Raw genomic sequence first — 116393 nt, forward strand, 5'->3', positions numbered from 1 at the left:
TGAAATTAATTAAAAGGGTGCAGAGAGTTCTTTTCTTAGTCAAGTTCAAGAACAATCTAGAGAGAGAAAGTAAAAGGAGAATAGTATACAAGAAACTTGAAGAAGAAGACATAGATCTAGTATGAATATTGTGTTTAAGGTAAGAACTAACTTCAATATCTAGTTTAATATTGTGACAAAACTTTGTGTCTCTTTTTTTATGAGATTGTGTAGATCTAAAGAAGCTTTATTATATGAAAGTATGTTGATGTGAATCTTTTGAGTTTATTTGAGTGTATTGAAGTATCTATACCTCTAATCTCCAACACTGGAGATTTAAAATGGCTGAATATATTTTCTTAGAGAGAGAGCTTTCTCTGTTATGGGAGATGAAGATTATCAGATATAACAGAGAAGGAAAGAAGGTTGCTGGATTCTAAAGTCAGAGAGAAATTTCTTATCTCTATTACTGTTTTTACAGAGAGTAATTGAAGATAATTTAAATCTTCTCTTTCTTTCTTCTCAATCTTTAAAATGAGAAAGAAAGCTAGGTTGTGAGCTGGAGATTTTTAGAGAAGAGAAATATTGGAGGTGATCCTTTTAAGATTGAAGAAATCAGAGAGATAAGGGTTAACATGAAAGAAGGTGGACAAAATAGCAAGATATTTTCATGAAGATATTTCTGGTTTTGATGTTTTCTCCTACTTCTATATATAACGAAAACAGAGAACAGTGAAGGGGGCTCATCTTTAACCTTTGGACAGGAACTAACAGAGAACTTCATAGAGAAATAATCTCTCTGTTCTTCTTCCTCTCTGTGCTTCAATGTTGTAATTTTTAGAGAGAGAGAGAGAGGTCTGAGCTACCATTATCTTCTTCTTGTTCTTCTCCTGTTTTATAAATTCAAAGAGAAAAAGAGAGAGAATTGTAGAGAGATGGGGAGGGTTTGTGAGAGACTTTAACCTCATTCTTTGTAATTTTCTTATACAAACATAAATCAAAGAGACAGAGAGAACAATTAACACATTTCTTGTGTTTAAAGAGGGTTTGAGAGGGACTTGATAAAGGTTCTTGTGAGAGGAACCAAATATTATCAAAACTCTCCATCACTTACATCATCATCATGTTGGGATTTTGAGCATCTTCTTGATGATTTCTTTTGCTTGTCTTGGATTTGTTTTATTTTCTTAGATTGATAACAAGACACTTATAAGGGATCACATTGGTATTAATGTTTGTGTCTCTTCATATACGGTGTTGATGAAGTTTTAAGCATGAGTAAATAATTTAATCTCTTCCTTTTCATGATTCTTAGGATATGCGTTATTGTTTTACTATGCTCATTTCGATTCCATAAAATAATGGTAGTAGCTTCATCGTCTATACTTAGAGCTTGATAGGTCATACTTAGAAGTAAGTTTCTTTGATGGTTTATACTTGAAATTTGATAGGTGATAGTTGGGATACAATTATTTAGGACTTGAATTTAGCATAGTTCATTCTAGATATGTTATTTCAAATGTTTGATTTTCCGATGTTTAAGTAAAACTACTTTACTAGACGTTGAGTTATAAAATTAAAGAATCGTGTCAGAAAAGAGTTAAATAATTTATGATAGTTCAAAGTGGAATTCCAAAATCCTAGGTCCTCTCCCCAGTTGAGTTCATCTTTATTTTTTTTCTTTTCGTATTTTATCATTCAATCACCGAAAACCAATTTTGAAAAGAAAAATCGTAATACTTCCAAGTCTTAGAATAGGTTTCACTTAGTCTCTGAGGAACGAACCGGTCTTACCGGAAATTATTACAACTTGACACCCGTGCACTTGCGGGTGTAGACCTATTTAGGGTAACTTTTCTAGGCCCATCAAAAAACATTTTCAATTTTTGCGGTACTTCTTTCTTATCGATAAGTAAGCAAATCCAAACAACACGAGAAAAATCATCTACTATTGTTAAAAAAATATGACGCACCACAAGTTAAAGTTATCTTATAAGGACCCCACAAATCACAATGAATCAGTTCAAAAATACTAGATGTTTTATTCTCACTAATAGGAAATTTATCTCTACTTTGTTTTGCTCTTTGACAAACATCACAATTCTGCTGCAAGCTATTATTACTACTATTACTACTTTGTTGAAAGACAAGTTCAGGAACTAACTTTGTCACTTGAAGTGACGGATGACCCAAATGTTTGTGCCAAACATAAATAGGTGTTGTTATTTATCTTCAAAGCCTGTGCTTCCCGTGGTATGCCCCGAAAATAATAGAGTCCATTGCGTCTTTCACCCGCACCAATCAACATTCTCGAAGTGAGGTCTTGTATAACACATAACTTTTTAGTGAATCCGAAAAAATAATCATAGTCGTCGGTTAACTGTGAGACAGACATTAAATTGCAATTCAAAAATGGCACATATAAAACATTTTCCATGACAAAGTTTCTGTCAAGAATGATAGTTCCTTCTTTTTTCGGCCATAGTTACACTTTCGTCCGGCAGTTCCAGAGCACATGAGTTGATATCTCTCACATCACGAAGATCACCAAAGGTTCCTGTCATGTGGTTAGAAGCACCTGTGTCTATAATCCAACAAACTGACTTACCTGTCATCTTCTCGGTTATAGCACGTTTTGCTCCTTCTAGCATTCCAAGAAGTTGCTGCCACTGTTCGGCGGAAAACCCTGGTGGTATTACTGAGTCATTTACCTTAGTTATTGTTTTATGTTCAGTTGAGTCAGTCTGAACAATGTTAGCACGATGACCACCTCGATAACTTCGACCCCCTCGGGTACTCACTCTTTCCTCGTTCGTTTCCTTTGCCATTGATGCGAGGTCGATCACCCCACCATTCTGGATATCCATTTAAGGCGAAACAACTCTACGATTCATGTCCAACCATCTTGCAATATGAACATACCAAGCTGGATTTCTCGCGTCCATCTAACCGTGTTTTGATAGTAAGGGCCATAATATCTGCTCTTTCATCTTTTCCTCGAGAGATCGTTTTGACTCGTTCTTCCTGAATCAAAGTTGAGTTTACTTTGTTCAGATTAGGAAGTGGGTCTTGAGCTAAGATGTTAGATTTGACTGTGCCATACACATTATCGTCGAACCCCAAAAGAAATAAATGTACTTTTTCTTCTTCCTGTTTCTTCTCCAAAATTGACCTGATATCACAGGTACACCTTCCACACTTGCACGTCGGCAGTTGTTCAAAATTTCCGAGTTCATCCCAAATTTTCTTGAGTTGACCATAGTAGTCTACAATAGTCATACCTCTTTGCTTGCAATCAGCAAGTTCAGATTTCAATTGTTGAATTCGTGGTCCATTAGTGATAGAAAACCGATCTCGAATATCATTCCAAAGAACCTGTGCTACTTCCACATGTGAGATTGTAGATCGCAACATTGGTTCAATAGTATTACGAATCCAAGAAACCAACAATGAATTAATTGTCCACCAATCTTCATAGTCACCCGAATTTTCGTCTGGTTCCACTATCGTTCCGTCAATGAACCCAAACTTCTTTCGAGCTCTCAAAGTCGTTCTGTATGAACACGCCCATTCATCATAATTTTCTCCTATAAGTTGAACTTGAGTAATCAACAAACCTGGATTATCAAGAGAAGTGATATCATATGGTGATATCGTATTCCTCATCTCACCAATAGGGTTATTCCCACCGTCAGCCATGCTTGAATTCTCAAACGTCTATGGCTCTGATACCATAATAAGTTGCGGAAAATCAAGTTGTCTTATTCTCCTAGGGTTCTGTGTATATACAACCAAACTAGAGGATCTTATCTTGATCCAGAATAACAAGAAAATATACACGTATAACTATTTTCCTAAAAACTAAGATATTTCTGAACACATTCCTAAAGACAATGTTTTCCTAATATTCTCAATACGACATTCCTAAATACAATATTACCAAATATTCTCAATAGTTTGGATGAATATTAGCACAAAAAAATGTCAAACTCGAATTTACAAAATAATAGGAGCTGATGAAATATTGATTGGAAAATAAGAGTAAAAAAGAAAATTTGAGGCGCCAAATCAATAGCGACGAAAAAAAAGAAGGGTAAAAAAAATGGAGAATTTGAAGCCCCCCTTGTAAGTTTTAATGGTGCCTCCCCTTGAGAGGTTTTAAGAAGGAAAGAGGCACTTTTAGCACTAAATAGAAGTGCCTTTAAACTTCCCAAAAAGAATATGGAGGTACGATTTGAACCCATGTCATACACATAAACCACTAAACCTGCTACCATTGAGCCAAATATTGATTAATGATCAATCTTAGCAATTACTTTTATTTTCACGCGAAAAGTCCCAGAAAATGTTTGACCGAATTAGATGTTAAACTCAGGGCAACGAGCCCCCACAGGTCCCAATGTGGGTCCGTCCTATTTGTACGAAGAAAAAATAGATGTTTTACCTATTTTATATTAAGTTTGGACTTTAAATTTAATATATTTTTTTTATTTTGGACTAATCGTCCACGAACCCAAAAAAAGTGTTGTCACGTGATCCTGCGTTTTTTACAAAAATTACTTTCACAAATAAGTGGAGAGCGGCTAAAGGCTCCCCAACAAATTGCTCTTTTCGCCCCGCACGACTCCGTGGAAGGCGACCGAGCGCCCTTTTCGCATCTTTCTCTCCCACTTCCTCTTTACTTTCGCTCTTTAAAAATTCGTTCTTCTTCCTCTCAAATCTGTTTCAGAGATCTACCTGATTGAAAGATGATTCAATCAAGATTATACCTTTTCTTCAAAGATCAATCTTACTTATGAAGTATTCGATCAAGATTACCCAACATTTAGAAATCTCAAAACACCTTAAAGAATCTCAAAGAACCTTAAAAGATCGACCTTCCTCTCAACTTCCCTTTCGAACAAGATGAAACCTTATCATAAAAATCCAAATACTTCATTAGATTAATCCAAATATTTCATCAGATTAAACCTTATCCTAAGAATCCTAAGAGCTCTCGGACTGATGAAGGCAAGTGTTGGACTGCCACCAGTCCGAGAGCCAAAGAAAGGTCTTAGACTACCCTAGTCTGAGACCTTCCAGACTGGTCAGTCTGTGACTTCTCTTTCGTTCTCGGATTGACCAGTCTGAGACCTCTCTTTGTCTCTCAGACTGAGCAATCAGGGACCTCTGTTTGGCTCTCGGACTAGTCAGTCCGAAAAGGACGCCAATAGATGTCAGAAGTCATAATGGATTGACTCAGAGGCGCGAAAAGCAAGTTTTTGGGTGCCTTAAGCCGCCCTTTACAATTTACTTTTATAAATCATGTGTTCCTTCTTTTGAAAAGAACAAGTCGTCGTTTATTTTTCGCTATAATACAAGGGGAATGACAATCGACCCCATACAGTAAAGGACAGTCACACAAATTTCTTCATTTATATTGGGATTTAACTAAATGGTCAAAATAATATTGGAAATAAGTAAAAAAAACATACCAAACATTTCATAAACATTATTCTGGTGAAATAACATATAAAGAATAATTTTTTTTTTCTGTGACTAATTCCTTAAGTTTGTCTTTACACTTTAAATGCATATAACTTTCTCATTACATGTCGGATTTCGATAAAACTTATATATTTAGAAAGGGTTTTCCATTATCTTTCTAACAAGATCCACTTTCAATTCATTTTTTTCCAAAAAAAACATAGAAAAAAGACAGTGTTGTTTTCCACTTTTCTGCAAACAGTGTTTGCAAAAATGTAAATTGCAAACTTGGTTGGCAAGCATTGTAGAATGTAAGTCCAAGTTACGTCAAATCTGCCGTAAAGATACTGAAACAATAGAGCATGCGCTTTTACTTTGCGATTACAGTAGACACATATGGTTTTATGTCATCATGAAACACAATCATCTCCTCAATCATCAGATTATTGGATTACATCTTTTATTACCATTATAAAAGTGGTGTAGATGCGGCATTTTAGAGACTTACACATAATATGCATTGGAAAGGTGATTTTGGATCATGTGGCTTGCATTATTCATATTCGATCTACAACTTCTAGAGCCCAAAACAGTGAAGAAGGGGAATCCAAAGCTATGTTGGAAGCTATGTAATGGGTCAGGATTCTTGACATCAACAAGCTAATAATAGAAGCAGACAATCAAAACATTATTACGCACCTGAAAAGGAGAAATTCCAATACGCATTGAACATTGCATGCCGCTTTATCATCTATGGAAGACATGAAGAAATCTTTTACAATCCTGTCATTATCTTACTGTAACGGGAAGTATAATTGTTAGCTCATAATCTAGCTAGATCGACAAAAGGTCTATAGGGTAACAAGGTCATTGTATGTAATAATTTTTTATTTCCTTTCCCTCTTCAGCGAAAAAAAAAACATTGTTTATGAATTATATTGCTAATGTAACGCTATAATGGTTTTTAAAGAAACCCCCTCAACTGTAACAAGTTATTAAGTTTACACTGCCCTTAATTAGAAATTCAAGAACATTAAATCATGTATGTCACGTGATTACTTAGAATCATATTTTAAAAATCTTTTATGTAAAAAGTAAATGAAAAAATAATCATCTTCATACCAAAATAGGATCTCGCCTTCATGCAGAAGAATCCTGAATCCAGATGGCAGGAGGGTTTGTTATGTCATTTTCCTTACTATAAGAGATTAAATCATTTATGAACAAAATCTGTCTATACTATTATTTCTGACATAATCAAGCAATAAAATAAGATAATACAATTATTAGGGATCACATTCCAAGATCGTTATTCATAGAAATTACATCCATTTCCCGCCCATCAAGTATAACCTTTGTGTTTTGAACAAAAAAATAATTACATCGATTACCAATTATGGGGGAAAACTCGATTACCAACCAATTGTGAAAGAGTAAAGTAAATAACACCCATACTATAAACTCTCGTTAAACTTCTTTCTTAATAAGTTGAAATATGATAAATAAATTGATCAGTACATAATATGATTGTAACACGGTATATCATTTACAAATTTGTATTATAGAAAATGGTTGTTTGGGTCAAAAAATTATTCATAATAGCTAAAAAAACAAGTTTGTTTCTCTATTAACTAAATGTTGCCAAAATATTTTGAGTAATGATACATCAAGTTTAAAATAATATGGGTAATTAGTAATCAAGTCATTTTCTTTTTTTTTTTCATTCCCTAAATGCCCTTACTCATGGTTCTCCTTCGATTATTCTTGATTTAGCTTCTTCTTCGTCTTGATTCTTCTTCTACTTCTTGCTCGGCTATTTAAATTTTCTTATCGATTTTTCATTTTTATTTTATCAAAATAGGGATTTAGGTTTAGAGAGAGAAAAAAAATCAATAAGTGAGACCCTGAAAAGGGATTATCAAATCTGCGAGGAAATCAACCGAAGAAGATTTAGTACCGTTTACCGACGTTTTTCTTCAGTTTCTGACAATAATTTTGCTTCTAAACTGATCGAGAAAAATCTTGTCTATGATGATTTAGTATTTTCAATAGAAGCAAGAGAAACCCGTCAGAACAAAAAATGGCTTTGTCTGAGGCAATACAAATCGTCCCATCCACCTTATTGTTGTCTTTAGGTCTACTTTCCTCTTTCCCTCTTTAAAATCCCAACTCTAATGATCTATTTCATATTGGTTTGGGATTTCATTTTTTGTTCTTTCGCAACAAGACGTATTGTGGGTTACTGCACTACGACTAAGAAGTTATTGGCCCAATTACGAACTACTGAAAAAAGGTTCTTGAATTGGATGTTGGAAGTGAGTTATCCATCTCAAAATCATGCAAATCTTAAGTAAAAACCCTAATATTGTTAAGATACTTGATATAATATGAAGACTACATGCTTATTAAGATTTGTGAAGGTTCTGATCTTTATGATTGTGTTTCTAAAACAATTTTCACTGAGTCTGACGTTTCTTCTATTATGAAACAATTAATAGAGCGATTGCTCACTATCATCGTGTTGGTATTTCTCATAGAGATATTAATTTTGATAATATACTTTTGGATATAAGAAATCGTTCAAACTTGCTGATTTTGGACTTCTTGATGAAGGAAGTATAGAGGAATTGTCGAACAATGTATTATGTTGTTTTAGAGGTGATAATCTCCGGTAGAGATTAAACTGAATAGATTGACATATGGAGGTTGCAAACTATTTTGCAGGAGTTTGCAAACTGAAATTGGAGTTGCAAACTGGGTATGCAAAAGTTCACACACCCAGTGTGCCGATGTAGGCCGAGTTTCCAGCTAAAAACTTGTGCAAACCGAGTTTGCAAACGAAGAAATATTGTAAAACGCGTTCGCACAAGAAATAAAAGTAAAAAACGGCATTTTTTTTTTCTGGGATATTTTTTTTTGAAGAAAAATTATTTAAATTGGATCATGTTATAAAGATAACGAAAAATCCTTTCTCAATATATAAATTCCATAGAAATCAGACATCTCAAGAAAAAAATATACAGATTTTAAGTTTAAAAAGAAAATAAAAAATTAGTTAGACAAAATGACAAAAGGATATTTTTACCTTTGTATGTTTTTTTGACCTAAATAATGATCGGGTGCTTCTAAAGGTACCGGGCCAAAAGGATGTTAGCATCCAAAATTTTTATTGACTCGGGTCAATGGCCATTGACCCGAGTTCTCTATAAGCACCTGTTTTTAATGTGGGTGACGTTCACCTTCGTTTGCTTCTTCCATCTTCTTCCAATTCTTCCGGTAACAACAAACAAGACATCTTATAATACCATTTCATTACAATCTGGACATCTATGAAACCCACCTCCATTTTCTTCTCCCTTTTCTTCTTCCTCTTCTTTCTCCTCATCACTATCTTCTTCTTCTTCCGCTTCTTTCTCCTCATCACTATCTTCTTCATCATCATCTTCTTCGTAGTAAATCTTACAACTACCTGAACAAGTCTCACAAGGCACAAACCTCACATCCCCACAAGCTTCACAAACTGCCTAGTTGGATTTTCAAGAGTTTTGAGATTGGAAATACAGTAATGTGTCAATCTGGCAAGGCATGAGTCGAATAGTTTGCACATCAATCAATTTGTTTCGAGCGCTAATTTTGCATGCGTTGGAAACTCCATTGATACGATTGATTTGGGGTGCATATGTTGTTGAACAAGTCACATATTCAAAATTCAAATTTAGATGAATTAGATTCAAATGCTAAAAACCCCCACCATAGAAGTTACAAACTTTCATATCATCGTGCTTTAAGGACAAGATAGATTTTTCGCCTTTTCATCACTACAAGAAATTGAACAAAAACACAGATACAAAATCAACAAGAAGAAAAAGAAACAGTGTAGAGAAATTATCTCAACATCTATCTATATTCTTCAACCAATTCTAACAGATTTCAAACATTTCCTATGATTCTCCCTCTAATCTCACACCACAACAACTCAAATGAATTTTTACACAGTAAAAGCTACCAGAAACAGAAAATCACCATTATCGATTACTCGCTTTCTTTCTTCTTTCTTCTTTGTTCTCGTCACTCACAGCAGCAACCTCAGTCGCCGTCGCCAATTTTGCAGCAGCAGCTGATTCTATCAGATTATCGAAATTCTTCGTCTTCCTTAATACAATCTCAATCTAGACGACAAAAAACAACCCATTTTTGGTGAATTGGAACCCCATGGTAAGAGAAGCTTCGATTTAGATGATCGGGTACTCGGTTTGCTTAGAGAGAGAAATTTTGAAATTGAGATTTCTGGTTGGTTTTGTGAGAGATGAATTGAGGGGTTAGGGTTAACCGAGAAAGGGACTAGTGCCTACATAGTTTGTTGGTGCTAATAGAGAAAGGAGCGGTTGGGCCTGGTGCTAACAGAGATGGATGCTAACAGCCTTTCGGCCTGGTGCCTTTAGAAGCACCCATAATGATCATTATTGCAAACTAATAGATAAAGCTGGAAGTAATGATCAAAGATTTATTTGATGATATAATAATCTTTCTTATTTAATCTCTCTCAACCTAAACTCATAGAAAAGAAATAACTAAGGGATAAGTAGTAAATAGATGGAGAAGATCCATATCTTCTATAGTATGGGGGTATATATAGTGAGAGGTGAGGAGGTTAAGTTGATAGTATTGTGCCACCTATAAAACTCCTATGCAAAACCGCCACCTAAATTCCTTCCATCCAAAGACAACACTACCATTGGTAGTTTGGATTGTAAAGTAATTTAACTCTCAAGGCAACTACAAGACCAAACTCTATAGGCAGTCAAATACTAACCTTATAGGCGCCAATACAATAACACTCCCCCTTGGATGACCATCACTCGAAATACTAGTTTTACTAAAACCTTGTCAGAAAAATTATGTGAGACAAAATCTGATGAACAAAAAAATAGTACAATAACAGAGTTTTGAGTGGCGCTGGATACGCAAAATACTGCCTCGTTAAAACCTTACCAGAAAAATTCATTGGGACAATAACTGGACGAAGGAAAAAGAGTAAAGAACGTAGATATCCAGTACTAGTGATGCAGAAATCTTCACATGATAATATTCTCCTCCTGATGAATATCAAATCGTGGACCGATGCAGTCTTACATCATCAAGTTATTTAAGCTTCACATTCCGATGCCTTTAACTAGGTTTCTAAACATTGTAGTTGGTAAAGAATTGGTAAACAAGTCAGCAAAATTCTCACATGATTGCAATTTCATCATTCTTTTGTAGATGGTGCGAGAAAAATAACTTAGGTGAAATGTGTTTCGTTATGTCACATTTAATATATCCTTCCTTGATTTGAACAACGCAGGTCGCATTGTCTTTATAAATAATGGTAGGTGACTTTGTAATTCTCAGAAGATCGCATGAAAGTCTAATATGAATGATGGTAGACCTTAGTCATACACATTCTCTGGTAACTTCATGAAGAGCAATAATCTCTGAGTGGGTATAAGATGTAGTTGACATACTTTGCTTACTTGATCGCCAAGAGAATGCGGTACCGCCACTAATAAAAACAAAACCTGTTTGTGAAACTCCTTTATGTGGATCAGAGAGATATCCTGCGTCATTGTATCCTATTACTCGTGAACCATCAGATGAATTGCTCGAATAAAATAATCCCATTTCAGTAGTTCCTCGAAGATATCGAAGAATATGCTTTACTCCCATTCAATGTCGTTTTGTTAGTGTCGAACTGAATTTGGCTAATAAATTTACTGCAAAAGAAATGTCAGGTCTAATATATTGAGCCAAATATAATAAAGCACCGATTGCACTTACATATGGTACTTCAGGATCAACTAGTGCTTCATTATCTTCTTTAGGACGATAGGGATATTTTCCAGTATCTAAATATCTAACAACCACTGGAGTGCTGAGAGGGTGTGCAGTGTCCATGTGAAATGTTTTCAAAATCTTTTCAGTATATAAATTTTGATGAACAAGTATGCCACTTTGTATTCCTCTCAATTTGTAAACCAATGCAGAATTTAGTTTTTCCAAGATCTTTCATCTCAAATTCTTTCTTCAAATATTTTGCATCTTTTGAGACATCTTCAATTGTCCCAATTGGATTTATATCATCAACATATATTGCGATGATAGCGAATCCAATATATGATTTCTTAATTAATACACATGTACAAATAGGATCGTTTACATATCCTTCCTTGATCAAGTATTCACTGAGGCAATCGTAGCACATTCACCCTAATTGCTTTCACCCATTTAAAGCTCTATTAAGTGAATATATGACATACAGTTTTCCCTCAACCAATTTGAATCCTTCAGAGATTTTCATATAAATATCAGTATCTATATTGCCATATAGATATGCAGTAACGACATCTAGTAGATGCATATCAAGTTTTTCTTGAACTGTTAGACTAATTAAATATCTAAACGTAATTTGCATCCAATAACAAGAGAATATGTTTCCTCATAATCTACCCTAGGTCTTTGCAGAAAATCCTGTGCCATAAGTCGTGCTTTATAGCGAACAATTTCATTATTTTTATTGTGTTTTCTTACGAATACCTATTTGAACCCAATGGGGTTTACATCCCTAGGTGTGAGGACAACTGGTCCAAATACACAACGCTTATTCAGTGAATCTATTTGTATCTGAATTGCATCTTTCTATTTCGACCAATCAGGTCTTTGCCCACATTCCTTGATAGAGCGCGACTCAGAATCATCATTCTCTTTTAGAATTACGGTTGCTACTGTAGTGCCCCTAGTAATATTTTGGGTTGCCTGTAGTAGGATCACTTGAAATCTAAAACCCTAGACCATCATCCCTCACTCCCATTTCTCTTGCTGCCGTGTGTTTGTTGTTGCCTATGCTAGAGTGAGAAAATGGGAAGGTGATTTGCTTCCCTCCCATATTGCCCCAAACCCCATTTTTAATCCTTTTAACCCTACCACTACTACTTTACTTCCCTTCATTCCTTTTCTTTTACTACAACAAGTGCTAGAGATAGAGAGAGAGAGAGATAGAGAGAGATATAGAGATTTTGATTTTAGAGAGAGAAAACTAGGGCAATGTGAAAGAGAAGAAGGAGGGATCAAGCTTGATGAGTTTTCTTTGTTGTTCTTGGTGTGGAGCTTGGTTTGCTTTGGATCTAAGGTAGATTTCTATCTCTCTAGGGCTTGAATAGCCATTTTTATAGATAAACCTAGACAAATTAGATGAAACTACAAACCCTAGATTTTAGTATTACTTGAACATAGATTAGAGTCCTTGACACAAATATATATACTATAAGTAGTAGATTTATAATCCTACAAACTTATTTTTAGGCCACTTTGAATCTCATCTATGTGTTAAGATTTTGAGGATATTTGCTATAATGACATCCTTGATGAAACATACAATCTTCATTTACTTGTTCATGCTAGATTCATGTATTACAACGATATTTAGGGCTAAACCTCTTTATTTGCCATGATTTTAGTATATAACTCTTATAATTAGATGCCTCTCACTATTGGACAATACTCTTTATATAGATACATGATCATGTCCTAGAACTCAACATGATATGAGAATTTTAGGCTATTATCATCATTGATTGATTACTTGCAAACATTACAAATATGAAACTCGTAGGTCGTAATATACTAACGAATATGATTTTGATTTATGTATGTTGTGGTGTGATGCTATTATATGTGTGTGATGTGATGGAGTTGGTGGAGGGTTGTGAGAGTTTTGTGGTTGGTTCGATCCTCTCTACCGGATGTGATATAGGTATGAAGCGTATGGGGTCGGCGCTAACACAGTGGATTGAAGGATATATTGCCTCGGTCTGAAGGAATGGTATCCTTCCGAAGGAGTGTCCTTCGACCAAGGTTGCAATGCGTACAATTTGGCGAATAGGATCTTAATGACCTTACTCGGAAGATCATTAGTCCGGTCCAATTAGGGGTCATAATGCTTAGCTAGAAGCCAACTACGATGGTCGGATCAAAGAGTTGATTCGCGGCTAACATAGACCAGATCCTACAAGGGTTACACATCAGAGTAATGATTTGAACGAAGAGAATTGACTAGAAGGAGAATGGCAAATAAGTGGATTGGATCCATTATTGGTAAGTCCAGATTGATTCGGAGAAGTCCGAAGAGATACAAACATGTCCGGGCCCAAAAGGGAGGTCCGGAAAGGCTTTAGGTGGGCCGGCCATGTGATGGCCGACCTAGGCAAAAGGGCGGGCCATGTGATGGCCGGTTAGGCCCTAAGAGGGCCAGCCAAGGAAGCCCATAAAGGGCTATGTTGGCCGGCCACTCCAAGTAACCCTAAAGAGGGTAATTTTGGTGTTGCCTTATAATTAGGTTTTAGGAATCCTAGTTTGAGTCTAATACCTCTTCTAGGGATTTCTATATATACCTAATTATACAACCTAAAAAGAGAGCTTTTCTGAGAGTTGTTTGAGACAAAGATTTCTCAAGAAGGTCTGAGTATTATCTGAAAGAGTTTCAGAATATACATCTCAGAGAGAGAGAGAGAAAGGAGTTTTCTCAAGTATCTAGTCAAGAAGAAGGAGTTCTTCATCTCAACCTTCAAGAAGGTCCTAGCTGACTGAAAGGAGGGAGTTCAAGTCATTACTCGGTGTCTCAAGTAGAGGAGCTACACTTGGAGCTCTTATCTTCCGAATACTGGTCGGGATTTAGTTCGTGGGAAAGCGATTAAGAGGTAATCATCTTTCCAATCTAGTTCATTGTTCATTGGTATGTTCATGTATAGATCCTGGAAACTAGTGTTAAACATAGAGATGTTTGAGATTCCGCTACCAACACTAGACAATTAGGTGTATGAGATACCATACAAACCCCTTCAGTGGCATCACGAGCTGTTTGCATGAACTATCTTTGACTAGACGAATTAGATTCAAACTTGAACAACTAGATACTAGTGTTTATGATGTTTGAATAGAGATTCAAGCATAGTTTGATGAGATCAAATTAGGGTTTCGAATGTGATTCTTGACCTAGACACACTAAAAACATAGTTTTATGAAAAGAGTTTTCATAAACAAGCTTTAGGTTTTAAGAATTGTGATAAAAATCATCAAAACCATGAAGATTGGTTGATGAATTTTTCAAAAACAGTACCTAACAGCAGCTGGAACAAAGAAAAACAGAAAAGGATACAGTTGGAACGGTAGAGTTTCCAAAAAGTTTGGAAACCTAGCTGGCCGGAACTGACAAGACGCGTCCGGGCCGGACCAGCATGTCTCGGACATCCCAGTTCGTGAAGGACCGGGAATCCTAGTCCGAGCTGGACTAGGAGTCCGAGACTCTTGGGTCTCGGACATCCCAGAGCGTCTTGGACGCTTCTGGGATATCCCAGTCCAACACGGACTAGGAGTCCGAGACTCTCGGGTCTCTGACGTCCCAGCGGGTGGAAGACGTGTCTGGAATATCCCAGTCCGAGACGGAATAGGAGTCCGAGACAGGAGCGTCTCGGACATCCCTGACGCGGCTAGCACGCGTTTGAGGAACCTATTAAGTCTCGGTCTAGGACCGAGAAACTGAACAGTTGTCCGGACGCATTCAGAAGACGTCTGGAGCAACCAGACGCATCTAAGATGCGACTGGAAGCTTCCAGACGCGAGTGGGATGCGACCGGAGCATCCAGAAGCGTCTACGACGCATCTGGACGCGTCCAGAAGGCATCCCAAGTAGGATAGCCCTGCCGTCTGTGCACAGAAGCGTCTGGGACGCGACTGTGGAGCACGAGTGCATCTCAGACTGAACATCCGAGATGGCATATGTGTTGTCCCAGCCCAAGACACGTACGGGACGCGTCTGGATGTTCCAACACCTCTCGAACTGAGCATCCGAGAGGAGTGAGAGATGACCCGATGGTCTGGACGCGTCTAGGACGCGACCAGAACGCATCCTAAACATCTCACCCGAGATGTCTATGGTCTGTCCTAGGGCAGAAGCGTCTAGCTAGGCTAGGACGCGTCTGCTCGAGAGACTGAGCACGACAAGAAGGTGCTGTCTCATGGTCCGGACCTTGACCAGTTCATATGAAGGGTTGACCTGAGACCAGTCAAAGGACTTTGACCAGGGTTGACTTAGGTCTTTTTGAGTATGACTCAAGGGCTTCTAGGCCCTGACCTGAAAGGGATTTTTTCAGACTTTTTCTCCCGGTTCTGAGCATAAGTATTTTTTTTCCGACATTGACCCGGGTTAGAGAAGAGCCCGAACGGAGTTTTCCTTATATTGATTTAGGAAACAATTAAGGAAGAAACATAATGTGCTTCTAGTTAGAGTATTGTGAATACGAAACTTTAGAGCCCGTTGGACATAGAGATGTCACATATTCCCACAAATAGCTATACGAGACATAGTAAAAACCTAGAAACAAATCTAGGATACATACTTTGTTTATTATGATTGTCATATTATTGTATGTATGGATTGTGTGATTGCGTAGAATAGTATACCTTTAGATAAGATTATCGTTTCTTGTTCTAAGCACAAGAAGTTGTGCCCGAATAATACTTAGAGTATAGGGTCTTAGAATCTATTGACGAACCAAATGATGAGATCATGGTTCAAGTGGGAGTAGTCAATAGAGGTTCTTGGATATGAATCCAAATGAACCATAGGCGAACAAGAAATAAACTTAAAAGATGAGATCTTTTAAGGGGTAGTACTAAGATTTAACAAATCATTACGCAAACCCACATAAGCTTTTACGTAATAAATCATGAATGGTTATGCAAGAGTTCACAGTAACGCAACTTGATAAATTACGTAATAAGTCCCAAAAAGAATTTTGAGTAAAGCCTACCCAGATTAAGACACCTGTTGAGCCCTTGTTCATCGATGGTGGGTCATGCCAAAGCAGGGTGCCATCTTTTAGCTCGGGACAATACGGGTAGATCTATGAAGAGGTCTACATGTCTAAATGGTTATTCTCAACGAGTCAGCAAAAGGGTTTCGGATTTCGGGGCTAAAGGACGATTTAATGTTTAAATCGTTAACCAAGAGTCATAGGAGTATGATCAGTAAGGAGTTACTCACCCAGGACGACGAATTAAGGGCAGTGCCAAAGTACGCTTAATTTCGAAGAAATGGGATCTTGGAATTATATTATTCTAAGGGGACAACAAATATAGAATAATATAGGCAAATTGAGAAAAATTGCCAGCATAACAAGTTTAATCACTTTCGCATTTCTTACATGTAGTTTAATTATGACAACAAAAGACTCCAGCAGCATACGCTGGCTTCTGGAAAAAGAAAAGTTGAATGGTGACAACTTTATGGTATGGGAACGAAATCTAGGACTTGTCCTAAGATCCGAAAATAAGGCAAACGTGTTAGACACACCTATTCCTGTTCTCAATGAAGATTCGACTGAACAAGAGAGGGAGCAAGAAAGAAATATTCGGAAAAGGTCCGAACCCATAACATGCCTCATGTTGGCAACCATGGAACCTAATCTTCAGGATAAGTTCATAGAAATGGATGCCTACACCATGATTCGACAACTTAGGAATTTGTTCCAAAAGAAGTCAAGAATGGAGAGGTATGAGACTTCAAGAATGATATTGGATATGCGTCTTGAAAAGGGAAAGCCTGTAGGGCCACATGTTTTCAAAATGATTAGTCTTTTTGAAAAACTAAATCGACTGAGAGTCGACAATGGCCGAGATTTCGCCACTGATATTATTTTGCATTCGCTTCATAATGGATTTAACCAATTTAGAATGCACTATAATATGAATGGATGGGACAAATCTCTGGAAGAACTACACGCTATGCTCCAAACAGCCGAAGAGAACATCGCAATAGTTGAACCCAAGAAAGAAGTCCTAATGGTTCATAAAGAAAGGGGATTTAAGAAGGACGGGAAGCAGAAATTCAAAAGGAAGAAAACGGGTAAAGGGAAAGGCAAAGAAGTTGCCATGAACAAAGGTACCCATTCTGATTCCAAGTGTTTCTATTGCGATGGCACGGGCCATTGGAAAAGAAACTGTCCAAAATTCCTGGAAGACAGAAAGAACGGAACTGAGAGTTCCGGTCAAGGTAAAAATTATTAAAAGTTATTCAATTAAATACTAATTCCTCAAGGTATGTGATACCTAAAAGACTCTTATCATTATGAATGACAGGAGCAAGGGGGAGCTGAGTATTTATTGAAGAGGAGATGAACCTGTCAAAAGCTAAGAAGGCAAGAGTTGCTGGAAAAGCTCAAGAAGGATCATAGACAAAATAGGCAATACTTTAAGGCAGTTTTAGTATTTTTTTTTCTTTTCAGAACATTGACTCTGTAATGAGATTATGGGGGTGAATAAAATACTTGATATTTTATAATGTTCTTAAAAGAGCCTATTTAAACTTTTAAGGAATTATACCGAATGATCCGACTTAGTCATTCTAATCTTGTTAAATAAGCTTGAAAGAACATGAATGAAACTAAAGTTTTTTGGTCACGTATCTCTCAACAATAGTCAATCATGGTTTGGACAAAGAAATTTGATAAGAATTCTCGTGAGAGAACAGAGTTCAGTTAATCGTAGAAACTCATGTTAGACATAAAAGTCTACGATTAATGTGATTAGAATGGACTTAAGACTAGATTTTGGAAAAGTTTTGGAAACAAATCCTAAATCGAGAAGTGGGTCTAGGTGACTAAAGAATATGATGAGATCATAAGTTCAATAGTCATCGATCTTCCAAAAAGTACAAAAGTCGAATACGAATCTGCCAACCCACAAAAAACCTAGAAAAGCTATAGTGAATAATTGAGTTCATATGGATATGGATATTCTTTTTAGAAGGAGTTCTAAAACTAGTCAATTATTCTAATGTCTAAAGCGTGTTGGACACAAGTTCTTCGAAAAAAAGAACGGGGTTTTCTCACAAATCATCGAAACACAATGAGATTGTTGCTCTCGATGGTGTCTTCATTAAAAGAAGGGTCCTTCAAAGAAGACAAGTGGGAGGAAAGATCGAATAGAATTCGATAAAGAGCAACAAAAGGGAGTAAGGAGTTACTTGCCTTAAAACGAAAGGGAGTAAGGAGTTACTTGCCTTACGAGATGAGGGATGTCGCCTTGAAAATAAGGGACAATCGCCTAGAAACTTCTTAAGGAGTTAAGAAGGTTGCTCAAAAACCCCAATGAGTCTTGAGAAGATTCAAACGGACTATAGCAGAAACCACTCTGAAATTGGACCGGAAATCCAAAGAGATAAGAGTAAGAATGGTTAAGTCTTGTGCGACAAGAAGGTAAGTGGGAGTGAAACAAGCTAGTTTCATGTCCTGTATGTAGGAGACATACTCGAGAGGACAGAAGACGAGGGTAGATTAACTATGGGCATCAAAGTCTATGGAGATAAACCAAAGAATGATAAAGACTCGTTCAAAAGGAGTTTTGAAGAGGTCTGAATAAGAAGATCTCTTGGAGAGAAATTCTACCCAGCTCCCGTGATGAACATGGGAGAGACACTTATGTTTGAAAACTGATGGGCCTAGAAAGTTTCCTAAATAGGTCACCACCCGCAAGTATACGGGCGTCAAGTAATAGTTCCGGTAAGACCGGTTCGTTCCTCAGAGACTAGTTAAACCTCTTCTAAGACTTGGAAGTATCACGATTTTTCTTTTCAAAATTGGTTTTCGGTGTTTGAATAATAAAATACTAAAACAAATAATAAAAATGAACTCAAATGGGGGAGAAGTCCTAAGATTTTTGGAATCCACTCAATAGAATCACTTTTTAGAACAAATACTTAAAATGATTAATTCTCTCTTTTTTTTTATAACTCAAAATTCGAGGTAATGAACTACCCGAATTTCGGAAGATGTTCTTGTTAAATCGTGATTGATAATCATGAATGGTAATTGTTTTATTTTGAAAAACCAATTTCTAAACTATTGGCTATTAATCAATAAGCATACACCATCAAAGAACTTAATCTAAGTATGGTGTATCAAACTAAAAATATAGACAATGAAAAGAAAATAGGTTTAGCTAATTAAAACAACTTAAACTTTTAAGCACGATCAAGAGATTTAATCATACAAGAATATGTGTCTAAAAGATCAATATGGTTTCATCATAAAATCCTGGACGGAGAGTCTTAGCTATCCATGAAGCAAGATTAAACTAAACATGAAGTAAAAGAGAGAAAATGGAAGAAGGGTTAAGTTTTTCTCACTGATTTTCCATCTAAGAGCCAAACGTGCCCTTAAGGAAAATACTTTTCCAGCAACTAGGAAAATGAATTTCCAGCAACATTCTTTAGTCCCAAACACGGTCTTCTTCTCCACTTTATCTCTCTCTACTATTTTCTTTTATTTCAATCCAGAGAATGGAAATTGTGATGATTCCCTCTGCTCAACTCTCTATCTCTCTCACAAAGAAGAAAATTGAACAATTGAATGAAGATTATATTAAATGGAGAATGATAAAACAATCCTCTCACTCTCTCTAATTCACTCTCACTCTCTGTTTCTCTTTACAGATAACTCTCTCTCTACTCTGTTTCTTTCAATTTCTCTCTCTCTTTCTCAAACACTCTCAAGAAAAACAGAAAAGAAAAAGAAGTGAAACAAAAATAAAAACTATTCTAAACCTCTGTTCGACTCTCTCTCTCTCTCTCTCTCTATAAATTATTCTTGAAGTTCATGAGAGGATGAAGAAGAACATATTTTTCTGTTTTTGCTCAAGAAATAATTAAGCTCTTCCCCTCCAAGATGAGATGATCTCTTCAGTTTTGTGATATCTATATATATAGAGAAGAAGGCAGCCGAGTCTAATGGCAGTCCTATTTTTCTCTCAAATCATCACTGAAGATAAGAGAAGATATCTTCTCTATGTTTATGATTTTCAACCAAATCAATAAAATCCTCTATCCTGTCTTCTTTCCTTCTCTGCTTTCAATCTCCATATCTCCTTCTCAATAGAAAATCCAGTCGATCATCTTCAATCAAATTGCTTCAATCTTTCTGAATAACAAAGATTTTCTATGTCTCTCTCTAAAAATGGTTCAACTGAATTCATCCATCTCTCTTCCTGAAATCTCTATAAATCTTTCCATCTTATCTCCTAAATACAACCATGAGATAATCTCCCTAAAAATACCAACTTAATCTTCTCAAGAGAATACATCTCTTTCCTTTATTTCTCTACTGTATAATCTTATTCCAGCTCACAAGATGAAGAGAGAAATTTCCTTCTCTTGGTTTTCTAATTAATAGTATAGTATTTCCTTATCTTCCCTTTCTCTCTCTACTCTTTCTCTTTTTCAAAATCTCTTTCCTTCTATGGTTTAAAGAATAAATATTAGATTTAAAGACTAAAAGAGGAAGGAAATCCACATAATATGGGAGCCATTAAGCCAATCACGTTTTTGCTTTACTGGCTAGAGAATTGGTGGGCCGTGGGTGCTAATCCCTTAATATGGCAAAACTTTGTTATAGCTAGGTGCATCAAGAAAAGTCACTATTATATCCGTTGGATCCTCTCGGGAGCATTGAATCCTTCACGTGTGAAGCACCAAATTAATAGTTCAAACAAATCCCGAGCGCCACCCAGTGTTTCCCAACAGTATACCACTCGCTCAACCGTGCCATTGATCTACTTACATCCTGCGCGCCACGTGTCACTCAATACATGTTGACTTTTAGTCAACTAATTTGACTCAAACTTTGACCCGCTCTGGTTTCTTCATCCGAACTCCTATTTCACTTCTGTTTTCGCCTACGGACTCGTCATAGATTCCACTTCTCATCCGAACACCAACGTTGACTAAGATTTCCAAAACCAATAAATGACCATAATGTCCCTAACACGTATTCCTTTCGATTTTACCCGTTTTTCACACCAAACTCCGTAAAAGACACCTGCGTAAGAGAAACAAGTAATTCATCAGAGTAACTGCCCGAATTGGACTAACTGGCCCGAGTTAAGAGATTCAGATGGGACATTTTCATGTCTCATCAAAAACATAAGAACGATCATGAGATGATTGTTGTTTACCCGAACATCTGAGAAGTACTTGGAGTACAAAAGATGTCGTCACCCATACAAGTCAGAAGATTGAAGAAAGTCATAAAAGTAATCTTCCGAAAATAAAGATAGGAATCTTTTAGGAAGGGCAAACAGGTGGAAAAGAGTTTTTCATGCTGGGAGTCGTTACTAACTCTACTAGATAAGAAAGTAAAATTAGAACTTGGGAAGTACTAATTTCAGTGGGAGAAACTGATATTATCATAAAAGCTTACGAAGGATTCGAAAGCAAGATAATAACAAAGCGAAGTGAAGAGGAAACTAAACTGTCACCTTAGAACGATCATGGAGATGCTCGAATCTAAGGAATTAGGATCAAGGAAGAAGTATCCTAAGAAGACTTGTAAGATTGAGAACGTGAAGGAGTTCACGCGGGTGCTCAAATTTTACAGACTCTTGTTATCCGAAATAAACTGGGTTTATTTCATTATCTAAATTGTGGTTTAGAATTTAGAGGACAGTCCAAAAGGATGGAGTGTTCCAAGTAGGTTTGTTAGATATGTGATCTAATGAAAGAAACCCTACTAAGTGAACATGGAAGCACACCATCTTACTATCCCTGGTCCAGGTCATTAATTGGACAATAATGACTTAAGAAGACTAGCATGAGTGATTGACAAGATAGCGTTGTTTCTTGGGCTATGGGAATAGGAGTATTCAAAGGTCAACTTCATGGGTGTATAGTTGATACACTGGAAACCCGCCGAACGAGGGTACATCAAGAGTTGAAGTTGTAAGTTTTCATAACTCTCATTTAAGCAAATTGGAGAGATTCCTCAAAACATGAGTACTCACTCAGTTTATGGAAGGAATGTCGAACTTTGGTACCGTTAAACGCCATCCGTAAAAAGTGGTTATAAAGGCGGAATACTAGGGGAGACAGGATAGACATGAAATTGAGTGGGAGTACAAGAATGGAATATGTTTTCCTGAGTAAAATCAGGATAAAGTATCTCCGGGCTACTTGATGAGAAACAACTGAAAAATGCATGGTCGTGCTCAAACGGATTAAGAGTTAATCGTTTGGATTGGAAGTTGTTTTTGGGATCAAGAGAGTCTGATGAATATGACATATCAGATGGGATACGAAATAACATGGGAATCGAGCATTGCACTTGTTCTCAGTACAAGTGGGAGACTGAAAGATATATTGCCTCGGTCTGAAGGAATGGTATCCTTCCGAATGAGTGTCCTTCGACCAAGGTTGCAATGCATACAATTTGGCGAATAGGATCTTAATGACCTTACTCGGAAGATCATTAGTCCGGTCCAATTAGGGGTCGTAATGCTTAGCTAGAAGCCAACTACGATCGTCGGATCAAGGAGTTGATTCGCGGCTAACATAGACCGGATCCTACAAGGGTTACACATCAGAGTAATGATTTGAACCGAGAGAATTGACTAGAAGGAGAATGGAAAATAAGTGGATTGGATCCGTTATTGGTAAGTCCAGATTGATTCGGAGAAGTCCGAAGAGATACAAACATGTCCGGGCCCAAAAGGGAGGTCCAGATTGATTCGGAGAAGGCTTTAGGTGGGCCGGCCATGTGATGGCCGACCTAGGCAAAAGGACGGGCCATGTGATGGCCGGTTAGGCCCTAAGTGGGCCGGCCAAGGAAGCCCATAAAGGGCTATGTTGGCCGGCCACTCCAAGTAACCCTAAAGAGGGTAATTTTGGTGTTGCCTTATACTTAGGTTTTAGGAATCCTAGTTTGAGTCTAATACCTCTTCTAGGGATTTCTATATATACCTAATTATACAACCTAAAAAGAGAGCTTTTCTGAGAGCTTTTTGAGACAAAGATTTCTCAAGAAGGTTTGAGTATTATCTGAAAGAGTTTCAGAATATACATCTCAGAGGGAGAGAGAGAGAGAAAGGAGTTTTCTCAAGTATCTAGTCAAGAAGAAGGAGTTCTTCATCTCAACCTTCAAGAAGGTACTAGCTGACTGAAAGGAGGGAGTTCAAGTCATTACTCGGTGTCTTAAGTAGAGGAGCTACACTTGGAGCTCTTATCTTCCGAATACTGGTCGGGATTTAGTTCGTGGGAAAGCGATTAAGAGGTAATCATCTTTCCAATCTAGTTCATTGGTATGTTCATGTATAGATCCTGGAAACTAGTGTTAAACATAGAGATGTTTGAGATTCCGCTACCAACACTAGACAATTAGGTGTATGAGATACCCTACAAACCCCTTCATGGATGACCTTGTGGACCACACTCTCGTACAACGTGGATACCAACTTGTCATATTGCTTTTGGTTGTTTATTACAAATGGTGTGATATTATGTATGTGTGACGTGATGGAGTTGGTGAAGAGTTGTAAGAATTTTGTGGTTGGTTCGACCCTCTCTACCGGATGTGATATAGGTATGGAGCGTATGGGGTCGGCGCTAACACAATGGATGACCTTGTGGACCACACTCTTACATAAGGTGGACACCAACTCGTCATGTCGTTTTTTGTTGTTTGTTACATATGTTTAACACTTTATTTCTAATGGTCACAACTCGGATACTATACTTGGACATCTTTACATGATATGTGGTTGTCTATTTGTTTTGGTAGCTCTTGAAACTGTCTATTGAGGCTTTAGAGGTTTCGAAATCTACTTGTTGGGGTCTGACCCAACCTTTTATTTTTCAGGACAAGGAAATCGGGAAGTGCCAACTGCTTGAGTCATAGTTAGCCTTGGAGGAGTTTTCTTTAGTGGTTTTCTTTCTTTCTTTAGGTAGTTATTTGGAGTTGTATCTCCTAAACACTTGGTGTTATTTTTGTTTGATCTTGTCCGACATTTGTGTCGATGATTTAGAGACTTCCTGTGAGTTTTGAGAAACTTGGTAAAGTTTCATTAGTTGATCTATTGTTACTTTTTGAGCTTCATGTTCATACTATTTGTTTCATTGATGAGTATATCGTATATGTTTATTGTTCTGCGGAGAAATGCTTTAAGTTTAGGTTTTCATGGTGGCCGACGTGAAAATCAGGATTTGGGGTGTTACAGCTACCGCAAAAGAGAATATCTCATCATTAATAGTCCCTTCTAGAGAACTATTATTTTGTGATTGGTCCTTCCTCTTTTCAGGGATAATATCTTTAAACCAATTTGTCGTACACGTTTCTGACGTGCTTTAGACTACTCATTTGTTATGGAATTTTCACCTGGGCCTCCAAGAATATTAATTCGTGCACGAGCATTAGCAGCAGGTATATATGATTTTGTTACCCCTTGCTGCATCACTAAATGAATCTATTAATTTATTTGCAATGTCTTACAATTGTATTACCCTCTATACATCTAATTCTAACTGACTAGTGTGAGGGTTTAGATGAGACAGACTTTGTGTATGCTAACACGATTCATTTTGCTTACTATCCGATATAGACAGATTTTCTCCCCTAATGATGGAAAAACTGTCTCATCAAAATAACAACCCGTGCAGTAAAAGTATCACATGTCATGGGTTTGAAATATCCTATGATAGATGTTGAATCAACACCAACATATATACCCAGCTGCCACTGAGGTCCAAATTTAGTATGTTTGGATGGTGGATATGTACCGCACACCAAAAAACACGTAAATGTGTAGTATTTGGTCGATGACCCAAAATATGTTGTAACGGCGAAAAACCATTCGCTCTGGGCAGAAGGCAGATCAAAGCTGCAACATATACTATTGCAGATCCCCATGCAGAAATAGGTAACTTAGTTTTCATCAACATTGATCTTGCAATCAGTTGTAGATGTTTTATAAATGATTCTGTTAGACCATTCTAGGTATGAACATAAGCTACAGGATGTGCAACATCAATAACAACTAAATGTCAATAAAAATATCTAAATGACCCACATGATGGGTGAATAGAGCCACATATATCTTCTTGAATCATTTCTAAAAATTTAGGAGATTCTATATGAACTTTTGTGAAAGATGGTTTTACAATCGATTTACCTAGAGAGTAGGATTTACAAAAATCCTTATTTATCAGAAACTTCTGGTTCTGTAATGGGTGTCCTTAAGAATTTTGGATTATTCTACTCATCATGGTAGATACAGGATGTCCCAAACGATCATGTCAAAGTGTCACCACACTAGGGTCATAAAGCTTCTGGTTTACGACAAATAAGATTCAACCGTTTTTATCTTTACAAGAGCTACCAGATGTTTTGTAGTTTTACAAGTCATTTGTCAATGACCAGTCATACCCCATTATAGCATGACTTATTCCGTATATCAGGTGGTTTATTTATTTCCCCTTTTCCATTACCTCATACACTAGATTGATGAGGTACTGTACCCGAGTTACTGTAATTTCCACGTCGCCCACAGTCATAACCACGACCACGCTTATCAGAATGTTAGCCACCATCTCTATTTTTCCAATTTCGATTGTTACAACAACCACGTCTTCCAGAGTGGTGGACACCATCTTTGATGATCGTTGTCACGACCCCCCAGAGTGGTAACCACCATCTCTGGTATTTAATTGATGATCATTGTCAGTAACTCCACTGTAGCCACCGCCTCTTTTATTTCTACTATGATCGTTGCTACGATCACCTCTCCCAGAACGGTTACCACCGTCTTTAGCTAATATTTTACTGTGATTTTACAACGGTCACGTAATTTGACCGATTGTCAGGATAATTGTCCGGTTACAACGATCACGTAAAAATAAATTATTTTTTAGAGAGAGAGAGAGAATAAAAAAAATTGAAGGTCGCCAGCCGGAAATTTGTCCGGCCGGCGACCATTGTTGGAGAAGATGATGATGTGGCGTGGTCAAATGATGTGGCAGAGAGAGAAAATGAGATGGAGGAGAGAGAGTAACGGAAAGTTAAAGATAACGAAAAAAAGGGAAACATATGGGTATTTTTGCTAATCCAAGGGGTCAGGCAGGAAGCTGGTCACAAAGTTGGGGGCCATTTGGGAAATAACCCTTAAAAAAACTATGAGGAAAATATAAAATAAATTAGAGAATAGTACAAACCAGACCTTATTAATTTATTCTTCCTTTATTTTAATTCATGATATTACAAGAATTGTGAACTTTCGATAGTCTTCTTGAGAGAGCTGCAAATTTGATATAGGTTCAATTCGACATTATGAAAATTAATAACACAACTTACCTTAATCTTCAGATAGCCTCCAATGCAATCCTTCATCTATACCTTAAATCTCTTTACTCGATTCGACAGATTATCATGCTGATAACGTGTTATAGGATGGTGCGGACCAGCCTTCCGGGCTGCTAGTGATACTGTCCGCTTTGGCACACCTGGGCCTCACAGTTTCAAAAGGCCTCACTAGGGAAGGGTGCTTAACCTCTTAAGAGGAGAACCACACTTCTGTCTCCCACCAATGTGGGATTGCTTTACAACACAGCCTCCCAAGACCACATTATAGTAGAGTGAATCGTGCTGATAACGTATTGCAAACTAATAGATAAAGCTGGAAGCCTGGAAGTAATGATAAAAGAAATATTTATTTGATGATATAATAATCTTTCTTATTTAATTTCTCTCAACCTAAACTCATAGAAAAGAAATAACTAAGAGATAAGTAGTAAATAGATGGAGAAGAGATTCATATCTTCTATAGTATGGGGTGTATATAGTGAGAGGTGAGGAGGTTAAGTTGATAGTATGGTGCCACCTACAAAACTCCCAAGCAAAACCGCCAGCAAGATTCCTTCCGTCCGAAGGCAATACTACCATCGGTAGTTTGGATTGTAAAGTAATTTAACTCTCAAGGCACCCACAAGACTAAACTCTATAGGCAGTCAAATACTAACCTTATAGGCAGCCCATACATATAACAATTATGAAATGTTTGATGTTTTTTTACTTATTTTCAATAAAAAAAAATTTGTTTTTGGAAATTGACTACGATCTACGATACTCAATTCTAATGGCATTGATACGCATGATAACCACCTAATTCAAACTCTTACAAGAAGGGGCCTATAGCCCAACTAAACTATGGCATGAAAGTCCAACAACATTATTTATAACCCAAGTTCAATAAACCATGGAATCCACCTCCTCTCGGAATCGAATCTCAGACCTCCATCTACTGTAGGCCTTAAGTCTTGATATCTTTCCTGAACTCCATCTACTACTGATTAAGCTAAAGCATTAAACGAAATGGCTATCAAAGCATTTTCTTTTGTTGTTGGTTCTGCCGTATTTATTGGAGAAAGACTATCTTTGGAGTTTTAAGTCTTCAATCACTAAACTTCGAAAGAAGATAAATACCCTGGTGACATGAATATTACAGTGTCAGTATAAATCTCAATCCATGTACATAAGAGATTTTGATATTGAGGTTATTATTCATAATCTCTTGCATTAGTTTATAATTAGGGTTATATCCCAAATAGCCCCAAACTTTGTGACCAGCTTCCTACCTAGCCCCCTACTTTATCAAAATTACCCAGATGGCCCCCTTTTTGAGTTACCGTTATAACACCGTTAACTAGTCATCACTCTCTCTCTCTTCCATCTCATCACCTCTCTCTGCCACATCGTCATCTTCACCGGCGAAGGTCGCCGACCGGCTAAATTTCCTGTCGGCAAACTTCAAATTTTTTTTCTCTCTCCTCTCTCTCTAAAATTTATTTTATTCTCTCATCTCTCTCTCTCTAAACACTCTGGCGAAGGGAAACCCTTCGCCGGAATTAGGTCTGTTCAAGAACAGACCGCGAAGGTCGCCGGCCGAAAATTTGGCCGGTCGGCGACCTTCAGCGGTGAATAAGATGAGGTGACAGACAGAGGTGATGAGATGGAGGCGAGAGAGTGATGACTGGTTAACAGTGTTATAACGGTAACTCAAAAAGGAGGGCATCTGGGTATTTTTGATGAAGTAGGGGGCTAGGCAGGAAGCTGGTTACAAAGTTGGGCGCTATTTGAGAAATAGCCCTTATATTTAAGCAACACAATGGGATCATGTGCCAGAAATAATGCCACATTTATTTCATTAATTATTTAGTCTTCACAAAGATGGCTTGTGGACCATTAAATCTAGTTACCCAACAAGAAATAGTTAGAAATAACATATATGACATCGACTAAGATAACAAGCGTGCGAGTTTGCGGCGGAGGTATGTCTAGCTGCATTTTGGCACGAAGAATGTGTGATTTTTAAGCAAAAAGTAAAACGATTGTGACTGCAAAATTATGGCCATACACACAACTTTCTGTTGTTTAATGGTTGGATGCCTCGGGTGAAGTCTGGAGGTTGGATTCTCATTAAAAATATAAATCAATAATTTATTGAACTTTAAACAAGTAAAGATAAGAATAAATGAGTTTTAGACCCCCATCAAGTGACCTTTAGAGGGATTGGGCTAACAGCCCGAAATGGGTTGTGAAATGAGAGCCAAGTCCGCGGATGCCAGAATATTAACGGCAGGTCCACGACGTCAGAGAGGGAGAGAAAATTTCAGAAACAACCTTGGGATTTTAAAAATTACGATTCATGCATTGAAAAAGGCCCGGGAAATTTGAAAATTTCTGAAAACAAATCTAACGCCCTTCCCATCAAATCTTGTACTTTCCACGAATTTACAGAACTGTCATTACAAAATTTACCAACTTGCCATTTACAACATTCTCTCTCTACTCTTACTAGATTTTATTTATTTATTTATTTTCTCCCACACATATTTCTCTTTCCAATCTCAACATATTTCTATCTCTTTAAAATTACTTTTCTTTTTTTTTGAATTTCTCTCTCCATATTTTTTCTTTTTAAACATATTTTCTCTCTCGAATCTTAACTACTTTCCTTCTCTCAAACTCCCTCTCTTTATATAATGGCAGATATTTTCCAATTATCTTGTATTATAAATATAATTATGTCATTCTCTCAAACATTTTCTTCTTATATGATGGACAATTGTAGGACATTCCTTCTAAAACGTAAATTATTTTCAATGAAAATTGAGGGGTGAGTTAATGAGCTCGAGCTCATACCGTGAAGGTATGAGCTCGAGCTTGTAGCCGTTGATTGCCAGAGATCGACCCTCATCCAAAAACATACAGCTGGATTCCTCCTTAAATCAAGGGAAACTTAAAACCAACCAAAAATGGGTCCTTTAGTTACACTTATTTACAAAATTGCCATTCGTTCACTCTATTCGTTTTCAACAAGTTTGATAAAGAACTCATGTTTTCCTGAACTACTTTTCTCTCTCCTCTCTTTATTTCTCTTTCTCTCTCTAAGTTGAAATCAAATTCTTCATTTTATGGGTAAATTTTGCGCGTCGTTTATTTGGTTAGAATGAATTTGTTGTTATTATGATGAAATTTGTTTTGGGTGATTATATTTTGCATCTTTGAGATTTTCTTATTCTGATTTTGATTTGACTCGATCGAGTCGGATTTCTAGGGTTTTGTAAGTGCAAGGAGATTGATTAGGGTATTCTATCTTTATTGGACTAGTAAGGAGGTAGATTTTGTATACTTGATGGCGGTTATTCAATTGAGGGATATTTAGGAGAGGATTTATAATTTGCCCTAATAAACTCATCGCCTTCTAGATATTTGGTGTTTGGGGTTTAATAGTCAAATTTCTTTCATAATCGGTTAGTAATTCTAGTATTGGTAATTGTTTGCATGAAGAAATCTACCCTCTAATCAAATGGATTTATCTGTGATCTAATGGAATTTTGGGTTTTAGATTGAGTGGTCAGTAGAGAGAAGGTTTGATATATATACATATAGGATGGAAGGGGAGATGAGGGTTAGTGAAAGAGATGAGTTGCAAGCCTGGATAAACACGAGAAGCAATTGCGAGGATCCTTTCTATGCAAATATAGAATGGAAATTGATGAGTTGATGACTACGGAATAAATTGGACATTTGGAAAGACGGGAGAGTGTAGAGAAACCATGCCAATTTTGTAAATAAGTGTAAATAAAGGACTCATTTTCGGTTGGTTTTAAGTTTTCCTTAATTTAAGGAGGAAGCCAGCTGTATGTTTTTGGATGAGGGTCGATCTTTGGCAATCAACGCTACAAGCTCGAGCTCATACCTTCACCGTATGAGGTCGAGCTCATTAAATCACCCTACATGAAAATTTATATGACATTTTTCTATGTACTGTACATTTGTTTATGTACTGGACACTTTTTGGAAAGAAAGTATAGGCCAGGAAATTTTGTTATGACAAGTACATAATAAAATTTCATCTACATTCCTTCCAAAATGCATACTAATTCACTGAAAATTCATAAGACATTTTTTATGTACGGTACATTTTTGTATGCGGGAAATTTTGTTATGTACTGAATACATTTTGAAAGAAATGTATAGGAAATTTTATTATGTACTGTACATAACAAAATTTCCTATACATTTTTTTCAAAATGTAAACTATTTCACTGAAAATTTATAAGACATTTTATTATGTACTAGACATTTTTTTATGTGTCGCGTATTTTGTTATATACTGGGCAATTTTTGGATAGAAAGTATAGGAAATTTGTTATGTACAATACATAATCCAATGTCTAGTACTGTACATTACACTTCAAGAAAAAATTCGTTCACAAATTCACGGATAGTAAATATGATAACAAGTTCAATTTTTTTGGTGAAATAGATCAGATTTCGTTCACATCTTACAAACCTCTTACAAATAAACCGAAGTTTGATCATAAGTAGTTAACCAAATCAACAAAGATATTCAATCTGGGTTAAAGTACCTGATTTGTTGTTATTCGATTTAATTTTTTAAAAACCCTAGATCTTGATTTTAGGATTTTAAGATCCATTAATCCAGAAAAATCCAGATTTCATCTCTTAATCAGAACCCAACCGTACGAGACTGATCATAAATCATCAACGAAACTTTAATCTTCTGAACCATATGAAGTCGATCTTTTGATCTTCTTTTAGAGAGAGAAAGAAACTCAAAATATCAATCTTGAAAAAGAAACATTAAAGAAAACCATTCACCTGGAAAAAGAAGAACAGAAAGTTTTAGATGTTTAAGATATTTGGATATATAAATATGAAGGAAGAAAGAATTGAAACAAAATAATGGGCGGGATCCCAAAAATCGGCCAAAATTTTAGAAAAGATGGCGCCACAAATCAAAATTTGAGAGTAAAAGAGATGAAGAAGATAAGATCTGAAAGCTTTAGAGAGAGAGAAGGAAAATATCCCAGATAAAGTGGAAATTTCATATTTTCAAAAAAGTTTACTTTCCCACGTCAGATTGTCAGAAAACGTCTGAATGCCCCATCCAAGGGCAAGAGGGGAAGAAAAAAAACAAAAATCAGAAAAAGTTGTCCTTGCCCTAACATTTGGACCTGAAACGAATTTTTGGCAAAACCGGACTTGGGTCTAATTTACCATCCATTATTTGGACCCCCGTCTCATTTTGGTTGACCTTTAAAGGTCATTACATGGCCTTTAAGACCCAAGTCTTTGGATCAGTTAAAGCTTATTTATTTTATGGTGTATCTACATGTTATATATTCATGATTTATCCATGTCATGTAATGAATAGAATGAATCTTTTAGCCCATGTTTAGATAAAATTATGTTTATAGATATTGGGGCCTCTAGTATCCAAGTACACTTGTTAATGATGCAAATAAGGAAGTACGCATATATAAATTAGACCTATTTCAATGTGCGAAATAGTCATTACTTAACTTGAGGTAATTTGTATTTGAATATATTAATTGGGAACATGGCTATTCATATTTCTTGTTATTTTTGTATATTGCTTGTTTTCTTAACGACTGATGCCAATTTAGTTCAAAAATTATTTCAAAAATGACTGAAACATCACTGTGATTTTAAAATATTTTTTACTTCGCTAAATGTAGTACAAAATTTCCATTTTTCTGTCTTTTTTTTTTTCTTATTTTTGGATTATTGTTACTAATTTATTTACATTTTTTTTGTTGTTTTACTATATCCCTTCTAGTATTTCTTACCATTTTTCGTTTTTTTCTTTTTCAAGTAAATTCAAACAAATGTTTGTCATGAAAACAGTTGTGTCTCTATCTTACTATTTTTTAAAGAGAAAAAAATTATAGGCTACAAATTTCGGAATATTATTTTTTTCGTTTTTTTCTCTTCAGATAAATACAAACTGGAGTTTGTCACTAACAGTCATTTGGTTAATGTGACATTGGATCTATCCATTTTTTGAACGTCATAAAATTTCGATCTAGTCAAATAATAACTGAATCAGATATTGTAGACACCAGACGAATCAATGATTTACCAGAATTGTTTTCTGATAAATCGACTTCTGGATTTGCTCATGGGAGAGGGCCAAGATACTTTGATTCTAGCGTACCATTGTTTTTTCTAAATATTTTTATTTCTCAGGTAATATATATATATATATATATATATATATATATATATATATGTTTGTCGACATAAAAACAATGTTTGATTCTACCGTAATACAGTTTCGATGAACAAATGCATGTTTGTTTCTGACATACAATTTTTTGTTCATTGTTTTTTTCTTTTCATTTCTCGTAGGTCAAATATATATTTGTTTGTCCTAAATTAAGAAACACTAGTTGTCCCAAACAAATACCAGTTTGTACGAATGAACACAATACTTTATTTTGGTCATTTTTGTAACCACAAGTAAAAGAGAATTGAACAAAATCAGGTCAAATCTTTAACAAAACAAATAAAAAAACCAGTCAACACAAATCGATGTGTTATCGAACTTAAAGAAAAATACTACATTAATATTACTTATAAAACCATAGATCTTCATCAAAATGGAGTCATCTTCATTGAAAACAATTGTGCATTCATGACAAACCATCCTGATGATTGATCCTCTCGATCCTATAGACGAACCTTCATGATGATTGATCTTCTCGGTCTTACTGCTAAGAAATGGAGGAAGATGCTCCAACGTCTAAGTTCGGTGGGATATTTTTGCAGTTTTAAAAAATTATTCAATAAGTCTGGATTGAGAAGCTTACTCTAGCTTGAGGAACCTGCAGATTTCGGTTTGAGGAACTTAGCTTACTCTAGCTGACCTTTGTAATTTGTACCTCCGACTTGAGCAGGGTTTAGCTTGCGAAGATGACTTGGATCCACCTTCCCTCTTGCCTCGAGACATAGTAGAGTTCAAGGTGTGGAGCTAAGTTTTGCAATCCTCCCTCTTCTGTTCTGATGGCCCATCAGAGTTTTTTGCTAGAGTCGCTCAGATTGACCTATTTGTTTGCAGTCAACTTCCATTTCAGGGCTTAGGTGGTAGAGTTTTGCATATTTATTTCCGTGATGGCTTTGACGAGGGCTTGCTTACATAGGAATTGATCAATATGTTAATTTCTTGACTTAGTCAAAATTGAACAATATTTGCCAGCATACGGCAAAATGGAATGAACTTTTTTAACATTATGAAATATTGATGAATATCACCCATGTGGGTGGACAGAAGTTTTAGATGAAATTGTCGTTACTGCAAAATATTTTAGATGTAACGTCAGTTAGGCCACATTATTTGGATGTAATAGTCATGTCGATATTGTAGCGACTGATTTTGTTTTTAGGCATAATTATTTTGGAATAAAGAACCATTTTCTTATACATTGATATGCATGATAATTATGTAGTTGTTAAAAGTATTGGGCACTGTGATGATGTCGTTTCATGTAATTAACAAATAATTGCATATTTTTTAGATATTGACTACAGGAATTATTACAAGGCATTGATACATCGCGAAGAGACAACACAAATGTAAATCTAGATCATGATTTGAATAAGCACCATAACAATCTGAATTAAACCCCTAAAGGTCATCTTAAGATGCATAAAGACCGTCTAATCTACATTTACTTTATTTATACCAGGGTTCAATAAAATTCTCGATTTTCACTTCTGTATGATTGAACTAGAGACTTCCGTGTTGATGAGTTGTTGTCCAATCACTACACCAAGAAGTGGTGAACCAAATAATTGCATTTTGAAAAACGTTTGTAATATTTTATAAATCCTCAATAATGTGGCATGGTTAAAACACATACATTAACTTAATAGTGTGGACATAAACTCCAAAACCCTAGAGGTCCCAGATTCGATTCTCAGAGAAGGTGAAATTCATGGTTATTGAATTTGGGTTATTAAAGGTATAAATTACAAGTTTGTCGGATTTTAGGTTATATGTTGTTGGGCTTTAGTCCCCTTAAATTATTGGTTTAACTCAGTGGTTATCGTGCTTATCACATCTTGATGATGTATCAATGTCTTGTATTGACTAACGTAGATAGTACTCGATTTCTCAAAAAAAAAAAATCAATATAAGCGTAGATAGTACTATTTAATCATACATATCTATATAACCAAAATAAGCGTCTCAAATATTGACTCTTGATTTATTAGATAGATAGAATTTTATCTTTCTTTTGTAAGAAAACATTTTTGAGAGGCAAAATAGATTTGGGGGCCAGAGTTAAGATCCTCAAAGCCAAATATTACCCGAGAGACCCTAAACCCCACCACCCAAATCGAACAGTTCTTGGTTATGGAAATCCATATACAAGCATTACACCCAAGTCTCTAATCTCATTTTCTGGGACATTAATAAGGGTACCAAACGTCAACATTTGGTATGATTATTGGATCCCCGAGCACCCACCACCCATCCATAACTCCAGCAAACGTTAGTATCAACCAAGTGGCCCAACTCATTAATAATAGTACTTGGAATGTAAATTTTATAAATCAAACTTCTAATGCAGATATTGCTAATGTTATTCTGAGTATTAACTTGCAGGAACAGAAGTAAGATGAAGTCAAATGGCCTTTAACAAAGTCAGACAATTATTCCATTAGTTCGATGTATTATAATCTTCGTACTGCAGGAAACTCAAATATTACAGACAGGGTGAATTGGAACTTTATATGGCATATAAATTCAACCCCTACAATCAAACTATTCCTATGTAAATGTTGCACTAATAGCCTACAGGTCAAAGGCAAAATAGGTAAATTTATTGGTAACAATTACAAATGCCCCTACTGTGGCGAAATAGAAAACTTAAACCGTGCGTTGCTTCATTGTCCTTATGTTCGAACTAAATGGTTTTACTTTAATATCTGTACTGATACTATTACTAATGTTAAAGATTGGATTCTGACATGGAAAGACCTAGACGAGGATTCTACGAATTTGAAAGCTAAGATTATATGGTTCATATGGAAAGCATGATGTGAAAAATGTTTCTCAAACCAATCTCAAACCCCGATGAATGTTATCATTATAATCAAAGCAACACCCACAAAAACTATGAAAGCGGTGATACCACTACCAAAAAAAAGGAACATACGCAGTGGACCCCCCAATAGCACCATATCTTAAGATTCATGTTGACGCTTCCTTTATTATTCTAACAGAAACTGCAGGTATTGGTTGTATTATTCATGATGATCAGTCAAAGGTCATTGCGGCACTTTCAGAGACGGTCAGAGGTCAAAACACAGAAGAGTGTGAATGCTTAGCAATACATAAAGCGATGTCATGGGCCAGAGAGATTAACATCCAACATTTACATATTGAAAGCGACAACATAAACGTGATTACTCACATCCAGAATCCCATTAATCCCGTGCAATGGCAATTTATGAAGCAAATAGGAGATATTATGAAACTCAAGATTTCTTCACCAACACTATCTTCTCTTATACGTCGAGGAACAACAACAAAAAGACAGTTGCATTACCCAGATGGAGTATAAAAGCACAATCAAAAACGAATCTGAAATGATATTAATATTTTTCCGAGCATTGTTTAGCTCCTTGTTTTCTCATTCAACAAAAAAAAAAGATTTGGAGGCAATTGACTGCTTCACCCATAGAATAAAAGCAAATTTATATTATATTGGAGCCACGTCAGGAAGCCGCCAATCAATCTCCAAATTCGTAATTTGACGTGCCCTTCAAAGTTCAAAGTTAATGGGTCCCCTTGATATATTTGAAATTGTTTATACAAAAAATGTAGTGACAGAAGCAAAAGAATTTCAACTCTTTATACAAAAAACAGTAAAAATACCATATACTACTAGTGTATTCCACATGAATATTCAAGAAGGGTGCGTCAATAGTTCAACAAAAAAAAAAAAAAAAAAGGGTGCGTCAATAGGTGCACCCCAAAATTTCTCTTGGGATTTACGTTGAGAGATTCAACACGGTTAATTTTCGCCGACTGACGACACTTATAGGCGGCCTTCTGGAACTGATCAGTCTGAGGAGACAATTCAACAACTCTCGGGCTAATTCAATCTGAAATAATGCTTTGGATTTTGGAATGAGATGAGAGTCTCAGACCCTTCAAGCTCGAAATTTAAGTCACAAAGCACATCTAAGTTAGCAAAGAAGAAAAACCCTTTTGCTATAGAAATTTAGAACATAAATCAAATCAAGGCCAGCTAATCTAGGTCTCACATCCATAAACAAACTTCGATCTTCACACTCCAAACCCTTAGGTTTTTCTTGCAATATTTTTGAAGAGAGAAAAATAAAAAGAAACGAAAAAGAGTGTGAGGGACTGCGTCCAGGGCACGAAAAAATTGAGTGGGTATGGGAGCGCCTACAGAAGGACACCGTAAGAGCATTTTTGGGCACCCTATTTGGAATAGTAATCATTTTCAATTATTACCCCGGCTGAAATGTTCTTCGTTTGGAACAGTGCAATGACTGCTTTGACTGGGAGAGATTAAAAAAAAAAAAAACTAGAGAGAGAAACTGAACAAATCGAAATCATAAAGAAACCCTCCTTTCTCCATCATTTTGTTTTTTTTGTTTTATAAGTATATTTTCTCCTTCTCTGTTTTTTCTTCCTCCTCCCATCTCTCTGAACTAAAGTAATAAACTATTCTCCCGGTGTTTTATTCGGTGCCCTAGATCTCGATAACCAAACAATTGAAGCTCTAAGATCTATTACTCTAATTCTATCTTTCTCTCTCTAACTACCTGTTTGTGTATAGATCATTCAGAGAAGAAATTGGAGTTCAAGAGGCAGAGATCTTTCTCTGAACTCATTGAGCTCCATTAAGACCATTTTTTACTAAGGTATTGATTTCATTACTTGGAAGAATTCTTCTCTTTACTCTTCTCTTTCTTTGGACCTTGATTAGTTATTAGATTTGACATATGAGCTGAAAATGCCAGGCCAGAGCAACTTGTCTGAGATTTTTTGTAATGTTTGATTTTGGTTATTGACATTTAAATTTCTGTTAGATAATCAATTAGATTTGAAAGTTTTCTTTATCTGGCTTAGTTTCCGTTGACATTCTTCTCAAAAGTGTTCTTATAGTGTGACTTTTCTTTTCCCCTTTACGATCTCTTTGACTTAGGAAAACCTTTAAGATGGATTAGTAGTAGCTTAAGTCTCCGAAGTACAAGTTTTTGGTTTGATTTCTTTATATTGATTAGTGGGTTTTTTCTGTGGGGAGTATTGGGATTGGTTTTCTTTTCTTATTTATCCTTTTTGTATTAAAGAATTTATTGTCTTGCTCGAAAGATCTATGCTTTTGTTAATTGTTCTTTAACCTGTACTTAATAAAGATGCAAATTTGGGCACCAAAATGTTGATTTTTTTGTGAACTCATTATGATTAAGTTCTTTGTTATATAGATTTTTGACGTTTGATTTGAATCTGACTAATTTCAGTCACTAGAAAATAATTGGCTTTCAGTTTACAGGTTTTATACTGCTAAATCATATGATTTTTATTAATTTTGTTTCAGATTTTGTTGTGTAGCACTTGATGGTCGGGCATTCGGTGGTTGAGGACGTTCGCTGCTAACAAGTAACCTTCCCATGGGATCAGATCTTATGAAAGATAGATCTTTGTTACGCTGATGTGATTATAACTAATGAAGCAATCTCAGTTTCACAGGCTAGGTGGTGGAGATCCACAAAGACAAAGGACTCCTTTAAAGGGGCCAATGTGGATTATTGTCTTGGTTTGTATGGCGAGCCTGTTCCTATTTGGCGCTTATATTTATCCAACCCGAGGGTATCCGCCTTGTTTTTTCTTTTCTTCTGGTGATTGCAAGCCTATATATGAGTGGCTTCCACCTAGTCTCGAGAGGGAGTTTACTGATGCTGAGGTTGCAACTCGTGCTGTCTTTAGAGATATCATACATATGCCTCCTATTTTATCAAAAAATCCAAAAGTTGCCTTCATGTTCTTGACTCCAGGCACATTACCTTTCGAGAAGCTGTGGGATAAGTTCTTTCAGGTAAGATCTTCTTTTCATTATTAGATTTACTCAGAAAATGTTCTTTAGTTCCTATTGTGTATTCCGTATCTCCATCATACATGACTCCCAGCAGCCTGATAGAGTTGGGATGAATTACTTATGGTCCACTGAGTTTAACAGTCTCATATTGATCTCTCGACACTTTCCCTAATCCAATTGTCAAACTTTATTTATGTTTTTGCCTAGTATTTTAAGAAGGTTTTTGAATGAACTTGATCTCTTATATCGGTGAGTGTGAAAAAAATTGCTAACTTTCTTGTACACAGTAAAAAAAACCACAAACAGGTCTGATTGCTCGTGAACATATTGACTAGACTAGACAGAGCCGCAGAAGCAATACCTCTTAAATTGGATATTGGTTATTCGTATTTCCTCTTCTGTTAACTTATCTAGAGGACATTACATTAGATTGGGTTGGTAGTGCTTGACACCTTACTATTACAAAAGCAAAGCAACCATGAAGATGGTAGTGAAGGATATACTGAATCACTATAGTGTTTAATGGTCCAAAGCAACCATGGACCAAACAACATGATGAAATGACAGACTATTGCAGAATATTATTCTAACTTCATGGACACAATCCCACTGGGTCGTATTTTATACTCTTATATTAATTTTTCTATGTCAACTATCCAGCAAATGAGCTGCTTATCCTAGAGTTCTATGAGTGTCACTGAAAAATGTAATTATGAAACTTCGAATGAATTATATTAAGAAAAGGTTATTTATGTTGTTCACAAAAGTTGTTTCAGAAATTTGGTATATGACCTGCTTAGCTTGTATTGTTTATAAGAGTGTTAATATGAAGTTTGGAAATAATATTAATTGCATTTTGCTCCAAGAAAGTCATTCATTAAAATTCTGATCATCTATCTTACAATATTTCTCGAAGTTAATTTTAATTTTGTAAATTCTTATTAAATTTCAATTCAATCACGGAAAGTAACAATTTTCATATATCTATAAATTCTGATTATTGAATCTGCATATTTCTGCTTTAATGTCTGTCGGACTAAATCAGTGAAAAGTCTTATGTTGTCTGTTCTTTAGGGTCATGAAGGAAGATTTTCAGTTTATATACATGCATCTAGGGAAACACCAATACATTCGAGCAAACACTTTACCAACACTGAGATCCATAGTGAGAAGGTACATGAAACCTAATGTGATTTTCATAATTTGCTATACTTTCTCGTACTTCTGGCATATTCATGTCTTATACATTTAAGTTGCTTCTGTTCGGATGTGCTAGTGGCCTAGTGCATGAGTTACAGTTCGACTATGTGATTACCTTTCATTGTTTCGTAAGATGGACCGAATGACATTTTTCATTTTTAAACTTGTCTTCTAGTTTTCTTTGTTCAGGACAAAATACTCAACTGGTGTTTTTGGATGTATATGATTTTAAAGAGGGAATTTGTGGGAACTAGGATGTATGGGATTTTAATTTCCTTTTGGTGTTTGGTTGCCCAAAACTCAGGACGAGGGGAAGTGAAACTCCAACAACCCCTTACATGGAGTTCCATTCACTCCCACTTCTATCTAATTTCATTTTTTTTTAAATCCCAGGGTGTGCTCAAACCAAAGAACTTGAAAGATTATTGAGGTTAGACTTAAGAGAATTCTCACTTCCTTTAAAAACTAAGGATTGCCAACTGAGACACCATGCCCCTATTCTTTTTTGGTGAAAACTCTTAATCCTGAGGGATATCTAATTTACAAATCCTTTGTTCAAACACACCATGGTATGCCAGGCTGGAATGATCCTGTCTCACACCATAATCCGATCAAGACTCTTATGATGATCTGTATATACGCACACAAGAAATAAATGAAGATGGTATTGAATACTATCAAAGTTTCATGTATTATGCAACAAATAAATGCAGGTAGTGTGGGGAAAAATATCTATGGTTGATGCGGAGCGGAGGCTACTGGCAAGGGCCTTCCAGGATCCTGATAACCAGCACTTTGTCCTGCTTTCGGATAGGTTAGCGCCCCAAGGAATAGCTGTTATCATTTATTATATTTAATTATGTGCCTTCGTTTGTTTGATGTTCAGTCTTCCAATAATCTGTTTCTTGTGTTGCAGTTGTATACCATTACACAACTTTGATTATGTTTATAACTATTTGATGGACACAAATATAAGCTTTGTTGACAGGTAAGTGAGCTGGTCCATTACTGAAGTGTGATTTTGACAACCAGAAAAAACTCCAAAAAATATTAATTTCTTATACTACTTGAAATTGAGAAGAAGCTTCATTTGGTTTCAATGTTACTGACGCAAGCTAGTTTTCTCTCCTTCTCTTTTAGCTTTGAAGATCCTGGCCCACATGGATCTGGCAGGTATACGGAGCACATGTTACCTGAAGTAGAGATGAAGGATTTTAGGAAAGGTGCACAGGTATTTTACAAGGACACCTAGTGGCTTAAATGTAAAGATAATTTTGATATGCATGACTACATGTAACTCGATTTTTGTCAAACTTCAATTATCTTGATCACTCTTTGAGGCACAATCTTGCTATCATTCGATATGAAACCATCTGCATAACATGTGAGGATATTTAGTAATTCCTAATTATACTTATAACCTATAGATTTACATTGCAAAATACTAAAATCTATTATTCATTAATATACATATTCTTTTCTTTGTTAAAAAAAGGGAAGTAATTCCCAACTCCGGGACATGGAAGCAGAGTCACTAGCCAACCATCAAACCATTTCACATGAATCCTAGACAATCTGAATGTCATAAAAACTTTTGCTTTTTATTGATGAAGCATTGTCTAGATATGGCATCGATGCCAAAAGACTTACATGCCCATATTCGGCATCACTCTTGTGATTTGTGAATATAGAGCTTTTGTCATGATATATGCCTTTACCCATGTAAATTGTTAAACAAGTTCTTTACTTGTAGTAGTGATGTGTGGAATCTCATTAGTTAAACTGAGAGATATCAATACACGCTACTTCGACCATTTTCTCTTCTATCACGGCATCTTAATTCATTTCTGTATACAGTGGTTCTCAGTGAAGCGGCAACATGCAATGATTGTTCTGGCCGACAATCTTTACTACACAAAATTCAAGCTCTACTGCAAGGTAGATGTTTTTTCTGGTGAAACATGGTCCATTTTTTGGTTTTCAGTTTCATTTCCTGTTTATCCCTAACATTTTATTTTGAAAGGTCAGCTGATTTATCTTACTTGTTTGAGGAACCTTTACATCCTCAGAATAAACCCTAATTTACTTCCATTCAACTTCGGCTTTCTATCTATCACGACATATATATTTACCATTATAATATCCATTTGATTTTAGATCTGTTATCTGCTTGTTTACCGGGCTATCTCATCTCATGTTTTTCAAGAATAAGATTTCTGAAAAGCCTGAACTGACATATTTTGTTTTTTTTCAGCCAGGTATGGCGGAAGCAAAGAATTGCTACTCAGACGAACATTACTTGCCAACCCTTTTCTCTGTAAGGACGTAACTATGATACACTTGCTGTTTTCTTAACAAAACTTATTAATAAATCATCCCTCTTTCTTGTCTTTGTGTGTGTATGCAGATGATTGATCCTGTAGGTATAGCAAATTGGTCTGTAACACATGTTGACTGGTCGGAGGAAAAGTGGCATCCCAAGTCATATCAAGCTCAAGACATTACATATGAGCTCCTGAAACACATTGCGGTAAAATCCACTTAAGTTTCTATTTTTCCCCTTTTTTATGGAGAAAGAAGCTTATTTGATACTTCAATAATTTTCTCTAGTAGACTGATCTTGTTTTACTTGAAACAGTCGATCGACAAGAGTTTGCACGTAACAAGTGATAAAAGGGTATGCATAGTGTTTAAATGATTATCTAAATTTCATGTTCTCTTCCTTGTTGGGGACCTCAAACAACAGATCTTGATTTCTTAATTGGGTTATTCTGCAGAAGTTAACAACGCGAAAAGCTTGCATGTGGAATGGGATGAAGAGACCGTGTTATTTATTTGCAAGAAAATTCCTCCCCGGTGCTCTCGAAAATTTGATGCATCATTTCTCCAATTACACAACAATTTGAGTATTCATACCCTATTGATTATTATTATTCTTCAGTCAGACTGAGACCAGTAACAACTTTCCACTCCTCACACGCGAGTCCACCTCTTCGTAGAAACTATTGGAACGATGCTATAGAAAACCATGTCATAGACTTGATTGAAAAGAAAGTGGCCAGCAGAAGACCTGGTTATTATGGAATATCCATTTAAGAAGGGCAATATTTTTCTTGCTCGGCAACAACTAGCATCATTTCTTCTCAATGTTGGGGGGAGGTTTTGCCGCTTTGTGCTTCTTCAGATTTATAGGGATTTCTAATCTTGTTTTATTTATCTTACCCTTTCCATTCTTCTTTGTCTTTGATGTTGATTCAAAATTGGACAACAGTAGAAATTTTGGGGTTTTAGTTTAATTGAATTGTTTTTATTTTGTAAAGCTGTGTATGTCGTGATGTTGATTATATGTATGAAATTACATCGAAGCAGTTCAACGTCGAGTTTGGCACATGTATTGGTACCAGTCTCATGTGACGAAGTGCAGTCTAATGTACCTTAGTAACTGATATAGTTAGTCTTCCTATTTACATGATTAAAAACAAAACAACCAAAGTAGGTCCCAATTCTGGTGCGAGCAATGGCCTTGCAACCTTCTTGTTATGTGCCAGCAATGGCCTTGTAACCTTTTTGTTAAGTTTGTGGTCATTCAACAAAAAATCAATTGGTAATGAGTGCATAGGACTTATACATTATATTCTTAGTTGTTGGATGCTGCTTCTCCCGTGTGGGATTATACCCACACTTCTTTGAGTCTCTTCGCCTGAGATAGAGAAAATAAAAAGAATAGAAAGGAGAAAAAGAGGGAAGGAGGATGGAGAAAAAGAAGGAAGAAGAAGAGAGAGAAAGGAAAAATGATCGGTCGACGACCTTCGTCGGAGAAGATAGTGAAATAGAGAAAGAGAGAGATGTAGTGGGGGAGAGAAGTATGAAATGGAGAAGATAAAGGAGAAATGAGGTGGATTTAAATGTCTTTTTTTAGAGTTAATTTCATTTTAGCCCCTTAGTGTATTTCCGCAAAGAGTTCGAAATTTTGAGTGCTTGGGAGATAAAACGAACTGTCGAACAATTATGAGGAGAAAACTGATGGGTCGGTTACAATTGGGGGCTAAAACATACTTCGACACGTTAAATTTAAACAGATTGTTGAAGAGTTTATTAAGTTCTAACACATATGTCAAGATATTTATCATCTTAGAACTAAGACAGAAAATAACCAAAAATATTGATAAGTTTCATGATCAAGTGTGGCACACTTTCACATAACCATTTGGGACAATCAAGATCTACCATGATCTATACAATAGTTTAAAATTTTTGGGGCACCAATTAGAGTACTAAAATATTTTTTTAGCAAGAATTTTGCGTGTGGACCTTGTCCTTTAGGGGATTCGGTTATTAGACTATCTCTTATGGAAGCTGATATTGAATCTCTTAAGTTAATTTTTGAAAGAATTCAATGTATTGAAAGTTTATTATTATACTATATCTCCTCAAAGTTAATATTGAATCCATTCACCCACTATGTGGACCTTTTAATATCTTGTGGCATTGCTAGATGCATCTGATGATGCACAAAATGTCCAGACGTTGACTAACGTCTGAAGAATCAAGATCAGACCTGAAGTCCATCGAGTCAACCCGACTTTAGGCAACAGGTCAGCTGAACCCTTAACGATCTGTCACGTACTCCCCTAACTGGGAGGTCGGCTAGAGGAAACCAGCCCTGTAACGCCCTTGCCATGAACGGATCAGTCCTGGGATTTCTAAAGGAATGAGGGGGGTCCAAGTAGGTTCTGTCGATGGCTTACGCCCAGAACTGGGAAGGCAAAAGCGCACTAGCAACCTACCGACTTAATCCCAGAATATCCATAGAGATCTCAATCGGTTACAGATCTCTAAATGTTTAAGCAAGTTTGGACTTCATGCGTCCAATGGAGGAAACTTCTCCCAAAAGATCTATCACATCGGCAGGATATCTACGAAAGATCCTTGAACTTAGAAACTTTCATCTATCCTGGATACAAGATAACCACAAAGGGAAAACTTCCCTCCACGGCAATCACCGCCGCCTCTTAAGCCTATAAAAGGTCCCCCAAATCGTCCTTCAAAAGGACACGATCTCTGAATCTAGAAAGCTGACAAGAAACTCTGAGTTCTCACAACTCGCCCCCAAAAGGATCGATCAATATTCATTCTTTTACTGCAAAGAGCACCCTGACTGTCTTGATCGTCGGAGCGGTTTTCGAACCCTTTGCAGGTTTTCCCCCTTGGGAATAGACGAACAAGAGCTGAAACAGGAGCAAAAAGCAAGGAGCAGGAGCAAGGAGCAGAAGCAAGGAGCGAGTTGACGATCCGTCACGTATTCTCCTACCTGGGAGGTCGGCTAGAGGAAACCAGCACTGCAACGCCCTTGGCATGAACAGATCAACCCTGGGGTTTCTAAAGGAATGAGGGAGGTCCACGTAGGTTCGGTCGATGCCTTACGCCCAGAACTGGGAAGGCAAAGCGCACCAGCAATCTACCGACTTAATCCCAGAATCTCCACGAAGATCTCAGTCGACTACAGATCTTTAAGTGTTTAAGCAAGTGTGGACTTCACGGGTCCAAGGGAGGAAACTTCTCCCCAAAGACCTATCACATCGGCAGGATATCTACGAAAGATCCTTGAACTTAAGAACTTTCATCTATTCTGGACGCAAGATAAACACAAAGGGAAAGTTTCCCTCCACGACAATCATCGCCGCCTCTTGATCCTATAAAAGGTCCCCAAATCGACCTTTAAAGGACACAATCTCTAAACCCTAGAAGATCACAATTAACTCTAAGTTCTCATAACTCGCCCCCAAAAGGATCGATCAATATTCATTCTTTTACTGCAAAGAGCACCCTGACTGGCTTAAGCGTCGGAGCGGTTTTCAAACCCTTTGCAGGTTTTCCCCCCTTGGCAATAGACGAACAGGAGCTGGAACAGAAGCAAGGAGCAATAAGCAGGACCAATAAGCAGGACCAATAAGCAGGAGCAAGGAGTGAGGAGCAGAAGCAACGAGCGGAAGTAAGGAGCGAGGACCAGGAGTGGAGAGGCAGAGAACCAGAGCAGGAAGTAGGAACATCCTACGGGATTAACTTAGCAGAACATTCAACTTAACGGAGGTTGTCATGCATCAACTCTCTGTTTCATGTTGATATAACGGAAAGCCATTTTTGACATCAGCAGCATCTACTAGTAGTCTTTTGCTAATCTCACGACAACTTGCAATAATGAATTTGCAAGGTTGTTTGTCCAAATTATTAGACTACAATCCTGATTTTCTGAATAAATCTATGTCTTGATAAGGCAGGTGACACATCAAGGATTTTTAATACTCTTTATATTAGTTCTCATATTGAAAATCTGATTGCTTATGCTCGTACTTAAAATTGTCTAGCTGAATCATTCATAAAACATTTAGTAATTAATTATATGACCAATGGTGATGGAAAACGCAGTAAAGTGGTCGGGAAAGATAAAAACACCTGCCGACAAACGAGACAACATCAAACGAGCTTATAAGACGAGAATTAGCATCATATGTGCACAAGATAGCAATTCAAACCAAGGACCTGAAATATATTTCTTGTTTGGGTTATTTCCCAAATAGCCCCCAACTTTGTGACCGGCTTCCTGCCTAGCCCCTTACTTTATCAAAAATACCCAAATGTCCCACTTTTTCAGTTACCGTTATAACGCCGTTAACTACTCATCACCTCTCTCTCATCCAACTCATCGCCTCTCTCTGCCACCTCACCTTCTCGCCACCTCATCGTCTTCATCGGCGAAGGTCGTCGGCCATCCAAATTTCCGGTCGGCGACCTTCATACATTAAAAAAATAAAATTTGTTTATCTCTCCTCTCTGTGTCTCTAAAAACTCCGGCGAACGGAAACCCCTTCCCTGGAGGGTCTGTTCACAAACAGATATGCTCGTGAACAGCAGGAGGTATGTTCGTTGAACAGACCCACCTCCGGCAAGGGGGTTTCCCTTCGCCAGAGTTTTTAGAGAGAGAGGGAGGAGAATTTTTTTTTTTTTAGAGAGAGAGAGAGGAGAGATAAACAAATTTTTTTTGTTTTATGTTTGAAGGTCACCGACCGGAAAATTGATCGACCCGCGACCTTCGCCGGTGAAGACGATGAGGTGGCGAGAAGGTGAGGTGGCAGAGAGAGGCGATGAGTTGGATGAGAGAGAGGTGATGACTAGTTAACGGTGTTATAACGATAACTGAAAAAGGGGGATCATCTTTGTATTTTTGATCAAGTAGAGAGCTAGGCAGGAAGCCGGTCACAAAGTTAGGGGCTCTTTGGGAAATAACCCTTTTGTTTATTGGATTCAGACTCGATTTATAAGACGAGAGCATTTTAAACATGAAAATTTGAGATATAGGTTGGTCTCGGATTTATTCTATATTATCCTCCATCAAGCAAATTTTACCACTTGAATTTTACTAGTCCTTCAAGCCCAACATCTGTTTGTTAAAAGGTTAGTACGATTTTAAGAAAATGGGCAAGTGATGAAGATCAATTAAAGATGAATTTCAGATGAACCTTTCTTAGGTGCTATTTGTTTTTTTTATTTTTTTCAGATCGAAAATCTGAATTGGTCGACAATTCAATTTTCAGATGTTTATTTTTTTATTTAGTAAAATTTGAAATTTTGATTAAATGAGTTAGAGGTCAGAATTGGCTGAATATGAGCCCATATTTTCAAATTTTAAAACAAGTCTGAAAGGTAACCCTAATGTTTGAATTATGTTTAATGACAATTTAAACCCTGTGATTTAAAAAAAAAAACCCCACTTTCAAAAATTTCACCACCACTACTGGCTAAAACCACCACCGGCAAAACCACCACCACCACCAGCAAAATCAAAACAATCAAACCACCACCACCACCAAAAGCAAACCAAACGGACCACCATCACCACCACCTCCATCACAGCCAGTCAAACCGCTACCACCAACACCACCAAACACCCACGACCACCACACATCTAACACCACCATTTGTGAACCCTCGCCGGATTTGGCGAGGATTTAGCTATCCATACGGTTAGAGAGAGAGAGGGATCCGACAAGGGTCTTCCGTTAGACAAAGAGAGATCCGGTGAGGGTCTTCGGTGAGAGAGAAAGAGGGATCCGGCGACTGTGAGGGAGAGGAAGTAGCATAGTCTTTGTAAGAATAGAAATTCTAAGTTCTCGGTTATCTGTTTTAAAGAAGAGAGAGAAAGAAACCCTAGGTTTTTAGGGTTTTTGTATACTCGTCTTTTATTTTCCCAAGAGCCTGGAATAAAGTGAGATTTTTTTTTATTTCTCACGGATATAAACGTCAAAACCTTATTCAGACCTAACAATGCAGATTTGGAAAACAAACATCTAATTCGTATTCAGATTCAGTCATTTTCAGATTCAGTCATTTTCAGTTCAGCAAATTCAGAGTCAGACACAAATAAAAGAACAAAGAGCACCTTAGTTAAATCAAGTGTAACAAGCAAGTATTCTTCAAGATTTGGATTTTTGAGTTCGTGAAAAGCTGATCCACCTGAAGAGAAGATTAGGTTGAGATTTCAAAAGACTAGATTCCAATTTTCAAGTAGGAAAACAATCAACTTGGGTACAAAGATCATACCAATATCCTTTTCAATTAAGATGATTTGACTTCAAAGGGAAGATGATTTGTCGAGAAGAGCTAGACAAATTACCCCTTTTAAGGCCTTTTGAACACCAAACTCTACTTGAATTATCATGGACCGAATCAAAACAACAATTTCTTGGATATTTAATTTGTTCTTCTTCCCAAAGAGTATATCTCTTATTTGGAACAAAAGAAGTACATCCCATCCTTTTCAACGGGTGAAGTTTTTACAAAGAGCATCCTGCAGCAATCAAGATACAGATGATAATTAGAATCTATGACAAGCCAGGCAAGAAGTTCTAATGCAAATCAAAATTGAATCTAGGAAGAGAAAGAAGGAACAAACCTAACGTAATTGTAATTTTCATCTAATCTCCTATTGACATCCAATCGGCTTATGTATACTTTAAGCAAACTCATAAGTTCGACAAGGGATTTGAGCCCAGTTCCACCCAATATTCTGAAATTTATAGCAATCAATTTCAAGGAGAATTCTTACAGTACTAACTTAACAGGTTAGTGGATCAAACTGCAGCATAATTCAATCAAAATAGATCAAGTAGCGTAAGATAGAGTTGCATTAAACAAATTCATAAGAGGTAAATAGTGTTTTGACATGATTTCAGTTTTCAACCACATTGGAATTTCCTAAATTTAAGGCAATAACCTAAAACAACGCACCTTAATATCAATCAACCTACTGTATCTTTGAAGTGTTTTAGAAACTCTCAGTTTCAAGCAAATGAAAGCCTAGAGAAAGAAATTACCATCATTACAAATCAAATCTAACCAATTCAGAAGAGCAGCAGGTGAACTCGGTTCTTCATCGCATTATGCTCGTCACTCAGGTTCCTTCTTCTACGATTTGGGTTTCACTAGGCTGAACTTTCAATTCCACTGAGACTAGAGAAAGAGGGACAAAATGGATAGAAAATTAAGAAACCCTAGAAGGGAATAAAAGGAAAATGAATAAGTAAATTTTGGAAATTAATGAAACAAAGAGATAAGGAAATTTTCACAAAAAGGAGACAAAAATTTGGCGTAAATTTATGAAGCGCAATAATTTAGCAATACCGACAACTGATTCAAAAACCTATGGTGATAAACTAAGCAATAATTACCAGTACCATAGAAACTGTCGGTAATTAGTGTCGCCGATAAATCCCTTTTTGTAGTGTGTTCTGTATGATTCAAGACCTCACAAAGGAACCGTACTACTAACGTAATCCGATCTAAAACATGAAATCAGTAAATGGATTTATATGAAACTAATTCCTCCGGATTTTACTTTTGATAAGTGGAGAAATAAGAAATGAAGTATGTCTAACACCAAGAAGAAAAAGAAGGAATTATTGATACCTGAGGGAGAAATTAGTTTGGATTCCCTTTGCTGATTTATTTAGAGTTCCTACAAGAATTCCAAATCTGCCCTTCAAGGAACCAGCCTAATGGATGAATTTCACATTCGCCGATCTACTTCCTCAAGCCAATCCATCAGAAAATTTAACTAACCAAACTGACAGAGCTTTGGTTCATCCTAGACCTAATTTCAACCATAAATCGTATTATGAAATAATAACAATAATCCAATCTACAAGTAAGAGAGGAAAAATAAGTACAATCAACTAACTGATACTCGTCTACGAGTAATAGTAGGATCAACCTCCTCAAAATTTTAAAATAAGCTAAAATCATAGAACCCAAGTATATTTCCTTCTCTTAAGCTATTCAATTTTATATTTTTTTCTACTTATAAATCAACCTTTGTTACATTACAGAAATGACATTAACCTAGATCCGTGTTGTACTTATGATCCTAACACAACTGTGTGCAAATACAAGAGGCACCCCATACTCATAGAAGTAATTTCGAGTATCCAGATCTAGGTACGCCGGAGGGTAAAATAACATGAGGCGATAATGGAAAATTTTAAGGTAAAGAATACGTACTTCGGGGTTAGCATCAGCAAGTTCTCCGAGTCTGAAAAAGTGGAGACGAACGCTCCAACTGAATATAATTGTCGATACCCATCCATGTAGTATTTTTAACGATCAGTGCCTTCAAGCACGTAATAGCAATTCTTTTGCTACTATATTGGCCTTCTCAATCTCCCCTTGAGAACAAAGTGATCCCAAGATAGAATAAAAAGCATCAAAATCAAACTTAAAATTTTGTCTGGTTGAACTATCTAATTTGTCTATCTCTACAGCCTTTCTTTCATATACAGCCTTTAGCTCTCTTGATCGAGAAAACCTCTTTGAAGGAAAAGCGATAAACCCAACTTCATTAAGGACATCTCTGGCTTCTTCAATATTTCCTTGCTCGCATAGAAGGACCAGAATATGAGCTAAAGATTCTGATTTGATTCCACCACTACTATTTCTATCGATTAATTCAACAATAGATTGGATTTGAAGCATCTCCATCAAGACGCTCCTAGCTTCTTCCATCCTTCCCTTAACACACAATCCTTTTATCAAATAGAGAAAACCAAGAAAATCAGGTAAAATCCCTTTCTTTTGGTATTCAAAATAGAAAGCTAGAGCTCCTTCCACGTCCCCTTTCCTGCAATAGCCATCAATTATAGCACTCACAGTAAATTCATCTGGTTTAGAGTAATTCTTTTCTAAGTCTAAGAGAAGATTAACAGCCTCATCCAGTAACCCAAACTTGCAATAACCGTCGATTAGCGAATTGTAAACATGATTATTTGGTGTACAACCCTTAAGACCCATCTTCTCAAACAACTGCTTCGCATTTTGAAGGTACCCTTCATTCGACAAAGCACTTATGAGTGAACCATATGTTCTATCAGTCGGAACTAAATTAATTTCTTCCAACGAATCAAAAATTCTAAGTGCTTGAACAATACATCCCTGTTTGCACAACCCATTGATCACCGAATTATAAGTGACAATGTTGGGAGATAACCCATTCTTTCTCATTGTAGCACAGAGATCTAAGGCCTTATTCAAATGTCCTTCCTTGCAGAGCCCATCAATCACAATTGAGCAAGAAACTACATCAAAAACAGTCAGATCATACTTGGTTTCTGTAATAAGCTTGTGGGCATCCAAAAATCTACCTTGTTCTTTTAGTTCTTCAAAGATGGCGACTGGAACTTTCACGCATATATGGTTTTCCTTCATCTTGTCGAGAAAACAATGGGCTCTTTTCATATCGTTTTTTGACAAGTACTGAATTAAAATCCGGATTATCCTTGACTCGGAAACTCCATAATCCTTGAGATACGCATTTAACATCACTGGAACGAGTAATCTATTTTGACCAGCAATAAGCCCTTTAAGAATCAAATAGTAACCCTTGCTCGTCAAACTAGAGCCTTTCTTCCTCATCAACAAATACACACCAAATGCAGGTTCCGGACAACCTTGTCTGCACAAGTAATAAATAGCATCGTTACACATATCACTGTAAATCTCAGGCTCCATTTTGTCACTTCGTTCAAGAAACTCCAAAACTCCATCTCCATTCCTCTCCTCAGAAATTTTGTTGATTAATCTCATATAAGTTACTTTACCAGGCACTAGAGCTTTTTCTATGAGTTCAATGAATACCTCTATTGCCATATCAACCATATTATTCTGACAGAGCCCAAAAATTATACAATTATAAGTGGCAACACTATAAACAAGAGAACTACTTCTATATGCATCAAATATCCTGAGTGCTTCATCGATCCTACCTGCTTCACAATATCCATCAATTATTGTACAATAAGTAATAGAATTAGCAACCAATCCCATGTCGTTCATTCCCTTATAGATAATGTAAGCATTTTCAAATGATCCCACCATAAACAATGCTTTAATTAGAACATTACACATTACGACATCCATACTAACTCCTGCTTCTTCTAATCTCTTTTTTGTTTCCAAGATCCCGACCACATTATTTTCTTGAATATATCCATGTAATAATGTGCTGTAAGTAAAATTATCACCGACTATATTGTTCGACATTTTGTCTCCCTCTAATGTTCTTCCAACTTTGCACAACCCATTTATTACAGTGTTGTATGTGATAACTCCTGCTTTAATCTTGTTTTGCTCCATTTCCTCAAGCAAACAGAAAACTCGATCAAAATCTCTAGCTCTACAAAACCCATCAATCAAAGTCGAGTAAGTTATCTCGTCCATTTTAATTCCCAACTCTTCTACCCTCCTAAACAATTTGAATGCCTCCATTAACTTCCCTTTCTTGCAGAAACCACGCATTATTGCAGTATAAGTAACCAAATTAGGTTCTAACCCGTCCTTTTTCATCTCATTCAAAAACCCAACAGCCTTCTCAACATTCCCTTCTTTCGAAAATCCATCGATGAGAATAGTATAGCTAACTGTATCTGGATGTATTCCTATTTTAACCATGGATACATGTTTTCGAAAAGCCTCCTCTAAAATCCCTTCCTGAAAATACCCACAAATCCAACTACTATAAAATACAGCATCTAAAACTACTCCCTCTTTCTCCATTCTACAAACTAATTCACAAACCTCCTTAATTCTACCTTCTTTACATAGAGCACTTACAAGAGCAGTATAAGTCACTATATTCGGCCCATGCAAAGCTCCGATTTTTCGAGCATTCTTAATGAACTCTAAAGCAAGTTCAGGTTTCCCTATCTTACAAAAACCAAAAATTACTGAACTAGAAACAAAATTGTTTATTGGGTATTTAACATTTTCACTAATCATGACTTCTAAGACTTCAATTGCTCTACCCATATTACCCTGAGAACTAAACCTATGAATTAATGAATAAAACGTAAAAGGAGAAGGTAAAATACCATGACTACTCAAGCAATCTTGCAATACTGAAAGGGCTTTTTCTGGGTTTTCTCCAGCATTGCTAAGACCTTGAATTAAAGAATCCCAGAAGCTCCTCCTGTTAGGAAAAAATTGATCTTTATCTAGTTGAGTGATATAACTTACAGCATCTTCGAATTTATTCGCTTTGAGGAGAGAATTTGCTATAATTGAGCGAGTTTGAGTGTTTCCATTGATGTTCTTTGAATTCATCTGGGAGAAAAATTGGAGAATCAATTCGAATCGATGGGCTTTGTAGAGTAGAATGAGGAATTTATTGAGGGTTTTGAGGGTGGGTGTGGAACCACTCTTGAGGAGGTTTTGAATGGATTGAGAGCAAGAAATGTTGCGGGACGAGAATGGAGAAGAAGAGGAAGAAGAAGAAGAAAACCCTTTAGTGAAAGTTCTAGAGAGATTCATTATTGGGTTTTGAATTTGGAAGGAGGAATTCTAGAGAGAGAAAGAGAAGAGAGAAGTTATTCATACAACCTCTGAAAAGAACTTCTTTCTACAGGTGAAAGAGGTCGAATTCATTTCCACACTCCTTTATATAGTTAAGTTATTCATACACTTTATTTACACCTACTTTGTAGAGGCATTGATACATCAATAAGATGGTATAAGCACGATATCGCCGAATTTAAATCCTTCCAGAAAAAAAGAACCAAACTCCAACTAAATCACTGGCCTAAGACCCAACTAAATTACGGAGTACTAAATCACTCGCCTAAAACCGAAAGCAGGATTACCAGTTGTTGGCCTGAAGTGGTCCATCTCAAGATCACCAAATTGGAACATAATTTGGGGTTTAAATCAAGCATTGAACCGAGAGAACAGCTACAGCTAGGGATGTTTTATACAGGGCGCCAATTTTTGTTATACACGCCATTTTGTACATAATGACCCAATTCAAGTGTTACTACAGTCTGTATAACAAAAACTCCCATTGTCCATAAAATTATTCGTTTATTCCAAGGGAATCAAAGTAGGAGTAGAAAAAAGCCCATTGGAAAACCCGCATTGTCCATAAAAATGCCCATTGAAACACGATCCAAAACATCTGAGTCGGTTTAGGACGCTTAGGCAGGTTTTGTGCATACAAATTTCTCAAGTACTAAGCCTGGACTCGCCTCATAGCCACGAAACCAATTTTGCACCAGAGCTAAACTTATTCACTCTGAAGCCGGAACCAATAAATGGATCACCAAACTGCTCTACAGTAACAAACCGTGCACAATCCAACCGTGACAGTTGTGGGGAGGAGTCAACCAAATACTGCACACAAATCCAACTGTTAGAGTTGTGCACAGGAGTCACCGAAATTGCGAGAATAAATCGAGGTAGAGCTATTCCCTGTTCCCATTCGATGACCACTAGGTTGTGGTAACACGTGTCTCCGCAAGCAGGGCTAGAATATTGTTTCTAAATAATCAAAAATAAATATTATTGGATGTTAAAATAACTCAAAATGCGAGGCAAATAGTAAAAGCTTCACCGAATTTCAACTAAATTAGCTGTCAGAAATTCCCATGAATGAGTTTGCCAGAAACACAATTCTTTGTAGTCTCACAACAGAGAGAATCAAGTCTTCGTACACCCACTAAAGTGGTTTTTAAAGAACAGACAAATAATGGAAAAACTAGAAAAGATTTCCGAGGAAACAAATGCTATTGATACAGTCATTGTTGGTCACCCTAATTATTTTGCAGAATTAGCCAGGACCCACTTTGGGAATATCATAATGTTCGCTCATATTGGCCAGGTATTGATTGAAATCCTGAATCCGATCACGATGTGATTTGTTTGAAGTCTTCGCTAGTCTCCGGACATCAAGTCTCTCTCTCTGCTCAATATAGCGTCGTTCGGCAGGTGTAAGATGATCATCAATAGAAGCAGAATGCTCTTTTTGATCACCCAAGTTGTTGGATTCATTCATTTCGTCCTCGGTAGAATCTGAAGACTGTGCGCTACTTCCGCCTACCACCCACAAATTTTATGTCAAGGGAAAGTAACGAAAAGAACGAGCAGAATAAAAATGAGCTATCAACTATCAAGAACGAAATTACGAAAAATACTTTGTTTTCCAAAACAATGCTTTCTACTCTAGAGTAGAGAAGAGTTCAACAGCAGGTGAACTAAGTAAATATATTTCAACTTTCAAGATCTGAGCGGGAAACATAAAATGTACCTGTGGATATTTCGTTTTCTTTAATTTCCGAAATTCGATCATACTGCTTCTTTTTCTTTTTCTTCTTCAGTCCACCTGCCTTTACATCGAGGGGTTTCCCTTTCAGCTTGAGCTTGCCACCAACAACATTATCATATCCAGACATACCCGCTCACTCGATGACTGTTAACATCAAAATCACTTTTTGAGTTCCAAAATGAAAAATGTGAACAAATACAGATCAAGATAAGAAAAATACACACATGGAAACCACGTGTTGCATACAATTTATACAATAATGTTCTAGGAAGAAGAGTACACCAACCGGAAAACACATCAGCAGTAAGAACATAGACTTTTTGGCAGAATATAAGAAGAGAAAGTGAAATTCGACAGAGAAGACCAACAGAATCATAACCATTATGGAGCACCACAGTGAAGAATAAACTATCAAAATGATAAGGGAAACTTCAAGGCATGGCGAAGTGCAGAGGAAATTGTCCCAAGAAGACTAATAGTCATTTAAGTTGTAAGCCCACACCTGAAGAAATGGGTCTGGAACTAACGCTGTAACGCATGATGTCAAACCCAACAAATTGAGGAAGTAGATTGAAGACAGAATAAAACATGGTTGATTCAATTGGTTCCACAAGATAGTGAGAAACTCAACTTGTTCCCGACGCTTAAATTCTAGCAATTAAAAGATAAGAACCAAACATGATATGTAGACAGGTATAGGATTTTACCTTCTTTCTTTATCACTGAGCTAAACGGAGTAATTTTTTACCTAACAAGGCGACTCAATTTCATGCAAATTTGCAGAACTATCCATTCCCAAATATACAGAGGAACTACTTCTCTTTCTCTCCAAACATTTCCCTACCCGCGCGCAGGAGCGGACCTACATAGAGACCAACCAAGTTCTAGCCCTAGCTTAGGTTCTGAAATTTGTAAAAAGGAAACTATCGAAATTGACAACTATACTACACCAGATTACCGGCGCAGTTGGAAGAGAGCGTGCTTGAAAAACTAAAAGATCAGAGCTCTATCCAAAGGACCAGAGCCAAAGCATTTTGAATTTATCTCAAGTGACAATACCTGCTTTAGTTGACATTGACACTACCTACTTAGCTGAGATGACCAAAGTTCAAAAGCGTTTTGAATTTTATTCTAAATTATAACATCTAACTTGCTTTTGTAAAAGTTACCTGATTAAGCCGATAAGCTACAAGTATAGAGTCATTAATGGTTCATTATGCAACTATTGGTTCTTAGTTTTTCTATTTGTATCGCAGAAGTGTATATAGGAATCTTGACTAAATATACGAAATGATTGGGCTGCAAAGCGAATATTTGAGCCTTCACTTTGTTTTCAACCAAGACACGAATGTCACTCTAATCTTCTATCTCACTTTTCACATATACTTTCACCCTCAGTTGTGTTTGAGATTGTAGGCGGATCTATCATTTCGCTATCAAATGTTGATTTTCTTAATTTCAAACATCCAATGAGTGTGACTATGAGTCTACTTCATATGCTCACTTTGTTTCCCAACTCTTTAGCCTTTTTAACTTTCAGAGTTAATTCCGTTTTAAATGGATCAATACTTTAATTTTTAATATTTTTTGTATTTCCCAAATGCTTAGAACATACATCCACACAAGATTGCAAGTTTTTCCTTTATACCTATTCGCATAATCCAAAAGAAGATAAAAGGAGAACAATCAAGTGAGTCAGATACTTGAAACGGTCGCCCCCTTGCTATAGTTAGGAAACTACATTCCAATGAGAAAAAATAATTTAGAAAATCATGCTGTTATCCATCTTTCGGAGGAAACAAAATTAGCAAGGAACTTAATCATCCTTGCCATAATTGATATAGAAGCATATTAGTAGTAAAGAAACATTTTATAGAAATAATTAATGAAATTCTTTGAAATAGTTATGACGAAGACGAAGTAACATAGAAACCAAGCTAGTTTCACCAATAATACTTTGATGTTAATATGTTATTACCTTGCTTTATTAAACAGAGTTGGTAATGAATTTTGCCTAGCAATGCTTCACTACATAAATGGTTAAAATGAGAATGACGTAAGACTTATATATGAAAATTGTAGTAAATATATATTTATTTTTTTTAAAAAAATTTTGAATTAATTGAAGGGGGAAAAGAGTGAGATACAATGTTGGCTAAAGGGATCACTATTGGTATAGATAAAGGCAAGATGGATAATACTAAACTAATGAGTGAGATACAATGTTGATTTGCTATGATGTGCTTGCGTGTGTCAGTGAGCTATGATGCATATGAAACGAACCATATTATTTAAGGTAAAAATAATGTATGCATTAATATGTTGGCTAGAGGGAAATAAATATTAAATTAATACGCAGAAACAGTTTTATAAATTTCAGAGCTCAAGATACTTCCGAGCAGTCATCTTCTCCTCCGATCCTCCGATTCAGAGCCAATAGGCATAGCAGTATCACATACTAAGAAGCTCGTACTAATTATCTGTGAGTAAAAAAGGTTTGAAGATTTTAGTTGTGCAACTTATATTTGCTTTAGTCGTATATGTCTCTTGTAGTTAGTGTTATCTCTTGAAGCTCAATTTTGTATTAGAACTATAATCGACTACCGGTAGTTGAGAATATACAAGACCGATAATGTTTACATATTTACTAGTATACAGTTATTTAGGTTTTGTTCGCCATCACCTATTTACATGGAAATAGGGTATTTCCACCATTTGGTACGCATTGTATTTCCATGGCCTTAATCCTCTTCTTAATCTATTTCCATGAAAGAGATCAATTTTAATTTCTTCTTCCTTCACATGAATTAGCTTCCATGGAACCCAAGGAAATAGTGTTTTAAAATGTTGGGGATGCTTAAAACCTAGTCCTTTCTGTCATATTTATGTCCAACTCATAACTTCATAAGGATACCTTCTTTAATTTCCCCTTCACCATCAATTTCACTCCGAGCTAGAGGAAAAAAAATAGCTCTTTCTTCATAAACTAAATTATTATCATTTCCGTGGAAAGTAGTTGTCCACCAAACAACAGAATTATATAGTGTTACGGGTATAAACCTTATTCCGTGAAATTATTTCTCTGTTATCAGACACAACCTTAGAGTTTCATCATATATCTATGAACTCACAATCGTAGTTTACATGGTATATTGACAAAGAAGCAACAAAAAATGGTGCCATCTACACTACTGCCCTAAAGATCAAGCAACGCAATAAAAAAAAAATCTATAAACCTGCGATGGACTAGGAATGAACGCATGAGGATGCGTAAGTCGATGATTGTCCAACTTTCTTCCTTGACTTGTCAAGTTTTTATTCTAGTAACTTACGACTCTACGAAGTGCTAAGAAAGGTGGTAAACACATATGAAGATAAAGATGGGTTACGATAGCAAAAGAGCTTTCTAGAAGGACTTGAAAATAATGCAGGGAGAGTTAGTGTAATCACCTCTACCCTGACACTACAGGTGTTTATCTATCTTTTCTTACAAGAATTTTAGATATGCAATGATCTGCATGATAAGATTCTCATAATTACGCTTCGATTTTCTGCAGAGAGGAGAATGTTCTCATGCAGAAGAACTCATCATGGTAGAGGCTCACTCGGACAATGGAAACAAATGGTCTGAAATAGCCAAACTACTACCGGGAAGAACCGATAACGAGATAAAAACCATTTTAATAGTACTTTGAGAAGGGAAAGAACAATACGAAAGGCAACCGCAAAAAGAAAAAGGAACCTAGCACAACCTCGGAAATAGATATGAAGAGTGTAAAGAAGAAAGACAAGAGAAGATGGAAATTTTGGAAGACCAACGATATCAAGAAAACTTTGTTCCCAATAATCTAGTTTTAACGTCATCAACACCAACGGGTGGAGAAATGATGAATAGTGATGGATTGGGGCTTACTAGAGAAGATTCTTATCAGCCATGGATACATGAGAGTGCGGACTATGCTTCTTACGTCAATATTCTAAGAGAATCTCCGGCTGATCATTTTGCATTTGATCTGGATAATATACTAAATTTCTCAAACGAATAGCAGATTTAAAGAGTTATTTGCTTAAGTACATAGCGAGCTCGCCTTAGTGTGTGTCTTGTTAAATCAACTTTCAATTTCCTCCTTTATGTTTTAAAACTCTAAGGGTCAATCATTACCATAATTACTTTCCCAAACTTCATTACACTAAAAAGACCTAATCACATTCATTCTCATACCAGTCTCTAAGATAACCCCATTATTGAATTTTGTGAGAATAACCATTGTATATATTCAATGAAGCCAAATTTCCCCATTTTCCCCTATTTTTATAAGACAAAGGGCTTTGTTAAGTTTTAATCTTTCATTTTTCTACTTTTGTTCCTAAACCCAAACCCTAGTAGAGAGTCTAAAGGTTCATAGAAATTTTTACATGATTACAGGTAACTCCTAGAAGTATAATCAAATCACCAATACTCAATCACAACTAATAGATGAAACCCTAATTGACAAAAAGAATAACCAGGACTAAACAATCTGGTCGTAGCTAAAGAGATGAGTAAGGATTTGAGAAACAATAGAGGAATTTTTATACGTACCTACCTCCAACGCGATTTTCCCCTTGGCTTCCACGCTAATTCTAGGGGCAGAAAGAGTTTCTCGCTGCGTCGCGATATTTGGGGTGTGTTCGAATCGAATATGGGAAGTCTTAAAAGACGACCTCGATAGTGTGATAGGCGCCGGCGCCCCCCACATCCTCTTTTATAAAATTCGGATTAAGGACTAAGGAGTAAGGACGGTCGAGATCAACGATGTTCTGAGTTGAAATCGTTGGACTGCGTCAAATTTTGTTACAAATTCAACTCAAGGTCCACCACGTTGAACTTCGACTTTCTGAAGTTGACATTTGTGGACTTGAGAAGAAATTTGTACCAAAACTCACCATGAGTACACCGATATGAGTTGTATTCGGTACTGACGGTAGGGTTCAACTACAAAATCATTCATATAATTTTTTATGGAAAAATGATTTGGTCCTCCCGTTTAATCCATAATTGGTTATTCTACAAACACTTCCTCAAACTATTAATTAAAAAGTCCGTCAAAATTAAAACCACCAAAATTATCCAATGTGGATTCGTCTGAAGAAGAAGAAGAAGAGGAAGAGACCTTTTTGGAATCGGTGCACTTTAGCCGATTTTGTAACCAAATTGGCTCAAGTACATTGATCTTAAGTTTAAAAAAATGTAGGAGTGCTTGATTCGAGATGAGGCGTTTTTAACTATTTTTCGGAATATGAGTGCGCTAATAACGAGGAAGCGTCAATAACACTATCAGGAGATCCCTTTAAAACTTCCCACCGAAATTTTTCAGGAGGAAATTGGATTAAATGACCTAAATCAACATAAGTTCTGTTCTTGTTTTTTTTAGAAAAACATAAGTTCTGTTCTTGTTTTTTTTTTAGAATAACATAAGTTCATTTCTTTCTTTTTTTTTTAGAAAAACATAAGTTCTCCTAGACACAGTTACATACCCAAAATATTAAGGTCCAATTTTAAATGAAAATCTAAGTTAATATCATTTTGGCTATTTGCTCTTTTTAACCTTGTTTGTTTTCGTAAACTTTATTTGAACTTTTTATACATATAATTTTTTGGTTTGAGTCCAAAAATCTACCCCGAAATCCACATTTAGTCCACCTGAATATTTGTTAGTACTAAAAGTTCGCGGAAGCTATCGAACCTATCCTTGAAATTGGTCCGATTATGAAAATTAATCGAAAAGCTAAGTCAAAATCTAAATATGCGAACAGAATTTAACGAGGTTCGGCTTAAAGCCTACGTCCTCGGGCGAACAAGAAATCTCTATTGAAGGATAGATGAAGACGACTCACACAACCTGCAAGTTCGTCCCAAGATGGTACCGTATAGAAATTAACTTCTATACTAGATCTTCGACGACCGAGAAATTAAACACCGCTAAAAAATTATGAACAAAATTTCTCTCTCACTTGCTCTGTCTCTAGCTCTCTCTAAAGAAGAGTTGTTGTGTTTGTTGTTGATTGTGTTGTACAAGCACTCAATCAACATATATATACATATAAGCCGACAATTGGATGTTCAAATTTGGAAATCCAATTTGGAGAAGGATTTCCAAACCGCCTCTCTCAAACTTCAAAACCGCCTCAATTTGGTTTGTAATTGTAGGAACCACCTCTTTAATTAGAAACCACCTCTCTAATTGAAACCGCCACTCACAATATTAATGTAGGATATTAAGCCAAAATTTGAATCAAAAAGGAAATCTAGTCCAAATGGGTTCATCTCTATAGAAAACACAGATCTCTATGATTCATATTTAATCATAACACCCATTACGACTTTATATATAAGATATAACATCCTTTTGAAAATCAATCCTCAAAATTCTATTTTCATTTTTATCTCACATTTTTCCTCTCCAATATCCTCACCATAACCGAAACCCTTTATTTTCTCTCTACAAAACCGAAACCATCCTTCTTAACTAAAACCACCATCGATTCTCCATTACTGAATCTCCGAATCTTCTTCCACCTTATTCCACCTCCGGAACCACCATCGTTTATCCATTTTTGTTTCTCCATCGTCAAATCTTCAGTTTTGTATCCATGAAAAGTTCAGCTTCTTAGAGAAGTCCAATCCATCTCAACTTCACGTGGTTCTTCATTATCATCTTCAAACATGTTCATTTTTTTATTTTAATCCGTATCATCTACTTCCTTTTACGATTGTAATGGTATCATCTTTAAACATCTTCATTCTTTCCTCATTATAAATTTTCTCTCTCTAAGATGCATCATCTGTGTATAGTTCATTTTCATTATCTATCAGCTTTTTGTTCGTTTTCATCATTGTTATCTTCATCTTCTGATCCAAACCAAATTTCCATACCTTCTATTCTAACAGATTTTGGAATAAAATACTTTTACAAAATATTACTTGTTTTTAATTGACAAAACTCATATTTATTGCTTGGTTTTTATGTAGTTGCAGTACACAATATTTTTTTTTACCAATTCTTGTTTTGCTTCCTAAATAATGTGTTATTTATTGCAGTACACTATGTTTAATATTTCATTACATAATGTTTTTTCAAATATTAAACATCTTATTTACTAAAAACATTACAAATTGTATAAAACATTATACAAAATGTACCATATTTATTTTGTTTTTCTTTATGCATTATACATTTTGTTGACTATTTTTTTCATTTTTGCCTTTGTAGTTTAGTATTTAGTTATGAATTTCTAACAGAATCATCCAACGTAGTGAAGAAGATCATTCTAAAATCAGATGGTTGAGATAAAATCTTCACCGAAGTTGGTCAGTTGTTTCCTGGTGGTGCTAAAGCATTTTTATTCGCCCTTCGACAATATAGTATAAGCACTAGCCACGATTTCAAGTTTGTCAAAAATGATTTAAAGCGTGTAATTGTCGTTTGTCCTGTTGAAAACTGCAAGTGGCAAGTACATGGATGTGCACCATTGAAATGCCAATCCATGTTTATTTTGAAAGAAATGGAATTGAATCATGATTGTGTTGATTTCATTAAAAAGAGCAAAAACCCCAAAATAAGCAGTTCTTTTGTTGGTAAGCTTCTTCTAGATGATGTTACTAGACATTATAGTCAGTCCACCAAGAGTTTGAAGAAGGATTTTTCAAAAGACTACGGTGTGCAACTTCCATATTACTACTCTTACGAGAGAAAGAAACTTGCAATGAATGAAGCCTTTGGCCAAGAAGGAGATTCTTATGCAAAACTAAAATGATATGCTGATGCATTCTCCCGTCCGCTTTGAGACGATTTTATCACCTTTTATAGGTTGCTTTGACCGACTGCAAGGGGACGTCGATGAGGCGATTGATATCCACCGTGTCGGAATCAAACTACGATTTCGTAGTCTGAAGATATTAGGGGTTCCCTTTGGGGTTGTCCTGTATCTTTGATATCTGGAAGTTACCTTGTTAAGGGTTCTCGATGGATTATGTTTCTGAGTTGATAGATAATTCTTTAGGAGATGTTCCCGCCTTGAAAGACTCTCCAAGCCCAAGTCTATTAAATACTTAAGATCCTCACCGACTGGGATTTTTTTATAGCTTTCGGGATTAAGTCGGTAAGCATTAGGCACACTTCTACCCTCCATGTTTCAAGATATTTAGGTACCTTGTTCAAGGATCCCTTTGGGGTTATCCCGTGTCTTTGATATATGGAAGTTACCTAGTTCAAGGATTCTCGATAGATTATGTTTCCGAGTTGATAGATTCTTTATGAGATGTTTCCTTCTTGAAAGACTCTTTAAGCCCCAGTTTATTAAATACTTAAGATCCCCACTGACTGAATTTTTTTTATTGCATTCAGTATTAAGTCGGTAAGCATTAGGCACGCTTCTACCCAAGGAATGAAATTTCCCATAATATCACCGAAATTTCGCGTAACGTTTCCTAAATTTAGATTAGGTGTACGAAATCACACTTGCAATTATTTCCTGCACAGTTTCCATCGACATGATGGAAATTTCTAACAAAATTGTTGGAAATTTCGAAATTTCCACCGACATGATGGAAATTTCCACCGGCATAATGAAAATCTAGTAAAGAAATCCGGAGAAACTAAAACTAAAGACATCTATTCCTTCATATTTTGCATCTTTAATTTCTTCTTCAGTTCTCATAGATATCTCATGATTTTATGTTATATTTTAATACTTCTAAATCTATTTCAATGATTACCTCCTGACTTAACTGCCTAAATTGATTTTATCTTAGTAACACTCTTATAATTGTGTAATCGACGATACCATCTCAAACTAACAGGCTCGTTAACTATCAGTAAAATGTTATCTTTTGGGTGTTGTTTTCAAGAAGCTATTCAATTTACTCCGGGGGCGTAACTGTGTAATTGTTAATAACCCTCAAACTAATAGTTTCTGTTATTCCGTTATGTATGCCAATTTTATGTTTCGTTATGGTTTAATAATCTTGTTGTATACAATTACACCGCATTTCTATCATTTCCATGGATTTGTAAAATTTCCACACCAATCGAAATATTTCTACGAAATGTTTCCATTTTAGGACTGATCGAAAGTTCCAGCGAAACCGAAATTGTATTCATTGATTGAATCAACCATCTTTTATTCTGAAACCAATCTACTTCCTCAATTGTTGAGTTTGACATCATGCCTTATATCTAGACCCATTTCTTCAATTATGGGCCTACAACTTAAATGATTATTAGTCTTCTTGAGATAATTTCCTGTGCACTTCGCCATGCCTTGAAGTTTCCCTTATCATTTTGATAGTTTATTCTTCATTGTGGTGTTCCATAATGGTTATGATTCTGTTGGTCTTCTCTGTCGAATTTCACTTCCCTCTTCTTATAATATTATACCAAAATGTCTATGTTCTTACTAGCTGATGTGTTTTCCGGTTGTTGACTTCTTGACTGCTCAAAGCTTACTAATATCTGGGTAAGAACATCTCCAATCGTACACTCTAAGAAAAACTCTAAAACTCCTAGTTGTTAAGTGTCAACTAAAATTCTCTCTCCTAAGTGTAAAAACGAGACTCTCTGAATTTTCTTTGTCTTAAGTGGAGATCTCTAAAATTATCGGTTTAAAATTTTATAGGGTGAATAGGTGGCGCTCTAAAATCCAAGCTATTGAGTCTTTTTTTTACAGTAAATGCATCCACATCATCATAGAGTGTATTTTTGGAGATTTTTTTAACAAAAACGGTAACAATCTTAAGTAGCACCCTAAGGGTTCGTCTGATTAGTGTAAAAATATACTGGATGTGAAGATCATCATTGTCAGATGGGAAAGAAAACAATTGTTTTCACATGTGACATTCAATAAAAAAAGTGTTTGGTAGGGTTGGGGAAAATCCCTGGGTGCCTGTAGAAAGTGATTACTAATTGTATACCTTGCTGGGTGTGGTGCCTATAAAATTTCGTGGTCTCATCTTCTTTATTACTGTAAAAGCATTTTCTCTCTCATGTTCTTTAAGAGAATCTCCAACCCCAGCCTGTCTTAGGCCGAAAAAATCACTTTTTCACCTAAAATTATTGGCCTCAGCTCAGCCTCTAAAATTCAGCTCCAACCCCAGCCTCTCTTGAGGCCGAAAATTTGAATTAGAAATTTCCCAATTTACTAATAAAGTTCAATTAAAAAAACATCGATTACAACTAATAATTGATTAAAAATTTAAAACTACTTAAATACGACTAAACAACACTAGAAAATTAATTAAAAATAACTAGAAGGGGTTTCTTGGGTCTCGTGGTAGACCGTTGAACCAAGCGTCTCGCGCTGCTAAAAGCATTCGTTGAGCATGTTCGTCGAGAGACCTAACAACAATCTTCATTAAGTTCATCCCATATTGTCGGTTCGCCAACTCTGTTTGCACCCGTAGAAAATCTTGTTGCACCTTTAGGGTCTCTTGTTGAACCCGTACAGCTTCACACAAACTTGTTGATCTTTGTTGGGATTCTTCATCTCCTTTTTCCCAATATCCCTCATTGGGAGTTTTTGAAGCGGTAGAATGTGTGGATGGTTCGCCAACTCTTGCATTTGCTTTGGCTTGTTTACGGCCAATTGGTGTTTCCTCCGATGGATTGGTATTAGAATCTCTTTTGCCGGTTGTTGACTCTCCTGGCATGTCTGCCATCCACTTGTTGTGTGTCATCAAAATTCTGTAAACATGTAGGAACCTAAACCCTTTACCTTGGTGATTTTTTTTATACAATTCGATAGCTCTTTGTAACTGAAATAAACAAAATATATACAAGTATATATTATGAATGAAGTGAAAAGATAGAAAAAAGAAATTAAAAAGTTTGAAACAATTACCCGGTCATAATCGTTTTCTCCGCTTTTTGGAACTTTATATATTATCCTCAAAGTCGATATAGAACTTTGACATTCCGAGCTTATCTCACTGAAACGAGATTTACAACTTCTAAGTGTGCGTTGAAACTTTGCACTCGCATTATATTCATCCGATATTTTTTGCCAAAATACTTTATATTTTTGACTATTTCCGACAACCGCATCAAATGTGATTTTCAAATTACAATTAGCAAGTAAAATATCTTCATCCGGCTTATACGGTTCCCGTTTAATTATCTTTGTCGAAGTCGTCCCTCCTTGCACGCAAGAATCCTCACATACTTCATAATCATCAACTCCTAATTGAGCCGACGGGTAAGTAGAATTAGGGGACAACATTTCCATATAACTTTGGTTGTCGAATTCGTTGATGTCTAATGGATCCATGGGTGAACAAATGAAAAGATTAAGGCCTTCCTTCAGTTGCCCCTAATGTTAGGGGCGGGACCAGCCTCCGCTCCGCCCGGCTGGACTTGGAGCGCCGGGCGGAGGCCATAAATTCGAATTTATGGCCTCCCCCGGCTGGGGCTGGAGTTGCTCTAACGCCAGGCTAGAGACATGGCAGAAAGTCGACGAAGTTAGTGGGTTTAGGACTTTTGGCTAAGAGAGAGACAATGAAATTCTGAATATGCAAGTATATCATCACCAAACACATACGTTTTGGTTTGTGATCTTTACAATTAAGTCTAATTTCATATTTGGGTTGAGCTAATTCCAATTTGCCATTAGGGTTTGAAAACCATTTCTGAGGTTTCTTCGATTTGAATGTATGAATTCAAAACCATTAACGAGACAATTCCAGTTCAAAACCAGACTTGGAGAAAATCGAGAAATTTTAGGGTTCCAAATATCATCTTCCCCAAATATCAGCTTGATTTTTTGCATCCACTGAAATCATTCACGGTGTAAGTTCTCTCCTTCTTCTCTATAATCCCATTTTGATTGTTTACTCCATTTATGCCCTTTATTTGTTCTTAAGGTTACTTATATAACTGTAGTTACTTTGCCTCTTTGATACTTCATAAAGTTTCATGATTTAATTTTCAGGAGAAGTGAACAAGTTCTCTAGCACGAAAATCCCACCTTTCATTTATAATTACAAAAACCCCCACCTTTTTGAAATTTTCTGTCAGATTTAACAGCATGGGGCTGTTAGTGATGTGCATTGACCGAAATGCCCATTTGTTAAACAAGCTCACCTTTTCTGAATGCAAAAATCTGAGCGCCTTCGAGAAAACACGTGGGGGCAAATAACCAACTCTATCTTCTCCCACCAAGCACGGGAAAACCACCATACCGAGCAGCTCCCTTACTGACCGAAGGTTCTCTCTGTTTTTTTTTTGTTGAAATGTTCTCTCTCTCTATCTCTCTCTTGTAATCCATTGAAGGTATTCTCTCTCTCTCTCCCGGTACCGAGCACCTCCCACCCAGCAAACGAAAAAACAAGCAGTTCCATTACTGAAACCGAAGGTACTCTCTCTCTCTAGGGTATAGTTTTATGGTTTAATTTTTAGTTTGGGCTTTGTTAATTGTTAGGGTTTCTTATTATTAGTTTTAGGGATTGTTAGGGTTTCTTATTATTGTTAGGATCATAAGGTCTTTCTTTAAAATGTGAACTTTTATAGTAACTAGTATGAACCAAAGGCATTCTCTTCAGAAATCTTTGAAATTTCATCTCCTGATGTTGTTTCTATTTGTTATATACTCTCAAATTCAAATGAACAAACAAGAAATCTTGACTCTTTGCTTAAAGATTTCAAAAGCAAGCTAAATTGTGACCTAGTTTTATCAATTTTGAGGAATTATAGACATTTAGGGAGGAAAAATACTTTAAATTTCTTTTCTTGGGCTGGGTTTCAGTTAGGGTTTTGTTTTGATATTCTGTGATTGAATACATGGCTGATTTTTTAGCCAGGAGGAAACTTTTTGATGCTTTGAAATGTTTGTTAAAGACTGTATCTTCTAGTAATACTAGGGTTTCATGTCGAACGATATCGATTTGTATTAGGTTTTTGGGTAGACAAGGAAGATTTCAGAAGCTCTTTCTTTGTTTAAAGAGATGGAATCAGAATTTAACTGTAAACCAGATAATCTTGTGTTCAATAATATGCTTTATGTGTTGTGCAAGAAGGAATCTTCAGGGGAACTTATCGATATTGCTCTTTCGATCTTTGGTAGGATCGAATAGCCTGATATTTACTCTTATAGCAACTTTTATAGGATCGATATTGCTTTGTTTCATTCATCAAAAGAAGATCCTTAAGCATAAAACAAATTGTCTATAGAAATAGAAACTAGAAGAATCTGTTCATGGGGTGTACTTGGAGATCATCCAACTGACGTTTTTGAAGTTGGGATGAGAGTTTATTTTTAGGTGTTGTTGTTTCTGTGGATATGAAAATAGATGTCTAGGTTTAGGGTTTAGGTCATTCTTCAATTTCTTTCATTGAAGGTTGATGACACTTTTGGTTTATCTCTTCATAGTTTATTAATGGAGGAGTTTTGAGTTAACTAGGGCGTGCCCTCCTTGCCATTTTGTTAATGGAAGTACAATTCAGACTGTCTTTGTTGAATGTCTTTTTTTTTGTTGAGGGATGTCTTTGTTGTTTATTGTCGTTATGTAGTATTAGTTTGAGGTATATACCTCCAAGTTGTGTATAATTTATAGAGTATCTGTTCATTCAAGTTGTATCGCTGTGATGTCGAAAATTGGCTAGTTATGGACTTGTACCATTTCGGCGCCTAGTTATGTACTTGTATCATTTTTTTGTAGTTGAAATTAGACTTATATCTGATGTCGAAAATTAGCCCTATTGACATCTCACAAAATGATCAAAATATCATCAAGGATTTGGATTCAACAAACATGAACTAAAGATATGCAATTAAAACACATACCTCAAAATCTATAGCTAAATTAGAGTTTAGTCTATTTAATACAATTTCAGATATATCTTCCCGACGACCTTATGAGCTCGTTAAACAAAATGTAAGTTACCCTTTCTTTTTTTGATTTGTGATGTAAGTTTATTCATGTCAGAAGATGTTTATTAACATACTTGACTGACAGGAACCCAATTGGGGGTAACGGTACTCGTAAGCGAATGACTGAAACACCTCCACGGGAAATAGGTACTCCTAGAGCATCAACACCACCACGTTCTCTTAATGAATTAGCATCATTACGGGCGTCAACAGCAGTAGCAGCATCACGAGCATCTGACAAGGATAAAAGTAAGGCAAAAGTGAAATACACATTGGATGTTTGTGGATTTTTATGGTAGTTTTCTGTTGAATTGGTGTTAGTTTTTTATCGGACGGATGTTTGTGAAATACACATTGGATGTTAGATTTTAAAGAAATGGATGGATGTTAGATCAACAACTTCATCTTACCTTTACATCCGTTTTTCTCACATGGATATAAATTCCAAGGACAATTCTTGAGAAAGTGTTCTCCACAACCATGACAACCACTTTGAAATATCGATTTTTTTGACGAAGACGACGAAGTAACTTTTTTGAGTTCATTTTTGAACCACCAAAATCCACCGCATTCGGGAAATTGGCAAGTACGAAATTTTTTACCAATTGGCAAGTAAAACTTGTTGATGGAAGGGGTGAAGTTTATATGGTGGTTACAAACTTGGGTTTAAATAGAAAAAAATTAAAAAGGAGCAAAAAGCAGTCAAAAGTGGGATTTTTAGTAAGTTTATTATGAAAAGGTGGGGGTTTCAGTAAGAGGTCAAGTCTGTTTAGAAAAGATGGGGGTTTGAGTAAGTGTATTAGAAAAGATGGGGGTTTTAGTAAGTTTATTATGAAAAGGTGGGGGTTTTAGTAAGAGGGGTAACAAAGTAATATTTAAAAGTATAAAGTTAAATCTAACAGAATTTTCAAAAAGGTGGGGGTTTTTGTAATTATAAATGAAAGGTGGAGGATTCTGTAATATACATTATGAAAAGGTGGGGGTTTCAGTAATTGAGATGGGAGGGACACATGAGATTAAACTTTAAACAGGGAGTTTAGAGAGAGAAAATTGAGACGGGAGGAGAGGGACTTTGAGAGGGTGAGAATTTGATTTTACCACCTTGTTAGTGGGAAAACAAATTTTCACCCTTTTGTTTTCACGTAACAAACGGACCCTAAGATGCAGATATTGCCGCCCTTGAGTGTGAAAGACTGAAAGTGGCGCCAAAAAGAGGAAAGAAATAGGGTTTTTTTGTGAATCATTTCTTGCCGGCCTGATTCCCACCCTTGTGTGCATCTGTGGATATCTCCACGTTTCCTTTCAGTATTTTCCATAGTATTGAAACTGATGTCGGTTAACTTTGTTGAAATCAAAGAAGAGATGAATATCTCTATCTAGAACGGTAGAACCCCTACTTTTATTTGGTTGTTGTATAATTTTTTGGAGAATTTGTGAATTATGAATTTCTTGATTAAGATTTTAAGAAAGAACGCTTGTTTTCTGTTAGAAGATTCATTAGAACTCCACTGTTCATTGAACTTAGAATCCGTTAAGTACGAGCAAACAACATTTCACCCATTTTACATTCAAACACTTAATACTTGTTTGATAGTTTGATCCATCTGTTTTTATTGTAAACCCTAAGTTATTGTCGAAACAGTGAATCCATTTGCCAAAACGTTCTGATCTTTCTTTTGTATTGGCTTGGGAATATCTGTTTCAGGTTTCTAATGTACAAGCCATTAGCCTATTAGAGACGAATCATATTCATTTCAACCTTGTAAGTTACTAGTATTCCATATGTGGCATAATTGAATTTTCTCTTGCAGGTGATTTTTACCTTTTGATTCAATATAATCATTTTATAGGTATATGATGATAGGTTGACAATTTTGATGGTTTAGTCTCATGATTGAAATAGTTGGATTAATGTCTAGAATTTACATTGTGAGTGATGACACTGACGTAACTTTGATCCTATAAGTTTTCTCAAAATAGCTTTGTAGAAGGATGGAATGTGCAAATGACCCTTGATACTCTATTTTCTTTATCTATCTAGTATGGAAATGGTATAAGCACTCGTCAAACTTTAGGTACCTTACAACTCGAGTCTAATTTCTTAATATTCGAAACAAAGTACTCATTTTCAGTTTTTCATAAAATGATTGACACAACTGAGATGGTAAGACGTCCTTGCTAAACGCACCCTGCTTCTGTAGTTCTTTTTTTTTGTACCAAAAAACTTTACAATTCTCTTACGGGTGTGTTTGGGTCTAATTCTTTAGGTTTATCTCCGATTCTTCAAACCATAATTGAGAAGCTTTTTTAGGTGAAGAAAAGTTACTCATCAAATTAGGATACAATATTAATGCCTTACAAATACTTAGGTCCAGTTTTTGGTTTTGCTTAAAATCAATTAAAAGCAGGCTTTTAGCTGATTTCTTATCCGATTTTAGTGTCCTTATTGAATCAGTTATAGTGCGTGTAAAAGACCAAAATGTCTATCTAATACATATATCTTAGTTATTACTTATTCATTATTAGGTCATTTGTTTTTTTTTTTTTTTACTTTTACATTACGTATGTCACATTATAATTGTACATACAAGAGACAGTAACCTAGATTTGTGGCCTAACATGGTTATGGCAAGTCCCACATGATTCAATTGGCTCATTATACCAGCCGAAGTAATTACAAGTATCAGAGGAAAAAAACTAAAAATAAGAATCCAATTAAATAGGTTTTTATATGTAGTAAAGCAATTGCATATTTTGACTGGTTATTATCTGGTACAGTGTAATTCATGATGTTGGGTGCTATAGATATTTGGAGAGAAGCTTTGGACACTTTCGATACTCAAGACCCCATGGTTTGTGGTTGGACTTTCCCATTCTCTTTCTTATATTGACATTCCTTCACTTTATGTTCATCTTTATAAAAATGATACATGTTTATCCAGATAAAGCGTCATTTTCAGGTTTTAAAGCCCCAACTTCTGCGAAGATTGTACGACTTGCTCTCCTGTTGGTCGGCGGATTTACCATCGCAGCACCTTCCTGTAAAGTTCACTGATATTTGCAACCTCTCCAATATTCTCTTCAGAGAACTTTCTAGGAGGTTCAATCAGTTATTCTCTCATATAGGACTTGATCCAGTAAGCGTGGGACCTGGACAAGGTACCCTACATTCAGATACATGGGATTGTCCACGGAACTTAATTCACTTGCTTAGATGTTGCATGGCAATGTTGCACTTGCTCGAGTTAAATCATACACTTCTTTTGGAAAAAAGTCAAACTCTCCTTACCATTCTCAGCAAATTATGCTCTCCAGAGCTATTGTCTCATATTTCTTCCGGGATTGGAGGAAATGAAAGAAGTTCAATTAGGTTGAAAAGATCTGTTTCACGTGAATGTTTTTATGACGACGAGGGTGGTACCACTTCTATTTTAGAGGAATCTGAATCTTCTATATGTTTAGCTCAACAATCGGGTTCTTTCATTCCTCTCCTTTGCTCAATCATCGAGGTATATAAAACTCAATATCTGTCATGTATTATGTCCTTTATGTTATGTGCTGAATAGAAGCTTATTATAATTCTATTTCCAGGTATTTATCGACGAGCTTCTAGTGCACAGGCAATTGAGACAGATATTTATGATGGCTGATACTATTTCTGGTACAAATGAAAAACTATTTATGTGCCATTTAAATCATGGTGATAGCGATGCTGTGTTGGAGTTGATATCTTCACATTTTCTTCTATCTGTTTCGGATGAGCAAGCATTTAACAAGTCCCTGGAAACATTCTACCCATGGTATAATGAGGAACCTCCTCTCATTGAACTAAGTTTAACTGCTTCTATGCAATTACTTGGGTCCTCTGCTCTTTCTACGGCACCACAAATATTACAAGCGTATATGATTACCTTGGTGGCTAGATGCATTGGGACCAAGATGAATTCAGAGAGGCAAAGGTCTGACCAGAGACTCATAAATTGCTATTTATCGTCATTTGAAAGATCATTCATCTTATATGCTAGATATAGGACCAATTTAGAATCAGGTAACCATCCTGACAAAGCTAAAACTGGGGATGCTTGTTGTGATACACCGACTCTATTGGATGGGGCACATCCATCTTTCAAATCTTATGTTCGACCATTCACCTATGAACAAATTTTAGTTCAAGCTACCAAGTTCGCCAATTCTAGTCAGTGTTTTCCCTCAAAAAAGAAATCTGGCCTACTAAATACCTGTATTACATACATGGAGAAGAGTCAAAGTATTTTTGTAGAGGCCCACAAAGATGAAATTTTCTCATTTTTAAATTGTATTATTTCAAGGACACTTTCTGACGAAATTGAAGGGAATATATTGCAGAGAGAAAAATATAAAAGTCGGGAGGAAATGTATCTTCTTGCTTCTTTGGTAACATTAATGAGCAGTTCATTACTCCAAACAACTTGGTTTATGCGAGATGGCAGTGTAGATTGTGTGAAAATTCCAAAAGATTATACCCGGTGTACAGAATATGGTCTTATAGCTGGCGTTATTGGTGGTTTCCGGCAATTCCAAGTTAGTCATTATATCCAAAGCCTTTTACATGATGTGATGCCGTCAGAAAGGCATAAGGACTCCAAGCTGATGTTTATGCACTTCACAGAGTTGTTGTTGCTTAGTTTTGAAAGTGAACTTGAATTCTTATGCAAGGGTTGCATATTCATGATGATCACTTTGTCGAATCTTTTTATTTTTGAAGAGGGTAATTTAGATGCATTGAAGCCATTGGTTCCTGTAGACAAATCCGTTTCTATTCCATCACCAAATAAGCAATTGAAGGTGTTATAATTATGTGCTCTGCTGAATTAGCTGTTTCATGCAGTTTTGTAATTACTTCAAATTATGAGTTCATTCCTGTATTCTTCTGAACTTCTGAACTTTTTGCAGATACTTGTTCGTAGCCGTTTAATTGCAGAAAAATTTCGAGAAATTCAGAGGCTCAACATAAGGTACTCATCTATGCGCTTTCTATATGACGTTTTCTGTTTGGCCTTGAAGATGACTGAACACCTCGATTTTGTTGAAACTGAATATGTTAAGGAGGTGCTGTTTTTTTTTTAAAAGGTTTGAGGAGTTGCTTTTTGTTGTGTAACATTTGTTTTGTTTGCCTAAACTTGTTTCTGCGTGAAATGTGAGTGGGTGTCATAAAGAAAACACAAGATTTACAGAGAACAAATGAAAATCCAGCCGAGTACTTCGGAACGTTTCCAAGATAGCGTCTCAATTGTAGGTAAAATCCCTATAGGATTAGCCTGCTAAGTCAAGGTTGTCAAGGGGAAAATTGGGGCAAGCTAGAGTAGTCCAAAATTAGGGGGTAGGGCGTAGGGTAGGTGGGATGGCATTTGGTTAACCCATGCACATATATATATATGTGTGTGTAGTTATATTGCGTCTCATATTGTAGAGTACGAGTATTTATTGATTGAATCAACAAACAAATGATACAATAGTAATGGAAATAATTATTTCGATCAAACCATCAAACGCAGCAAGGCAGGGTAATTAAAATGAGATTAGATCTTTAGAGTGATTCGGACCCGTGTGTCAAATCGCGTTTTAATATCATAGATACAAGTTTGTAGCCATTACTTTTTTTTGTTGAAAGCCATTACTTTAGACACTTGAAGAAAATGGTAGAAGCTTGAGATCAACCTTCTTATCTCTAAAAATAACATAATTTCTAGCTTTCCTCAACGGCCAGATGATTATGTGTGGGTTTCTCCTCCAGAGGCAGAAACTTCTTTTTTCTTTTATCCTGTTACTAAATTCATGTGAAGATTGTTTTAGGCATTGTTATTTAAGTCAGTTCTATTTTCGGAGTTTTAGGACTGAAATGCCTATTCAGTCTGAAACCTCTCGTGGAGCATTACTACTACAGGACGTCGAAGAGAATGTTCACAGCACAGTGGAGCAAAACACCTGTAATGGTGCGGAATTTCTCAAAAGTATTCAAGGTAACAAGAAAATGGCTGATTTTGATGAACTAGTTGATTTCATTGAGTGCAAGCGAGGAAAAGATTATTCTAGCTGGTTAAAAGATCGAGAGAAGTATCGAAAGTGGAAATATGAAAAGACGGAAGTTGTCAGGAAGTCAAAGAGAAAAAGAGCATTAGGTTTGTTAATCTAGAAAGCTTGTGAATCCAAGGTAAACCAACCTCCCCTTTTGTTAAATTTGTCGATGAAGTTCTTTTTAGTTTGAAGTTCAGTTCTAACAAAACAAGAATAGTTCTTAGGCTGGATATATATTACAAGTGAACCATTGTTAGGTCTTTTGAGGTTCAACAGTGATGATTGTAAATATGATTGTATATATGAAGGTTAAAATTTTGAATTTACCAGATGGTGCTGGTTCTTTTTTCCTTTTGGGAATTATCTAACAGTTGAGTTAGGTGTTTTCGGGATTACGAATGCTCATCTCTAAGATTATGGGAACATATTAGAGTCTAGAACAAGGTAAGAGAGGAGTTGGTCTACTAGTACCAATTACTTGAAGGGAAATTTTAAAAGGCCCCCCGTTTTTGTTAAAAGGCCTCCCGCTAAAAGCGCCCCTCATTATAACCCATTTGGTTATAGGGCCCCCTCTACAAAAGAGCACCTCCTTCATCAATATTTGACCTAACGGCAAAAGTTAACGCCGTTAGGTCAAACTGTGATGTTGACCACGCCACATCATCATCTTCTCCGGCAGGGTTCTCTTCTCTCTCTCTCTCTAAATTTTTTTTTTTATTCTCTCTCTCTCTCTCAAAATTTTTTTTTTTTTCTAAACTCTCTCTCTCTACAGATCTAGAGAGAGAGAGGCAGATCCATTGAAGGTCTGCGAACAGACCTTCAATGGATCTGTTCGCAGACCCATTAGAGGTCTGCGAACAGACCTTTAAAATAGTCTTGAATTTTTGTGTGCTGGAAGACATTTTCTCCTCTTCGTCTCCTTTTAAAACATGCATCTTTTTTTCTTCGATTTAAAATCGGTGGACTCGAGTCAATTTAGTTACCAAATCGGCTCAAAAGACAATTTTCAGGAGTCACTTTGCGATGGCCCTCTTGTTTATGACCAGCTTTTCGCGTAGCCTCTTAATTTATCAAAAATATATATAATCAGACCACACCTTTTGAAGTTGTCATTTCAAAATCCTTTTCCCCGTTAACGTCAAAAGACGATTAACTTTATATTTTCCCTTCCAAAGTTATCCCTCCAGCTGTCGTGCCACAGCTTTTGAAGTTGTCATTTCAAAATCCTTAAAATCATTTTCAAGATCTACTTTTGTCATTTCCAAAATCAAATTTAAATGTCTCTCCCCTTCATTTTCCCCACCATTTTGTTACACTACCATAAATCTTGAGTGAACTTTGATTTTCATCCCTTTATGTTTCTTTTGTTCATTATCATCTTCATCACATTTTTTTTTGTTTGTTGTCTTCTTCAATTATATTTTCCTAGAGAGAGAGATTGGGAAAATAGCAAAAAAACAGTGGTATTCAAGAAGCTAAATGGTGATAATAGGAGCTGGGCCTGGGATGGCAAGGTCTTCTAGCTGCTAATAAGATTTATACTTCACCTGGATCTAAAGAACTCTCTGAATTATGCATAGTGGAAGGAGGGAGTAGATTGGTGGTAGAATTCTTACTTGGGAACTTGGTGGTGATAGAATTGAATTAGGTGTAACTTGGATCAATGGAATTGGTGGTATTCCTTGAATTAATTAGAGTATAAAATGGTCAATTGGTTGACTAGCTCTTTATATCCAGGCGAAGGATAGTCCATGGATCTAAAAATAGACCATTTAATAGCTTGATGAACTTAATTTAGTCCAACTTATTCAAGGACTAGGTGAGTGATAGGTTAAACACGAGTAATCTTGTGAATTTCGACGATGGGTCCATCATGGAAGCGATCATGTCATAATCGGGACTAATCAACTTGCTGAAAAAATCATTATGAAAGCAACTAATGGTGTGTTTGGTTGTAGGATTCCTAAGTAGGATTCCTATCAAAAGTGGGATTTGGTAGGAATCATGAATCCTTGGTCTGTTTGGCTACCAAGAATCCTAGGACTCTTGAATCCTAAGGATTCCTAATTCCAAAATTTGTATTGGACCAAAATCCCACCCTACCCCCTAGGATTTGCTAGGATTTTGGATTAATGAACCTAAATTTCAAACTTAAAATCAACAAAAAAATATTTCCTTCTACAAAATCATTATTTTTTTTCAAAATCATTATTTTTTTCAAAAATCATATTTTTTCTAAAGACGTTTAAAAATACTCAAATAATAATAAATCATAGGATTCTTAGTTGCCAAACAAGCCAAAAAATATTACTTGGATTCATGAATTCGTGGAATCATGAATCCGAAGGACTCATGAATCCGCGGATTCATGATTCCGCCATCCAAACACACCATAACTGAAGTTCTATAGTTCAACAAAAAAAACTAACTGAAGTTCTATTACTCCTACTAATCAACTTTTTTTTTTGTTTGAAGGATGGGACTAATCAACTTGCTGAAAAAATCATTATGAAAGCAACTAACTGAAGTTCTATAGTTCAACAAAAAGACTAACTGAAGTTCTATTACTCCTGGTACTACTGCTTGTTGTTAGGGTTTTTGACATGCCCGCGCCTTTAGGAAATAAAAAAGTTCTCTTTTAGTCAATAAATATTGACTCAAGGGCGTATTTCTTTTTTGACCAAAAATTGACTTGATTAAATATTGCCCTCTAATCTTTATCTTCTTACTATTTATCTTTTCATCTCTCTCTCCTATTGCTCTTTCTCTCCTACTGTCTCGCACCATCTATCTCTTGTTCTCTTATTCTTTCCATCTTCTTCTCTTAGTCTCTCTCGAGTCCTCATTGTCTATCTCTTATTATCTCTCAATATTGCTCTGACTATCTATGTCTCTCGATCTCTCATTGTTTCTCGGTCGACCTCTCATTGTTTCTCTCTCGATCTCTCATTGTTTCTCAATCGATCTTTCATTATTTCTCTCATCTCTCACACGGACACCGTTTCGACAAAGAGAAGTGTTTCATTCGTCGGAACTTGACATCAAGGAGGGTTTCTGGTGAAGCCCTCCTCGAGGATTCCGTGGACACGAAACATTTTGTGGTCATGACCGTTTCGTGGGCACGAGCTCTGTGATTTCCTTAGAGAGATCTATACAGACCGAGAGAGAGAGAGAGAGAGAGAGAGAGAGATAGACAAAGACTGCGAGAGAAAGATATGTCTACAACGAGAGAAATAATGAGAGTGATCTCTAATGAAAGATAAAGAGAGAGAGAGAGAGAGAGAGAGAGGGATAGAGAGGGAGAGAGGGTAACAGTGAGTTAGAGAGGAGAAGAGAGGAAATAAAAGAGGCGGCAATGGTGGTCGGCATGGTGGTGGCCAGAATGGTTGTGGTGGTGAAGGTGATAAAAAGGATGAAGATTAGGGGGCAATGTTTGATCAAGTTGGTTTTTGGACCAAAATAAAGTATTCTCCTGAGAATATGCAAAACAACATGGATTCCCTGGAGATTATTCTTTATTCCCCAAAGCCGCGACCTTTTGACATTAATTTTGAATTTGATGAAGGTGGTTCTATTCTTGGACCTACTGCTAATGATAATCCAACCAAGGTTGATTTGGGTTATCTTTATTCTCTCGCTAGATTTGTTTGTATACTGTGTTTCTCTCTGTAACCGTCCTAATTTCTTCTTCCCAACATATAAAAAGTGAAACAAAAAATAACCCTAATATCTGAGAAAAATAGGGCAAACCAATAAAGGAAGGAAAATCATAAGAACTTGCAGAAAACTTGATCAAATCGGGACTTGATCAAATTGGGTATTTCTAACACAATTCTAGGAAGGGAGAAACGATAGAGTGCCCAGCTAGAATGACCACTAAAATGCCCAAATTTCCTCATTTGGAAATAAAAAGTTATCCCTTCCGTAGTCAAACTTTGAAAAAACCTTGTCTTTTAGTGAATCCAAGTCAGCTGGCATTTTAGTGGACACCGAGCTGGGCACTCTAGCATCTCCCTTCTAGGAATCATAAGAACTTCAACCCTATTTAACTATTTTGCATATAAAGAATTCTTTACAATATGAACCATTTTGCGTATTAACAAATTTAAATCTAGCCCTACTTCCCAAAAATTTGGTTCAATGGTTTCTTCTTCCTGTATTTTTTGTCTCTAGAAGATTTTTAGAAAGAAAAAATAAATGGATAAAAAAAGATGATGAGAGAGAGAGTTTTTAGAGAGAGAGAGAAAGGGAGTTGATGTGAAAGGGATGTGAACGAATTAAAGAAGGGCAAATTTGTACTCGAATATCTGACTTTGACGGTGGTTTGACGTTTACGGAAAAATTTGTACTAGAATATCTGACTCTGAGCAAAACCGATACATGGTCCTCCACCCAACGATCCCTACATCAAAATTAACACTGACGCATCCTTCACAAAATCATCAGACATAGCAGGCATCGAAAGCATAGTTTGCGATTCTCAGAACACATTTATCACAGCTATGACGAACATTACTAGGGGAAGAAACGCAGAAGAATGTGAAACAAAAGCAATACTTTATAGCATCACCTGGGCAGCTGATCAGCAAGTGGACTACATGCACATCGAAAGTGACAACTACAATATCATGGAACACATTCACAACCCCAACAGCAAGATCCATAACAATCCTTCGCTTATGTTACAATGATTCGTCAACAAGTGGCACATTTTAAAGGCACCATTTTCTCTTACATTTCTCCTAAAGGTAACAACAGAGCGGACAAGCTAGCAAAATGGGCAAGACGACACAAGCAAACAAACTCATGGCAGTCATACCCTCCTTTCTTTGTTAATTAGTTACCTTTGTTTCTTGTCCTTTTCCCATTTGTCAAAAAGAAAGTTATGCCCTAGACGGGTGGATATCTCTAATTCTCTCCTTTAAAAGTATTTTGTTCTTCATCAACAAAATTATATGATGAAAGTTCTTTAGTCCTCCATTTAAGTGAAGAAACTTTTGCGCTGAAACCAAACGATAGGCATTATACCACTATAAGACAATATTAAAATAAATTTCACAAAAAACTTTGATTTTACAAATTTTGAAATGTATCAACCAAATCATTTTTGTATGGCATTGTTATTTTACTGCATCACATAAAGGTAAATAATCCTAGGACTTTTACTACTGACTTCATCCAACTTAGTTTGTGTGAGAATAGCCGCACATGGGAGAAAGACGATCTAGCAACTAAGAATATAATGTCTAGGTCTTCTACTGATAAGAACCTAAGTCTTTCTCTAGGCCAGCCAAAGATAAACGTAATACTAATAGACAACTTTATTAATAACTTCAAGATTTATAGTCATATCCCTTAACTACTATGAACTCATCCATATATATAGGCTACAACCAAACAATTTAGACTCCAACTAGGACTCAATATTTAGAAATATAGAAACTCCTAAATTACTTAGAAACTCTAAAATATGGAAACTCCTAATATTAAATAACTATAAAATATCTTCCAAAATATAGAAACTCCTAATATTAAATAACTATAGAATATCTTCCAAACTATAGAAATTTCTAATATTAAATATAGATAATATCTTTCTCTATCATTCCTCCTCCCTTTACAACATCCTTGTCCTCAAGGATGTTCTCGATCATAGTTAACACTGGGCCTCCCTCATCTTCGACAATTGGTATTTCATCATCAATCGCAATATTGAGGATAAATGTATTCTTCAAAACAGAAACATAAAAGCATGATGAACTTTAGTTTCGTCTGACAATTCCAAATGATACGCTACTGGACCGATTCTTTTCAGTACTTTATATGGACCACAGTACTTTGGAGATAACTTCAAAAACACCCTTCTTACTGTAGAACTTCCATTCTCAGAGCAACTACTCTTATTAGATGCTACTTGTTTGAAATATCCTCCGTATATATCAGTTTTGTCTCCTTCAGTGGATTGATGTTCATCGAACAGTTTGATCGAGGAGAAGGTTTAGGAACATTTTCTTTAATGTGAATTTCCTTCTTTTTGGATTCTTCTTTTTGTATATTCTCTGCTAGGTTTCTTCTCCCTTGCTTTGGCTGTTTTTCTCTATGTCTTCTCCTTATCTTTCCCGGGCTCCTTAACCATGTTTGAAAGACGCTCAAACTCTTCTTGATATTCATAATAGGACCTTGTTTGTCGTAATTTTGCTAGTGCATCCCCTACATCTTCATACGGCTTTCTTCCGAAGCAACCTACATCCGCTTCGATAAACTCTTCCCATGAACGAAAATAGTTACCTCTTTTAGCCCAATGACACCATTGCAATGCTTTTCCATCCAAGGAGCTGATTAAAACTGAATTTTTTGGTCTTGTGTAGTGTCATAGAACTCAAAATATTGTTCAACTTGAAAAATCTATCCTTCCACATCTGATCCGTTAAACCGTGTAAAATATAACCTTTCACCTTTAAAACAATCACTTCTTTGAGACACAATTTCTCTATTTTCGACCAATCGATCAATCTTCCCAATCAATAATGATTGATTTAAATCACCAAAACCTAAAAACATCAACCTATCTTATAGCCAAAATCGATTCAAAGCCCAGAAATTCTAATCGGCGTCGACAATCCAACTCGGTTCGTTCATGAGAAAAGCTCAAATTCCTGATTTATTAGTTAGATTATTACTAGGTATTTCTAATTGAATGAAGGGTATTTTTGACTCTTAAAAAGTTGGTGCCTTTAAAAATGTCCTTCAAGCCTATTTTTATAACTTACTTGGGGCCTTGTTATTAAAAAAGATTGTCGTTTTAACAAAAAAATACAAGAAGGCCCAATTTCTTGTATTAAATAACTATAGAATATCTTCCAAAATATAGAAACTCCTAATATTAAATATAGATAATATATTTCTCTATCATCTCCACTCATTGTCAATTGATTTTGAGTTGGATCATAAACGTAACAGTTTATGTTGCATAAAAATAAATCTGTTCTTATATATATCTACACCTTCACTAAAAAGTTAACACATTAACGATAAATTTGCGTATTGGGACGAAGAAACTGAAGTATCTTCAAACTTGAAAACAACTAACTTCATGACATCTTTTTTTGTCCTTCCAACCACCAAAATTAGGTTAGCAATGAAGTGACTAGAGACCCCACAACCAACTCATAATATGTGCATGAATGTGTGTGTATATATATATATATATATATATGTAGATATATTCCATTTAATTCAGTGACAAACGTGAACAATCAAACAAAAAATATGTCACGAGTCATAACATGACAAACTCTTACCTTACTTTCTATTTCTATAAAAACTTATCATTAAGAGTCTCTCTCTCTCTATATAAAATAACATAGCTAGCTACCATAATAATTATATATGAAAACAAAGTTTCATCCATTAGACCAACTTCTTGCTTCTTCTCTGCAACAATAATGGCTACAAGTTACCAGTCCTTGAGTTTAGTTTTTCTCATTTTCTCCTTCCTTTTCAGTTTTTGTGGTAAATATTCCATTGATGCCCTCAATGTAGGAGTTCAAACTACTGGTACTAGAGTTTCAGTGGTTAGTGTTCTTCATATCTTTCTTCATTATCACCATCTTCAAGTAGGAATTATATTTTCTTTTAATTTTTTTTTCAGAACAAAGAATGCAGTAGAAAATGTGAATCAGAATTCTGCTCAGGTACACACATTTTTTGCTTCATTTTATCATTTATAATTCATTTTTAAATAAATGCAACCGTGTTTTATTAATTTAATTGAAGTTATTTTTGCTAGCTTTGTAATTTTCTTATTAAGTCATTTTCTTTTAATCGTCTACTAGTTTCGATATATTTATATCATGTTGTTCAATACACAATGTCCATTGGTTTAAACTACTAAATGAAAACATATCAGTAGTATTAGTCCAGATCTAAGTTTTAAGATTTTGATTAGTAATAAGAGCAGACGAGTGCACGACTTAATCAAATGAGTTACTTGTTTTTCTTATTGTTATGATATTTTTACTAGTAATTTATTTTTAATTTGTTATTTTTTAATATTTTATGGGTAATTCACCTTCTCCCCTTTAACACTAGTAGGTAATTGAGTTTATCCGGTCAATAATTGATAATTGAGCATAAATCTTTGAATGTACATTTGACGAAATAAATTTTGAACATTAAGCTATATCAATCTTAATCATGATTACACTAACTAATAGTAAGACCTAACATTACCAAGAATCACATTATGACGTTTATTTCTTGTAATCACATGACTTCAGTGTTTGTGACAAAAATAGTAAGTCTAAGAGGATAAATTCATTAACCAATTACCACCTAGTGTTGTTGGGATTTCAACAACAAAAAATTTAGTGTTGATGGGGCATGTTAAGGATAAGGATATATAAGTTAATGTGAAGATTAAATTAGTTTGTTAGAGACTGGTTGTAATGAAAGAGTTCGTTAGAAGTTAATTATAACAGATTCTCTCTCTAGAACTCTATTTATATCAAATCTCAAATGTAATTACAACTCAATTCTCTCTCTAGAGTTATGTGTTTTCTTCTTGCGATTTTTCAGTTCTTCATCTTCTTCAATCAAGTAAGATTTTCAGTTCTTCACCTTTGTTCTTTGATTTTCATTTCTTCACCTTTGTTTATTGAGTTTCCAGTTCTTCATCTTTGTTCTATGTTCTTCTCCTTAACTCGTAGTTCCACTTTCAGATTGTTCTATGTGCACATAACTCATCTTCATTTTCTTCATTCAATCTTCCTTCACCATCCACAGTCAATCAATATGTCTCGAACAAATTATTATCTACAAATTATATCTTTTGGAAATCTCATTTCTACCTCTTTTGCGCTCATATATTCACTTTGTCCTAATAAATTCAAACGACTTCATCCTTTTGATCCACCTACTCTTAATCATGAATACACAAATTGGCAAAAACACCATCAAATGATACTTAGTTGGCTTCTTGCCTTAGTGAGGAAATCCACAGTCAAGTTCTAAATTTAACTACTTCTCATGTTGTAAGGACTGTACTAGAAAGATCCTATTCTTCTCACTCTAAAGCTAGAGTTTCAAACCTTAAAGGATCTTCAAAATCTCAAGAAAGGTACAAACTCAATTCAAACTTATTTTAACAAGGACAAATTAATTGTGTTACAGTTAAAACAAGCTCTTAAGCCAACTTTTGATGATGATCTTTGTGATATAATTCTTTGAGGATTATTTTCTGATTATCGATCTTTTAGAGCTGCTTTATCTCTTCAATCACAAACATTCTCTATTAATAAATTACTTGATATTCTTCTCATTGAAGAAAATCGATTACAACGTGAAACTTCTTTATATCTTGCTAATTTCTCTAAATTTGACTAATTCCTCTTCTTTCGAGGATTTCATTGAGGATCTATGCATCCAACTCCATATTATAGAGGCAAAGGTAGATATGACATGAGACATCTTGGCAGAAACTCTTTCAGAGGAATATCTCCAGCTCCTTCACCTTCTACTGCATCTGTTATATCTCAAATATGTGGCGAATCTAGTCATTCAACCTATTACGGCTATGATACCAAAATCACCAGCCTTTTCTCATGAACATCAATCATATATTACTCAATTTCAGGATCTAACTCCTACTTGTTTGAAGATTATTCATATTATCCTTATCATTTAGATGGTTATCCTCGATATCAATATTCTGAATTTGATTTGGGTCATTCATATATCCCCACATCATTCGAATCATATCCCTCACCAGATAATGATACTTATTTTCCTGAAAGTGATAATACTTACTTTCTTCTGTTCCATCTGCTCCCTCAAACTTTTCTGGCTATTCATCAACAACATGGAATCCTGATTCAAGTGCTACTCATCATGTCACTTTTGATTTATCAAACTTGGATATTTAAATAGAATTTGAAGACAAAGGGCATGTCAAGATTGGCAATGGCATAGGCATGTCTATATCTCATTCTAATTCTACGTGTGCTTTTTATAACTCAATTTTTTTTTATTGAATAATATCCCACATGTTCCTTTAATTATAAAGAATCACTTATCTGTTCATAAGTTTTCCAAAGGCAATAATTTTTCAATTGTTTCCTGATTACTTTAATATCAAGGATCTTCAAACTAATAAAGAGCTTGTCACTGGCCCATGTGAGGATGGTCTGTACACTCTTCAACTTCAAGCCAAGCCATCTTCATTGCAAGGCTCATCTTTATCTTTTGTTTTGGATCCTAGTTGGCATTCTAGGATCAGCCATCATACTTTCAGAAAGATGAAGCACATCACTCAAGTAAATAATCTACCATTTACGTCTCTTCTTCCTTTCATTTGTAATTCCTGTCAAATGGCTAAGAGTCACTCTCTCTCTCACAAATCTTGTGCTTCTTTTGTAACTTCTCTTTTGGAATTAATACTACTGATGTCAAAATTTGTCAACCCGATTATCAATTAGAGTGAAGAGTCTTGATGTTGGATCATGTCTTGGTGGATGATTATGCTCCGCTGAGTCCTTCCACAACCAATCCTATTCCTGCTCTTGGAAACCTGGGGGAAAACCTGCAAGGAGCTCGGAAACCTTTCTGATGCTTAAGACGGAAAGATTTCCCTTGCAGATAAAAGATTGAGTATTAAGCGAATCTTGGAGTTCGTACTTTCTTCGAGGTGATTTGATGCCTTTTTATAGGCTGCTTCAGACAGACTGTTAATAGACGATGATGAGGCGGCTGAGATCCACCGTATTGGATTGAGACTACTATTTCATAGTTAAGAGATTTTGGCTTTCCTTTTAGAATTATCTCATATCGTAGATATTTAGGAGTTCCTCAGTTTCAGGATCCTTGATAAATATCTTTCTGAGTCTATGAGATGTTTCTTCCGTTAGAGACTCTTGAAGTCCAAGTTAGGTAAATACTAAAGATCTTCACCAACTAAGATCTTTGATCAGATTCGGTATTAAGTCGGTAAGCAGTTGGCATGCTTCTACCTTCCCATATTTAGGGCTTAAGGTATCAACCTTGCTTATGTGGACCCCTCTAGCTTTCTCGTGAATTCCAAGGCAGACCTAGTTGTATTTGAGTAAGGCCATGACTTAGGTGCCTAGGATAATCGTGCCGACCCCCCAGTTCCGAGCTTGAGTGGCAGTCCTCCTTCGGATTTGACCGCTCTTGCTGACCTGTCGCGGGTTGGGCTTTCAGTCTATTCTTGGCTCATTGACCTCAGTCAACTGATGACTATTTTTTGTATCATCAAATACACTCTGGTGTTTGGGGTCCATCTCCATATTATTCTTTAAATCGTTACAAGTATTATGTTACCTTTCTAGATACATAAACCAGATACACTTGACTTTTCCCATTACTCAAAAAACTGATGTTTTCAACTTTTCTTCTCTTAAAATCTTACGTAGAAAACATATTCTCTCTCAAAATTATTATTTTTTCAATATGATTGGGGAGGATTTGAAGTGTCTCTAAGTATCTTGAAGCAAATGGCATTGGCTATCGAGTTTCATGTCCTCACGACCATCCTCAAAATGGTATGGTGGAAAGAAAGAATATGCATATAGCAGAAGTCGGTCTAGCTTTGCTTGCATGCTAATTTACCTCTCATGTTTTGGGATTTTGCCTTTGAAACTGCAGTTTATCACATAAATAGACTTAAAACTCTTGTTCTTCACAATTCCTCACCTCTTGAAGTCCTATTTCACATTCAGCCAAATTATGATTATCTCAAAATATTTTGGTGTGGCTGCTATACTTGTCTTAGGCCTTATAACAAGCATAAACTTGATTTTAGAAGTTCATGTCACATTTTTCTGTGTTACAGTTCCAAGAGTAAAGGGTATAGATGTTTAAATTCCAAAACAAATCAGATCATCATGTCTTCAAATGTAGTATTTGATGAGTCCTTATTCACTTATGCCCCTCTTTGTTCAAATTCTCTTGTTTCTTATCATTCTTCATTTTTATTCTTTCCCCGCTCGCTTTTCATTCCACTTCTCCTGCACTCTCAAACACATCTCCTTCTCTTTCTACTCATCTTTTTCATCTTTATCCTCTTCATCCTCCTCCTCTTCCTGGTCCTCCTTCTTCTTCTCCTCCCACTTCTTCTATTTTAAACACTCATCCTATGATTAACGGAGCAAAAGATGGCACTAGTAAACCCAAAATTTACACTACAACTCTTCAAAACACTCTCCGATTTTGCTCCCACTACCTATCTTCAAACATCCAAGTTCCTAATTAAATGGAGATCAGTTATGTCAGAGGATCCTAGATATAAAGCAATGTTAGTTGCTAGAGGATTTAGTCAAGTTGAAGATGTAGACTATGAGGCCACTTTCAGTCCAGTAGTTATACCGGTTTGAATTAGGATAATTCTATCTTTAGCTGTTTGAAAAGGTTGGATTTTTAGGCAGTTTGATATCAAAAATGGTTTTCTTCAAGATGAAGTTTACAGGAGTCATCCACCTGGCTTTATTGATTCAGACAAGTCACGTCACTTTTGGAAACTTCAAAGGTCCCAGAGCTTGGTTCAAAAGGTTGAGCAATTTTCTACTAAGCTAAGGATTTCTAGCTTCTCAAACATACACACCCTTGTTCTTGCACCTTTCTTCTACAAGTGCTATCTATATTCTCATCTATGTAGATGACATTATAATTACAGGTGTAGGTCCTCTCCACTCATTGCCAATTGGTTGTGAGTTGGATGACCACCAACTTAACAATATCGAAGCACTGTTGGGGCACTTAAGTATGGTACAATTACACGACGAGACATATCCTCTATTGTCAATAAAGTGTGTCATTTTGTTCAAAATCTCACTCAAGAGCACTGGTATGCAGTCAAAATATGTTAAGTTATCCCAATTTTACTCTTGATAGTACTTATAATATCAAGAAGTCTTTTCTCTCTTACCGGTTTTATAATGATCTTCAAACATTATCTGATGCTGATTGGGTAGGCTGTCCAGATGATAAAAAGTCGACTGGTTGCATTCTTCGTTTTCATAGGTGGTAATTTGATTTCATGATTTTCTAAGAAGCAAAGTACATTGGCTCGATCAAGTAATGAAGCATAATACAAAGCCATTGCTGATGCTACCTCTAAACTTATTTGGATCCAATTTCTTTTTGATGAATTGCTTATCAATTTTGGTTCCTTACCTATCCCATGGTGTGATAATTTGAGAGCAACTTATTTGACTACTAATGCTATCTTTCATAACTGAATGAAGCATGTTTAGATTTCATATAATTTTGTAAGAGATATGGTTAAGAAGAAAAGGCTTCAGGTTCGCCACATTTCAATTTAAGATCAAATACATGGCATCTTAACTAAGCCACTGTCAACCACTCTATTCTCTCTTCATTGTTCCACCAATTGGTGAATTTGCTAGAGCTGTGAAGGATTTATAAGTTAATGAGAAGATTAAGTTAGTTTGTTAGAGATTAGTTAGTTAGAGAGTTACTTATGGTTGTTGCGGAAAGAGTTTGTTAGAAGTTAGTTATAACAGATTCTCTCTATTTAGAACTCTATTTATATCAAACCTCAAATGTAATTACAAATCAATTCTAAGATAAGGATTTGCCATTTTCTCCTTCGTTCTTCATTTCAAACACGGTAAAGTCCCGTAACTTTTTTGTTTCATGTATTTATTTTATTATCCTCTAGTCTGTTGTCATCAATATAACATTCTAAATAAATATCTTTTGTAGTACCACCATTGTTAAGATACGGGAAGTATTGTGGACTTCTATATAGTGGATGCCCGGGGGAGATGCCTTGTGATGACCTAGATGCTTGTTGTATGAAGCATGATGTCTGCATTCAAGCTAAAAATAGTAAGTTCATTTACCAATCAACCATTGATCCTTTTTTTTCTCCATGAGATATTTCTTGAACCTTTTCGTATTTGCTCCTTAGGACCTATTGGGTCCAAAGAAAATAAAAAATAAAAAGGGGCGATGAGTTTAGGTCCAAAATAAAATCCAACAGTTTAAGATCCAATCTTGAAAATAAATACGTTTTGGGTCGGTGGGTATATAGACCAAAATAATGTTCAAAAAAGGTTTATGATCCAATCTTCTCAAAATATGGATATTTAGTCCTTTTACATTATGGACATAAAAACCCTCACTTTCTAAACACATTACCGTCAATGTCCCACGCTCAAATTTGACGTCGAGATTTATTAGCAAAAATTGTGGAGATTTATTAGCAAAAAATATGGAGATTTATTAGAAAAAAATGGATAGAAACAAATCATAATTTCTCTCCTCTAAACAGATTTGGAAAGCAAATTTTTTCTTTCCTATTATCCAAATCAATCAGAAACAAAAATCCTAACCAAAACGAAACGTCATCACCACGGATATTTCCAAATCAATTTTCTCTTTCCTATTATCCGAATCAATCAGAAACAAAAATCCTAACCAAAACTACTGTAAATTATGTATAATTTATTCACAAGTTTTTTTTTGTATGGTTATTTTTCATCATAAAGAAGTTTATTTCAACGTTATGGTGAGATTTTGGGTTGATTTTTATGGTTTTTTCTGTTGTGACATAGTTTCTGATGTTCAAAGCTTCGTCATAAATCAATTTTTAGAGATCTGTTTGATAAATTATGTCAATTTCTGTCTAGTATAACTTAAACTACTGTAAAGTATGTATAATTAATTGACAAGTATCCGTGATTTACCACAGGATTCGGTAATTTTTGATAAATAACCAATGATAACAGCAAAAATTTAAAAGTTTTTAATTGATCAAACCTTGTAATTTCTGATAGTGGTCATTTATATGAAGGAATTTATATTGTATACTGATATACAATAAGTATGTTTTACAATGGAATTTAATGATGTACAACAAATTCTGATATACTAATGATAAAGTATAATTTTAAACGTTATATACCTAAACTGTAAGTACGATATTATGTATAATTTATAATAAATTATGCAAACTTTATGAAAAATAATGAGACATTTATCACAAATAATGAAATCATGTTTCCTTTCCATGTCTTTCAAATGAACATAGAATCGCATTTCAATGGTGCCCATCCATGCACTATCCATTTGCAATCTTCAACAGGACACACAGCAGTAACCCGCTTAGAATCATTCTTTATGAATTTGAAATCATGCCCGGTGTTGATGCTATATTGCCTAAGAGCATATTGAAAAGCTTTTGCACCCCCAGGAAATAACTGTCCTAGTTCTGTAAATATCTTATCCCAACCATCTGATTTCAGTTTGATTTCCTTATTTTGATTTGATGATTCTGCCTGGAACTCCATCTGTGATAACAAAGTGAGATAGATTAATTCAAATAAATTATATATACAAGTATATTATTTGCAGTAAATTATATGAACATTTGAATAAATTACATGTACTTTACAGAAAAGTACACAGGATTTACATATGTAAATCAAAGATGTTCTAATAATGAAACGAGAACTGTTTTGATATTAAATCATACATAATGTTCCATAAATTACGTATGATTTACACAAAATAATATAATGTTATTCGTGAAAAATTTGCAGAACCAAAACATATATCATGTTCTCAATTTGATAAACATCGCAGGAAAAAGTTCATGTAATCTACGTTACATTATGGTAATTTATTCTAAAGTATATATAATGTTAATTCTGTTATGAGTAACCGTGCGAAAGAATCACGTTTCATCAATCTGTACGGAAAAAAATCAGATCTGGAGAATATTTGAATATCATACTTTGCATAAACTCCAAATCTATTGATAACTGATATGACAATTGATTGCAAACAATAAGTAAACTCGATTTGTAAGATTTAGAAATGAAGTACTAATCTCATGAAGATCGTGATCATTAATACAAACTTTAGAGAGAGAAAGACAATAATAACTTTCTTGATCTGAAACAGAATCATCAAATAAGAAAATTGGTTACGTGATTAACAATTAAGATGATGATTTTGAATAGCTCTAATGATAATGAAACAAGTTAATGGAAGATTTTCAATCGAAACATAATCAGAAAACATAAAATTTGATTTGAGTTTTACCTGAACTTAGAAACTCAATTTTCTGTTTTAATGGAGGATAGTTTCAGAAGATGAAGATGTAGAGAGAGAGAGAGAGAAAGATAGGACGAGAAGGTTTCGGTTACAAAGTTTTTTGTTTTAATGGAGGATAGTTTCAAAAGATGAAGATGTAGAGAGAGAGAAAGATAGGACGAGAAGGTTTCGGTTACAAATTTAAGGAAGATAAAGATTTCTTTCTTCCTTTAGAGTCGGTAATTGGAGAGAGAAACAGGGAGATAAAATAGGGAAACGAATATTGGTTGATTTGAGCTTAAATTAGATCTTATATATATGGAAGGTTAGTTTAGGTATTATAAATTATTTGGTATTCTAGGGATTTGTGTTTTCTCTCTAGATGACACCAAATGGACTAGATATCCATTTGTATTATTTTTTTAGTTTTGAAACCCTTTATAGGATTAGAGAGGACTAAAAGTCCTATTAGGGTCCGTTTTTTGGATTATAAGCCAAAAAATTCATACGTTTTATGTCATTTGGAAGTTTTTCTCATAATAACCTCATTCTTTTTTCTTAAATCATTTTCTAACCTTCTATAAATATACCATAACCCTTTATAAATCTTTAGGTTTCTTCCAAAAACTAAGGGTTTAGAATCAATTTAGGAGTATTTTTTTGTATTCTCTCACCTCTTTCTTACACATGCATGTCGGAGAATCTAGACTTTGCCCGAAAATTATTTCACGCCACTTTCTCATTCTCTTTTTCTTAAAGGATTAGACCATTTTCCCTCATCTCTTTCTCAATTTCCATTAAAAGCTTTTAAAGCTTGAAACTTGTTCTCCTACAATCAACCTTCATTAATAGTGTTTTTGAAAAACTGTCTATTTTTGTTTTGAAACAACTTTGTAACCTATTTCTTTGTTGAAGGTTCAACCTCCATTAATGGTTTGATGTTGTAGACAATATGGAACTCCTTGTTTGTTTGGTATTAAGCTTCTTAAGCTAAGGTCTTCATATGTTTTTCTCCCAGACAATATACACTTAGCCATGTTTCTTGTTTCCTTTAATGCATTTTTTCTTCAAGAAAAAACAAGCATAATTCAGATCTATTTTTCAAATTTCTCTCTTTAACAAAGTTTTTTCTCGACAAATGATGTTTTTCAAACCACAATTTCGCATCGTGGGTCAACATTTTTTTTTTGGATTTGCTTTGTACACTAGATAACAATTGTCCAAGCAAAAACACTTACGCATCTGTCAATTTGGCTGGTTGAGAAAGAAATATGTTCTTTATTTTACCTTTTTGAGTTATAGAACATTTTTTTGTTTAGACATTTTTCAACTTCCTTTGTGGAAAAATAAATATGTTCTAGATTTTAAACTTGGTATTTGACAAACACATTAACAAACAACTATGATATAATTTCATTTTGTGGAAAAAGAATTATGTCTTATGTTTCGCATTTTACCCCTTTGACTCCGACAAACACATTATCGGACTTAACATTTCCAATTTGTCATTTGCATTTGACAAGCACATTAGCGGATAACTAACATTTTGGCTTAGACATTTTTCAATTTTGCTTATGTAAAAGAAATATGTTCTACATATTTTATCCTATGTATTTACAAATACATTATTAGCATACAACTAACTTTTTGGCTTAGGCAAAAAGAAATATATTCTACCTTTTACCGGTTGCATTTGGTAAATTTTTTAACAAACAACTAACACTTTGGCTTTGATATTTGTAAGTTTCTCTTGTGGAGAAAGAGACATGTTCTACATTTTACCAACATTTTTCTTTGTGCAAAGGAAAATATGTTGTTCGTGTGATCTTTCAAATTTGACATACACATTAATCGACATATAACATTTCTGGTTATACATTTTTCTAATTTACCTTGTGAAAAAAGCTATATGGTTAGCATTTTACCCCTTGCATTGGACAAATAAAATTTTAATTTAGGTAATTTTCAATTTACGTGTGGAAAGAATAATATATTCTGCATTATACCTTCTATATTTGACAAAACATTATCAGAGAAAAGATATTTTCTAATGCATTTTCCATCACGTCTCGTAGAAAAAAAATGGTATGCACTTTATCCTTTGCATTTGACAAACAGTGTAACAGAAATAACATTTTGCATTATGCATGTTTCAATTTCCCTCATGAACAAATTATTATCTTTTGAATTTTACGCTTTGCATTTCGCAAAAGAGTAACGTATAAATTGCATTTTGGCTAATGCGTTCTTGAATTTGCTTTGTGCAAAAATAAAATATGTTATGCATTTTCTTATTTGCAGTAAAGAAACACATTTACAGGAAAATAATAGTTTTTCTGATGCATTTTTTAATTTCTCGTAGAAAATGCAACATGTTATGCGTTTTATTGTTTGCATTTGACAAACATATAAATGTAAAAATTATTGGTATATATAAATTTTAGTATGACTCGTGGAAAAAGAAATGTGTTCAACCGTTACATTTGACAAACACATTGACATGCATATGACATTTTTCTTTATGCATTCAATTTACTGTGTAGAAAAAATTGTTCTTCATTTTACCCTTGTACTTGACAAACAGACTAACATACTAATACCATTATTTCTTATGCACTAATTTGTCTTGTGGAGAAAACAATATCATCTGTATTTTACCTTTTACATTTGCCGAAAAACATTAACAGACAAATGACATTAATCTTTGTACATTTGCATCTACCATTTGTACATTTGTATCTACCATTCATTCTAAGTATAAAAAGGATATACCAAATGTACAAATGGTAGATGCAAATGATGTGGCAAGATTATTTTTTTGACTTACTGTTTTTTCCTCATAAAAATACACAAATGCATCACTAATAAGTTAATTGTTTTGTGACGGTGTAAATATGTGTAAGAACATGTTTGTTTACGTGACACAAATTAAGTTGCATCAAGTTAAACAACAAAAGACGTTGGGTTATTTACGTTTTGTTTTATGCAATATCATAATAATGCTATGCAAAAAAAAAATTATTTGTTTGATGAATACTGAAACTTTAAAATTTTGTACTTTTTGAGAATTTTGTGTTAATATTGGACTTATAGTGATATTAAAGCTCATTATTTGGACCATAGGCCAATTTTTTTTATATAGATAAACCAAATTAGAGGTCCTTTCCTTGTAATCTTATCGTAAGATCCTTTAGTCTTAGAGCCCGAAACAAGACCTTACTCACTTGTGTCCAGGGATGACCCAACTTTGATCTACACATACAGTAATAATGTAGTATATGAGGCCTTTCTCGAAGGAGTCTAAAGATAAAAGTTAGCTTATATATTCTGATATTTTGGACAAGTTGGAACTTTAAAACTTAACTGATTATTACAAGTTTCTGCTTTTGGTGGTGATGCAGATGATTATCTTAGTCAACAATGTAACCAAGACTTCTTAAACTGCATGAATTATTTCAAAAGTTTGGGAGGACATACTTTTAGAGGTAACAAATGCAAAGCTGAGGAAGTGATTGAAGTAATATCGGTTGTAATTGAAGCTGCTTTATTAGCTGGAAGGCTTCTTCACAAGCCTTAGCTTCGTGTTCAATTGTAGATTATAATTGTTTTTCTTTTTTGCTTTGGAAGATCATTTATCAAATTTGAAAAGTAAATTTGATGTCAATGTGTTTTGTTTTTTATTAAATATGCTTGTGAGCATGAGAGCGTCTAAGAAATGGGCGGAATTATTTTTCTTCTTCACCTTTAAGGATTATATATTTGCTGTCGACTTTAAATTTAAGTTACTCAAGTTCAACAAATACGGAAGTTTTACTTGACCGATATTTTTCTTCTCTACTTTAGCTTAATCAGAACATAATATCCAATACCTTCCTACCACTACAACCAACGTCACTACAAAACCTGCACCATATTTATACCACCGCCATTGTACCTAGAGTCGTGGCTGGTGGGGGTGGGGGTGGGGGTGGGGGGGGGGGGTGGCAGGGCATCCACCCTGGCCCCCACCACTATGAGGCCCACTTTCTCGTAGGGGTTTTAGTGATATATAGTCAACGACATATGAACCAACGTGAAAACCCCATTGTCCCGCATTACTTTGTTTTTTTTCTTTTTTATAAAATTAAGATGTTAATTGCTAAATGAATTTTTATTTCTGCTCAGTTATACTTTTTCTTAACAATTTTGTTATCTTGGGTGCATTTTTTCATCTCTTGAGGTGTTTTTAAGACATAGAAATCTAAATGTTTTGTAAAAAAATTCCGACATTACATAAATAAATATACAAAAATCATGATGCAAACGAAACCATATTAAAAAAATCACTTAGACTCTCACGTTCTACAAGAAAATAATATATTTTTTTATCATCTTGCTCGTAATTTTTTATATTGTACAAAAGGCCCAAAATCAAATTTCGCTCAGGACCCTCACATTGTCAGCCACGGCTCGAATTGTACCTCCAAGGGGGCAGACCCACGTTGGGGCCTATGGCCCGAGTCTTACATCTAAAACCTAAATTTCTCTGCTTTAACAAATACAAATACAGTTAATTGAACTAACTTGTCAAGTAAAGACGGCTAGCTGGATGGTGTGATGCTTGGTCGTCCAATATGCAGGTCATGGCTTCAAGTCCTATTTTGTGTGACTTTAAGGGCGCCCCATTAAAGTGTTATTGGTGCCCTTCTAAAGACAAACTTTAGAGGGTGAGTATGAAGAAATCGGGAATACCTTTAAAATTAACCATATTTTTTTGCTCCTACTTGTTATGTTGTTATCATTTTGACACTTCAAATTTTCTTTTTAACTACTACTTTCTTCTCAAATTTTCCCTTGCTCATATTTTTTCGTAAATTCATAATTGACTTCCTCTTTTGGTAGAATTCATCCAACCTCTAATAGAATTATTTGTATGTGCATATTACCCATATGTCACCACCATCCTTCATTTTCATTTATATTTTTTTATAATATTCTTTTGAAATGACTCTTTCCCCTTCTTCTTTAACTTCTTTACAGAATATAGATTATGAAGAATTTTTTAAGATAAAATGTCCTTTTATTAACATATAATTCGTACACATTTGTTTTCATATAATTTAACTACCTTAATTATTTATTTTAAATTTCATAGTCTAATTAGTTGAGAGTGTTGTCATGACATATAGAGATCATTAGCTTGAACGACACATATCTTTTTGATAATTTACTTATACCTAAATTCGATAGAGGTTTTTAATGATGCTCGGTAATTTGTCATTGGTGATGATATTCGTTTGTTTTTATTGTTTAACATAATCAAATCAGCCCCCACAAAGACAATTGTCTGGGTCCGCCACCGGATCCACCACAACAACGACAACCATCGCATCTCCACCAGACACACCCACCATGACACTTTTACCACCACCATCGTACCTCCACCTTCACCACAACAACCATCCCATCTCCACCACACCTACCCACCCACCGTACACTCCAACCACAATTACACATCAATGACCAACCCTCAATCATCACCACGCCTCCATCCCATAGCTCTAAGGCTAAAATACCGCTACCACTTCTATAGTCCAGGCCCGTGGAAGGCCCACTGCGGGCAGGGTGGCCGCATTGGGCCCCCCGCCATTTGGGGGCCATTTTGGTTATGGTTCTGAATATTTTATATAAAGGTTGTGGCGAGCTATTTAACTAACAAGGTAAGCAATCTAGATCAATTGCAAAGGCATACCAAATTCCATGTGAGTGGCTCGGGTTCAAGTCCCGTTCTCTCCAAAAGTCCCTATTTTGTTCTCTAGAGTACAATTATTAACTAATTCCTAATTTCTGCTCCATTACACCTTTGTGAATAAATTGTTTTCCCCTAATCATATTTAATAACTTGTAATAAACATATTCAAAACGATATATATTTGGATTAAATTTCCTTTAAAAAAAATGTTTGAAAAGAATTTTTGTTTTGTAACTCTTTTTCCCAAATATATTTGCATATATCTATGATTTTCATATAGATGTTAAATTATCTTGCACTCTCATTAACTTCTACTTGTAATGTTCTATTGTACGAAAAGTCTTTACTCAAATTTGGTACAGGGCCCCCAAATTCTCAGCCACGACTCTGCTATAGCCACCACTACTATCACCAATAACCACCACCACCTCCGTCACAATAGTAATCATGAAAATTATATATAAATAAGTTATTTTAAAATTAAGTATATTCATGAGAAATAAAAGTAGATAAGTAAATTGTGTTACCAAACTATTTAAGTTTTATTTATTTATAACAACTATTTTGTCATATGAAGGCATTGTGAGGAATATCTAACCACACCGAACCATTAATATGGAGTAGCAGATAAGCTACATATTAAACCACTTAAGAAGTATCGTGACCTCAATGGTGTAACCATAGCTTTATGAAGGACATACAAGATGAGGATTTGTAACGAGATTCAAAGATTTAGATGGACAAAGAATGTAAAGGTGGTGAGAGATATGTTGTTTAAAGATTTGAGGTCTTAAGATGGTAAAAGAGAATCGGGTTATATGTTATCTGAATAAGGTCATAAATACTGCAACAAGAGAAGCGCTTAAAAGATCTGTCGATACAGTCAGAAGTTCACGATTATAGTGTGGAGTGCTAGAGAAAAGTTGCTGCATGATTTAGCTAAGAAGTCGTGAAAGGAAATGAGTTGATTCAAAAGATTCATAAGAGAAAGTGCGAGTTAATCGAAATTTCGAGGACGAAACTTCTTTTAAGAGGGCAAGATTGTAACATCCTAAGATTTTAAGTTAGATGAGGGACCATTTTGAATTTATACTAAGTCATAACAAGGGATAAATAAACAAATAATGCAAATTTTAGGGGGTATTATGCGTGGCCAAATCCGGAGACTAAAGTGAAATTTTGGTTGTTAATGAGAGAACCCACAAATGAGTTTTCATCTCAGACGAGTTCAAGAGAGGGACTGGTTTTGGGTTTAGTAAATAAATGAAAGAAGATAAAGATTTGAAGGGGATTTCAGTGGGCTGCTTGTGAGTTAGTTGTTGAAGTTTTAAGGTTGCCAATCAACAAAGGTTTAAGGTTGTCAAAAAGAAAAGCCGAAACGAGTGGCGGCGAGATGCTCGAAGTAAAACGACGGAGGATCGCGTCTTAAATTGCTAGGTACGGGAGACCTCTTATATGAAGGATATATCCTTGCGGCCTGAAGGAGATATCCTTCCGAAGGAGTGTCCTTCGACGAAGATGGCAATGCACTCAATTTATCAATTAGGATAACGATGACTTTATCCGGAAGATCATCTAGTCCGTTCTAATTAGGGATCGTAATGCTTAACTAGAAGCCCCTTACGATCGTCTGGTCACTTCGGTGATTCGCAGCTAACACAGATCGGATCCTACAACGGGTTACACCAAAGAGTGGTGGCTTGATCGGAGAGAATTGACTAGTGGGAGCTTAAATATAGATGGATATGATTAAGTTTAATAGGTGCAAAAAGATAGAAAAAACCGGGCTCGAAAGGGAATCCCTAAAAAAGATGGGCTGGGCAGGGAAAGCTCATTAATGGGCTAAGGTGGCCGGCCATACTATGAGGGGAAACTCTAATGAGAATCCCTTCCCTTTGGGATTCCGAGTCAGAAAGGTTTCTGACAAGTTTATCTATTCTAAGACTCTTATTGAATCCTAATTTGAGTGAAACTCCTATTAGGGTTCCTATTAGGGTTTCTCTATATAAGGGCCATTAGAGAATAGAAAAGGTGTGGATTTTTCTCAAGAGCAAACTGTGTGTCTCTCTCAGACAGCTAAGTGGAGAGAGAGGGTTTTAGAGAAAAAGCTCCCAATCTATCTAATTAGTCAAAAGAAGAATGGTTTTTCTTCTCAACGTTCAATGGAGTCCTAGCTGACACTAAAGAAGAGAGAGCAAGTCACTTACTCGGGTGTCTCAAGTAGAGGAGCGACAATTCGACCTCTCATCTTCTTCTGGATAAAGGCATTAGAATCTAGTTCGTGGGAAAGTGACTCTAGGTATTCTTCTTTAAGTTTCTAGTTCATATATGTGATCCTGGTAAACTAGTGTTAAATATATGATGTCTGAGATTCCGCTTACAACATTAGTTAGATGATTAAGTAGCTTAGAGACGCACAAAACCCAACAGTGACATCACAAACCGTTTGCATGTGACTAGTTTTAGCTAGAGGAATTAGATTCAGACTCGATTTATTAGATAAATTAGTTTGAATTGAGATTCTAACACGTTTTGATTAGTTTGAATTAGATTTAGACGTAATCAAACGAGAGATTGAAAGAGTTTTAATGCGTAGAAATCTTAAATGTTGGTTTTTCAAAAGTAGTCTTCGAAAACAAAGTTCTAGGGTTTTTGATTTTTGATTTGGAGATTCAAAGATCACTGTTTTTGATGTTTAAACATAAAAAACAGCAGGTAGGAATCGGTTTAGAGGAAGAAGAAACAGCAAAAAATAGCAACTGCTATTCAGTTGGCTGACCAGGACGCGTCTGGCCGGTCGCGAACGCGCTCGTCCTGGTCCCGAGAATGTCACGATAAGAGATTTTCGGCTGCGTCCAGAGAAAACCTAACACGTCTCGGATTTAGAGATCCGAGACGTGCGGGTATTGATGCTACTAGACGCGTCTGGGTACATCAAGTAAGGTTGCTACCAGACACGTCCTGGACGCACCTGGTGCAGGTGGAACCAGACGCGTCAACAAATTTTGGGAAAATTCGGAACTTATAAGTAATGCATTCATCATTTCTTTTAAAGTTCGGTTTTTTCTTTCAGCGAATGCATTTTGCTGAGGCGAATACGGAGTCGGTGTTTGATGTATAATACTATTTTTAGCACAAATATCAGCAAATGGTGATTCATATTCACCACCTCTATCACTTCGCAAAGTTTTGATCTTTTTATTGAGTTGATTCTCAACTTCACTCTTATATATTTAAAAAATTTCTACGGCTTCATATTTACTTCTTTACAAGTAAACATGACAGTATCTAGTACTATCATCTATAAACTTGATGAAGTATTTTTTCCCACCTCTTGTTTGAACCGTTTTTAAGTCACATATATCACTATGTATCAATTCTAACGGTTCTGTATTTTTTTCAACTGAACGGAAAGACGACTTAGTCATTTTGGATTCGATACAAACCGCACATTTATGGTTGGAGTTTAAACCGAATTTGGGTATAAGGTCCATGTTAATTAATCTTCTTAAAGAATCGTGATGGGCCTAAAAGGCTACCCTAAAAGGTCTCCACCCACATTGACAATTCTAAACATAATGTATAAAACTAAGCATAGTCGATCAAAAGTTACTAAGCATCGACTATCAAACTAATAACACACTATCAAATAAGTTGGCAATGAATACATATGACACTCCTAAGCATAGTACGTCAATCTAAGTATAACCGATCAAAAGTCACTAAGCATCGATTATCAAATTAAGTACAAACTATCATATGATATGTCAATAGACGATTAAGATCAAGGTTTCTAATTTATAAAATTAGACGAAGTCAATCAAACTAACATTTAACAAACAATGAGTAATTCATCACATATCGAATCGTGTTTCACGAGTACACGAATACAAGATCTAGCTAGACATGGCGAATCGAGTAATAAATGTAAAGACGATAAAGAAAAACATGAGTTAAGGTGAAAATCCCCCTTTTCCGATGAAGCGCGAGGCTAGGGTAGTTAGAAAATGAACTTGATCTCCCTTTAATAGGATGTCATCTTCTTCCTCATAAACAAAGATCCACCATGAAAGCTAGGATCAAGCTTTCTCTCACTAGAAGTTTGTGACCAAACAGCAAGGCAATAACAAGAGAAATCATCAAGAGAGTATCTCAAGTATAAACCATAAACTTTCTGGTCAAATAATGGCCAGAATAACATCAACCAAATTCGGCCAAGAGAATCTGAAATCCGACTAAGGTAAAGTAGGATTCCGTCCAACCATAGGTTGGATCTAACTGCCGGCTTACAAACCCTCAAGTCCCGATCTACTGCCCTTCAACACCTGAGCTTCCCAAGCTGTTGTAATGGAATCCTGAGCTCGAGCTACTAGATGGAACTCTCAAGCTGCTTCAAATCCAGGCGGCTGTTGATGAAGCCGGAGCTGCTGTGCGGCAACTATTACTTATTGTCGTGCCCTAGAGGTTTGCTATTGAAGACGAAGGCAACCCAAGCTCGAAGAAGCTTGAAGGTGATGTTCTCCCGTTCTTGATAACTCTTCAACCCGAGCTGCTCTCTCCTTGGTCAGTGGCTATTATGTCGGCCGAAGCTTGGCCAGCTAACGTGTTGGCCGACCTAAGCTTGGCCGGCGACAAACCCTTCTTCTCTCCTCTTTCAAACTCTTCTCCAAACTAAGAGATATCTATGAATTATGCTTGTAATGGTAAAGTGATGAATCGAGATAACATAATCATCGATGATATATTTGCGCTTTCAGTAACCACTGATATTATCACTGAAAATGATGATTATGAACCACATTTTGTTGAGGAATGTCGGAAAAGGACTGATTGGGTAAAATGGAAAGAAGCAATCCAGACAGAGTTGAATTCACAGTCAAACCGTAACGTTTTTGAATCTGTAGTCCTGACACCCAATGATGTAAACCTTGTAGGTTTCAAATGGGTATTTGTTAGAAAACGAAATGAGAATAATGAAGTTGTTCGCTATAAAGCAAGACTTGTGGCACAAGGTTTCCTGCAGAAACCAGGGATCGATTATAAAGAAACATACTCTCCAATTATGGATGGAATAACCTTTCGATATTTGATCAGTTTAGCAGTTTTAGAAGAACTCGAGATGAATTTAATGGACGTGGTCACTGCGTATGTATATTGAAAATTAGATACTGACATTTATATGAAAGTCCCTGAAGGATTTAAATTGTCTGGAGGCAACTCACGTACCATGTATTCACTAAAGCTTAATCGAGCTTTATACAGATTGAAACAAGCCGGACGAATGTGGTACAATCGTCTTAGTGAATATCTGATCAAAGAAGGTTATGTAAATGATCTCATTTGCCCGTGTTTATTTATCAAGAAAGGAGATGTTGGATTCGCTATTCTTGCACTATATGTTGATGATATCAACCTTATAGGAACTCCAGAAGAGCTCTTGAAAGCAGCAGAATATTTGAAGAAAGAACTCGAGATGAAAGATCTCGGGAAAAAAAAATTCTGTCTTGGCGTACAAAATTGAAAGAAGCACAAGTGGCATACTTGTTCACCAAACATTATACACTGAAAAAGTCCCGAAGCGCTTTAACATGGAAAATTCTTATCTTCTTAGTATTCCCATGGTTGTTAGGTCTCTCGATGCCCTGAAAGATCCATTTCGACCTAAAGAAGAAGACGAAACACTCCTTGGTCCAGAAGTACCGTATCTGAGTGTTATTGGTGCATTATCATACTTAGCTCAATGCACTAGAGCGGAGATTGCTTTCGCAGTAAATCTATTGGCCAGATTTAGCTCCGCACCAACTAAGAGGCATTGGGTTGGAGTAAAGCAAATTCAAAGATATCTGAGAGGAACAACTGACATGGGATTGTTTTATTCAAAAAAATTATCCGGTGATTCTCAAGTAAAGGGATACACATATGCCGGTTATATTTCTAATCCACACAAAGGGATTTCTCAGACAGATTATGTATTCACAAGCGGAGGTACAACTTTCTCATGACGATCTAGTAAACAAAGTATGCCCGCCACCTCATCTAACAGAAATTATTGCTATCCATGAAGCAACAAGAGAATGTGTATGGCTTATATCCATTATTGAACACATTAGGAACTCAAGTGGTCTTGATTCAATCACAAAATCTCCCACAGTCATTCACGAAGATAATTCGGTTGCATCGCTCAGATCAGAGAAGGATACATCAAAGGCGATAAGACTAAGCACATATCCCCTAAGTTGTTTTACTCACATCATCTTCAGAAGAATAATGAGATTGATATCCAAAAGATACAATCGTGTGAGAATTATGCTGACTTGTTCACCAAGTCTCTGCCTACTACAACGTTCAGAAAACTGGTAGATGGCATCGGAATGCGACGCTTGAATAATCTGATGATGTAAGGCTACATCGGTCCAAGATATGATATTCATCAGGGGCAGTCTATTATTATGTGCAGATTCATGTATAGCTATCTACGCTTTGTACTATTTTTCCTTCGTCCAGTTTTTGTCCCAATGGGTTTTTCTGGCAAGGTTTTAACGAGGCAATATTTTGCGTATCCGTCGTCACTTGATCTATCCTTTGTACTCTTTTTCCTTCATCAGATTTTGTCCCACTGGGTTTTTCTCAAAAAATTTTAATGAGGCAATTATTTCAAGTGATGGTCATCCAAGGGGGAGTGTTATAAGGGATGTGGATGCCCATAAAATTATTGGTATAAGCATATGTCTTGGGTGCTTTTAAGATTACATTTCTCTTACCAAACAAATACTATGGATGCTCACCATTTTCATATAACCACCTATATGTGGTGTCATTACATGGGAGCTCCATATGCAATGTGTCATCTTGGTAGTGACAACACATCATGCAAGTGACAACTCATGGGGTTGTGTGTAACCATTCTACAACTCCATATGCAAAGTGTCATCTTGGTGGTGACAACACATCATGCAAGTGACAACACATGAGGTTACGTGTCACCATTTTACAACTCCATCCACCCTATAAATAGGTATAATGTTGTAATGTTGTGATATGCAAAAGTTTGAAAGAAATACTTCATATAAAGCTTGGTTTGAGATTATCTCTTTTGTTTTAGTATATCTTCATATTTCTATCTTTTTCTCTTCCTTTAATTCCATTAAGTTGCATGCAAATATCAAGACACATTGGAGAAAATAGACCGACAATTTACAACACGTTATCAGCACGATTCGCTCTACTGTGATGTGGTCTTGGGAGGGTGTGTTGTAAAGCAATCCCACATTAGTGGGAGACAGGAGTGTGGTGCTCCTCTTAAGAGGTTAAGCACCCTTCCCTAGTGAGGCCTTTTAAAACCGTGAGGCCCAGGTGTGCCAAAGCGGACAGTATCACTAGCAGCCCGGAAGGTTGGTCCGCACCATCCTATAACACAAAGTCTAACTTAAGAAAGAATAATGTTATGACTTGGCACCACTAAATTTAGGTCACCTTAACATGTCATTTACTTTCTAAGCTAAAGTAAACTTGGATGATATGTTCAAAATAAAATTATATTAGGTTTAAAGTCCAAATTTAATATAAAAAGGATGAACATTTATTTTTTTTGACTTACTGTTTTTTCCTCATAAAAATACACAAATGCATCACTAATAAGTTAATTTTTTTGTGACGGTGTAAATATGTGTAAGAACATGTTTGTTTACGTGACACAAATTAAGTTGCATCAAGTTAAACAACAAAAGACATTGGGTTATTTACGTTTTGTTTTATGCAGTAACATAATAATGCTATGCAAAAAAAAAAAATGATTTGTTTGATGAATACTGAAACTTTAAAATTTTGTACTTTTTGATAATTTTGGGTTAATATTGGACTTATAGTGTTATTAAAGCTCATTATTTGGACCATAGGCCAATTTTTTTATAAAGATAAACCAACTTAGAGGTCCTTTCCTTGTAATCTTCTCGTAAGATCCTTTAGTTTTAGAGCCCGAAACAAGACCTCATTCACTTGTGTTTTAGGGATTACCCAACTTTGATCTACACATACAGTAATAATGTAGTATATGAGGCCTTTCTCAAACGAGTCTAAAGATAAAAGTTAGGTTATATATTCTGATATTTTGGACAAGTTGGAACTTTAAAACTTAACTGATTATTACAAGTTTCTGCTTTTGGTGGTGATGCAGATGATTATCTTAGTCAACAATGTAACCAAGACTTCTTAAACTGCATGAATTATTTCAGAAGTTTGGGAGGACATACTTTTAAAGGTAACAAATGGAAAGCTGAGGAAGTGATTGAAGTAATATCGGTTGTAATTGAAGCTGCTTTGTTAGCTGGAAGGGTTCTTCACAAGTCTTAGCTTCGTGTTCAATTGTAGATTATAATTGTTTTTCTCTTTTGCTTTGGAAGGCCATTTATCAAATTTGAAAAGTAAATTTGATGTCAATGTGTTTTGTTTTTATTAAATATGCTTGTGAGCATGAGAGCGTCTAAGAAATGGGCGGAATTATTTTTCTTCTTCACCTTTAAGGATTATATATTTGCTGCCGACTTCAAATTTAAGTTACTCAAGTTCAACAAATACGCAAATTTTACTTAATCAATATTTTTCTTATCCACTTTAGCTTAACCATAACATAATATCCAATACATTCCTACCACCACAACCAACGTCACTACAAAACCTCCACCATATTTATACCAACGTGAAAACCCCATTGTCCCGCATTTGTTTGTTTTTTTTCTTTTTTATAAAATTAAGGTGTTAATTGCTAAATGAATCATTATTTCTGCTCATTTATATTTTTTCTTAACAATTTTGTTATCTTAGGTGCATTTTTTCATCTTTTGAGGTGTTTGTATGACATAGAAATCTAAGTGTTTTGTAAAAAAATTCCGACAATACATAAGTAAATATACGAAAATCATGATGCAAAAGAAACCATATTAAAAAAAATCACGTAGACTCTCACGTTCTACAAGAAAATAATATATTTTTTTTTATCATCTTGCTCGTAATTTTTTATATTGTATAAAAGGCCCAAAATCAAATTTTGCTCAGGACCCTCACATTGTCATCCACGGCTCGGATTGTACCTCCAGGGGGGCAAACCCACGTTGGGGCCTATGGGGGCACGTTCCCCCACAACCCGAGCCGTAGACGTCTAAAACCTAAATTTCCCTGCTTTAACAAATACAAATACAGTTAATTGAACTAACTGGTCAAGAAAAGACGGCTAGCTGGATGGTGTGATGCTTGGTCGTCCAATATGCAGGTCATGGCTTCAAGTCCTGTTTTGTGTGACTTTAAGGGCAACCATTTTTTTTTCTCCTACTTGTTTTGTCATTATCTTTTTGACACTTCAAATTTTCTTTTTAACTACTACTTTCTACTTAAATTTTCCCTTGCTCATGTTCTTTCGTAAATTCATAATTGACTTCCTCTTTTGGTAGAATTCATCCAACCTCTAATAGAATTATTTGTATGTGCATATTACCCATATGTCATCACCATCCTTCATTTTCATTTATATTTTTTATGATATTCTTTTCGAAATGACTCTTTCCCCTTCTTCTTTAACTTCTTTACAGAATATAGATTATGAAGAATTTTTTAAGACAAAATGTCCTTTTATTAACATATAATTTGTACACATTTGTTTTCATATAATTTAAGTACCCAAATTATTTATTTTAAATTTCATAGTCTAATTAGTTGAGAGTGTTGTCATGACATATAGAGATCATTAGTTTGAACAACACATATCTTTTTGATAATTTACTTATACCTAAATTCGATAGAGGTTTTTAATGATGCTCGGTAATTTGTCATTGGTGATGATATTCGTTTGTTTTTATTATTTAACGTAATCAAATCAGCCCCCACAATGACAATTGTCTGGGTCCGCCACTGGCTCCACCACAACAACGACAATCATCGCATCTCCACCAGACACACCCACCACGACACTTTTACCACCACCATCGTACCTCCACCTTCACCACAACAACCATCCCATCTCCACCACACCCACCCACCCACCGTACACTCCACCCACAATCACACGTCAATGACCAACCCTCAATCACCACGCCTCCATCCCCATAGCTCTAAGGCTAGAATACGCCTCCAACCCATTTACTTAGATTGGTCAACGAACTCTTTCTATTACTCGGATTCTAGAAAATAAATGGTCTAAAATCCTGAAGATGTTATCATTAAAAGCAATAAAACTCATTTATCACATCAAAATATGTTTCACGATTATCCGAATACAAAAGCTAGTTGGACATGGTGGAACACATAATAAACGAAAAGATAATAAAGGAAGACATGAGTTAAGGTGAAAATCTCCCTATTCCGAGGAAGCGCGAGACTAAGATCGACGGGAAATATATGTGTTTAAGTGTTGTCGATCTCCCTGTAACAGAATGCAAGAGTCCCTTTAACAGAATACAATTGGTGTCCTCTCAGCCGAACTTGACCTCCCCTTAACAACATAGTTGTTTTCTTCCTTTCAATAACAGTCCACCATGAAAGCTTTAACCTAAGTTTTTTGTCTCTAAAGTTTAAGGACCAAAGCATATAGAAATCACAACCAAACACAAGGCAAACACAAAGAGATAGAGACAACAAATTCCCAAGTAAAACTCTAGGTTTTCCGCCAAAAGGAATGGCCGGAATAACCCTTGAAAATTTCGGTTAAAGTGAGCGGATTCCGCTCTAGCTGCTGTCCCGAGACCCTACTGCCGTCTCGAGCTACTCTTGTCGATTCCGGTCAAGAGATAAAGAACTTAGTAGCAGCCCGAGCTTAAAGATAGCAGCAGTTTTTCACGCATCAAGTCATGTCCAGAGCTTCAATGGTGGTATCCCGAGCTGCTGCTTCCGGCAACTTCTGTCCCGTGTCGGAACCCCTTGAGGTTCTTGCTGTGCCGTCCAAGTTTTGGCCGGCCTAGTACGCTGGCCGACCAAGCTTCGGTCGGCGGCTATTCTTGCTCCTTCTTCTATTACTTTCTCTCTCTAGCTTCCAAGCTCCAAACCCTAAAACTCCGTATCACAAGATGAAGTCAGCCCTTCCTCTTTTGTCTACTCCCACTTAACCCTACACTTGGTCATAAGTTGACTTGGGCCCTTTATGTGGGGGTGCTCATAAAACTTCACATTTCTGTTCTTCTTTGGGACATTGGACTTTGGGTTGGGCTTTGCCTCTCATTTGGAAAATAAGGGAGTGCCTGGGAGTGCCTTTAACTTTGTCTCTACTTCCTCTAATTTCCAGAAAAGACAAAAATACCCTTCGACTTATTTCTTCCGTAATTTCTTCGTCCGAACTCCGATTCGACTTCCATTTTTGCCATTGGGTTCACCATAGACTCCACTTGCTATCTAACCTATGATTTTCACAAAATCACCAAAATACCCCTGGTGCTCTTTCCTTTCCGTCTCTTCCACATGAGATGAAAATGTGATAAATACTCCGTTTTATTCCGAATTAAGCATCAAACTCCAATAAAGGTACCTACCAAGAAAAACACATAAATAATTAGAAATAAAACCCAAAACGAATAGTTGATGATGCATAAAATGTCCAGACGTTGACTAACATCTGAAGAGTCAAGATCAGACCCGAAGTCTCTTGGAACCACTCGGCTTAAGGCAGCAGAACAGCTAAACACCTGACGGTCCACCATACGTTCCCCTAACTGGGAAGTCGGCCGAAAGAAATCAGCTTTGCACTGAACGCCCTTAGCATGGATAGACTAGCCCTGGGATCTTAAAAGGAATAAGGGGGTCTCTACAGGTTCGTCCCATATCTTACGCCCAGAACTGGGGAGATATCAGCGCTGCGCGACCTAATGACTTAATCCCGGACTTTCTAGAAAGATCTCAGTAGATTACACATCTTGAAGTGTTTAAGCCCGGTTGGACTCCACGTATCTGCAGGAGGAAACTTCTCCTTTAGAGTCTATCACTCCGGCACGATATCAACGAAGTATCCTTGAACGTAGGAACTTTCACTTATCAAAGATCCGGGATAGACTAGAAGAGAAACCCTAGATACGCAAAAGAGGTAACTTCTATTACGGTTTGACGGCCATTGCCTCACCTCCGCCATTAAGGATAGTCGGCCTACCTTCGCCTATAAAAGGCCCCCCCACATCGTCCTTCAAAGGACACGATCTCTGGAGAACAAACACACCTTCTCTCCTAAAAAAAAGGTCTCTTCACACTAGAAGGATCGCCCCCAAAAACAGAGTTCTCATAACTCGCCATCCAAAAGGATCAACCAACATTCATTCTTTTACTGCAAAGAGCACCCTGACTGTCTTGAGCGTTAGAGCGGTTTTCGAACCCTTTACAGATTTTTCTCCCTCAGGAACAGACGAACAGGAGCAAGGAATCATGAGCTGGAGCAAGGAATAAGGAGTTGGAGCAAGGAGTCAGGAGCTGAAGCAATAAGCAAGGAGCAGAGAAGCAGAGCAGAGGAGCGGAGTAGAGTAGAGAAGCAGAGTTAAACAGAGGAATCTCCCCTCTCTAAACAGAATATACTGATGGTCCTAGAAAGTTTCCTAAATAGGTCTACACCCGCAAGTGCACGGGTGTCAAGTTGTAAATTCCGGTAAGACCCGTTCGTTCCTCAGAGACTAAGTCAAACTCAAATTCTAACCTTAAAACTATTATGTCTTCAAAAAGTGGTTTGATTGGTATGATTCAAATAATAAAAAAAATAGCAATTAAACTTGAAATAACACTTAAGTTGATATTGAGAAAAGGGGAACCTAGGGTTTTCGAATCCATCCATATAATCAATTCTAAGTATGAGGTATTTGCATTAGTTAATCAAATTACTATTTAACTTCGGAATATATCATCGTTTAAAAGCAATTAAGAATTTAAAATATAGGAAATTCATTCTAAAAATTGATTAACTCACATATAAATCATATTAGTAAAATTAATTATGGACTTCATCTAAACCCTATATAGGACAAGATTTAGCTACTCATGCTGGAAGAGATAAATATTTAAATGTATATAAGTAAAAGAGTACAGAAACTTAACTTTTCTGATATTTTCAAACCAAACAGGGCCTTAGGGAAGTGATTTCCTTCTGTTTTTCCCAGAATTCTCCCAAACGCACCCTCAGGGAAAACGATTTTCTCGTCTTCCCGAAAATGGATTCCCTGTGGGAAAATTATTTTCCACTCTATTTTCTCTCTCTAACTTTCTGATTCTCTCTCTTTCTTCTATGACTCTCTGTAATCTCTTTCTCTTTATGTATTCTATCTAATATGACTGAAAAGAATGAAGTTATAATAATGAAATCAATCAAAATAAATAACTTTATTACCCTGAAATCATTATGAATTTCTCTCTGTAATCTCTCTCTCTCTACAATCTCTCACTCTCTCTATAATCTCTCTCTCTCTCTCTCTCAAAGAAAAGAAATCTAGAAGAAGAAATTGAAACTATAGGTGAGAGTAGTAATGACTCGGTTCTATTTTTTTTTCTCTCTCTCTCTCTCTCTGTTACAATCGTGAGCTGAAGAAAAATGGTGTATCTCCCTTCCTCTCTCTACTGTTTTCTAAACCGTGATGAGTAGATGATGTTCTCTCCAAAAACCGTGTGTCCCCTCCTCTCTCTCTCTCTCTCTCTTTCCTGTTATATAAAGAGAGAAAAAAATTCAAAATTTCAAATCCTCCCCCTCTTTATATAAATATCTCGATCCAATCTTCTATCAATCTCTTCTTTCTCTGTCCCTCAAAATTTATCTCATCTCCTATTCTTTCCTTTTCTGTATTTGCCTTCTTTCCATCTTATTTCTTTCCTTCGCTTCACTATCTTTCCTTTCTTTCTCTACTGTATACGTCTCATACGTGAAAGAAACAGAAACAGAAGAATAAGATAACCAAAAATAATGGGAGAAGGGAAACCAATCCCGTGCAAACAGTTAGCTGTTCAGTGGGGATGATATGGTGCATCCCGACCTACGGAAAACTTCATAACTGACCTCTTTGGCTGACGGCATGTGTGCTGAGAATGTTTTGACCGTTGATCTTGCGGGCCCACCATTTTATCACCCTTTGCATTACATGGAATCAGAGGTTGGACTAGATCCCGAGTTTTACCCTTGCGTCCCACAAGTGTACCGAAATTTACCTATCATCGTTCCGGGTCTGCGCCACGTGTCCTCAAGCTGATCCGGTCAGTTATTTTCATAACCCAACTTTGACTTGCTCTATTTCACCCGTCCGAACTCTGATTGGACTCCCGTTTTCGTCGCTGGATTCGTATTGGACACTACTTTCACATGAGCACTAATATTGACCAGAATACCCTTGTCAATAAAATGACCAAAATGCCCCTCAAGTATGTCTTTATCATGATTTTATTCATTTTCGCATCGAACTCCGTAAATGAGACCTGAGAAAGAAAATCAAATAAATCATCAGAGTAACCGCTCGAACTGGACTAACTAACCCGAGTTAAGAGATTCAGATGGGACATTTTCATGTCTCATCATATACCATCATAACGGAGGCTGTCATACATCAACTCCCTTTTTCATGCTGCTTTAACCGGGAGCCAATTTTCGACATCAGCACTACTTATCAAATATTGGTGAACAAGATGTTTGCCAACATGTTTGGCGACACAATAGAAGTATATATAGATGATATGCTGGTCAAATCCTTGGAAGCTAAACAACACATCAACCACTTGCAGCAGGCCTTTGAGGTCCTAAAAAGGTACAACATGAAATTAAATCCAAACAAATGTTCATTTGGTGTATCTTCAGGGAAGTTCCTAGGGTATGTAGTCACATACAGAGAGATCGAGGCAAATCCGGACCAGATATAATCGATAGTAAACATCCCTTCTCCCAAGTGTGGAAAGACGTGCAAAAGTTAGCGGGAAGAGTAACAGCGTTGAGTCGGTTCATCTCTCGGGCATCTGAGAAATGTCACCTCTTCTTTGCTACTCTGAAGAAACCCAAAGACTTCAATTGGACACCCGCATGCGAGGATGCACTTCAACAACTGAAGCAGTACCTCGCTTTACCTCCATTGCTTTCAAAACCCAAGCCAGGTGAGCACCTTACATTTATTTGGCAGTGTCTGAAACAGCTGTCAGTGTCGTCTTGGTGAGAGAAAAGGACGGTAAGCAACTCCCAGTCTACTATGTCAGTAAGTCTTTACTCGATGCCGAAACTCGGTACAGTCAACTGGAGAAGTTGGCTTTAGCTCTGGTAACAGCTGCCAGGAAACTGAGATCGTACCTCCAATGTCATTCCATTGTGGTCGTCACTGCCTTCCCGTCGAAGAATGTCCTGCACAAGCTAGACATGTCAGGACGTTTGACTAAGTGGGCGGTCGAACTAAGTGAGCACGACATCACATACCAACCAAGGACAACGTTCAAATCCCAGACCCTCAAAAGTGGACTTTGTCCGTGGATGGGTCAAGTAACATGTACGGAGCTGGTCTTGGTGTCATCCTAACCTCCCCACATGGGGACATAATCCAGCAAGCAATCAGGTGTGAATTTAAAGCAACTAACAATGAGGCAGAGTACGAAGCTTTGATTGCAGGTCTGACCTTGGCTAAAAAATTGGGGATCCGGAACCTTGATGTAAGGTCCGACTCCCAGTTGATGGTCAACCAACTTCAAGGTACGTATCAAGCTAAAGATGCTAGGATGACAACCTACTTAGACCATGTCAAGGAAATACAAAAATATTTCCACGAGATAAAATATGAGCAGGTACACAGAGCTGAAAATGGGCATGCAGATGCTTTGGCAAACCTAGGCTCGTCCATAAAGACCAAGATAGCTCAGGACATACCCCTGGTCTTGCTCCAATGGCCAGCCGTTTGGAAGGATCCACAACTAGAAATAGCAGCTACAAACGTAGCTGACACCTGGATGACCCCTGTCATAAAGTATCTGACCAATGACGAGCTTCCCTCAGATAAGAACGAAGCCAGAAGGTTAAAAGCAAAGGCCGCGAGATTCTGCATACTAGACGGTAAACTGCTTAGAAGATCTTATTCAGGCCCTTACCTCAAGTGCATCACTCCAGAAGAAGGTAAGTATATTTTAAAAAAGTTACACGAGGGAGAACGTGGCAACCATTCTGGCGGTCGTAGCTTAGCCAATAAGGCTCTGATTGTCGACTATTACTGGCCAACCATGAGGGTTGATTCAATCGATCATGCCAAACGATGTGACAAATGCCAAAGGTTCGGCCAAACTTCTCACCTCCCTCCAGAAAAACTGAACTTCATACTATCACCTTGGCCTTTTATGAAATGGGGCATGGACATAGTGGGGAAACTTCCCACTGCCCCAGGCCAACGTGTATACATGTTGGCCATGACCGACTATTTTTCCAAGTGGATCGAAGCCGAGGCCTTCCACCAAATAAAAGAGAAAGAGGTCATGAGTTTTGTGTGGAAGCATATAATTTGCAGGTTTGGAGTACCTAAGGAGATAGTCACCGACAATGGATCTCAATTCATTAGCTTTACTTTCCAAGACTTTTGCAAAGACTGGGGTATAAAGCTTAGCTTCTCAACCCCAAGGTACCCTCAAGCCAACGGCTAGGCCGAATCCTCTAACAAAACAATCATGAACTCTCTAAAGAAGAAACTAGAAAAAGCTAAAGGAACTTGGGCAGACCAACTACCAGCAGTACTATGGGCTTATCGCACGACTGTACGGACGCCAACAGGTGAAACCCCTTTCTCATTAGCTTATGGTTCTGAAGCTGTAATCCCAGCTGAAACATGAGTCCCTACCGCACGGTACCAGTGGACTGAAGAGAAAGCAATTGGGTCGAGCTTAACCACAACCTCGACATAATTGATGAACTAAGAGACAAGGCAGCTATCAGAAACGCCGTTTACCAATAGAGAGCAACCTCTTTCTATAACAAAAATGTCCGAATCAGATCCTTCAAAGTTGGGGATTGGGGCGTCGGAGGGTCGATGGCTATGCCATCGACTTCCCCCTTAAGGGGCGTGCAGGCAAACCAAGCTTCGACTGGGGGACAAGCGGAAGGAAACAACTGTCACTTTGCCAAGCAAAAGTCGACGAAACTACCTAGCTATCTCTCTAAGAGACAAACAAGGATGAAATACGAATTCGCGTCCACCCCACTTGAAGACAACCAGCTCTCCAAGCTAGTTCTGCACTACTTCAGACTCCAGTTCTGCCTACTGCCCAGATGTGCAAGCCAACTCTGCACTGCTTCAGACCTTAACTCCGCTAAAGTCAGCCCGACTCTGCAATCCATCTCTGCACTGCTTCGGACCCCAACTCTTCTGGGAGTCAGCTCAGCTCTGCAAGCTAGCTCCGTACTTCTTCAGACTTCAGTTCTACTCGCATCAGTACATGTAAAAGTCTTGATGTCAAAAACTCTTACCACATGAATATTTCTCTTGTACTACAACATTATTTCAAATACAACGATGTTTCAGCTCAAGACATATTTTGTCTATGCAAAGCAGACTAAGGGCTTCAACGCCACGAAACTTAGTTTAACCCTAGACCTTCTCAAGCTCTAGGCTCAGACTAGGGGGACAAATGGACAATCATCCTCCACGGATTTAGAACGCGTTACGACACTCAGCACGCACTGACTCGAGTATTCAAACAAGGCAAGCCACGTTTCGCCAAAACACTCCAAGCTTTGGCCAAGCCAAACACAATGCAAGTATAATATAAACTATCTGCAAAGGGTACTACCCTTACCCTTATGGATAAAAGAGGCAAATAATATATATCTATAAAGGGTAATTCCCTTACCCTTATGGATATGAGGCATTCATCGGCGGAGCTACGCCCTGGCAGAACAACTAAAGTCCACATCAAGAGCTCTCGGCAAACTCACCTTGCCTTGAAACAACAAGCTTGCCCGTGCTTCGATCAGCACACCAGCTCCGCCTCATTAAAAGTCTACGATCAAAAGTACTCGGTATAAGCCTTGCCGTGATCTATAGCCCTGCTTTGCAAGCCTTCCTTGATTACAACAGGCTCCATGAAAAGTCTACGATCGATAAGCACTCGGCTTTAAAGCCATGCCTCGATCAGTAGCCCTACTCTACAATCCTGCCTCGATTTGAGTAGCTTTCACTAAGTTTGCGTCAAGAGCACTCGGCGTATAAGCCTTGCCTTGATTGACAGCCTTGCATCACGTGCCTCGCCAAAAGCACTAGGTCCACCTCGCCAGGAGCTCCAGAGCTGCCTCATAAAAAATTTAGGCCTGAACTACAGGCAGATACCTTACCTCGATTGGTAGTCCTACCTCTTGAGCATGCCTCATTAAAAGACTACGGCCAAAGGCACTCGGCGTGTAAGCCTTCCCTTAAACTGTATCCCTGCTTGCAAGCCTTCCTTGATTACAACAGTCTTCATTAGAAGTCTACAATCGAAAAGCACTCAGCGTATAAGCCTTGCCTCGATTAGTAGCCTTGCTCCACGAGACTGACTCGACCAAAAAGTTTGCGCGTAAAAGGCTCTTGGCAAACTTGCCTTGTGTAGCTAATTCCCCCTCATCACCATGCGCTTCACCAAGCGCTTCACCAAGAGTGTTTAATCCACCAAGAGCCCTCTGCGAACCGGCATGCTCGGCGTACATTGATCGATCAAACGAGTTGACTAAGGTGAAGCAAGCGAATGGGGGAAACTTTAAAAAACCATCCCTTGGCATGCGGTGGACCACATCAATAAGAATGCATATACCAAGCTTATTATCATAACGGCCGCTCAACAACGCTTGCTAAAATCTGTATTGGTTGCCAATACGCTTTCTCAAACTACCAATCATACCTATTGTTAGCACGCTTGCTTGCACCAAATGGTCAAATAATTTTTGTCAGCGCATATATGGTAGTCGAATAAGTGGAACAAAACAAATATTCACAGCGGAAGATGACTCCAGGAATGTTTCTCATCCAAGCTATTTAATTAGTCACTATACCAACTTAACCATTTGACATTTTAAATAATGGTCACTCGTTGAAAATCCCATA

General features: G+C 36.3%; 6 protein-coding genes across 82 annotated transcripts; 4 read left to right on the top strand and 2 right to left on the bottom strand.

The window, feature by feature from the left end:
• The first annotated feature begins 16054 nt into the window (after positions 1 to 16054).
• Positions 16055 to 17735, top strand: LOC147531700 (uncharacterized). Its single transcript, XM_086649358.1, has 2 exons — positions 16055 to 17530; positions 17617 to 17735. The coding sequence occupies exons 1-2, from the start codon at positions 16696 to 16698 to the stop codon at positions 17631 to 17633; spliced, it is 852 nt and encodes a 283-aa protein (XP_086505484.1). The 5' UTR covers positions 16055 to 16695; the 3' UTR covers positions 17634 to 17735.
• A 19399-nt stretch (positions 17736 to 37134) lies between these two features.
• On the top strand, positions 37135 to 43324 carry LOC147531701 (glycosyltransferase BC10-like). 2 transcript variants are annotated; one of them, XM_086646417.1, is made up of 11 exons: positions 37135 to 37589; positions 38281 to 38764; positions 39839 to 39937; positions 40678 to 40778; positions 40881 to 40952; positions 41105 to 41195; positions 41822 to 41902; positions 42219 to 42281; positions 42372 to 42494; positions 42603 to 42641; positions 42742 to 43324. In XM_086646417.1, exons 2-11 carry the CDS (start codon positions 38396 to 38398, stop codon positions 42868 to 42870), a joined length of 1167 nt encoding a protein of 388 aa, XP_086502543.1. In that variant the 5' UTR covers positions 37135 to 37589; positions 38281 to 38395; the 3' UTR covers positions 42871 to 43324. The 2 variants fall into 2 exon arrangements, with proteins under 2 accessions (XP_086502543.1, XP_086502544.1); XM_086646418.1 differs by having other exon boundaries at positions 37148 to 37589; positions 38267 to 38764.
• Positions 43325 to 46486: 3162 nt separating this feature from the next.
• On the bottom strand, positions 46487 to 53945 carry LOC147531702 (Pentatricopeptide repeat (PPR) superfamily protein). 39 transcript variants are annotated; one of them, XM_086647786.1, is made up of 10 exons: positions 53380 to 53945; positions 50519 to 52999; positions 49928 to 50075; positions 49696 to 49800; positions 49336 to 49465; positions 48915 to 49028; positions 48563 to 48809; positions 48402 to 48466; positions 47250 to 47485; positions 46487 to 46517 (listed from the first exon to the last, which is right to left on the bottom strand). In XM_086647786.1, the coding sequence occupies exons 1-2, from the start codon at positions 53380 to 53382 to the stop codon at positions 50630 to 50632; spliced, it is 2373 nt and encodes a 790-aa protein (XP_086503912.1). In that variant the 5' UTR covers positions 53383 to 53945; the 3' UTR covers positions 46487 to 46517; positions 47250 to 47485; positions 48402 to 48466; positions 48563 to 48809; positions 48915 to 49028; positions 49336 to 49465; positions 49696 to 49800; positions 49928 to 50075; positions 50519 to 50629. The 39 variants fall into 39 exon arrangements, with proteins under 39 accessions (XP_086503912.1, XP_086503908.1, XP_086503910.1 ...); XM_086647782.1 differs by having other exon boundaries at positions 48402 to 48475; XM_086647784.1 differs by having other exon boundaries at positions 49336 to 49471.
• Positions 53946 to 54878: 933 nt separating this feature from the next.
• Positions 54879 to 60460, bottom strand: LOC147531703 (uncharacterized). Of its 6 annotated transcripts, none has more exons than XM_086648511.1 (4): positions 60191 to 60319; positions 57253 to 58084; positions 55587 to 55748; positions 54879 to 55375 (listed from the first exon to the last, which is right to left on the bottom strand). In XM_086648511.1, exons 3-4 carry the CDS (start codon positions 55729 to 55731, stop codon positions 55110 to 55112), a joined length of 411 nt encoding a protein of 136 aa, XP_086504637.1. In that variant the 5' UTR covers positions 55732 to 55748; positions 57253 to 58084; positions 60191 to 60319; the 3' UTR covers positions 54879 to 55109. The 6 variants fall into 6 exon arrangements, with proteins under 6 accessions (XP_086504637.1, XP_086504635.1, XP_086504636.1 ...); XM_086648509.1 differs by having other exon boundaries at positions 60187 to 60277; XM_086648510.1 differs by having other exon boundaries at positions 57253 to 57341; positions 60187 to 60249.
• A 4952-nt stretch (positions 60461 to 65412) lies between these two features.
• Positions 65413 to 75889, top strand: LOC147531704 (2-isopropylmalate synthase). Of its 33 annotated transcripts, XM_086645989.1 has the most exons (10): positions 67836 to 67991; positions 69470 to 69510; positions 69592 to 69755; positions 71212 to 71268; positions 72285 to 72358; positions 72449 to 72547; positions 72633 to 73015; positions 73098 to 74330; positions 74439 to 74500; positions 75378 to 75889. In XM_086645989.1, exons 7-10 carry the CDS (start codon positions 72728 to 72730, stop codon positions 75676 to 75678), a joined length of 1884 nt encoding a protein of 627 aa, XP_086502115.1. In that variant the 5' UTR covers positions 67836 to 67991; positions 69470 to 69510; positions 69592 to 69755; positions 71212 to 71268; positions 72285 to 72358; positions 72449 to 72547; positions 72633 to 72727; the 3' UTR covers positions 75679 to 75889. The 33 variants fall into 33 exon arrangements, with proteins under 33 accessions (XP_086502096.1, XP_086502093.1, XP_086502088.1 ...); XM_086645959.1 differs by having other exon boundaries at positions 67815 to 67991; positions 69450 to 69510; positions 72449 to 73015; XM_086645972.1 differs by having other exon boundaries at positions 67815 to 67991; positions 69450 to 69510; positions 72467 to 73015.
• Positions 75890 to 82798: 6909 nt separating this feature from the next.
• LOC147531705 (phospholipase A2-alpha-like) lies at positions 82799 to 95437 on the top strand. The gene is made up of 4 exons (XM_086649046.1): positions 82799 to 83134; positions 83212 to 83254; positions 89301 to 89426; positions 95039 to 95437. The coding sequence occupies exons 1-4, from the start codon at positions 83006 to 83008 to the stop codon at positions 95212 to 95214; spliced, it is 474 nt and encodes a 157-aa protein (XP_086505172.1). The 5' UTR covers positions 82799 to 83005; the 3' UTR covers positions 95215 to 95437.
• The last annotated feature ends 20956 nt before the right edge of the window (positions 95438 to 116393 follow it).

Source organism: Eschscholzia californica, unplaced genomic scaffold, assembly GCF_041429995.1.
Source record: "Eschscholzia californica isolate CP2 unplaced genomic scaffold, dmEscCali1.0.p SCAF_6, whole genome shotgun sequence".
Lineage (NCBI taxonomy): Eukaryota > Viridiplantae > Streptophyta > Magnoliopsida > Ranunculales > Papaveraceae > Eschscholzia > Eschscholzia californica.

What these genes read in the sequence shown, in the direction of transcription:
- LOC147531700 (XM_086649358.1), top strand. Translation starts at nt 16,696, where the DNA reads ATGACAACAAAAGACTCCAGCAGCATACGCTGGCTTCTGGAAAAAGAA.
- LOC147531704 (XM_086645962.1), top strand. Translation starts at nt 72,293, where the DNA reads ATGATGTTGGGTGCTATAGATATTTGGAGAGAAGCTTTGGACACTTTC. An exon ending in TCGATACTCAAGACCCCATG is followed by an intron (nt 72,359 to 72,448) that starts GTTTGTGGTTGG and finishes ATGTTTATCCAG; the next exon opens with ATAAAGCGTCATTTTCAGGT. An exon ending in ATTCAGAGGCTCAACATAAG is followed by an intron (nt 74,501 to 75,377) that starts GTACTCATCTAT and finishes TCGGAGTTTTAG; the next exon opens with GACTGAAATGCCTATTCAGT.
- LOC147531705 (XM_086649046.1), top strand. Translation starts at nt 83,006, where the DNA reads ATGGCTACAAGTTACCAGTCCTTGAGTTTAGTTTTTCTCATTTTCTCC. An exon ending in CTGGTACTAGAGTTTCAGTG is followed by an intron (nt 83,135 to 83,211) that starts GTTAGTGTTCTT and finishes TTTTTTTTTCAG; the next exon opens with AACAAAGAATGCAGTAGAAA. An exon ending in TGAATCAGAATTCTGCTCAG is followed by an intron (nt 83,255 to 89,300) that starts GTACACACATTT and finishes TATCTTTTGTAG; the next exon opens with TACCACCATTGTTAAGATAC.
- LOC147531702 (XM_086647775.1), bottom strand. Translation starts at nt 53,818, where the DNA reads ATGAATCTCTCTAGAACTTTCACTAAAGGGTTTTCTTCTTCTTCTTCC.
- LOC147531701 (XM_086646417.1), top strand. Translation starts at nt 38,396, where the DNA reads ATGAAGCAATCTCAGTTTCACAGGCTAGGTGGTGGAGATCCACAAAGA. An exon ending in AATATAAGCTTTGTTGACAG is followed by an intron (nt 40,953 to 41,104) that starts GTAAGTGAGCTG and finishes CTTCTCTTTTAG; the next exon opens with CTTTGAAGATCCTGGCCCAC. An exon ending in ACTTGCCAACCCTTTTCTCT is followed by an intron (nt 42,282 to 42,371) that starts GTAAGGACGTAA and finishes GTGTGTATGCAG; the next exon opens with ATGATTGATCCTGTAGGTAT.
- LOC147531703 (XM_086648507.1), bottom strand. Translation starts at nt 55,731, where the DNA reads ATGTCTGGATATGATAATGTTGTTGGTGGCAAGCTCAAGCTGAAAGGG. An exon ending in AGAAAACGAAATATCCACAG is followed by an intron (nt 55,376 to 55,586) that starts GTACATTTTATG and finishes TGTGGGTGGTAG; the next exon opens with GCGGAAGTAGCGCACAGTCT.